Source organism: Vitis riparia, chromosome 7 (genome assembly GCF_004353265.1).
Source record: "Vitis riparia cultivar Riparia Gloire de Montpellier isolate 1030 chromosome 7, EGFV_Vit.rip_1.0, whole genome shotgun sequence".
In the NCBI taxonomy this organism is placed as follows: Eukaryota; Viridiplantae; Streptophyta; class Magnoliopsida; order Vitales; family Vitaceae; genus Vitis; species Vitis riparia.
Genome location: NC_048437.1, coordinates 7,340,916 through 7,482,223, shown reverse-complemented (window position 1 = coordinate 7,482,223; position 141,308 = coordinate 7,340,916). Strand labels below are relative to the sequence as shown.

The window sequence follows — 141,308 nt, the reverse complement described above, 5'->3', positions numbered from 1 at the left end:
ATAAGTTGGCAGTTATGGTCCTTATGGACATGATCATAGATACTGTGAAACATCTAACCCAATTCAAGGGTTTGATAAAATTTTAAAATCTCATGTAGCAAATTAATAAATTTCTAATACGAGAGCTTCAAAGCTGGTCCTCGGAGTGGATAAAGGAGAAAGGTTGAACCATATAAGTGGTTCACATGGACTTGTAGTATTGTTATTGTAGAAAATGTAGAACCTAACAGTTCAATCCAAGCAGGAGGAGGAACAGGAACAAAAAGGAAGGCCAATTGAAGTGCCCATCATGGTGGAAAGGCATCATTAGAGTAATAACTAACAAATTTTTTGAAAATTCATTTATGGAAATTGTCCTTCAGAAAAAAAAAACTATGTCGTATCTCTCTCCTAAATTTGCAGCTTCGCCAATACTGATTGCAATACATCTTCTGATAAACAATTGTAAAAGTAAATAAATAAAATTTAAGAAAGAAAAAGAAAACCACCATTACCTCAATTATTTTCAATCTGTTCCTCTATGATACACTCACATTGCCCAAACTAGTAATAAATTTCTAATGGAAAGAAGAAAAAGAAAGCCACCATTACCTCAGCAATGGGCTGTTTCAAAGCCTTCCTCGAAACCCTAAACCGAATTCCCAATTTCTCAAGCTGCCTCGACATCACCCGAATTAACGTTGCCATGCTGCGAAGATCCTCCTCCATTTTCTCCATTCTCTCAACCAAATTCACACTCTCAATTCCCGGTTTGGCCGTATCATTACAAATCCGCCACCACTGCCGCCGCCGAATCCACGACCCAACCACAACCCCACCCACCAAGGCCACAGCCTGCCACAGCAAAATCCTATTCCCCAATACCACCATCACGGACTTCTGCGGATTCGAAACTGCAGAATTCAGGGCGAAGCCAACCGAAACAATGGCCGACGATGCTAGACATAGGAATTCAACAACTGAAAGAATAGAATCCAAATTGAGATTATTGCGCCCAGTCTCTCTGTGTACGGCACCTTCGGATTGGAAAACTTGGACCCTGGAACCACGGGTCCTCAAGGGTTGCGAATTGGTAGGATTATTGAGAATTTGAAAACGTGTGAGGTTTCCTAAGGGTTTAAGAGAAAATGGGAGAGAGAGATTAGGGTTTTTGAGAGGAGTGACATTGGTGTCTGCGATGTAGAAGCTGATACGAGAATTTGAATTTGTTAAGAGGTTTTGAGATGTAATTGACATTGTTAAACCGGTTTGGCTGCTTTCAGATTGTTAGGGTTTTGGCTGACTGGACTGAGAAGACATGGTTAGGATTTTGGATGTAGAGCTGTACAGACATTCGGACGATGTCTTCGATGGTCCTGCGCATGGGGCGCCACCCGCGCACGTTAGCTTCTGCAGATTGTGGCGAAAGAAAGATGCGCCGCGACCACCACGGGTGTGCTTGGCTAGCTTTAATGCCCGATTCATATTGGCTCATCAGGTCAGGCCAAGGCCCACGAGCTCTTATTCATTGGGCCGGGCTTGCCCGGTCCGTACCCAGTGCTGCTTCCAAAAAATCAACTGGGCCAACCCGGTTCAATAATTATATTAATCCAGCTTGGGTTAATGTCTTCAAATCATATATATAAATGCAAGGTTCTCAAAAAGGTAGATACGTAAATGAATTGAACCATTGAATTCAGCTTGAGATTGGCTCGCTTTTAGCTTTGGCTCGTTCGGCTTCTTGTGAGAAGAAGCAGCCAACTTTGAACAATAAATTAAGATAATTTAAAATACAAGCCGTCAAGTATGAGTGTTGATAAGCTCAGTTGAAAAGGCTTATGAGCGGCTCCAATTTAGTCAAACTACAGATCAAGATTTACTTGGTAGCAAGATCCTTTAATTAGACTTGTTCAAACTTGACTGTATTAATTTATTTATCAATTCATTAAATAATTGAATTTTTATATCATAGTTAATCTTCAAATCATATATTATTAGAAAAACAAGCTTTAGAATTTTGAATATTGAATTTTATATTCATTTTTGTTATTATTAAAGCATTTATTTCTTTTTCAATTTATTTATTATGCATTTTTACTTGTATTTATGTGAATAAATATAATATTTAATAAGTATATACATACATGTACACGTGTTTGTAGAAATTATGACCATAATTATATCTAACCCGGTCAAAAGAAGATATTTGAATAATAATGTGATTAAAATAAATTAATTATTTTGTTTTAATACTTAAAGTTTTTTTTTTTTTATTACAAGTTCAACTTCTTTCTAAAAGAAATTGTAGAGTATAAAGACATTGAAAATGAAAAAAAAAAATTTGTTGTAGGTTGTAGTTGACATGGGGAGGGGGGGTTTCGAGGGAGCAACGTACAACTAGTGACAACTCCATGTTGGCAACCGTGGGCAACTCCCAAAGATATTACTGAGGGGATTGAAACGCCATTTTGATATTGTAAAAAATAATAATAATAATTGAACCGGTCGGTTTGTTAGGCTTGTCGGTCGGACCATCAATTCAACTTCTTTTCGAGCCAATTGACCAATTGACGATTGAACCGGTCAGACCGACCGGTCCGATCTAGTTTTTAAAATAATGGTTAAGAGTTATTATTAAATATAGCCAAAATTTGAAATTAAAAATAAATTAATTATTTTATCTTAATACTTAATGTTATTTTTTTCTTTTATCAATTTATTTTACCAAACTTGTTTAATCAATGTAATGACTTAAATTAAATTATTAAGTCACCGTTAAATTGATTTATCAAATACCCTCTTAATAAAGGCTTAATTTTCTATTTTTAAGCTATAATTGACTTTTCAAGTCGGACTTAATTAACTCAAACTTGAACCCCAAACAGTGTCTAACAATAAATCGAGCGGAGGTAAGCCTGAAACTAATTAAAGTAAGCTGAGCCCAGATAAGTTAACTACCTCGAGCGACTGGGCTAACCAACTGTTTTTCAAATGCCATGAATCAGCTACTGAACCATTTCTCATTGATACTACAGCATAGCTGGTTCTATATATACTCTTATATTAAATTATCATGCATTTCTCCTTTATTTGCATTATTGTATGGTCATGGGCCAGCTGGTAGACTCGTCGATCGGGAAAGGCGGTTGTTACAATATTGACTTCTGGTTGGTTTGCAGGGGCGGCTCCATCTTCCTCGGTCCTTAATTTCTTAGGTAGCAGTCATCTGACATGAAAGCCCTTGCTCCCACAAGAACTGCACCATCTTCAAAGGTCACCCAATTCGTACTGAAAAACAGAAGGGCCGGGAGGGACTTTCAAATTGGTTTAATTTTCACCCCAACTTTCTCTCGTCGCTCCAAAGTTATGGGTCAAAGGATTACTTCTGTTGTTATAGAAAACAAAACCACCGATAGTTAGATCCCCATGTGATGCATTTGCATGTAGATCGATGACTGGGAGACCCGTTGAAGTTCAGGTAGGATGATAACAAATCTGAGAAGCTAACTGAAGAAAAACGTTGATTCAAGATAGTTTGATCGAACAAGGGACCAACACATGGCCGATGTCATGGTGATGGCGCAATGGCCGTGTGCTTTCTTCCTTCATCTACTCCACCTTTTTCATGTGCTCCAAAGAAAACCTTAAACATAAAAGGGGTTAAATTGAGGAAAACTCGTTGATTAAAATAAAATAATAATAAAAATTATGACCTCGCAAGTTAACCAACAGCTCGATCCGAAATGAAATAAAATAAAATTGATTCAAATTTTACAATCCTAATATATATTTTAATTTTGATTCGATTTTAAACAATAAAACTATATGCTAAAATTAATTAGAGGTGGACACTTGGCAGCGTGGAGGCAAGATTTTATAGGGCTGGTCTTCATGGAATCTCGGAAAGGAATATGCTACCACCTTAATAATATTAGGTGACTTGGCAGTTGGCAATTGGAATGAATAGAAGGTTAACCCTTTTGGTGTCCAATGCTCAACAACCCCAAATTTTTTTAGGTTAAACTGAAGTTTCTCCTTTGAAAAATTTGGATACTTCACGTAATTATTTGATAAAATAATTAACATTATTAATACATCAACCTACAAAATTTTAATATACTTAAAATACTCTTCTCATTCTTTTCTTTTGGACCCACAATTTTTTTCTTTTCCTCTCAACTTTTTCTTTCTTGACAAACAAACCCAAAGAGAAAATATTTTTTAGGATTTAATCTTTATATAAATTTTAACGAAAAAACTTGTTGTAATATATATGTGTGGGGAAGATGGGTTGCGTGTAGAAGATGGGATTTATAAAATGACACGTAGAAGATGAGATTTCTAAAATGATACATGCAAAATATATGTGGAAGATGGAATTTACAAAATGATAAAGAGGATGTGATATCTACTATGAGATTTAAAAGATGATACGCGGAAAATATGTGTGTGAAAGTGTGTGGAAGATGATAATACGTGGAAAATGTGTGTGGAAAAGGATTTATAAAATGATATGTAAAAAATGTGTGGGTGGAAGGGCTTTGTAAAATGGTATGTGGAAAATGTGTGGAAGGGGATTTGTAAAATAATACGTGTGTTGGTATACGACTAATAATATTCTTCTTTAATCAATTTTTTTTTTAAGTAAATGATCAATATTCTCGTAACAAGTAATGTTCGAATGTTTTTTTTTAGTACGTCTCTTTGAAACTTAAATTAGATTTTTGGAAGAGACATACTATATATTTTTAAGGAATTTTTGCCATACATGAATTTTGATGTTTGATGAGTTTTTTTATTTTGATAATATTATTTAAATGTTAATAATTAATCTTACGAATAATCATTTTTAAACTTAAAATCAGACATTTATGTTAATAATTACTTTTCGTGTAATGATTTAAAATATTTATTAGTTATGTAATAAATATGAATGTTATCTAGATAGCTTTTTGTCAGTCGAAGACTTGACGGAAAAGGAGTTTTGTGCCTAGACGGTTGTGACGTCCCACAACGTCAAAAAAGTGTTAAGAATTTTTAAAATACACCTATTGATCCCCTTTAGGTGTTATCCACCCAGACTTTGTTTTTTCACACTGTAAGTTGACCCATTACCCAATCAGCTAATGCTTAAATCCTCGAATCATCAAACGGTTAACAGGGATATGTAGGTACATTTCTGGGGAACAACCATGTGGCATCTCCCTAAGCTCGACTAAACTGCCACTTCTCCCCAACTCCTTTCAGCTGACATGCACCCTACCCACTTCGCTCGAGACTGGACCGGCACCTAATAAGAATGGCAACCAACTGCCGTCATGAGTTCCATGGTCAATCAACTCACTCATCACCTGCACCTTAAGCACCACCTTCGTTGACATAACCATTTTGTTCTAAGTATTAATAAATTAACTTACATATGTTGCATTCTCGTTGGATGAAACACCATAAGATAATCCAGTTAACCACAAGTTATATATATATATACAAACTTCTTGGCCAGCCCCACAAAAGTTCTCTAGCCGCTTTCTGTCGAGCCCCCGGAATGCGTAACTTGTCTAGCATCCAACTGCTTTTCAAATGTCGTAAGTCAGCTTTTGAGCCCTTTCACTGATGCTAAAATGAACTTGTTTTCAACTAACAGGGCTTAATGTTTTAAATTTTAAAAACAAACAGTCAGATATTACCAAATCATTGATCAATATGATTATATTGTTTTCAATCTGTATATGATATATATTTCAGTGACTGCAGCATTATCATGGGGCCATGGGCCGGTCGGTAGAATCTTTGATCGGAAAGCAGGACCTCCCACAGAAATTGACTTCTGGTTGGATGGTACTGCTGCTTCTTCCCTTCCTCCATGAAAAGCATTCCAGAAAGGGGAAGAAAAACTCAAGCAGTAATGCAGCTTTTCAGAATCTAAAAAGAAGAACCCAAAACCCCTTTATGATAGCTAGAGTGTCGTCAAAACATCACGATCGATGTTCAAAGAAAGGAAAAACTGAAGTGCATGCTGGGGATTTTCAGATCGGTTGCCTCCCAAAGTTTCTCTCATCATTCCAAACTCCTTGAAACTTGGAAACAACAATGGCCTGCAATGCATATTTTTATCACTTGTATGACGGTATATGTTGCCGCATTCCCATTCGCATCTAAAACAATGAACCTACTTCTAGTTAGATCCCCACGTGATGGACTCCGAGCCCCATTGAAGTTCAGGTTGGATTCGATGATCACAAATTTTGACTGTTGAAAATAGGTTGATTCAAGTTGGTACGTACGCAGTGCGATTCTGTGAGTTCCACCACTTCAAATATAACTTTAACGTAATGTATATATTAAGGGAATACCATTTTCACTATTTTGAGAAGGTAAAAGTTATTTTTCCCCTAAGACTATTTAAACCTTTTTAATTGCAACCCAAGAAAGGTTTAATTTGCCTCCAATGGTACCCGAGGAGGGACTCATCCTTAGCATCCCCAAGAAGTTTCCTTTTGAGAATTAGAGTAGGTGGACCATATATGTAGATTTAATGCTTAAATATATCATATATGATATTTAAGGTACTATATATATAATGGGATATACTATATATATTTATACCTAAAATGAAAAAACAAAATATATATATATATATTATTTTTCAATGTTTGATATTTATGTAAAATAAAAATTTATGGCATTATAATATTTAATATTAAAAAATAAAATTTGTTTTAATTCAATGTTATTTTGAAATTATTCAATAATTTGAATTTAATAAATATTTATTTATTTATTAAATATTTTCACTTTCTCTTCTTATATGTGCTCAACTAGTTGAAGATAGATTGAATTAGTTGGGTAGCAATAACCTTAATGGCTAGTACACGGTTTGACTAGTTAGTCAATTAGTCAACCTCAAACTATGCCTAGAAGCTAGTTTGAGCTCTAAACTCCTGTAGAAAACCTTAGAACTTTATTATATTGTTAGGTTGATATTTCAAAATCTTTCTTGAAAATATTAGAACTTTGAAAGTATGTTTTGAATGCAGTTGAATTTAAAACTTGTACATCCATTTAGTATATCTCAATCTTAATTTTTCTGTGTATTATCTGAGTTTAAAATTGTATTAGGATTTTGTGAAATTATCTTTCTTTACTTCTATACCTTGTAAGGGTGCTTTGGAAACGTAATACAAAGAGAAGAGTTTGGAGACCTTGTTTTGAAAAGTATTGATATAAAGAGTGTTTAAAACCATAATTCAAGAGGGTGTTTAGAATTACAAGTCTAAGAAGATTGATTGAAATCATAATTTAATTGTAAAATTAAAAGACTTAGGTTGAAAGTCTTATTAATGGAACTCTAACCTTGTAATGCATTCACCCAAGCACCCACGACATTTGAGCATAAGAGAGTTAATGGATGCAACCAACCTCCTATCCATAGTTGTGAAAGGCGCGCCTAGGCTCGAGGCGGCGTGACGCCACCCTCCAGCGCCTTGCTTGAAGGCAGGCGACGCTCCTTCAAAAAAGGCGTCACGTAGGCGCGCAAGGCGTGACGCGGTCGCCTGACTCACCTCCGGCCAGATACGTCCTCCTTCTTCTTCTCCTTCTTTTCTTTAGTCGCCATCGGGTTATAGAGGGTTAGGGTTGAGAAGCCCTATTTTATATTTTTTATTTTGGTCCAAAACGACATTGTTTTAACCCTTTTTATTTTAAAAGGAACATGTCAAAACGACGTTGTTTTGGAACCTGTTCCTTTAAAAAGAAAAAAAAAAAAGAAAGGCCAAAACAACGCCGTTTTGGCCTTGTTTTCCTTTTTAGCCCCCTTTTTCTGGTATTTTTGAACCTAACACCACTCCCAATCGTGCCCTAGCCTCAGCCGTGCAATGGAGAAGTGAAGAAGAAAAAGAAGTTATGGAAAAATAGGAGAAAAATAGAGGAAAAATAGTCACGTAGCTTTCGGGACCTCATCATGTTGATTAAATTGAAGTTTTGGATGATATTTGATGATTTATGTGTTTAGGACAAATAAATGATTGTTAAATTTGATTATATTATATAAAATATATATATAAATTAGGGTGCACCTCATTTCACTAAAGCCCGCACCTTAGGTGCACCTTACGTCTCAGGTTCTAGGACTACTTTACGCCTTGGTGCGCTTTAAACCTTTTAAAACTATGCTCATTTCTGCCAACATATACAACATATGCTAATGACATAGAAGAATATTTCAAAATTTTAAAAATATTTTATGATATTTAGGTATTTTTAATGTTTAACTATCTATAACATAAATGAAAATAATTTGATGTTTTCAAAATTTCTTAAAAAAAAAAAAAACTAATGCAATTTAATTAGAAAATAAATACTAAATAAAGAAAATTTAAAAAGTACTGATTAAATATTATGTGTTTTGGGTATGTATTAAATTTTAATATCATAAAAATATATTGGATGAGTGAGCAGTGATGTGTCAAATAATAATTCATCAATTTTTAGAAGGATTAACGGTTGAAAATTATTTGTAAATTCAAAATAATTCAAGAGTTGTCAAATAAAAGTTACCCTTTAACTAAAATAGAATAATTCTAAATTTTAAAATTTACATTAAAATTATTTTTTCAATTATTAGAAATTTTATATTACATTTATAATAATTATTATTATTTTTAATAATAAAAAGCCGATCTAAACCCTCAACTAAACCTTGCAGTAATTGTAAAGCCAGCGGCTTCGCTTCGGCATCGGCTTTCAAAAATCAGCTCAGCTGCCACCAACAATTAGAAAAACAAAGGCTGCGTTTTGGTAGGTAATGAATCTACCAAGTGGCGCTAGGGGTTGGTGGGTATTAGAAAGTGCGAGAGTAGATCCATTTGTCCTCATGCTTCAACATATTTACGAAACTGCCATGCGTTCTTCCTGTCTACCTACCCCGGGCCTCGCTTTTTGACCATTTGGGAACCTACCGAACCGGTGTCTCGGTCTTCCTTAAACCCTATATAAACCCAATCAAAGCCAGCTTCTGTCTCCAGAGTCCAGAGTTCAGATCTCTATCTCCCCTCTTTCTCTCCTGTTTTTCTCTCTAGGATATTTATAAACCGAGCAGGAGCGAGAGGTGAGAGAAACAACAATGGCTCTCTCAAACGCCTCTACTCTGTCTTCAAAGTCGGTGCACCAAACTCATTCCCTCTTTTCTTCTCTATCCCACCAACCATCTTCTTCTCTCGTCCCCAGCAAGACCCACCTCAGATCCTTACACCCAATCTCCGCCGTCCACGCTGCGGAGCCCGCTAAGAACCCTGTGGTTGTCGATAAGCCTCCCAAGACGTCCTCGCCGTCGGTTCCGGCGGGTTCCGGGAAGTGGACGGTTGATAGCTGGAAGACAAAGAAAGCGCTGCAGCTGCCTGACTACCCAAATGAGAGTGAGTTGGAGTCTGTTCTCCAGACCCTCGAGGCGTTCCCGCCAATTGTATTCGCCGGTGAGGCGAGGAGTTTGGAGGAGCGGCTCGGTGACGCCGCCATGGGCAATGCCTTTCTTCTGCAAGGTGGTGATTGCGCGGAGAGTTTCAAGGAGTTTAGTGCTAATAACATTCGTGACACTTTCAGAATTATTCTCCAGATGGGTGCTGTTCTTATGTTTGGAGGTCAAGTGCCTGTGATTAAGGTTAGATCACTCTTGGGTTTTCAAATCATTGTCTTTTCTGATAATAATATTGCATTCAACTTCGATTTGTGTCGTGGACTTTAGATCTATTTCTTCTTTATGCTAGTCTGGAATTGATGTCAGGTGAATCACCTTTTCTATGAATTATTGAGTTTAAAGTGGAATATAATGATCATGGATTATAGGAGATGGAATAAATGAGTTGATTTTTTTTTTCTTCCAATTATTTATTTTTATATTTCTATCATAGATTATGAGATTGAATTGCAACTAGATGATTATCAATAATGAGTTTGATTATTTTAGGAATGGTTTCAAAATTATTGTCTTTTTCTGAGATAAAGTTGGAAAATTGGAGTGATTTGTGAATTGTTGGTTTGACTAATTTAGGTGGGAAGAATGGCGGGTCAATTTGCAAAGCCTAGGTCCGATCCATTTGAGGAGAAGAATGGAGTGAAGCTACCAAGTTACAAAGGAGACAATATAAATGGTGATGCATTTAATGAGAAGTCCAGAATCCCAGATCCTCAGAGGATGATAAGGGCTTATTGCCAAGCCGCTGCAACTCTTAACCTGCTAAGGGCCTTTGCCACTGGAGGTTATGCTGCAATGCAGAGAGTCACCCAGTGGAATCTTGATTTTGCCGAGCACAGCGAGCAGGGAGATAGGTAATTTGCTATTTTATTCAGGACCTAACTTGTCTAATATTTTTGAGTTGAAAGTAAAAAGGCATAAAATTGATATTGGGGATTTTCTATGAAATTCTGAAATGGTTTATTTTGGATAAATGATAACATTTTGCTTTAGGTTCACCCTCCCCCAGAAAGTGATACATTACCAAAATTTACACTCGAGTTGTGTTGCTGATTAGATTCAAGAACTGAACTTGTTGGAGCTTTGATTTGTGATGTTGGAACACTTCCGAAGTTTTGACATGTTTGTTGTTGCGATTGTTCAATAGGTACCAGGAACTGGCTCACCGAGTTGACGAGGCCTTAGGATTTATGTCTGCTGCTGGACTCACAGTTGACCACCCAATCATGACAACAACTGAATTCTGGACATCTCATGAATGCTTGCTTCTGCCTTATGAGCAATCACTTACTAGAAAGGATTCAACTTCTGGCCTTTACTATGATTGCTCTGCTCACATGCTATGGGTTGGCGAGCGTACCCGCCAACTGGATGGTGCTCATGTAGAATTCCTAAGAGGAGTTGCTAATCCCCTTGGCATCAAGGTTTCCATCTGCACTGCAAACTTTCTTATCCTTTTGATTAATGAAGCTACTATTACTTAAAGAATGAGTGTAGTGTAGACCTATTTTTATTCACCATCTTGTTGCATCATCCACTAATTTTCATGTGCATCACTTGAAACAATTATAGGTAAACTTAGTGGAAACATCACTTCTATTTTACAAGATTCTGTAAAATTATTTAAATTTCTTAAGCTATGCATTTTGATATTAAGCTTTTGCAACTCTTATTATTTCAGAATATTCTGTATTATTTAAAAAAATCTTGGAATCATTACACTTAATTACATAGTGATGGCTATTCATTTTTTTCTTTTTTTCCTTTTGACATACAATGCTTTCTCCCATTCAAGTTCATTCTTTCAGTTACATGATGCTGACACATGCTTTCTTTTTTCTTCTTGACATGCATTACTTCTTCCTTTCAAGTTCATTTTTTAATTTTCCCAATTTTATTTGTAATAAATTTCCTCAAATTTATCTCAAAAATAGTAAGTTTGGCTGCAAGCCAAGATGAACGCCCTCTAGTCTGATCTCGTTAGGCTAATGCTCTTATGTCACCTGTTATAGTACTAGGTCTCTCACAACTATGGTAAACAAGATTGGTCTTCAACCACAACTGAAAGATTCACATTTTACATGTCTTGGCTGTCTGATTTTGTTAGCATTACCTTTATCAGATCTCCAGAATTTGTAGGAAGTCCATACCCATTATTGGTACTGAATATAACTAATATGAATGGAGAAGTTGGTGTCTAACATGTGATTATTGCCTCGTTTTGTTGCTATAACATTCTTGGTTCAGTTGTGGTTTCATAGTTAGAAATTTGAACTTTTACTTGATGTCCATGAACAGTACTGAATGGATCCATTGTAGTCCTGAGTTGTTTGAAAATTACATTAACAATGAATTTCTTACTTGGAGTTTGTTTTTTTGTTTTTTTGATTTGTTGTAACTGTACAGGAAATAAGCTTACTTTATCTCTATGATGTCCAATGATCTGTTGACATTAATTTGATATGTACATTCTTGAGAAGTTGGGTAGCTAAAATGGAACTTGTTGTGCAGGTGAGCAATAAAATGGATCCAAATGAGCTAGTCAAACTCGTTGAAATCCTGAATCCTCATAACAAGCCAGGAAGAATCACAGTGATCTGCAGAATGGGAGCTGAGAACATGAGAGTCAAGCTTCCCCATTTGATCAGGGCTGTTCGTCAGGCAGGGCAAATTGTGACTTGGGTCTGTGATCCCATGCATGGAAACACCATCAAGGCACCCTGTGGACTAAAAACACGTCCTTTTGATGCAATTTTGGTAATTTTCTCTCTCACCAGCATTAAATTGGTTACCCAAAATTCCAGGTCCCTATAGTTAGAAGTCAATAGGAACTAGGCCTTTGGAAACCACATGGAAATGAAAATATACAATTTCTATCTCTACAACATAGGACCAAAGGCAGTCTTCAACCAACTGATTGAAATGCTAACAAGAAGCAAAATGATGTCTCTTATGAAGATTATGAATAACTTTGATAAAATGGGGACATATGAAAATTTCATGTAAAATGAACTAGAAATGTTATGACATCTAAAATTCCATACCTCTGGTAGGTGAACATTCTGAACATAAACAATCGCCCAAAGAAGGATAAGAGGTCTAGTATTAATAATTTTATGTCAAATCAATGTGGTAATTAATCTGCTGTGGTCCTGGTTAACTGGGCATGTATGCGTACAAAGTATTAAGAGTAAACTTCAGAGTGATGAGAATGGTACTTTAACTTAAATGAGTTTCCAAGAAATTGGATTCAAGTAGAATGTTTTTGTTATTCATGAGTTATATCTGGGTCTTGATAATGCTACTTTTTGCAGGCTGAGGTGCGAGCCTTCTTTGATGTGCATGAGCAAGAGGGAAGCCACCCTGGAGGAGTTCATCTAGAGATGACAGGCCAGAATGTGACAGAGTGCATTGGAGGGTCTAGGACAGTGACCTTTGATGATCTGAGCTCTCGCTACCACACCCATTGTGATCCTAGGCTCAATGCTTCACAATCTCTTGAGCTAGCATTTATCATTGCAGAGAGGCTTAGAAAGAGAAGGATGGGAACTCAACGTTTGCTTGCTTTAGGTCTGTAGACAACTGTCAGAGCACCCTGTCATTTCTGAATTACTGGAGATCTTGTATTTGGTAGGCAATAAATTCAGTAGTTGGCCTTCCTTAACCCTTGTGTTCCGGCCATCAATTACTGCTGTATTATAGTTTGGCAATTTCTTTTCATTTAATATTATGCTGATGCTGCATCCTGTGAATGGAAGCGGCAAAAGCAAAGCTGTTCTGGATTAGCCTATTGAATTTACTATCTATTAATATCTGGATCTGGGTTCATTCATGCATTTATGCATTTATGCGTGTATGTATTTTGAACAAGTTTGAAGAATGAAATAAAGGCAAAGGTCAGTGCGCCTGTTTCAGAGAGATGAAGAAGTGTGCATGGCTATTATGGTATTGTTTTTGGCTTTGCTTTGGGTCTGTCCGATTTATTGAAATGAGTCTCATCTAACCCCAGTTGGCACTTTCTGGCTAGTACGAGAATACTGATTTGGATTAACTCCAAAGAGTCAAATCTGAGTTTTGTGCCTCTGGAGAAGACAAGCATGAGGTGCAAAATGGTAGTGATGGAAACAAAGGAAAACGGGGGGCTCTACTATAACCTGTTCCTTTCTTTCCACAAGGCTCCCATGGAAAATGCAAATCCACAGGACCACGAGCTGATTTAATTTGCTTATGTTCCATTTTTAAGATGACGGGACAAAACGTGCAATGACCTTAAAGAACCTACTCCTTTGTTCTGAAAGTAAGAAAAGGAGTAGAAAAAAGAAAATACAGGCATTGAATCCCAATAAAATTTGGATGTTTTGGTTGATTGTGTTTTAAGAAAGGAAATGAGATAAAATCAGGGTATCAACAGAAAAGGACGGATTTCAGGTGGGTGGGCAGGCAGGTTGCAGCAACAAGTCTGATAATCCATCCACAAGTGGACAGATGCATGCATGGAAATCTTGGTGCAGACATGCCCTCCATTTGGTTGCTGTTCCACCACATGCTTCATCCCCCATAATCACGTGACTATCAGGTCATCCACCCTTAGTTCCTAGTATTCCCCGCGATGGATACATAGAAGGACGGATGGCCTACCCATGAGGCCATAAATAATTCAGCATATGCGCACAAATTGAATAATATGAAAAAAGAAGGCCGAGATTGTATCGAATTATTGTTGGAAATCAAAGAAATTAATGTTGGGTTAAAAGATCCACATGGGTTTTGTTTCTCCATCTCCGTGGATAATATATCAGTCGCTCTCTGGACTTGGAACCATGGCGACACCACGTGTTGCGTGGATGAGTCCGCCAACCCCATCTATGAGTCGTGTCACCATGTTGGGGCCTGTCAGCCAGCCCACCTAACCTTTGATTGAAATTGAATTGGAGTAGGCATGAATCCAGCTGATCACCATCGCTACGCACCCCATCCCAACAACTTTGACATTGATTGGGCAAGCAAGCATCTATGCTTAAGTCCATGGAGCATTGTGTGAATCCGCATCCGCTCTTATCCAGTCTCTGTACCACTCAAAAGTCAAAACTACTCATCAGATAGTGACGTTCTCAACGATAGAAAATGAACAAACCATGTTCCTTCACTGTGTGAATCCCAGAAATATTTGTTAACAACCGATCACCGAGTCTTTTCTCGTCGATGAGTTGCTGGATCCATTTTCTACCTTTAAGTTCGCTCTACCACCAAATAGAAGGGTAGACTCTTGCATTGAAATGCTCTTCTCTCTGTCCTTGGACTAGATCTTTGATCCTAAGCTGCGCATTTTTTCTGCTATGGAAAAAAATTGAGGTAGGTAGTGTGATTCGACCTGGCCCGGATTGTAAAACATGGGGGAGGGATTGACAAGGTTGAGTGTAGAGGGGTCTCAGCCGAGAAGTTTACGTTTTGCCCGAAGGTTCATACGGGTCTATACCTACCACGCTACATCAGGGAATATTCCAATCTACCCTTGTTTATGGCATGGAGAAAGTAAAAGAAAAAAAATAAAATAATATTAATAATAATAAAATATAAAAAAAATTCTAAAAAATACCAAAGCCTCCTCAATATTAATATATCACTATTTTTAGTATGTCATTATGACATGATTCTTTATTTTTTAAAACGTCATTAATTTTTAATTCTTATCATATTAATTAACATCTCAATTTAATGTAATTAATACGCTATTATATTAATTTATTTTAAACATAATAATTTAGGAAGAATATTTCTATCCAAACCTTGATTCATGCTGGAAAGACTTCCATGGGCAGCCTCAAAGAAACTCAATTCTCCATTTTAGAGAGATGGATTTCCTCAAAATCAGATGGAACCCATACTTGTCCTTGTTCCAAATAAGATTAGTACACACTTATGCCACATTTACAATAGATAATCAATATCATTTTCATTCATTAAAAGTGTTTGGATTATTTTTGGACTAGGACTCGAAATTAAAAAAAAAATTATTATTGTTGGATCCAAATTTCAATCTTACCATAGACTTTTAATTTCTCTTTTATAGGTACTCCCATACCATTTCCATCTATATTCTCATGTACCAGATGCACATGAATTCCAAAGGAAAGGAAAGAAGAAATGAGGTAGATTTGCCATTGACTTTTTAGGCAGAGGCGTCAAATCCAATAATTTAAAGTAATAGATGCACCCCCTTTTGAAGGAATTCAGGATACCAACCCCACCAGCAAAATGGGTATACAGTGGGTTTCGCTTGAAAACCAGTTTGGTAAGAGCAGTGGAAAGGGCCAATTTGCCACCTTCCTAAAGAAGCAAGTGGTAAAATTTGGGACCATGCAAGATATCCTGGAAATCAGTAATGACTAATGACACGCTCATTGACAATAAAGTTGGATTACTCGGATGACACGCTTAATGATAAATAAGTAATTTGCAACACACTACCGCCATCACCAAACAAAAATCAGATACTCTTAGTCATATACACTTTACATGGTTGGCCTTTAGGAATCAGATATAACCACGTCCATAGAATATAAATTACCATCAATAAAAGAAGACAGAATAGTACTTGTTTGTCGCCTGGAAGATTTATGCTAATACTGGGAATGAAATGAGCCTAGTCACATGTATCATCAAGCACCCACAGAACTATATATATTTAGAGGTCCTTCAACTTGTCCGCCTTCCATAGTGGCAGAGCCAGGCAGTGCTCAGGAGGGGCAAATGCCCCCCATGAAATTTTGATAAACAGTGTTCATTCCAATGGAAGCTAGCTGCCTACTGGGCTATATGGCTAGTTCGATGTTGTTTTGCTCCCCTGAAATAACTTAAATATATTGCCCCCCCTCAACCATTTTTTCCTGGCTCCGCCCCTGACCAATGACAATTACCTTACAAGGGTGATGTTACATTCAGCAATGCCAACCTATGAGAGACAGATCAACAAAACTATAAATCTAGCAAATAAATTCAAGGATGGCAGACAGGGAAGGTTTAGAATTTGAGACTCCACAAATGAATGGCTATATGTCGTAGGAAATCAAGAAATAACAGGCCTATAGGTTGAGCATAATACGAATATAGACGTCAAAATTTGAGAAAGATGAAGTAGTTTAGAAAAAAAAAATGCATCTATAAGAAATTGAAGGTAAGACTAAGAGCAAGACAAAGAAAAATGACCTAAGATAAGACTGATTCCTGCAGTAATGAGTGATTTGGCACAGGTTGAAAGCACTACCTACAAGGACAAGAAGAAGACCAGAAGAAACTGGAACAAAGCCCATAGTAAAAGCAGTGCCAAATGAATAGAACTTAAGCTCATCCTTGGAATAGACGGAATGATTTAGATGATACACATGTTAGAGAACCTAAATCAAGAAATTAGTAGTCTTCCATTCATCAAGCATTTATATCAATGCCCTAGTAATGCAAACTGGTCACAAAGATGTCGCTAACAAAAGAAAAAAAAAACCGAGAGCCATATCAATGCAATGAAATAATTTCCCTTGATGCATAGCAAATGCAAAATTTTAATAGCTAGCTAACACTGCAGCAGGATGCTCAGACACCATAATTATATCGTCTAACATCAAGGTCAACTAGGTATTTGATAAAACTTTGTTGTCAACTTGTCATATAGTTGATAGTGCAGAATAGTAATAATGCCCATCAGGCAAATTGATAGAAAGAGATTCGCAATTTTGCTTCCCAATGAACATATATTAAAAAGTGAAGTGTCTTGATATACCCGTCCACCTAATATTTAATGACATTGTCTTAACCGCAACCGCTTATCTCTTTCAGTAGTAGGGCATGTAACGCATTGGCCTTCTGAACCTGGGAGCCTTCCTGCAGCAGGTAAATAAAAAAGAGAAGGACAGAAACAAAGTTCATTCTTCTCATCAGGGAATGAATTAAAGAATAGAATTGGAGTGCGGGCAAAAAACATACCCATATCCATAAGGGGAATAAAAGTAAGGTGGCACATATGGCCTTCTAAATCGATACCCCATGTAAGGATTGAAACGCCTTGGACGGAACTGCTTCATTCCAGGCACATTAGTCCTCTTAGCCAAAACCTGAATAGATATTGACAAGCATTAAAGCAAAGTGATCTCCAAAATTACAGACTCCGGTCCGAGACCAAAAAGAGAACTTCTTTCCATGTCAGAAAGAAGAAAATGAAGTACCTTCAATTGCCGGCCATGTAACTCAGATTCATTCAGAAGAAGAGCTTCCTGAACAGCCTCCACTTCAAGGAATTCCACATATGCAAAACCCTTGGGCTGGCCATACTTATCTGTCAGAATAGTAACCCTGTTTACTGTACCACATGACTGGAAATGCTGCTGCACTTCTTCTGGTGTGCATGCATAATCAACCTGCCAATAAGATCCAATACCAAAATTGAGTCAGCAGATAGAATAATAACCATTTCTTTTATGAAAAGCCCATTAAACTCTTAAAAACTATTAGGGAAAGAAAACATTTGAAAGTAAAAGGAGCTAAGGGGACCAGCAAAGGAGACACAGCATGATTAGTCCAATTATGAAATTGGGCAGTTTGAACACAGAATCATTCTTACCATAACTTGGATCAGTATGTAAAAACTTGCATACCATAAAACACAAGCATAGCTTTATATGATCTGAATGCCAGAATGATTCGTGTACTAATCCCAAGTATTGTTAAGTACAAGCAATCTTAAATTTTTCCTTTTACCAATCCAAATGCTAAATGCAATTTTCTTATAAATAAATTCTCATCAAACAATTGGAGATACTACTTTCACTATCATATTGCTTCTTCCACAAATTTATAGTTCTCTAATGAATGATACAAATCACCTTACAAAAATGAAAAGGTTATGATAAGCAAATTCACAAAGTTATCAAAGACGGAAAACAAATCAGGAGAATTTTTTTATATCAGCTGCTTAATTCGCTTGGGGATATCTCTGTTGAGGTTCCTTCATTTTCCTAAATGCAAAAATATTTTGGGGCAGTAAAAGTACTCTTAGCGGTAAATATCACATTTATGAACCACCTAAATTTGGCAATCTCCAAAAGTATCAGCACAAAATCATGACTTAATATATTCTATAGTATTTCCAGAGAACCTTGATTTTTGCAGTACAAGATATGGTCAGGAAGCAATCTGACTGGTGATACTACCTATTCTATCACATGCTTTACTTTGGAAGTGGATTTTTTAAGATTTACACTATGTTTGCTTGGTGGAAAAACAGGCAGATACATATCAGAGTCTCCTTCAAAAATTTCAGAGGAGATACTCAAATTACAGTTCACCTGATTCACCTCAATTTTTTTCCTCAAAACTGCAATAATCCAAATCAATCAACAATGCTTAACTACAACTATTTGGAGTATCAAATAAATCCCTACTTTCCAATTTCAACTATAAAAAACCATTATCAGTCACAGAAGAGAAGTTTGTTTTGTTTTGCTGCAATAAATTTTATCCCTTGCTCCTCTCCTTAAACCTTAAAAGATAAAAAACGTAGTCCACCTAATTGATTATGAGCAACCATCCTAGGGTTGTTCTACATCAGTTTTGGTATCCTCATAGTATTGCAACATCAACCTTTACTTTCCACTTCTAACGCCTCCAACTCATTACAAAATGCTTTTTAGCATGATTATTGACCTATCAATCTATCCCAAGAAAAACAACTTTTCCCATATCAATACTCATCTGATATTTTTCCTCAGTACACATATAGTTTGGCTTTTCTCCTCATCTTAACAACATTTATACAAAGCATAATTAGTTCTGTTGTCTAGATTTCTTCCTTTACTAGAAACAGCATCAGTCAATGTTCTGCAGTCCATTACAACAATTTGGGAGTAAAAATGTACCTTGAAGGCTACTTCTTCCTGTCTAACCCACCTATGAGCTTTTATGAACGGTCTTCTCTCTCAATGTCTTTGACTCACTGTATATTTCTCGCAAAGCACCCATGTGGACCGTACCACATGGTTGAGTCCAGGTACAGGTCACATGATGGACAGAAGAGTTAAAAAACCTTAAATGCCATTTAAAACAACCTCCCATAATATCTAATATGAAACTTTAAAAAAGAAGCCAGCAAAAACACCCTACAGGGAAAGAATTGGGTTTATGATGTACTGGTAAGTGACAACCCACCAAAATACCAGCATGCAGATCCACAAACCGAAACCCTGCACAATGTTCTTTGGTTCTAATGAAAAACTAAGAAGTCTGCTCTAAGATCCATCTGATGAAGGAACCACAAACAAAAGTAAACTAGCAAGAGGTTCACGTATAGTTAGATTCAAGGAATCGCTAACTCATAAGTAGCATACGTAGCAACATTATCTCTTCAAATTATTCAAGAAAATGAGAATAACTAAACATTAAGGCAGAACACAAGTTATGAGTGAACACTTTTTTTTCCCATTTTCTATTCTGAGCAGACCACAAGTTATGAGTGAGTTGATTGCCCCAACCGGGAAACTGCTTTTCTATAATAAAATATTAAAAACTTAATCTTTCTCCATTCTTGCCCTATACAAAATAAAAGAATTAAATAAATCTATCTAAAATATCCCTAGACTCTTGATTTCCATATATAACCTATACTATCTCATTATACCAAAGATAACCCCTTATTTATACCTATTGTAGAAAATTATAGATATGCAATGATGCGCAGTGGCATATAATTTTCAATGCCAAATATACTAGCTTCTCTAATATCTAGACTTTCTCATAAAAAACACATCAAATCAACAAAGCCTGATGAATTACTTATATTACCCAAGATGCATGCAGTTCACTAATCAGTTTGTCACATCCTGGGTGATATGTGCCAAGTTTTTTCCTCAATGGAAAAAAAAAAAAAAAAAAGAAACGAGAGGAGAGACATGATTTGAGCAGCCATCTCTAATTTTCAGAGTAGATTTTCTTGTGTTTGCACTCAGACTTTTTTCTTCTCTGCTTTTTTTGCTTCTTAAAAAAATGTCTTCCAATTCAAAAATAAAAACCATGCCTGGTTATGAATGACATAGCATACTGTGTCCAACATATATCTTAAGTAGGTCATTCACCCAACAAAGTGAATGAGCTTCTCAACATTCAGAGTTTTCTGCCACATCACTTGCAAATGGCAGCAATCATTCATATTTTTCAACAATTGTTTTGCACTTCATTGATTTGGGAGAAAAATAATAGATAAAGAAGATATTAAGTCACTAATAAGCAGCAATCAGATACCCTTCAGGACATCAGCTAAATGACTACACTTCTGAGGCACCAATAATCACCAGCGCCAGCAGCAACCAGCCTCTGCAACTAAGACTGCATACCCATGACTCGCCATTGATCTTCAAAAGACACAATTTTGTCCTCTTGCATGAGTGCACTGAAGTTGAAGAATCTTTATTCCCTTTCTCTTTTATCCCCCCAGCCTCCCAACTGGAATGCCTTTTCACCAAAGAAAGTCCAAATATTTTCACTCTTTTTTTTCTTGCTTTCTAAACTGATTTGTTTCTATTTCATTTCCACTCATTTTCTTTTTCCAAAATTTTCACTTTTTTTCTCATCAAAGAAATCCATGCTTTTTTTTCCTCTTTCAAAATATTACTTCATTTTTTTTCAGGAATATTTCAATTTTTTTTTTCCTTCTCTTTCATTTTCTTTTATTTTCTTTTCTCTTGTTTCTTTTCCTTTTCCTTTTCTTTTAAATTTGGAACATGCAGGTATCATTTTTTTTCCCTCCTTTCTAATGCAAGCCTATTTAACATCAGAATAACTTCAGCCCACCCTCAAAATTCAGAGTAACAATTCCAGCGCTAATATACAGAACTTGAGGAATGGAATGACCCTGCGATCATAGTGAGACATAAAGTCAAACCATGATTCTGATGTCAAGAAGCATCCACATCCAAACCAAAGTTAGGATAAACAAAAGGGAGAATTTTAAACTCCAGTGTCACAAACAAGGTTTTAACTTCTAATATATCCATTTAGAAATAATTGAAACTCAAGTTCAAATTCTACATACAAAACTAGAAGGAATCTCAACAGATTCAATACCAGCAATTCTATATAGGAAGACTTGAGTAAAGCCAAAAATTGAAACCACTAGACAAGAAGCATATGGAATATCAATTGCGTCAATACCAAAACTCCTTAGGCATAGTTAGGAAAAATCAAGATATGAACAACCTAATAAGGAAAAAAACATTTTGTATTGCCTTTTTTTTTTGTGTGTGTGACACAGCCAATTTAGTATTGAAACAACTTTCAGGTTAATCATTTTTAGCTGTACTAAAGGAAAATTGACATACTTTTGAGCTTCAAAAGCAACACAAGGGTTTAATAAACCGCATTCATAACTGTTAACTCATAAAACATATTGTGTATCATTTTTCTATTTTCTATATCTTGTATCATAAGCATTTTTATATAGTGAAAAATAAATAGAAAAAATATATATATGTGTGTCTATTGAAAGTATTTAGTTTAAAGTAATACATAACCGATTTTATAAAAGATAGTAAGATCTAAACAGTTAAACTATATCATATCATATGAAAACATTGAATATTAAAATTTTAACAAGTTCAAAAAATGAACTTTTTCAACTTTTAGCTATGATTTTTAATTCCAAAATCTAACAAGGCATATGCACTTATTGTATTATATATATATATATATGCCTTAATGTGTCATCTTCAAAGTTTCAACTTGTCAGGTTCATCATCATTCCTCCACCAAAAAAGAAATTAAAAAAAAAAAAAAAACTAATATATCAAGTAAAAATTTTTATTCACTAATCATCATCATTTTCAATGTCAACATTCAAGTCATTCAAATGAAAATTCTCCAATATTCATTATAAAAATAAACTTAATTGGCTTATAACATAACATTTGACAACAAGAATGTAGTTTTTCATATAAGATTATTTTACCTATATCTCCTTTTTACAATCAATTTTTAATCTTTTAGTACATTTTAAACAATTAATATAATAAATTCTTTTAACGAAAAAAATTAATTTGGTTTTTCTTAAAAATTATGGAAAATAGTTGAAGATGTATGTATCATTATTTCACATATCGTATTGTGTATCATATCATTTTTTGATAGGTGTATTGTGTATCATATCATAACATACGCTTTAAGACAAGATATGGATTGTGATATGTATTGATTTCCATTAAAAAATGTATTGTATTGTTATATCGTATCATGTATAGTAAGTTTTTAACAACTATGATTACATTGTTAAATTGTTATGGACCAACAATGTGATCAAAATAAGCATTTATTAAAGTTACAAAAATATTCTCTCTAAAATGAATTATTTATTATGATAGTGAACAATAAATAATTAATTTGAGATATAAAAGATTTTGATCCCAAAAACTAAATTTTTGGCAGAAAAAGAAAATAATATAATTTAAGATAACATTATTCTATAAAATAAAATCTAATAAAATATCCAATAGATCCAAAATAATTTCATAGCTAAAACTATCAAATAAAGAAATAAAAATAAATATTCAATTAGTTGCTAATATTCTATATAACACCCATATTCATCTTGTCTGTAGCATTGGTATTTCTCAAGTTATTTGAGGATAAATTAGGTAATTAAACTATCAATAAAGAAAACAGTCTGATTCTTGGAAAGTCACTCTTTAAAAGCTACCTCTTAACCATATCTTAAATAATTGCCAAAATAAGTGAGATTCTCCAAAAAACACTTTCCTTTAGCAAATAAAATAATTATAAAAAAACTATAAGAAATATGATTCTAAGAGGTATAGAATCAAATTGAATATAAGCCCTAAATATTGTTACTATTTATTGCACACAAGAAATTGTAAGTGATCATATGTCAAAGGGTATTCAATTTAACAACAGACATGACCTAGATTGAGATGAAGGGAAACAATTCATATGGTCAACCCTAAATAATCAGAATTTAATTGCATACTCAATTAGTAAACATTTCAATATTCACCTAATAAAACTGCTCTATTGAAAATATCTGCATCCTTAAGCCACATTTATGATCTTTACACAAACTAATTATACTCAAATGTACAAGGAAAAAAAACTCATGAAAAGTAAATGAGAAAATTTCTATATGCCCTGTAAATTTTTTAGAATAACATGGTGCAGATCCATTTCTATAACAACATAATTCAAAGCCAATGTTTTAAAAGGTTATTAAGGCTTATGCCCTAAGGCAAGCTTCAAGCCAAGGCATTGTGAATTATCCTAGAGGTTCACCTTTAGGCTATATCATTACAACATGATAATTTAGATCAAAGCCTCACCTTGATGAGACATACAAAGGTTATTGAGGGTTAAGGTTCAATATTCAATGGTTTGGGTCCTTGTGGGCTTTTGTTCTATATTGATAAGAGGTTTAAGTCAATATTAAATGGGTTTTAAAAGGTTTTTCCTTTCGGTATTTTATAAGCCTTAGGTCTCAAGTCCCAGGTGTTAAAGGAGGGCTTAACTAGCTTCTATTCAATGCTTTAAAGAAAGGAGAGAGAAAGTGCATGAGAGAGAGAGAGAGGAGTTGTTTGTTGTAGTGACTAAGCTCATGTATAATCTTATCATCAACATAGAAACGAAAGAGATCATAGCAATTGATGAATGAAGAAGAAAACATACAATAACAATGATAAGAAGGATGATGGAGAATTAGAGATGATGACAAATCGTTTGCGGATCCTATTAGTAATGGTGATAATGGTGCTAAATACTATTTGATGGAGCCATGACAGAATTGGACTTTGAAAGAAAAAAAATGAGCTAAATTTGAAAGTACTATTGAAAATAAAAAATAATTAGTGTGTTCGGAAATTGTTCCTAGAATAGGTTTTTGTTCTTTGGAACTCAACAATTTTCTAACTTGAAAAACACATTTAATAAACTTTTGACCCACACTAGTTTCTTGAGAATTTGTTCTAAAAACAAGTTGTTTTAAACCAAGGGTGTTTTGAAGTGTTTTTTTTCAGTATTCTGAAAACAATTAAAAGTATGGAAAATGCTTTGAGAATTTTTACATTATATAAAGGTGCACAACATCTTCACCAAGAGTAAATTGAAAAAACAGTTTTTCATACTCGAGTTCCCAAACAGAATTTTGCTCTTGAAAACAATTGAACACTATTCTTAAGAATTGTTCTAAAGAACTGTTCTCAAAAACTGTTTTTTTGAGAACTATCTTTGAAAATGTTGTCAAATAGACCCTTAATTTTTTAGATTTCTTTTTTAACAAGTTTGAGACCAACACTTCATTCCACCTCAAGCCTTACGTCTAATCTCATTTAGTAAAAAAAAAGGTCTCAAGATCAGATTTAGCTTTTCAAAACATTGATTAGAACTGACATAGAATAGGACTCTTTACTCTCCTATAATAAACAGTGAGCATTTTCACCAAAGCAGAATGGTCATCATATCAGTGTTATACACACTACTTTGATGCACCTAGTATTGAACAATTTTTAACACTGATGATGTCTTAATGAGATGAATGATACTATGTTAAAGCTTTTGTATCAAATCTACAACCAAATATGATCAACAGCAATGCCCTCTAAGAGTATTACACTTCAGCTATTAGTAAGGGCAACAAGTGATCAAGTGGATCATGATATAAGTTTTTTTTTTTTCCCTTGCAAATGCACAAGCATTTTACCAACAGACGAAGACGTGTACCATCTTTGATATGGCACATATGTTATGGCTTATTCAACCTTGGTAAAAAATGAGATCAAGGCAATTGGAAAAGCAAAAAATCATGGTGAATGGGATATCATGATTCCAATAGTGTAATACATTATTTAAGTAAAGAGTCTGAAATTATTGAGCTTAGAATCATAGGATGAACAAAGCTGGCAATTTCTGACCCAGGTTCGCCACCTGCCACCCATGCAAAATAGCCAGATAGAGGTAGGGATTTTCTGTTACAAAGTGGAATTGTATCCAGCTAAACAACCCAAACTCTGCTGGATCAATCAACTCCAAGGGGTGTAATTAAGGCTCTCATGATTAGAGTGGAATTTAATAATCAATTATTTTAACATTTTAAACCATATTATTCATATTGGTTCATTTTTTTCTTCATATCATCTTAATTTTAAAACAACTTTATATTTTAAAGCCAGTCAGTGGGTTAACCTGGGCCCATATTTTTCAGCCCATTAATAATAAAATAGAGCTTGAGCTAGATACTCTTGGATTCAACCCTACTTTAAAAACCCATAAATCTAAATGCGACTTTGTGAAGCCTACAGAAGATCCTATTTCCCAACAAATAAAATCATTATAAATTTCTAAAATTCATTAACTCCAACAAATAAAAATAAAAATTATGTCTTCTCATATAACAATATCATACTCTCAGAAGTTTTTCTAAGATCATTTCCAGGATCTATTAACAGATGCATACAACAAAAACATTTCTGCGTTAACAAACTCCAAATATCATGACACCTACAGTCATATATGGTATTAATAAATGCATAATAGGACTTCAAACCAACTACTAGACATTTTAACTCTTAACATATGATTAAAAAAAATTCAGCATACCCCAAAAGGTCCAATATACCTTGAGCAGCTTCTAACATATATATAGTTTTAGTGATCCGTTAACTACAAACAGAACTAGAACTTAATTAAAATATCTGCAAGAAGTAGAAATAACTAAAAATATCACATATTTGTAGGAAATAATTAAAGGATACGAACAGGAAGAGAACATTATTCACAATCTGAAGATTTTGTGAGAAGAGAGGGGAGAGCATATGTCCCACAAGTATACAAATGGATATATGGAAAGAAAAACTAATTATGGCCAGTAGTGACTGCATAAATGTTTGATTGTAAGTTCCTTGATTAATTAAAACAAGAAGTTCCAGCCAATTAGAGATATTAAAAAAAATAAAAACTACTGATGCAGTTCCAAGAAAACCGTATATCAGACATTTTTGTTTTGGATATATGAATAAAAAAACAATATATCAGACACATGTTCATACTTCATAAAAGAATAGTATTTTAGAAAAAGGAGAAGTATGAACAGAAGAAAGGAATCTGATTCTCACATTGCCCACAAACACCGACCGTGAATCAGCCTCCTCCTTGTTTGCTTGAGTAACAGCCGCACTAGCAGGATCTAAGACATGCACATAAATCAAATGAGCAGGGTATTTAAGTAATAAACTTAATTCCAAAGATGTGTTAGTGCCACTGTTTGAATAGTTGAGACTTATAATAAGCAAGTTGCTTCAAATTGCTTTAAAGGAACAGAAAATGAGCAGCAGCATCCCCCTCGATTCAAATCATTTACCATTACAGATCTACCAGGTATTAACTGTACTATGCCTTCCCAAGACTACTGTACTTCTTATAGTGCAGCAAACTCATTAACACATCAGAATATATATATATATATAAGAGATAATCTAAAACATCGTCTCTAACATGAATATCAAACAATTCATCCAATCAATTATTCAACAAAATCAAAGAGAGCCAGAATTATCACCACCCAAAATGCATAAAATACTACACATGATCAAACAGAAGCAGCATCAAAACTGAATCCTAAACCTTAATGCCCCTTTGGTTGCTCAGACAAAGCAAGGGAATTTAAAAGAAAAAAAAAAAAACCAACGGTTTTTTTTTTGGGCTGCGTGTTTTGGATGAGAAAATAGAAGCTGTGATTAAGAGCACCTAACGACTAACGAGCTTATGGGGTGAAACCCAAGTACACTGGGAGTACCCAGAGAGTGCAAAAGCAAAAAAATAAAAATAAGTACAAAATAAAAACATAACAGCACAAAAACCAGAACTAAGGGAAAGCGCCTAAACAACCTGTCTATTAGTCAATTGCTCAAATGAAATCCATAAGGGAGAGGTCAAACCCCCAGGGGCCCTAGTCCAATCAAACAACATAGGATTCAAAACTTCACTTTTTCATCTTTTCCCAAATTGCCGCAGCAACCAAACAAAGGACACCAGATCCAAAGCCCTAGATTCTAAGAAACAAAGACGAAGAAAAAAAGGGACCTTGAACAGCGCCCATTTCCTTCTCCACTTTAGCTTGCATCTCACGAAGAGCCGCTGCCTCCTCCTCCATCTCCTTCAGCCTTTTCTTCATCTCATCCAGCTCCTGATCAAAACCAGATACATAAAATCGAAGCGATTAGGTTTGTTTCAAGTCATTAGGGTTTTGCTCTTCCTGTCAAAATTGAAAGAAAGAATGGAGGGAGAGAGAAAGGACCTTCACAGCGTCGTCGTCGTTGGTGGCCATATCGACGTCGGCGTTGTGAGCGTCCATGTCTCCTTCCATTTCGCCCTCGTCGGGGATCTCTCCTCCGTACACCTCGTGCTCTTCTTCGTCCATTTCACCGTTTTCTCTCTCTACAGATGAGGTTGTTTCACTTATTTGTATATATACACGTGAGAATTGATAATGCCAAGGCTGGAGAGTCAGGATAGGATGCTCATTTAATAACCTAGGAAGAACGACGACGTTTTGAATAAAAGAGGAAAAACGTCGCCGTTTCATCTGGTTTCCTGCTATGAAGTGTCAAGCATGAACCATACAAAATTTAAAATACGAACGCCAAAATCTTTAAGGTAAAATTACCAAACAGGGTAAGGAAAAAATAAATAAGAAAAAGATATAAAAATCAAGAAAAATAGGTCAAAGGGAAAATAATAAAAAAAAAATTATATAATTTTATTATAGGAAATTAAATTATTTGAAACATATTTTTCTCAAAAATAAATTCAAAAATTTTAGGTTTTTTTTTCCAAAAACCAGAAAAAGAAAAAAATAATAATTGTCAATTTATCTTTAATAAAAATTAAAATCCTAAGATTAGTGTGTTATTTTATGCAAGTAACAATAAATTTTAATAATTGCTCATGATTAAATAAAAACTTTATTACCCTAATAAAATGAGTAGTTATTTTTTATAGGCATTTATCAATTGAATAACAAACAAATATTAGTAGAAAAAAAATTAAATATTTTAAATTATATTATATTATAATGTTAGTGTATTTGTAATAAAGGTATAATACATTTATGTGATATCTATCTTTTACGAAGAAATTAATAATTTTAGAAATTCATCCACATTTTAGATCGATTTTGGCCTATGATTGGCCTTTAAAAAAAAATGGTTTAAAAAATAAAAAAGTTCAATGTAGCTCGTTTTAGCCACATGGGTTACAATTTTTTATTAATAATGAAATAATATAACTATATGTTAATTTTACAAAATAATACATGTTTGTATAAATTACTTTTAAAAACAATTCAAAACAACTAAAAGACATAAAGTTTGTTTGGCAGCAGTTTTTTATTTTCTATAACAAAAAAACTATAAAACACATTTGATAACTATAAATTGTTTTCTATTATCAAAAAACAAAACTACGGTGTTTTTAGATAATATATTTTAGTTATTTTCACTTATTTTTTTAGAGGTGTTTTAAAAAACAATTATACAAACATATATATATATATAATGATTAAAACTAAACTTGTGGATATAAAAATTATTTTTAAAAATATTAAAAACGAGTTAAAAACATTTTAGGTTCAAAAATAGGTTTTTGTTCTATAAAATAATAGAGAACAGTTTTCAAAAATAGTTTTTAAAAACTATCTTTTAGAATTGTTTTAAAAAATAATTACCAATTAAGACCATATTTATCGTTTTTAATAAATTTTTATATTTTAAATCATATTTACTTGACTAATCAGACATTTAGGTTAAGAATGAGTGTGAAAAATGGTAAAAGCATAAGTAAAAAGTTGTACAAAAATACAAGATATATAGGAATTAATGGTATCATTAGATTTACCTTGGAAATAATTTATCTTTAATATTAACAAAATTTTAAAACTACTATTTATTGGAAATTTTAAATAGTAATTTATAACACTTTTAATGAATATATTTTTCTTGTTAATTAATTTTTATATTTTAAAATAATATTAATTAACAGATCAACTATTTTACACTAAAGAAAAATATGCAAGAACAATATGCTATATATTTTAGAATTATTACTTTTTTAATAAAAGGGTCAAAGTTATAATAGTGTACTCTCGATAACATATGAGAAAACAAAAGATATGTTTAGTTAAGAAAAACACCCAAAAGGGAGGGGGGGTGAATTGGGTTTTTAAAATTTTTTCAATTACAACAAATTTAAACACAATATAAGCAAAGTAAAGAGATAGAGTTTAGAGAATTCAAACTCGAGTTTATAGTGGCTCGGCATTTCCTTGCTTATGTCCACTCTCCTCAACCTCCTAACCGAGTGAGGGTTCCACTAACTTGAAACTTCAACCAAGCTTTCAATCTTCTTACACTTGGATTATAGCTCCAATGAGCTCTTATACAACCTCTTCAAGATTCAACCCTCTTGAAGGCTTTAACACTCAGATTTTTACAAGATATAGTCACTCAACCTAACTTAAGGATGACTCAAATACAAGACAAAACTAGGATGACATATAAGAGTGCACTAAAGGATATGCAACTAGTGATTTAATGCACTATGAAAGAAATGAGAGCTTTTTGATCAAGAACAGGTAGATAGGCTATTGAATGCAAGTGTTCTTTTCTCAATAAATGAAATGGAACTCTCAATTTATAGGTTTCTAAGCTCGGGAGTCAAAAACAGCAAAAGGTAACCTCGTCCGGTCAAGCTAGGAGTTGATTGGTTCACTAGCCGTTGGAGCATTTAATGCATGATAGGTTACCGGTGCCCGAACCTCGACCAGTAAGAGAAAAACCTCGACCGGGAAGAGAAAGTTACTGGGAGAGAGAGAGAAGGTTTTTTACCTTCCTCAATCGGTCCTCGACCCGACGACCACAACCGGTCAACTGGTTCCTCAACCGGTTGGGCATATCCTCGACTGGTTGAGCATTTTTAGCCCTGAAAACCTATTTTTTTTAATTCATTTATTTTCTAACACTTAGACAAGGTCTTTAAGAAAATTATTAAACCAATTTTGAAACATTTTACCTAAGGTATACATTAGTTAAAAACTCAGGTTTTAATGAAATCAACGTTTTAAAGAATAAACTAAGTTTTCAAAGATGCATGAAATGTGTGAAAATCCTAAGTGCACTCATGCGTTTATCTTATATTAATTTCCTATGATCACAAGTCTTCAAAGCGTCTTGATCTTGTATTCATTTGGTCCTTTGATGAATTTTCAAGTTTATACCTGAAATTCTTAAACATTTAAACCAAGTAGTCACTTAATCATGATTTGTTATCATCAAAACCCGATTAGGAAAATCCTTGAGCTAACAACATCAAATATATACCTAAAAGTTTTTAAAAAAATTATGAATATAAGTTTCAAAAATTTTATTTTTAAAAGAATTTAAAATTTTATAAAAATTTAATTAAAAATATTTCAATGTTTTGGTAGTTTTTATTTATTTTTATTTTTTTATCCTAGAAAGGTTTAAGAAAATTTAGAAAATCTTTTATATAAAGTAAAGTAAAATTATATACAACTTCTATGATGCGTGGAAACTTTCCATGGCATGGTACACATACTTTTTAAAATTAAATTAATAATTTTTTATTTTTCCAAAACATATGAAAATTAATTGTGTACTAAATCTGTCGCCAGGTGAAATATTGTGATTTGATTAATTTTTATGATTGCATGTGTGAAAGGAAGGCCATGCAAATCTGAATTATCAAAAATGTTGTAGGCATTTCCCTGCTAGGGCATCAAGAAGAGTTGACTTGCCACAGCCAGAAGGCCCCATGATGGCCAGTACCTCACCCGGTTGAGCATACCCGGTGAGCCCCTGTAGAATTGCTTGGCGTCCATTCTTGCCATCTGGCACGGTCACCCACAGTCCTTCCATGTCAAGAATACACCATTCGGCTTGGCCATGGAACCGATATCAATGTGTGTAACAAAGTTTCCTTCTCCCTTCTGCTGCCCTACTGCGTCAACCTCCAGTGATTTTTCAAAGCTGGAATGGATCACTAGAGATGGCGATCTATGGATGTCTGAGTGAGGATGTGGTGGTGCAGAATGGGAAAAATTTTCCCGTGCTAGAAAACATATCTTCTTCGGAACCTATGCTTCCCATCTTTGAATTGCCATCAACTTTCTCAGGTGATGCCGATGGGCTTGGAATGAGTGTCCATCTAGGCACATCGACTCTGTCATTTTTCATGGTATCGGTTGAAGGCGACCTTGGAGTCCATCTAGGCATATGAATCTGAGATTCCGTGCTGGATCTTATCAGAGTCTCAAAGCAAGAGAGATATAAAGCTGGAAAGTCTATTAGTTGAGCTTTCCGTATTGATGTGTGGCACCGCACATAAGCATAGACAGGGAGAGACTTCCAACTCAAACCAACTTTGGACAGTTGCACCCAACATAATGAGGCAGTTAATTGGAATATTTCCTCTAAGTTATAACCTTTGTTATAGTCCCTTAATTTGACTGGAATCCAATCTGGACAAAAGACACTCCTAGTTCAGGAAGTTCAAATTTATCATTGTTGACAGAGTGTGGACGTTGATTCATCAGTGTGTACATTTCAATAAAGCATAAAATAAGTCTAAAAACTTATTCATTCAGAATTTGAGAGTAACGAGAAGTTACATCATCAATTTTGAGATGACTGCAAATCATCCATTGACAAGCACGCAGCTGAATTTCAGAGTAACCAGGAGTTACATCTTTGACCTGCAGCTACTAGAATACAAGAAAAATAAATAGCACGCCAATAAAGTTTGGGGACTAGGCATATTGTGGATCAATAGGGTTTTCTACAATTTGCCTGGACTTCTCAGGCGGAACAACAAAGAGTCCTCTGATCATAGGCTTAGCCTTTTCAACGGTCTTTATTATCCCCAGAAACATGAGGCGGTACAGAACCACCATTCCAAATAAGATAGCAAGATCAATCCACTTAGAGTAGCCCATCTCCACTTGCCAAACGTTTTGCAGGATTTCTTCACCAGTAATGGTGGGTGCTCCTCCTACTTGATTGCTGGGAAATGTCAACCCTTCGAACTCATTTTTGTAGAATCCTTGGTTTGCATACTTATGGAAGGCAATGTAATACATCGGATATTTCCAAAAAGGATTGGGAAGATCATTCGGCAATCGGAAGAAGCCCCCGCACAGCATCATCACACCTTGAATTCCTGCGCCTGTTATGATTCCCATGAGGAAATCTGGTACGATACTCGCCACCATCATCATTAGGCTCTCAACCAACATCATGCACACAAACAATAGTATAGCGAAGTAGACGAAGTGTTCAAATCCCTTCTGAAGGTGGACGAGGTAATAAGCAATTGCTCCGGGGATCAAAGATATCATAAGCAGGTAAGGAATTGAAGAAAGTGAGTTTCCTATAACAAATGCTCCAACGCCGTAGTGCCCGTTTAATCTTTCTCGCCCAAAGATCTGATTATGACGAGGAAAAAGGTCAAAGGTCAAACGTCAACCACTATCAATTAATATAGAACATATGTTTAACGAATTAATGAATTGACATTAAGAAAATAGACCAACCTTCATGTCCTCTACAAATGAAGGGAATCCACCAATTGCCATGAAAGTCAAGAATGCTGCAACAAACATGAGCATCGAACCCCTAGCCTGTAGATTTTGGAGCAGAGTTATTGGCTTATATTTTGTGAATAATAATTGGAGACAACCAGTATTTGTGTCGTTCCTTATTAATTACCTGAATGGAGCCGTAAGAGAAGCCAATGTCATAGAAGATAGTCCCAACACATAAACACAATGCAATGTAGATTGCAAGTCGAAGCCAGTAATAGCCTAGATCACGATACATGTTCACGAAGGATCTCTTAGTAAGAACAAGACACTGGGTGGCGAAGCTAGCCTGGCTTCCCTTTTTCTCAAGCACTCCTCCTTTCTGCAAAACAGAAAGGGATCCGTTTGAGTAATCCCTTGTATATCTTTTTCAATAACTTGAAAACCAACTGTAGTCTGATTAAATTGCATGTATACCTGTTGGCATATCTCAGACACCCACCCTTGAACCTGCTGGCAAGTCTCAGATGACTTATAGGCTCTTACAAGAATGTTAATTGCTTCTTCTGTGCTTGTTGCGCCACCAAGTCCTTCCTCGATGTCCTAAAATAGTAAGAGCCACAGTAGTGGTATATTAGAGTTTGAGTAGGCTAAAAAGTGGTCGAGTACCTTGAATTCTTTATTAAGAACTGGGAATTGTATATAGGAAGACTGCTTACTAAGTCGAAGTCCTTGTTTATAGTTCTAAGGTAGTGATCAGATGGGTTTCTCAGAGCTGGGCAAGGGAAGCCATTCTTAGCAAAAAACTGCAAATAAAATAGAAGAGAATATTTCATAAAGATAGGTGCAATGACACGACTCTCGATTGTGAATGCATCTTGAAAGAGATTAAAATACCTCATTTGCCATTGAAGCAGGACCAAAGTAGACTGTTTTACCAGAAGACAGAAGGCAGAGATTGTGAAAAAGCTCAAAAACCTCACTGCTAGGTTGATGGATTGATGCAATAACAGTGATTCCCTCTCGGTGAGCAAGCTTAACAATGCGGTCCATGACATGGTAAGAGGCTGCACTGTCTAGGCCACTGGTGGGCTCATCTAGAAAGAGTAGCTTTGGACGCGTCAAGATTTCAATGCAGATGCTAACCCTCCTCTTCTGTCCACCACTGAGGCCTTTCTTTCCCCACCCTCCTATTCTTGTCTCTATGCAGTCTTGCAACCCCATCTCGCATATCGTCATTTCAGCTCTTTCCCTCTTAGCCGAGGTAGGCATGGAGCCTGGAAGTTGGAGCTGTGCAGAATAGTGTACAGCTTCCCTTACTGTTAATGTGGTCATTAGAGTATCGTCTTGAGTCACATAGGCCTACATTATGAGAAACCATGGCAGAACCTTCATTACAACAAGGAAAAGAAATTCCTTTAAACCCCTTTAAAGCATTTAACTGGTCAAAAACCGCCAATGTTTGTACTCGTTTCTAGTGCAAGGTTTCGTTGAGAAATCAAATTCGTCATCAGTTTATCCCCTTTTCAAAAAGTCATCGAGTCTGACGACAGATTGGCAAATAAAAACAATCAGGGAAAAGTGTGTTTGCACACACCCATCTGAGAAAAACGACGCTCTGGATTTGAAAAGAAAACGAAAAGACTCCTGACTTTTGCAAATTGGATATTTCTTGCATTAATTGCTATTGAACTTCAGATCATATATTCAGAGTTTTGTCTCTTTTTTCAAAGTCTGCTTACCGAAGTTCCGAAAGCAAGTCTTTGCTTTCTGCCATTAACGAGAATTTCCCCTGCTTGCCTTGTGTTCGAACCTAATCTTCCTGCAATAAATTCGCATATTTGTCAATAAGTGTTCTTCAACGTTCTCCTGCATGCATATAGTATGATGTAATTCATGCATAATAACATTCAAACTTAACATGTTTTTCACATGTTTAGATTAATTATACTTGTGTTTGGTCAAATTTGTGTTCACCAATATAACACATTTAATAAATATATAGTTTTTAGGTTAACATGCAAAACACAAATTTAATTCAAATTCACTTATTTAATAATATTAACCTAATTATAATTTTAAACTATTAAACTCATATTTGAATTAATTTCATTTTTTCTAAATAAATTAGTTAATTAGATCACAAAAATATCTTGTTGTAATATTAATCACATAGACTTATATATGATTTAACTTAATTTTATTATTAAATAGGAGGATATAATTATTAAATAGGTGATTTGACATTTGTTTAATAATTAAATAATGTTTAAATGTATGTTTTTTAAGCGGTTACCTAAATTTTGACAGTACAAAAACACGACCCATTAAGGTGAAACGTCGTCCAAAAAAATATCATCATATAATTTTATAGGAAAATGATGCATTTTTGTGATTTTGTTAGAAAAAAAAAAATTTTGAATGATTCTAAATGTAACTAAGTATTTAAAGGTAAAAATAATTAGGTTTTTGAACTACGCGATAACTAAATCAATTTCAGAGTCACGTCATGGGTTCAACAACAGGAGCCCATGACGGGAGAGGAATCGTTAGGTATGCCATGCTTAGTGTGTAAAGCTAGGAAATATTTAGGTCTAGCTATAAACCTCATGATGAATCCAGGCCTGAAAAAGGTTTTTTGTGTGGAAATTATTTAGGTCTTTGCTATAAACCTCATGATGAATACAAATACAGGCCTGAAAAGGGTGTTTTGTGTGAAAAACGAAGAGTAAGTGTGAATGAGTGGAATCGGTGAATAGGATAAGATCAGCTTGATCTCACCTGCAAATGAGTTATGGGTAAGTTCATCATGATGCAAGTGCGAGAAAAATGCTATTCAAGTTAGATATAGATAAATCTTACCGGCTAATGCATCCAGAAGAGTTGACTTGCCACAGCCAGAAGGACCCATGATGGCCAATACCTCACCCGGCTGGGCATATCCAGTTAGGCGCTGTAGAATGGGACGTCGCCCACTTTGCTGGTCTGGCACCGTCACCCATAGGTCCTTCCAAGTCAAGAAAACACCATTGGATTTGGATGTGAAATCCGTATCAATATTCCACGTGACATTGTTTTTGTTTTGCTTTGGCTGTCCAACATCTGGTTTATGTGATGACGTTTTTACGTTGGGAAGGTTTCTCAGAGATGGGGCTTCAAGCAGAAGTGAATCAAGTGGTGGTCTGGTGCTAGTTGAAATGGAGTCACTGTTGAATGGGAAAAACTTTTCCATGTCAGAAGACATGTCTTCCTCAGAAGCCACGCTTCCCCTCTCCAGATCATCAAAACTCTCACTCCTCGTGGGCCCTTTTGATGATCTTGATGGGCTTGGACTTGGGGTCCACCTAGGCACATGGCTCGCCCTGGGTGAGCTTGGTGGGCTTAGTTCCAAACTCTCATTCTTCATGGCTCCTTTCGGTGAGCTTGGTGGGATTAGATTTTGGGTCCATGTTGGCAAATGGGTCCCTATCTCCAATTCATCAAAGTTCTCATCCCTTATTTGCCTTTTTGGCGAGCTTGGTCGGCTTGGACTCTGGTTCCATTGAGGCAAGTGGGTCCCTTTCGTTGAGCTTGGTTCGAAACTCTCATTCTGCATGGACCGTCTTGGTGAGCTTGTATTTGGCTCGTTTGGGTTCCATCTAGGCACCTGGTTCCCTCCTTGTGAGCTTGGTGGGTTTGGCTCAAAACTCTCACTCTTCATGGCTCCTTTTGGTGAGCTTGGACTTGGTGCCCATCTAGGCACATTGGGTCCCCTTGGTGAGCTTGTAGGACTAGGAGTTGGGGTCCATCTAGGCACCTGAATTGTAGTCTCCATGCTCAACTTTCCATAGAGTGAAGCAATAGAATATTCAAGTGAAAAGAGAGAGCTATGATTTGCGTTGGTTCAATGACTACTCCTACCAGCATTTATAAGGTTGAAAAGCTACAATATTTGCCACGTTATGCCGGCCTCTTCACCCACTAAAGCCAATTATCCAGATTCTATCTCTCTTTCATCCAAGAAAAAAATATAATAACAATCCAAAAGGATGACTACATTTTTTTTCTTTTTTTTTATAAACGCATAGTTGTTGGAGACGATTTCAATTTGAAATGGTCAAGAAAACATAAAGAACACTAGTCCAAAATGGAAATTATCCATAAGAATCATCAAAAACAATGACATAATTATAATAAATCAATCTATTTCACTTGCCTCCAACTCTATGAACCTCTCTACTTTCTAACATTTGAATTCTTCGGTCCACGAAACTTCCAAAATGAGAATGGACCAGAGACATGGTCAAATTCGAGGATATAGTATAGTTCAATCCTATTCCATCAATGTAGACAGTGACAGGTGACAACACGCGGGCATGCTGAAATCCTCCATTCACAAGCTTAAAATTAGCCGGCTGCAGCACCACTTGAGAACGATTCAAACTCAATCGTGTCATACGTACGTGTATTCTGTGGATTCCATTCTTCAATTGTTAAAACGATTCTTAGTGAGTCTTAATATTTGATACCATTAGCTATGGAGTCAATATGTATATCACTTGTTTTCATATCGTAAAAATAATAATAAAAAAAAAATATAATCCAATTTAAATTAATCATTTGTTAAAATATGATAGCGAGGCCAAAAGACATAGGAAGTGAGTCCCCTCGTATCATCATTGTTGAAACAGCTAGGAGGTTTGCCTTTCATGTCTATGTTTTGTTTTTACGTATTTCCTCGTGTATAACAAAATTTTCCTCGACATCATCATCCCTATCAAGAGAAAATTAAAACAAGAAAAAGAAGAAAATACTAGCAGAGAGCCGTGGTGATGATTTCTGTTTCACGCTAGATAAGATTATTGTTATCACAGGTGTATGGGTGTCTATTTCTAGGTAGATGTTTTAACACTTCAAATTATAATGCTTACGTAATATGGAAGTCCACGGTGCCAGTTGTTGTAGGCCTTCTCATACTCCATTTTTATTGTGGGGATGGCGGATTAATTAGATATTTAATAGAGGAAGAACAAAAATACTTAAATTTCATCCTAAGATGTCCCCTTCTAATAGTATTCTATATCCTTGATAGCATCATTCTTGACATATATGGCATCCTTCTGCTTGTACGTCTCCCAGCAAAGCACACATATTCAGGGCATTAAATATTTATAGCAAGACTAGGTGACAAGGTGATTACGTTTTCCTAATGTTATGACTTATGACTGGTGACTTAATGTGAGAGTGAGTTAGCTTAATGGAAAGGGTGTATGAAACTCATGGAGACGGGCTAACGTGCATCAAACTGAGATATGGAATGATCCTGCAGCACCACTGCAAAAACAATGAAATTTTTCCTTAGTTCTCAAGATCGGGTTGAAGCTCTCCAACCCCATCTTACCTCCCGCATCCGCTTTATGTTTGTCAGGGTCCCTCGACCCTCTCATATCAATGTAGTTGGGTCCAACTGGGTTGCATGATTCAAAGCCAACTGGTTGTAAAGGAATTTACTCTGGTTTCTAGTAAAGACTATGACAATACTTTTAGCTCAGTATTCAAGTTAACCTCTCTCTCTCTCTCTCAACATGCACCGACCAAATATCAAGAATGCTTTCTTAAATCATATGTATTTATTAAAAAAGTTTTTGTATGCATGGCCTAAAACAAACGGCTTCTGCTTGGTTTAAAATTTTCTTTCAATTTTGTCTTCGTTTTGGTTTTTACTATGACAGAATTGATTTGTCTTTATTTGTGTATTGTACCAACATTATGACTATGATCGATTCTTCTTACTTATATAGACGATATTCTTGTTTACAGCAATAGTGACAGTTTTATCAAATACTTAATTGTCAAACTCATTGAGAAATTTGCATGTGGAAATTAATCCACTCTCCCAAACAAAACACATGTAAAACCTCACAAAAACAAAGGTGCTTGAAAGCTCTCTTATTGCGTTGATCAGCTATGGCCATTAAAGCTAAGTCCACTTCTTACAATGCCCATCTTGTTGATGCTTTATCCATGTATCGTTGGTGCATTGCAATAGTTAATATAAGACTTCATATTATTCATGTCGTTAATCAGGTTCACCAATATTTGAATAATCTCACTTTAGAATAGATTTGACAATGATTTTAAAAAGTGTTTATGGTATCTTTGATAGTGATTTTATGAAGTATTTTTAGTCTTTATAATATTTAAAAAATTTTATTTTTAAAGTATTAAAGATGTTATAAACATTTCTTAAAATCACTGTCAAACATACTCTTAATTCACTTAGCAGTCAAATTAACAAATATCTTGCAATATCCTAAAGAAATTAATTGAACATTTTGGACACAGAAAGGTTGTTATGGGAACTTTGTCACATGGCATATGGTCTCCTATGCTTCTTAACTGGTTAATATATACTTTTACAAAACGTTTGCTAAAAGCTACCTTTGCATTATTTCGAGCCAAGCTGGGCATTTATTTTGATTCCCAACAAGTTTGGGGGGGTCAAGAGAAATAATCCTATGATCATGGAGGCACCCAATTGGACACTCAGATTGAGTGCCGAGTCACAGTTGGCAAAGATAGCACGGAGTTGAACCCCTTTGATAGTGACTGCCATGAATACAAATGTAATCTTTTTATTTTTATATCTTTTTGTACCTTATATATTTTGAACTTATTCAGCAATAAAAATAAATAAATAAATAAATAAATGCTTTCGTTGTCCAACATACTAGATTTTTCAAATTATACTCTCAATTTTACTAATTAACAAAAATAAATTTATTTGACAATTTTTTCTTATAGTTTGCATACCTTCAAATTAAGTTCCAACCAAAATGTATCTCGGCATCTCATGACTTACTCTGTTTAATTAAGAACTGGTCCAAATTAATAAATGATATTATTGAATATAATTGAGAAATAGCCTGCCAATTAAGCATATCAACAAGATTATGATTTAAAGTTGATTTTTTTCATTTTTTTTGTTTCTGTATTATAAATTTAATTATTTTTATTAAGGGTATAAGTAAAATCGAAAAAAATCAATAAATCAATCTAAACCAATCAAAGTTGATTATATTGATTTGATTTTTAATAATAAAAAAGGTCGATTCAATTTAAAAATTTTGAAAACAGACTTTCTTGGTTTGGTAATAAATTTTCTCTTAACGGATAAAAACCAAACAAAATCGATATTTTAAAACTTATAACAATTATTTGATATTTGATAAGTTTTTTAAAAATTAGATTCTATTAAAGTAATTTATTATTTTTATATTATAGTCAAATTGAATTCTAAATGTATTTAATATATTTTTAACATTAAATCCAAATTGATTTCAATTAATTTTAAAAATAAATTGGACTTAGGACTTGATATAAACTCAAATTAATGGATTTTGAGCTTAAAACAAACACAAATTTACAATTGAGTTAAAGACTAATTCAACGAAAATTGAATCAAATCAATTTTAAAAGGTTTGGTTCGGTTTTGTTTTTCACTTCAAATATAATCGGTTCAGTTTTTACCCAAAAATCGATCCAACCAACTTTATTTACACCCCTATTCTTTATTGGTAGAAAAATTAATTAGTTCCACATTGAATGATGATATTGTTAGTTGTTGTATTGATGATTTCCTCAGTGCCTTGTTTTGATACATAAAAGCTGATGGTTACTTCTCTCCAGAAGCATAAATGTTTATGGTCGTTTGTCCCCCAAAATGGGTCTCTGAAGCTTGTGGTGTGGTTGTTTAATTGGTCCCCAGCACATAAATGTGGGGTGGAGCTCGAGTACGATCTCAATCTTTATTCCTTCCTCTGAAAAGGAGGTTGATTGGTTCTGGTGCCACCCACTGAAACTTCAACAAGATTCGGGTGATAATAGGATCAATGAAGTTTCCAAGTATGGTAAATCTTCCACACTTCGCTTGATGGAGACCCTTTCTTAGAGCCACATTCTCGGGATTAGCCATTGGTAAAGAGGAACATGATAAGAAAAGGCTAGCTGTGTGGGTATTCTCACATTCCAAGCAAAAACTGTTTGCACAAAAGAAGCATTGGAAGAAGGCAAGGCAATTAAGCTTTTTACATATCATATATATATAATATGTGTAGTTACTTCATTCAAACTTACTGGATAATTCTACTACTTCATCCGCCCATGGCGTTTTTCTTCTAATCTTACATAATTGATGTACCATGTAGTGCATATCTCAGTAAGCTAACCAATAGGAACATCAAAGTACACCACGGACAAGATTATGAAGATCTCACTACATTTTTGCTTCATGTAAATAGGGGGATGACGGGGGATTTTCTATGATTTGCTTGGATTTCTCAGGAGAGGCAACCATCAGACCTTTGATCATGGGCTTAACCTTTTCAACAGTCTTTATAATTCCCAGAAATAGGAGTCGATAGAGAACCACCATCCCAAATAAGATAGCAACATCAACCCACTTAGAGTAACCCGTCTCCACTTGCCAAACGTTCTGCAAGATTTCTTCACCAGTAATGGTGGCTGGTCCTCCTGCTTGATTGTTAGGGAATGTTAATCCTTGAAACTCGTTCTTGTAGAAGCCTTGGTTTGCATACTTATGGAAGGCAATGTAGTACATTGGGTATCTCCAAAAAGGCTTAGGAAGATCATTTGGCAATCGGAAGAAGCCCCCGTTTAACATCATCACACCTTGAATTCCTGCGCCTGTTATGATTCCCATGAGGAAGTCTGGCACGATGCTCGCCACAATCATCATTAGGCTCTCAACCAACATCATACATACAAATAGCATCAAAGCAAAGTAGACGAAGTGTTCAAACCCCTTGTGAAGTCCAACAAGGTAATACGCAATTACTCCAGGAATCAAAGAGATCATAAGCAAGTAAGGAATGGAAGACAACGTGTTCCCCACCACAAATGCGCCAACACCGTAGTGACCATTTAATCTTTCTCGCCCAAATATCTGTTTTTGATCAGAAAACAAATATATATATTTCAGTTAAATTAACAATATAAAATAGGATGACTAAAACAAACAGTTGGGCATTGACTAACAAAATAAACTAACCTTCATGTCCTCCACAAAAGAAGGGAACCCCCCAATTGCCATGAAAGTCAAGAATGCTGCAACAAACATGAGCATGGATCCTCTAGCCTGTAATTTCGTAAGTGAAATATTTGAGTGTATGTTTTGTGGATAATCATTTGGAAACCATAAATTCATGTAATTTTCTCTTCATATATAATAATATTTAATATTATCTGTAGGACATAAATGGATTCGTCCATCCTTGTTGAGTTACCTGAATTGAGCCATAGCTGAAGCCAATATCATGGAAGATAGTTCCCACACATAAACACAACGCAATATAGATTGCAAGACGGAGCCAGTAATAGCCTAGATCACGGTACATGTTCACAGAGGATCTCCTAGTAAGAACAAGGCACTGGGTAATGAAGCTAGCCTGGCTTCCCTTTTTCTCAAGTAGTCCTCCTTTCTACAAGACAAAAATTCATTACCCACTGAGTGTTGAGCTCTACATAAACCATCTAAATTGTACACAAATCTATATTAACCAAAAAAATGGCAGCATTTAATAATTTGCATACCAGTTTGCAGATCTCATATACCCGGCACTGAACTTGTTGGCAAATCTCAGATGACTTGTAGGACTTTATGAGAGTGTTAATGGCTTCTTCCGTGTTGGTGGTGCCACCATGCCCTTGTTCAGTATCCTAATTAATGACAGTATCCAAAGCATTTATTAGATTTTGAAGAGTGGATGATCAGTAACTTCAAGGGCAGTCAAATAATATCTTACTCAGAATTAGGAAGAATACATACCGAGTCGAAGTCCTTGTTTATGGTTCTAAGGTAGTGATCAGATGGGTTTCTCAGAGCCGGGCATGGGAAGCCATTCGAATCAAAAAACTGAAAAGAAAATTCAATAGGAATAAATAGAAGATAAAGTGATGGGTGCAATGAAGAAGAACCGAAGAGGCTATATGTAGTACCTCTTTTGCCATTGAAGCAGAACCGAAGTATACCGTTTTACCAGAAGAGAGAAGACAGAGATTGTGAAAGACCTCAAAAACTTCACTGCTAGGTTGATGGATTGATGCAATAACAGTTATTCCATCATGACGAGCAAGCTTAACGATGCGGCTCATAACATGGTAAGAAGCTGCACTGTCTAGCCCACTGGTAGGCTCATCCAGAAAGAGGAGCCTGGGGCGTGTCAGGATTTCAATGCAAATGCTAACCCTCCTCTTTTGTCCACCACTAAGGCCTTTTACGCTCCACCCTCCTATTCTAGTGTTCATGGCATCTTGCAACCCCATTTCTCTAATTGTCATTTCAGCTCTTTCCTTCTTTTCAGATCTGGACATGGAGTCTGGCAGTTGGAGCTGTGCAGAGTAGTAAACAGCTTCCCTTACGGTTAATGTGGTCATCAGAGTATCATCTTGAGTCACATAGGCCTATGTTGTGGGAAACCAGGAAAGACATCAGTTACGTTACAGAAAGAGCCACGGAAGCAAAGAGAAAAAAATATTCAGAAAAAAGTAAGAAGAATATTAAAATGCCTTTTTAAAACAAAATTGGTGATGAAGGTTTGAAAAATATGTATTTTTTTTAATAATTTATTTCCTTTCCTTAACAAAAATATTTTGTAACTTTTTCTTATCTTTTTATTTTCTATTTTTTTTTTCTTCATATTTGTCATTTTTATCCTCTTTCTTACCGAAGTTCCAAAAGCAAGTCTCTGTTTGCTACCATTGACAAGAATCTCCCCAGACTGCCTTGTGTTTGAAGCTAATCTCCCTGCAATAATAAGCAAATTTTCAGCAGGTACTCTTTCATTTCTGAAACAATCGGGGTCAACTTAAAACATTTCATGATCTCAATCACTTTCCAACCCCAGATTCAACATTAAAAGTCCACAAGAATTTGTCAAACAAACAAACGAAAATACAGAAAGACAGCAAGATTATCCAGCTAATTAGTCCTTAAACAATACAAGTTTAGATTGGCCAACTGCATGGAAAACTATAATTATATTGTTCTATTTCCTCATTGCATGCGTGAAAAGAGAAGGGAAAGCCCTGCCAAGTCTGAACATAAATATTTATGACTAGCTGCATTGTTACGTACCTGCCAACGCATCAAGAAGAGTTGACTTGCCACAACCAGAAGGACCCATGATGGCCAATACCTCACCCGGCTGAGCATACCCGGCTAGTCCCTGAAGGATTGCCCGGCGTCCACTTTCGTCGTCAGAGACAGTCACCCACAGGTCCTTCCATGTCAAGAATACGCCGTTGAGGCCAATATCATTGCACGTAAAGAAGTTCTCGACTCCATTGTGCTGTAAACCTAATTCCGTTTGTAGTGACGTAATAAGGTTGGATTCAATTCTTAGCGAGGGAAGTTCATGGATATCTGAATGTGGAGGTTGTCCAGTATTATCAGATATGGAAGCAACGCTGAAAGGAAACAGCCTTCCCATGGTGGAAGACCTGTCTTCCTCAGATACTATGCTCCCAGTCTCCAGATCATCAACTCTCTCACTCTTCATGGCCTCTTTTGGAGGCGATGTAGTTGGGCTCGGACCTGGCGCCCATCTGGGCACATAAACTTGAGACTCCATGGGAGAAGTACTCAAGATTCAAGCGCAACAACAAAGGGGATCTAGACTAGAGTTACGGGACCTTATGTTTTTACTGGCCTGCGAGGTGTTGCAGCTCTATGGGAACTAGGACCGCTATTTATACACAAATTTGGAAGCACGATATCCGGTGAGATAAGGGCTGTTTGGCTTCGGAAAACAGTTTTTGGTGTTTTTTTTTTTTTTTTTAAATTGTGTTTAAAAAATGAAAATTGGAAAACAATTATTATTATATATAAAAAATTATATGTTTAGTTGTGTTAGTAAAACAGTTTAATAGAACAAATAAAATAAAAAATATATTTGAAAGTTGTTTTTTTAATTAATAAAGGATTTTTTATAATTAATTTGATATTATAAATATATAAATAATTTTTATATGTATAATTTATTTAAATTAAAAAAATATTATTATTTTGATATTTTTACGTAAATTATAATTTTTTAAAATAAAAAATGATTTTTTAATAACGTGTAAATATATTAATTTTAATAATTTAAAAAATGAAAAAGGGTTTGAGGATAAAGTTTGGTAATTGGTGGTTGAATGAAATTTTTCTTTGTGAAAACATAAAAAATAATTAAAAAAATATAAAAATAAAAACACAAAAAATAATATGTTTCTTAAATAAGGAAAATTTTTCTTTAAAAAAATGGTTTTTAAAAACATAACAGGAGGGAAAAAAAATTACACCAAACATATTTTTTATATTCTTTGTTTTTAAAAATAAAAAATAATTATTTGAAAACACCAACCAAACCGGCCCGCAGTCTCATCAATGTTCACCTTGGGTTGAAAAAGTCTTTCAAAGTCCACCTCATCCAATTTCAATTTTAACCACTTCCATATAAATACTAAGTACACAGTTCATCGATTAAGCACTAGCATTTATTATTAAAACCCGATCAGCTGACTTCTGGTGGTACGGCGCCATCCCTCCTTGACTGCCACCCGGCTTGGACTCATTCAAGATGTCTCTTTTGCCAGTCAATAACAATTGAATTCGGATCAGGAAACTGCCTCAAGAAAACCAATCCAATACTTAGCCATAAATCAAGCACAGTGAATTGAAATGACTGATAAAAAAATTTCAATTTCAACCACTTCCATGTAGATACTAAATGCACAGTTCCTCGGTAAAAGCACTTGCATTTTTTATTAAAACCCCGACTGCCTGTTGGTAACGGCGCCATCCTGCTCGACTCCCACCCGACTTGGACTCATTAAAGATGTCTCTTTTGCAAAATCCAATACTTAGCCATAAATCAAGCACAGTGAATTGAAATGACTAATAAAAAAAATTCTTTATAGATTTGGGTGGATTTTCTTTATTAAGAATGGGTCGACCGTCGACCGCTCGAACTCGTGGGCACGAGAGTGGATGGGTCAGGAACTGATGAAGTATATTTTTATTTAAAATGAACGAGGAAGATTAATAATGAACCATGCATGCCTATAAAGCATAATGCGGGCTGCTGTAGCTCCTCATCCGCCGATCAACAGTCACTTACGTATGCTATGACGACATGAAATGAAAAGAGAAGACACGAAAAAGGATGATGAATGTAGTTGAAAAACAGGTCGTGAAATTTATATTAAATTTACTAGCTGCTACTGTGCTACATAATGAAGATGAGGTCAGCACTTATGGTAGGGTGGGCAACAAGTCTCTCTCCATGTCAACTGCTAGTCACCCACTACCTATGCTGCATTTAAGAGAATACTATTTCAAGGTGGTGTACTTGGCCAGGAATCCCCATTTACTAGTGGCGTGTTGGAATTGATGCCCACTTCCATATTTTCTTCCAGTTTGCTGAGAAACAGCCTCCACATTTAATGATGAATTTGGACATGCCATGGATTTCCAACCAACGCAAGGAATGAGAATTCCTCACATGGAGGACTTCTTAGAATTCCATGTAATTCTGTGATCGTGGGAAAGCAAAAAAGGAAAATGAAGACCCGATGGGGTCATCCATTAGAATGAGTCACTTATGGAAATTTGAAACTAGTGGGGAATTGATGTTTACATATCTATGGATTGGCTGAATGCGACAGGTCTAAGCCTTGGCGATTAAGGAAGACTATAACACTAACTTAGATAGTGGTGCACCTTGCACGCTATCTTTCGATTGGTGGATTCGTGTAAGTCAAGGTCCATCACTTGCCAGTTTCCAGGTCCTAAATATGCGTCCCTAGCTTTATGTCTTTCACCCAAGGTTTCTAGAGATCTTGTTTGAGTGGAAAGAGGAATCCATGGTGATATTCAACATATCCCTTGGAGCTCCTTTGAAGACATCATTGATGAAGCATTTTTACTTGGTAAAGTAGTTGTAATTCACTAATTTGTATACAAAATGTATAGATTTTTATGAAAAAGGTGTGAATTTATGTTATATTCTTAAAAATTATTATCTTTTATGTTGATGTCAAGTCAACCGGAAGTAATACTTCCTTTTTTTTTTCTATAAAAGATGTTTGGATAGGTTGTTCGGACGTACCCTCCGAAACTTAAGTCAGATGATTAAAGTCAATTTTAGAGGTTTTCCTCCTTTAGAAGTTAAGAAAGAGCTTCTCTTGTGTATATATGTGCATGTACCTCGATTTTAAGATGGAAGAGGGTTTTTATAGTATCTGGAATGATGTCACATTTGTGTTGAGATGACTTCTTGACTTTTATAGTCATGATGATAGCACAGTTGGTGACAGAGCAATCATCACCCTTTAGACTGTTGATAGGGATTACTAGTGAGGGGTGACCTGATGGTTCACTTGTCACTTCAGTCCGTAAGCGGTATGGAGTAGCGTGTAGCAAACCACCTGCGGAGACAAGGTGACGTCTTATCAATCGTGCTCCTGACATAGGGAGAATGATTGCTTGTGGGAGTAGATAAGGAGACCCATTTGGAGTGCATTGCGATGTTTTTAAAAGAACACCGCATAACTGGCTATTGATGCTTCCAACCCGGATTGGATATTCGATCTGGTTACATTCGTCCAGATAGAGGTATAAGGATGCCACGTGAAACCAAGGTGGCCTGCCACTTGGTCACACGGGGAAGCCCCCTACAACATCTATAAGGGCTTTTACATTTTATGTTGGAGTTATTATAATTTTTTTGTTTTTAAAAATAGAAATAAATGAGAAGTTAATGTTTGAATATAAATTAAAATTTTATTTTGATAGTATTTTTTTATAATATAAAAAGTGAATTTTTGAAGAATGCTCCATCAAGTGATTATTTATGAATTAATTTAAATAAATTTCTAATTTTAAAAAATAAAAAATTACTAAATATCTAACTTTTTCAGAAGGCATAACAAAAAAAAAAAAAAAAACCTATTAAATGCTTGAAACACCATCTAACGCCTCTCAAAATACCTCCCATGTGACCAAACTTCACTTTCTTCTACAAAACCTTTTCTCTTATCAACTAAGTATCAAGCTCCATATGCTTGGTTCTACCATCAATAATAAGATTCCCTACAATTAAAATTATGCTCAAGTTATAATATCAAATAATTATTGGATTGTAAAGTTTAAATTAATCTTGTTGCACTTTGTAGGGTATGTCAAAAGTTCAGCTATAGTCGTGCAAGGTTCGAGCTCATTTGAATTTTATTTTATTTTTCTTATTAAATGACAAGCTTGCTCCATTTATGTATTTAACTCTCTTACAATTTAAGATTTTGTTTTAGGGAAAACAAATTAAAGTGTGATCGCAATTGGGTGGAATATGGTCGAGTCTTCCTTATTGTAGTTTTTTCTTTTTCATGTAATTAGTGGATTATTGGCTATTAATATGCTTTGTAAATGTAGGGATCAAACTAAATCAGGCAATTAACAATCTAAAGATATCTTTATAATATATATGCCAAAAAAGAAATCATGACAATAAATTATTATAAAACAAGAAATGACATATAAAGGTCTATTAATTGCTAGCCATCGCAAACAAAGAACCAGGAAGGGTTGGCAAAAGGGTTACAAGTTGGCCCAACCCAAAACAGGCCCTAGATCCACTTCCACTTTTGAGAAGCCTGATCTGGAAGCCCAATTGTCAGACGCAGAGTTTGAAACCTGTCGGGCCAACCCAGAGACGAAACACTGTCGTTTAGCCCACACTGGAGTGGGTTTTTTCCTTTTTGAAAATCCATCCTTCCTTGAATCTAGCAAATTTTACCCTGAGAAAATCATTTCACTTCACGAGCAAACAATCGGACAGCCCACCCGAGACATGCGCGCACTGTACAACAGCAATATCGTTGTAAAACCCCACCACGCGCTCGCGTCCACACTTCTTCATCTATTAAACCAATAGATATCTGCCACGTCGTCAAAATGAAAAAGCAATTAGTCCAATTCGCCACGCTCTCTAGCGTGTCAATCAATTATTGGCAGACTCACTATACTACAGTGGCAGTCGCAGCATCTGATCCAATGATTTCCTCTTTCATTTATGCATCCTGGGCTTGGCTCAGTTGGCTGTGACTGATCTTGAATCTAGACAGAGAGTGTTCGAGAGAGAGAGAACGGAGTGGTGCGGTGATGGCGAGTGGTGGAGGCTATGGCGATTCGAGCCAAAAGATCGACTACGTTTTCAAAGTGGTTCTGATCGGAGACTCCGCCGTGGGCAAGTCGCAGATACTGGCACGGTTCGCTAGGAACGAGTTCAGTTTGGATTCCAAGGCTACAATCGGGGTTGAGTTCCAGACTCGAACCCTCGTCATCCAACACAAGAGTGTCAAGGCTCAGATCTGGGACACTGCCGGCCAAGAACGGTACCTTTACCAAAATCGCTTCTCCATTTCTTCTAATTCATTATTTACTTATGCATTCATATATGCATAATGTTAGGGGTTTTGATTCGATGTTCTACTTGTTATATATCTGTATATGCGGTGGATTTGTTTCTTCTTTATCTTTTTGGTTTAAATATTAAGAGATCGGAGTGGCTTTAGATCGACTGAATCACTTGAAACACTGTTGGATTCCGCGCACTTCTCATGCAACCTTTTTTTTTAATGATTTTTTGGCGGAATTGCTGTAAAAATTAGTATGTTTTGCGGCAGAAACGAAAATCAAATCAGTTTACCTGATTCAACTCTTATTCCTTAAGCAATCAGCTAACTCGCAATTTAAGTGTGAAATATTTTGTATCTAGAAAACCAAGATAAAATTTGCATAAGTTAAACTGAAGTATTGTTTTTTATTCAATAATCAGCTGCAAGAGTTGCTGCCAGATTAACATTCTTGTTAAACAAGAAAAAGGAGGATCACTATTAGACTTTGGGATTGCATTTTGTTTTTGGCTTTAGCTAGACGTTGAAGCCATAACCATAGTCATCATTTTCAAAAGGCAGTATTAGGACTATGTAATCTTCCTGCATAAGCCAAAAAAAAAAAAACATAGAGCTTTTAAGAGAAGCAACATTTTATTGGTTTCTATTTTAAAGCTATGTTTTAATCCATTAGGTTTTTTTAACAAAATTACCCAAATGGGTGTAGAAGCCCTTATTGAGCTTAAAAAGGACCTTTAGCTTCTCTAAAGCCATTCCAAACATGTCTTTAGTATGTGGTACTCCAAATTGAGTAGGACCTACCAAACACGATTACATTGGAATACCAGGATGTTTGAATTTAGCTATTTATGTCTGGTTAAAATTCCATCATTTTTGGCCATCTATTTTTGGCAATTTTTTCTTTTATTTTAGATATCATTCAATTAATGTGTCAGCTTTTGTGTATTTGACAATTTGTAGTGATTGATGCTGACGTTAGTACTAACGGGCATATGGATCTTGTTGAAAATCCCATGCATCTTGAACTTGGACTTTTTGGGATCTTGGACATAACTTAAGCTTATGGCTGACAACTATACAGCCACTTAATAAAATTTAGAAAAACTAGCTTCACTTTCAAAATTTCAAATGAAAAATAAGATTTTGGGATAAGTGAAATTCCAAAATGTTCATTCAGGATACTGATTCCTATTAGTTATTCTTTTCTCCTTTGGAAGAGACTACCACCCTGTTTCAATATACTTCAGTCCTCAGTACAAATTATAACATTTGATGATTAGAATCCAAGAAGACCTAAAATTATTTGAAGGTTCTTTGCTACTGCTGTTACTGTTAATATTAACCATTACTACCGTTTTTGTTGTTCATTATTAATTTAATCTATTTTTATTGTTGGTTTTTAATGGCATCAATTTAGTGATTTTATTAGTCTGGTATGATATAGATATTTCTTGATCTCATTTAAACTAATTGTTGACTTCTGTATGCATTTTTCTTTGGAAGAACTGTTAGTTGTTCTGGATGACTGTCTGCTTTGGAGCAGGAAGTTTTTTGCACTTCGTATTATGTGCTTTTAGTCTTCACCAGGTGCCTAAGCATACTTTAGCTAGATGTAAAAATGCAGGTGGACTTGAAAATTTCTGTCTCATCCAAACCAAGATTTATGCTCCTGCAGCTCTAGATTAATATCATGTTATTATAAAATGAGTGATGAAATAAAATTTTCCAATATTCTATCACCAATCGATGATTTTATGTCTGTTCTTATGGTATGCAGATATAGAGCCGTTACAAGTGCGTATTACAGGGGTGCTGTTGGCGCAATGCTGGTTTACGACATAACTAAACGCCAAAGTTTTGACCACATACCCCGATGGCTGGAAGAGTTGCGTGGTCACGCTGATAAGAACATTGTCATCATTCTGATTGGCAATAAAACTGATCTCGAGGAACAGCGAGCAGTACCCACAGAAGATGCTAAGGAATTTGCTGAGAAGGAAGGACTATTCTTCTTAGAGACCTCAGCATTAGAAGCAACTAATGTCGAGAATGCCTTCTTGACCGTATTGACTGAAATCTTCAACATTGTGAACAAGAAGAACTTAGTTGCAGGCGAGGATCAAGCAAATGGCAATCCTGCATCTTTGACTGGTAAGAGGATCACTATCCCCGGCCCCGCACAAGAAATTCCAGCTAAGAGCAACATGTGCTGTAAATCTTCATGATTTGATTAGATTGTGGCTTTCAAAATGTGGGATTGACCCTAGGCTCCTTATAGTAATTTTTGAGAATTCGGCTATAGTTTGTTTATATATTTTTTATTTCTTTTATTTAACTCTGTCTAGCTCTAGCAGCAGAGTTGTTGCATGTTTTGAGATGGGAGATAGAACAAAAAACGAAGTTGAAATGTAGATTGCGTTTTGCTGGCCATTTATCTTAAATTTAAGTTTTACGGACTCTTTCAACCCTCTGAGTTCCTTCAGAGGAAAAGAAGTCAAGTTGCATTCTGTTAAGTTCTTGTCCCTTGATGTTGGTCTGCCCACCACCTCTGGTACCAAATCGTAAAATGCTGTACAGCAGAGGTTTCTGGTTTCAATGACAATGCTGATGTCATAGCACAACCCAGTACTGTCCGCTCTGGGTGGCCATGAACCCAAAGTCCAGTGCAGGCATAGAATACGATACACATCCGAAGCGGACTGTATAAACCAGTGGCACTCAGGGGAGCTTCCAGGCACATCTTGTCAAGATTTAGGCCAGAATGTGAGATCTCAACCAGAGATTAAAAGCGCATATCATTTCCAACAGCCAGGTTCTTGTTGTATCCATTTTCAACACCAGTAAAAGTAGTTTGATATGGGAAAAAGGTGCAGTCATCTATTATGCCCAACCAGAATCAGTTTCTCTGAAATGGTAAATTACATGAGAGGAATTACATAAAAATAAAAATATAAATCTACTTCTGACACTTCGGTTATGAAAAGAAAATTATTAGGATTGAAGCATCATGATTAAAATTAATATAACATAATCGAACCGACAAAATTGGTGATTAATTCAACCAGCAGTGGCCATTTTCACAGGCTCCGTTTCTTCATTCATTTCAACATCATTCGATTCTTCTACCTTTGATTCATCAGCCACATCTGAGGATATGTTTTCCACAGGTGAAGTGCCATTTACACCCTCCAAACGCATCAAAAGCCTTTCTAGCATTTCTTGGCATTCAATTGCAGTAACCATCACGGTTAAACTGGCCCTACCCTTCCAGCATCCAATGGCAATCGTCGACACATCCACTTGGATAGGATCCACTGAGGCTTGGGTGCCTGCCAAAGAAGGATAAACAAGGTCAACATACATATGCATGTCTAGCCATCATCTTAACGAACACCCCACATACACCCACATACCTTTTTTCAAGATTACTACGCAACACCCCAACATTAGCTTTGATGCCTTCTCACCAAATTCAGCATCAACAAAATCTGCGTATCTGATGGTTTTATATTGCAAGAGATGCTTGAAGTCTACTGGGGATGCACATAGGATCTGTTTGGTGATGTATGGGAGAAGCAGCGGCAGTCCTTCAGATGATATTCGAAATGCACATGATGTAGAGGTACCTTCTCTTGATGTTTGCCGTTCCTGAAACAGAGAGATACTCCACTCCATCAATGATTATAATATCCAACCAAAAAACAGTTTTTCATTACAAATCTGGCTGAGGCAATTGATTAGAATGGTTAGTCATAAGAATCTTCTCTCATAGTCTTTGCATATGGGCACTAAGGTAACACGCAGGCAGTATGCAAATTTTATGTTGGGTCGCAAATTTGCTCATGGCCATAAATGGAAAGGTGGATGATGATCCTACAGATAATTCCAGCCTTCAAATATGGAATGTGGTGGAACAAGGCTGGACCCAGAAACACACACACCAAAAAAAAAAAAAGGATGAAAAATACAAAACAAAACAAAAAACAAACAAAAGAAGTAGAACCACTATGACCATGTCCCTTCAGAAAAATATTGCAAGAGGGCATTAGAAAGCAAGTCAAACTCAAATATGGAAATACTTACAAACATCTTCAAGCCAACAGAAGTTATCTTCAGTTGCTGCCCCACAAGCAAATTCAGTTCCAGAACATCCTTAACTGATTTTGAGATATAGTAAATTCTTTTCACATGTTTAGAATCGCTGTTTCTTGTGACAAGTTGACCATTGAGCACCAAAGAATCATCAACACCATAGAATGTTTTTATGCTATTGATAGTTGCTTCATCCTTAAAGAAAACAACAGGATCGACTCCTTTCCATTTGCCTTGAATTTGTAACTTCCTTTTTCCGCCTGCCTTCTTGGAATCATTTTCCCTATCACCAGGAACTTCCTCTGGTTTATTTTCTTCACACGGTTGGCAAGGATCATGTTCTGAAGCAGTCTCATCTGGTTCATTTTCAACTAAATCAGTGTCTGAAGCCGCTTCTGGAAATTTCTCATCTGTATCATCTTCTTGATTAATATTTGGGCTTTCAATGATCTCATTGGATAATTTTTCAGAGCATTCCTCATTGTTAGAATGCAAGTTTCTTTGCAGATTAACAGGTTTCTCCTGAATGGCTGCAAAATAGAAAACAAGATAAAAATTTGAACTTAGGGAAAGAAACAGCAAGAGAGTACAGAGCAAGAATTGTGCTTTATAATAGAAATCTCTCTTCCACTCCCCCCAACCCTTTCCCTCTTTTCTCTCTGTGCTTCCTACAGTATAGTGGATATTGCATAAGTTTACACAATTGAATGAATCCAACTATCTAAAGCTATAGACACTATACCATAGGCATAATGTCCTTTGGTTCACCAAAACCAACAGTTGGCATTGATTTTTAACAACAATATGATAACCGAAATAATTTTAAATACCAGGCAAAGGAGAAAGTTTGTGGAGGACAGCAATGAAGAAGGCTCCAGTATTCTGATCATGAGGCACTATCCTGATACAACGTTCTAGAGGGTGATCAGAAGCTTCCTCCAGAGTTTCAGGATTCTCAGTTGGCTGGAACCCATTTTCAGAATTTACATCACCACCATTCTCATGCTTTTCTTCCAAGCTTACACCTTGTTCATTGTCAGTTGGATCTGTAGCACTCTGACCAGAAGGAAACATGCTGGGAACTATCCCAGCTCTGCGGAACTTAGGAACATCTTTGTAGGAAGCAAGCCACATGCCCTTGTCACGAACCTGATATCCAAGTAAATGACTATCAATTGTATTCAATAGAACTCTATATATGATTACAAGGTTAGATAAAGTTGAACTGCTTAGACACTATTGGGATTGAGACCACAAAATCATTTTTATTTCTAGCTACTGGTTGGGGTGGCAACTGATTGCCACAACAAATATTTGCAAATATATTGGCCCACTTGAAACGCAGATTTTGGAGACTATTCTGTCAAAACATACTTTTCCTAGTGGGACAAAACCAACAAAACTGATTTGAAAATATCTGAACAGGGAAAAATAAAAAATAAAGGATATTGGATCCAAGTCAGTAAATTTGCATGTGTCATGCCTATAGCCATGATACATTTGATCTAACCCAGTTTCTTCTCCAAGCTCAACAATCCAAGCAGCCAAGAAGTGCAAAAAATTTGCCTACTCTTAATAACTAGGGGAGATTTGCACCACAACAAGACAAAGTTTAACAACTCAAAAAGTACAATTTATACCACCTATTTAATACAGGTATGGGTAAGGGTATGCCTCTAGGACTTAAGATTCAACCAAACTCTATACTTAGGATCTCTGCAATTGCCATTCCAGCATTTATTTGAAGGATCCAATATGGACCAATATATGAAGCAAAGAAAGAAGAGATACAAGGACTAAAGAATCATTTTTAGTAATTCTAATTCCTATATATCATATTACACTATCAACATCGGGCCTAGAAAAACAAAGGAAGATGCCTCCTCACATCTTGTTGTGAGTCTGACAAGCACATGATTTCATTCTTCTTGGTGGCTATCCCCTCTTGGTTTTGAGTAGGGGTTTGGCAGGTTCTAGGCATTGAAAAATCAATTGATGGGACAACATGACTGGCTTAATGGTTTGTACATGGATGAAGCGGTGAGTTACCAAAAACGTGCGACAATTCTCTCTCTGTTACATCGATGAGTGGGCAAAAAGAAAAAGTGAATAGATGTATGAATTTGGCGTTCCATTCTATCTATCCTGTATTCTTCTTTTGGCAACATCTACAAAGATCAAGGTAGTGATTCAAAGCAATAAATATCCAATATAAGAACCAGCCATAAGATGCTTCTAAATATATTTCTACATATTACACAAATAATTAGGGAAAAAGTTTGAAATACAGAACGTATATTACAGAGGACACACCAATCAATATGAATAAACATGACTCGCATAAAAAGACACTTCCTACATTCCCATAAACTGTGGACATGCTTTACTTCAGCATGTGCGAGCTACAAAAAAGCATTTCCTTAAACTGTAATTATATCAACATAGGAAATCTGATGTAAAACTATGAAAAAACAGGAACATTAGCATTTTGTCAACATTGAAACTGAATGTTTAATAGAAAGTAGGCTAACAGGTCCAGTGAAATTAATAACTAACCTTCCATTTCTTAAGACCTGGACGGCGAACAAGTTGAGGGAGCTCACAGGAGACATCAACTAGTTCAACAGACCCTCCACACCTCCGTAAAATCTGAAGAAAAATGAGAAATGATGGTTGAGATTAACAAAAAAATCTAACGTTAGTGGAGGAAGAGGGGCCATGGTAATATGGTGCAGAACCAATAGAATAGACAATTCAATATTAACAAAAATAAATAAATTTAATAAAAGATGAAAAATTAACCCTGATCTCCTTAATGACTAAGGCCCTATTAGGCAGGTGGCTTGGACATTTGGTGTAGGAATGATAGGTTATGGAGAAAGGTGATAGTGAGAAGGCATGATGAGGATATTAAAATAGTTGGAACTTTCCAGAATATTCTCAAGAAATGCTACCTCTTATTACAACTTTTAGAGAAGCATCTTAACTTTTAGACTTTATTTTTAAGACAGTAATCAAATTGTAGGTCACTGAAGGAGAATAGATGAAATTCTGGCATGGTGATTGGTGTAGATACACCCTCCATTTTGGGGTCATTCCTTTTTCATTAAGGTTTAGACCAGCAAACAGAGTACAGTAGGCCTGCTCTTGCTTACCAATATGTGGGGTCCAGAAGTGGCAAAGTCTCCTAGGGGGGCATTAATACCAGAACTTGGGCCCCAAGAGTAAGGAAAAGAAAGGTGATCAGTGTGGAAGTAGGTTGATCTGCAAATTACATTTTGTTGCATCACCAGTTGGGTACAAATCAGTTGCTTTCCACTAAAATGTACTTGGAACCTATCAATCCCGCCCAAGGTAGTTTTTTCCCTTTTTCTTTTGTGTGTTGTGTGTGTGATTTGCATCCATAGATAAGATGTTGATGGGAGATATTTGATAACAAAACGGTCAATCCCCAACCAATGTTACAACTAAGAGAGCTCAATAAGCCATTTGATTTATTACTCTGTCCCTCCATCTCTTCATTCTGGTGAAAATTTATGGATCGATATGGGATTGTCATGGTTATGCCACGTCACTAGAAGATTTAATAAAATATTGGCTTAGCATAGATTCAATAATGAAAGGTCAGATTCTGTCAAAATTCTCCTGCTTGCTTCTGTGATAGATCTGGAAGAAAGAAACTGGAGAGGGGTTGAAATGGGAGATGAAGATCGCGGAATGTTCTGGGGTTTCATTTCAGAAAGATCTTGCTATTCTATTTCCACAGATCATTGATCTTCATCATGCAGTCATTGGTTTCTTCCTCTCCTATTAAGCCATTTTGCTCTATGCATGTACTAGTATCCTTATAAATGTGCATAAATTGAGAGGATGTATAAATATAAAATAAAAAGACAAGGATAACAAGTAACAACTGAAATAATAAAATAAAAACTTAAAAAGCAAATATGAATAAGCATGTACTACATGAAAGACTGCAATAAAACATTTTCATGACATTAATGGACAACATACAGTTTAATTAACTATATGTTAAAAGATGTCTGGAGACCTATATACGGAATGTCTAGCTAAACCAATTCAATATTTCATTTATGAAATATTTGTTTCTGATAAATAACACATTACCTCAGCAACCACAGCCTCATTTTCAACTGGATTCATTGAGCAAGTGGAGTAAACCATTCTTCCACCAACTTTAAGCAAAGATATACCTACAATTACCAATAGAATTGCTAAAAGTCAGGTAACATTGCTAACGAATGCTTCAACTTAAGATCAAAGCATATCAACTCAAGATCCACAAATAAAGTACAAATACTAGGGTCAGCACATCTAAAATGTGTTTTCAAACACAAAGCATGAGTTCAACATGAGAATGCAGCATCTAGAACCTCCAAGTTTAAGCAATGACAACTTTCTAATTTAATGCACTCGATGCCAAACAATATGCTCTGAAATTATTGTTTATTCTTTTATCAACAAAAAAAGCTGTGTTTGGCATTCTCTTATACAAAATAAAACAGATCAAGCACTACTTAAACCCATAAACAAAATCCAACATTAACATTTCAAGGGAAGCTTAAAGAAACAAAGATGGCACCTAGAAGATTCTTATTTCCTTCATTGAATGGTACTTTAATAATGTATGAATCATCAAGAAAAAAAGACCAATCCCCAAGATCAACTAATATCACTGGTTAAGAAATGGTGGTGGTTAGGCAGGCTTGGATCCACCATAAGCTTTCTGTCAAAGCTGATCCATCCAATGCAAAGAAGACATGAACTATCCAATTGTATGTTTCCCATTTTCAATCAATCAACTTGTAAGCTGTAAGACATAATTTACTAAGGATATGGTGGATCTCACCCATCACCATCACCATCACCAATTACTGACCTTTAAGCAACATTGAAAAGATGGAATTTAAAACAGCCATGCACATACTATCGATAAGAAATTTTCAACCAAAATCCTAACAAGTGTAAGGCTATAAGGTCATTAGAGTAATTCCCATTATTGAAGATTTTCCATGAAGCTACCTCGCATGGCTATCTGAACTTGTAGACAGTGGATCCCATTGCCCATTCCTACATTCCTGTATGAAATAAAAGAAATATTACCAGATGGAAATCTTTATAAAATGAAACGGTGAATAAAAGGAAAATAACTAAAAAACAGATACCACTTCCTCCAGATATCTGGAGCCTTGCGAAGAGTACCATCTCCACTGCAGGGAACATCACATAAGACACGATCAAACATAAGTTGACTCATACTTTGCTCCTTTACAACACCAATTTCAGAAGAATCAGAGGACATTTTGTTTAAACGACATCCAGGGAAGTGTTGGGCTTCATGATTTGTTACAATCAAGTTGGCAGTGCACATTCTTTTTGTCTGGTGAATAAGAAGATTGCATCTTTTGACATCAACATCATTTGCCACAACCTAAACCAAACAGATGATAAGATGAATTAACTTCATGCACATGATCATTGGAATGAGAAGTCTCTATCTTATAAAAACCTAACCACTAGGCAAATGAACTAGGAATCAGGAACTACAACACTAGAGCAGGATATGGTTAAAAAAGAAAGAAAAAGAGAGAGAGAAATAGAACCATTCCGCCAGGTAATGTTCCTGGTTTGGTTGATCGGTGTATAATCTCAAGTAATTGGAATGTTTTTGAACCTGGCGCTGCACACACTGCAACAAAACAAAAAAAATAAGAAAAAAATTAGTGTTATTGCCATCCTATACAAAAATGCAGGAGATTTATAGTATATTTACAAGTTTACTAGTGAATTCAAAGCCCATTTAGCAACAAAAAGATATTCCAGAAGAAACAGTTATAAGAAGAATAAGCCATCCTTCATGTGGTTATATTTCCCATTAATGCTAGAAAAGAATAGTAACACTATTTGGCTAAAATGAATCAAAGATATTTAAGTTCACAATAAGTAGCTTACTATCAAGTACAAAATGATCAGGAGATACATCCAGGAAGAGGGGCGGGACCTGTGTCATAAGTAATCATGAAATAAGACTATAAGAGAAAGAAAAAAGAGGGGAAAAAACACTTGACCACAATGATGAAGAAGCTATAGATGCCAAGAGACTCGAATTTTTCCAGTGATACTACAAGTAACTCAAAAATGACAAACTTGTAAAGTTGACCCACCATGCTGACAGCTTCCTGCCTTGTAATGTTTCCGATTTCATTTTCTTGCTTTAAGAACTCATGAAACCTGAGAGCAATTGGACAAAACCATGAAACAAGAGGAAAATAAATAAAAATCCAATAATTAGATGAGCGATTCAAAGCCGTTGATTGCATTTAACCATGGTTGTCAGCATGCAAATTTTATATTTATGCATACACTCAACAGAGAGAGCTACTTTGAAGGTGACACACTAGCTAAAGTAAAAGCTTTTATATATTATTCGTCATAAAGGTTGTTCTTTAAATGGTCTCTATCTTTTATAATACATAATTATTCTTCACAAATCAAGATTAATATCAAATCCATCACTTCTAAAAACATATGCAACATAAATTATATGGGAAAATTTACAACAAATTTCCAGGACGTCTATTCAAGAATTAATGCTTAGACAAAATGTTGATCAATAAGTTCAGTGATTACAGATGACACTTTGGGGAACTACTTTTCAAATATACTGTTCACCCACTTGAAAAGATGCTAAATAGGACCAATCACACCTTTCATCATATACCTCTCAAGGGTTTGGTTCTTCCTCAGCTGCATACGGGAGTAATTTGATTGCCAAGCAAGATTCTCAGGATACCAAGGCAATGGTCTAATAGCCTCCACTTCACCCCCATCAGTGGCCTGAAAAGAGTAAATAAGTAGGGTGAAAAAAAGCAAGTGATAATAATGGGTAACCATGGTAACACAACCAGAGACATAAGTATAGCTGTGAAAACAAAGAATATGGTCAATCAACCTCAGTATGAAGGGACTTCATAAAGTCATTCTCCAACTGTGATAGGATATCTGCACAAAACTGGCTACTGCAAAATTAAACACGAAGAAAAAGAATACATTCAGCATTCAAAAAGAGTTTAGGATATTATTTTTTCAGGAATGTGATGAAGTCTCACGATGAAACAGTAAATACACATGGCATCTGAATCATTTTAATAATATGCCTCAAAACATAAAACATTAAGGTAAACCTTAGTTTATAAAATTGAAATTACATTGGCCCAACACCCAGATTAAGGATTTGCAGAATTGATTGAATTTTTACAACAATTTCCTTTTTTTTTTTTTGCCACTTTTGTTGTTACAAGGAATAGGACCAGGAACCTCTCCTATCCCCAATACATGCCCCTTTTATATGCAAATAGGAATTTATCAAAGAGATGCCTAACAAAAAAGAGGGTGCAACCATATACACAAAGTATAAGAAGACACCCACAAAGAAGGCAGAAAGCTTACACCTTCAAAAGACTAACTTGGACTTAAAATTAATGAAGTTCAATAAAGACAAAAAAAAAAAAAAGAAGAACCAACAAAAGATTTGCTAGACCATAGGAAAAGAGAAAAAAGGAGACTCAAGACTTCTGCTACAAACTCCCAGCTTTCAGGCGTTTTAATACTTTACTCCTTCAAAATGGTTCAGAACTAACACAGAGCAGTCATCCAAACCATCTTGTACCATCATCCAACAGAACATCTTTCAGCCACTATGGAAGCGCCCAAGAGAGACTAAAGGAAGAGAATAAGAGATGCCATTAAGATAAATCACAATATGATTGGCTGATACTACCTTCCTATTATGCTGACAATACTCATTAGTTAAAGGTCAACCTCTTCTCTTAAATTGGTCCAAAGTTCAAATCATTTTTCAAAACCACTCTCAAGCAAAGCATCTCACTTTTTAGGAAGCCCAGGAATCCCAAATATATATATATATATATATATATATATATATATATATATATATATTTGATAGGTTCCAGGAATCCCAAATATTCTTGGTAGGAAAAGAGCTTCCACTCATCGAATCCGAGGAATGATAAAAGGTGTTGACTAAAAACTGCCTATACTTGGTACAACCAAAACCACCTTATCTTTGTCGCATTTCATCACCATCACCTCTTTACCTCACTCGAGAAAGAGGTCAATACTCTCCAACTTCCTATCATGAAAGTTCCTTGCAGGAACCTAGACCCCCTTGGGATCAGCAATACTATACAAAGAGGGCAAGGAAACACAAAGTTGGGAGTTTCCATGCCACAAATCAAACCAGAACTTAGTACACCTGCCATCACTTACTATTGAGATATGCCTTCACAACCTATAATAATACATCTCCACAATCTCAAACCCAGGGCAAACCTCCAACACCCTTTACCAAGCAAGGTTTTATCGATTAGAGACAATTTTCTAATGCCCAAACTTCCCTTACAACTTTAAAATGTGTGTATACAATTAAGAGGAGTTCATGCATATATAGAGTTAGACACTTCTCTTCTTAGTCAATATCAAATATTAGAATAAGCTACACCCTCGTGAATCATGACATCCTCATCGATAAAAAACATCTCCCTTGCAAGGCTAGACATAGTTCTACACCGAGGTAATATTGGCTCTAGTGCCAAACAATAGCCCAATTCACAATATAAGGTTTCTTCTCTAAAGTGTCCTCACACCATAAAAAGTCCCTCCGAACCTTTTCAAGCCTTAGATACACAAACCTAAGAAGTACAAGAAGGGACATGTAGTAAGTTAGTTAACTCAATGTTGTCCAAGGAGTTAACCTCCCAGTCTAGCACAAATAATTATGCCTCCAAGAAGTAAGTCCTTTATGGAACCTCTCCTTAACTGCATCTTCCACCACTAGTGAGGCTCCTTGCAGAGGGCTAAATAAATGGACAACAAATTACCCACCCCATAACCCAAAACAATGCGAACTGATCAATGTCAAGCGCATGCACCACCTGAATAAACTCACTCTTCTGAAGATTAATATCAAACCCCTAGATTGCTTCAAAATTAAAAAGAAGCCATCTCAAATGTAAAAGCTAATTCTCATAAGCTTCCCAACCGAATCGCTTGCCTATGACGTCCAACCTCAAGGGCTTCATTATCATTATCATTATCATTGCTCGTTTTCTTAATGTAAAATGTTTACTAAGAGTTAAAGAATAACTTAGGTGGATGTTATTTTTTTAACATGCATTAGTTGCAACTTTCAACCTCAACTAAAAGTACCAAAAACTTGCATCCCACGTTTTTAGGTTTTGAAACCAAGAATTTTTCCCTAATTCACTTCTATCCGTGATCATAACTTCTATTAAATTTGCACCATCATGTCTTTTCTCACAATCTCAACCCACATCCTTGTTAACCTCCCTCTCATCCTCCCCCTTGTAGCACCTTCGAGCACAAATCCAATCACTAAATTATCGAACCATATCTTCTTAGTATTTTGCAATTAATTCATTCATTGAAAGCTTGTTAGAGTTGATATACACTTATTACATTACTTATCTGCTTTCCAGACACAAGTTTTATCAAAATCTTTCCATCTCTATTCGCTTAACCTCGTGAAGCACCTCTTCTAACAGGAAACATTGATATCTAGTCACCTGCTTATTTTTATGGTTGTTTTTCCTTGTGTCAACATGTCTACCAACTCTGCCCTTTTCTTTTTGATAGACAACCAACTCTATTCTTCTATCCACTCATGTTTTAACATTCCAAGTTGCTAAGTGAAGACTGCTCCATCAGACATATCTTCACCAACAATTTCCCATGACATAAACTGCCATTGGACCTAAGCACTAATATATAATGTCACTTTTAAAAGACGTTAAATGTTTATTTTCCCTCTTTATTTGCCCTTTCTAACTCTAAAGATGCTTGGGTGGCGGAGTTGTGGCAACATTCTAATGAGGGGGGTGGCTAGAATCCTAACTATTGAGGCCCCTAAATGATTAGGAGATTGTCATTGTGGAACGTTTTTTGGCAAGACTTAAAGATAAAGTGGTAGAAGAGGGTAAAGAGGATAAAGTGTGTTGGGTTGAAATGAAGAGTGGGACTTTCTCTGTTAAATCACTATATGCTAGCCTAGAGACAGGAAGGGTAGTGCAATTTCCTTCTAGTGTTGTGTGGAAACCATGAGTTCCTCCTAAGGTGTGCTTTTTTGCTTGAGAGGCGACTTGGAGAAAGGCTTTGACTCTTGACCAGCTTCAAAGGAGGGGGTGGTCTTTGGCCAACTGTTGTTTCCTATGTTTGTCTCATGAGGAGTCAATTGACCACATATTTTTGCATTGTGACAAGGCAAAGGTGTTGTGGGAGCTATTATTCTCTCTCTTTAGAGTTTTTTGGGTGATGCAATCCACATGGTTCTTTTGTTGGAAGAAAATAGAAAAAGGTTTGGATGGCAGCTCCTTTATGTCTATTCTGAACTATTTGGAAATAGAGAAATAGAAGATCTTTCGAGAATGTGGAACTCTCAATCTAAAGGATGAAATACTTGTTTTTGTGTAACTTGTTAACTTGGACCAAACTATTTGTAGGTAAAAGATTGATATCTATAGTAGATTTCATTGATTGGTTGGGGTCGATTTGAGGGAGAGAGTATTCTTTTTGTTTTCTCTTCCTTTTTTTGGTGCTTTTTGGTTGTCTCTGTATACATCATGTGTATTTTGGTGCACCCTTTTTGGCCTTTTTTTAATACAAATCTCATTTACTAATAATAATAAAAAATCACTTTTAAAAGATATCTTATCTGACCTCTGATTTCTCATATACACATCTCCTCCAGCCAATACCCTACTTTCTAGGATCTACTATCTATCATTGATCTTAATAAAGATTTCAATAGAGGTTTTATGGTTTGTTTACCCATAATAGTATGCCCATATCTTTCTGGGCTTAGGACAAGCTTACCATGACCACACAATATGCTTGGAAGGGCAATTGTACCTCCTTTATAAGAAAATTAGGGGTTGGAAGGAGAATGCATGTGTAGCAAGAATCAAATTAGCAAATAAAATCTCTCATGCATCACTGACATGATAATTATCTAAGAAGAACAATAAAATTCCCGCACATATCCTAATTCAATGATTATATTTCCAAAACCACAGCTATTTTATTATCCCTTAAATTGATAAATGTTTGGATCGTAAGGTCAATTTATTAACATTTCCCCCTCTTTATACATTATGAATATTCCACACATGTAGAATTAAGCAGAACCAATTCTATTTTTGTTTAAAAAAATTAAATTAAATAACATCCTGACGCCATTGTCACAAACCTATGCTGCTAAATTGTTACCAAGAAGAAGAAAAAAATGCCAATTTTCTAAACCATTTTGAGGAATGTCCACTTAACTGCTAGTTTGAATGATCCATGGTGTAGTTTATATTACTCATACAAAAAGATTACTGACTAAAACAAATCATTAAACAGTACCTGGAATTCACTCTGAAAGCGGCGGGCAATGGTTTCCGAATAACACTGTTAAAAGTGTCCCACTCTTCTAGGGACACTATCCCTTGCTCCTACGATTGCAGAAAGCATAACGTGAAAAAACGGAAAATTGACGAACACTAACACCCACCAAAAACAACGCCAACCAAAGCAAGAATCTCACTTGACTCTGTAAAAATTAGCACATCAACAACGATGAAACGTGATAATGCAAAAAAAAACCCAATTCAGTAAATTAACAAGTGAAAACAACCGCCTCAACCACAAATAAAGAAACACGGTACATCGATTTAAAAGAGAAAAGAAAACCCAATAGAGTGAATCAAATACTGATACAGTTAGCATTGACCCAAGTAGCGAAAAGGGATCATGAGAACACCAACACATCCACATAAGATACCTTGTAGTACTCATCAAAGGCCGGGTTTTGGGTGGCGAAAGGCTCCCAACCAGAGTTGGTGTTTGAGTCGGAGGACTCGTGTCTGCTACGCTTCCATACATTTTCTCTGTTCTCTCTGAAGTGCTTTCTCTGTGTGCGAGCTCTGTTCCTCCCTCCTCTGCCTCCGCCGCCCATTTTTTTTTCTCTTTCCAACTGGTTCTTCCCAATGGACCTGTAATATAGCTGTTTCAATCTTTTGTGCCCTTGCCCGCGGCGGCTGTTTGGGGCCTGGAGGATGGATTCGGATCGGGTGTCCGCTTCTGTAGATCCTGGCAGGATGAAAGCCTATTGGGCTGATGAGGGCCCAAATGGATGACCAGTGATCCAATCAGACCCAACTGTCTGCTATTGAAGACCTATTTTGAATCATCCTCTTGGATCATGGAGCTATATGCTTAATAGGGATTTTTACAAAAAAATAAAAATAAAATCTTTATATATATGAGATAGTTTTAAGATATCAATTAAATTTATCCTTTAAAAAGACAGCTTCATTTTAAGTATGAAGTTATTTTTTCAAAAAATAACTGCAAAATTCAACTGAAATTATCTTTTCAACAAACAATTTTTAATTAGATTCCGATCATCCATTTGAAAGTATTTTTTTTATAACTATGATACTATTAAAAAGTGTTGATTTTTTTTTCAAAATCCTAATCATAAGTAGCGATAAAAAATTGCAGTGCATTAAGTATAGGATTTTGAATATATATATATTTATGAAAATAAGATAGTTTCCAAGCTATTTTCAAAATTATGGTACTTTTTAAGACATCAATTGGAAGTTGTCTTTTGATGACATAACATTAGTTCAAGTATTGAAGTTGTATTTTTGAGAAGACAACTTCAAAATCTTTCTTAATATGTCCCTTCCAAACTCTATAAGTGTGTGGATATTAGGCTACACAAGAGAATAAGAGTTGAGGAAATTGCCTTTGAAGCTTTCTAGTCTTGTCTTCAATTTTTTTTCATATGGTGAAACAAACATTCAACCATATTCTTTAAATCGATAAATTTTAATTTAACCATAATTAGATTTCAATTGTCCATCAACATGGAACTCATTCCCTCATAGATATAAACTTAAATTGATTAATTAGACTTCATATTTTTCCATTAGATGGGTGGTTGGGTGAAAGCACTTTAACCATTTGAGGGCATGTACAGCCACACCTTGCATCCCATGGCCCAAGGCATGTTAATGGTAGCATGCTTAAACTTGAGTAAGACGTGTTTACTTGAAAATACTTGTGGCAGAAGTTGTGGCTTTGAGTGATGAACATTGGTAAGAACTTGATTGAGACAACCTTAAAGGACCAAAGTAAGTTTGTGACATGAGATACAAGCATGCATAATATTGTCACACACATGTTACATGACTCATTGGCATGTGTGCGGCGATGACATCGCTAATTAGAGCCTAAATATGTACTTCAATAACTAAACAACATGATTTAAATGATAAATAATGCTCAAATTATCCAACTTAGTTTGAATTGGTGTTAGTACCCTAATCATAGATCTAATGTCTATTTTGATTTTAATAGCATAATAAAGGGGTGAAAAGAATACAAATAAATGTACACTCTTCAACCATGGTAGAGGAAGAGGTTAAATAAACAAAAAAACAAAAAAAAAAAAAAGACTTGAAGTTTATAGAAAATGATGAGAATCTCCACATGAGCATGGAGAGCAACGTAAGAACATAGAAAATGAGCAAATAAAGGTCATAGAGATGGTTAAGGGGTAAACAACCATGAGAGAGAGAGAGTTTGAAAATGTGTTCAATCTTTATTAGCCTAATTTGAAACATGAAGTATGGAACTGAACTCATCGAAGAAATCAAAGAGCAGAAGTTTTGTTCTATTTGCCCTTAGTAGGTTCAAACTTAAGCAATCAAAATGAGAGCAATCAAAAACTTTGTACAAAATAGTCCTAAATTTAGAACAAGTTAGGAGAAGTATAAAAAACTAGAAACTTTATTTGAAATCCTCTTGAATTTGAAACAAGATTTCAAACAAGGCTTATGCCAATTGGAACAACAACATTTCAATCCCAACCAAGCATCTCAACTTTGAACAAAGCATCTACAAGTCATTCCACTTTGATTTTTGGACTTTTCAAGCACCATCCTAGTTCAAATTGAGTCAAATTAGCTTAAGATTCATGGATTTTATAATTACTTGAAACTTTTTTTTTGATATTATTGCCTAATATAGTTATTCCATAGAAGTTCTACGAATCCATTGGAGATTAGTTAGAGCGAGGTGAACCCTTTTATTTTCAACTCATTCTTTAATAAAACTTTAGGTTTTCTTTTCCATTATTTTCCATTTGAATTTTTTGCTAATAAAACATAAGTTGTGGGGGGAAATCTTCCATCACGTTTAGCTAGTTTGATGCGATCCAAAGAAGACAACATGAAGGCAAAAAACCTAAAGGAGTAGCAATAACACAACAAGCTTTTAAATAATTTGTTTACATTTTCATGTTTGAATAGATAAAAATAGATCATTTGTGTTAGCTTGACTAAGGTAAGATTCTTATAGAAGTATTAGTGATTCTTAGAAAAACTTTGATTTCTAGTTAAGTTGATTTGATTTTTTGTTAACAAATCTAACAATCAAATCCTTAAGATATATGTATGTGGGTTGTGAACGTTTAAAACTAAAAACTAAATAAACCATCATATTTAATTGGTTTAAGAGATCCATTTTCTAAAGTTAAAATCTTAGTTATATATGAATGCAAATTGGTCTTAGACTTAAATTTCAACTAAATCAATCTTCATGTTTAATTGGTTTAAGAGATCCATTTTCTAAAGTTAAAATCCTAGTTATGGATGCAAATTGGTCTTGAGACTCAAATTCGATCTCAATAGAATTCAATCCTAAACCTAGATTACTTAATGCTTTCTCTCTCACACACACACATCCCTTCCCTCTCTTTCCCCTTTTGGATTCAACATTAGATTGTGAAAATCTCCAAAACCCATTTTTTTTTTTTATTAAATATTTTAAGAATCTTTATTTCTCTTTCACAATCTAAAACCTTTTCTTTTATTTTGTTTATTTTATTAAATATTTTAGAAAGTATTTATTCATCTTTTTAGTCTTCTCTATTTCAAATTAGAGTTTAATTAATGTAAATAAATAATTAATCTTTTTAACCTAAAATAATTAGACACATTAGTATTATTCTCAAAGGACGACAACCTGAACAAGTTGTGGTAATTTTATCTCTGATGTACTTAACTAAGGTTATAATGTATTTTAGACTTTAATATTTTAATATAATAAAAATTTGTGCTCAACATGCAATGGCACACTCATGCGGGCTTGACATTGCAAGCGTAGGATGTTGGTGCTTTGACGAGTTCTTAACATTATTGAAGGTCTAATTTCAATTTTCCAAGTGATGGGTATCTTTTTGGATTTTAGAGAAAATTCATTATGCATATGGAAGGATCCTAGATATCTCTTCATGATAGATTGGAAATGACTCAAAATGCCTTCAGGGAGGGTTTGGTGGTCTCACTTGGGATAACCCAAGGGTGTGTGGTCTATGCCATGGCACGAGCACACCTGGGGCACACCAAGCCTCTTCGCAAACACATGCAAGGCATCATATAGCTTGCACACACCCAAGTGTACGATGTCTTGCCTAAGACATAGGAGTGTGGACACAAAGCCATAAGTGGAGCATGGCACATGAAGGATGAGTGCTATGTGGATAAAACAAGATAGGATGCAAGCAATGTGGTGCGTAGATCTACTACACTTGGGTAATGCTATGTGCATGAGTTTTGGGCAACACCAAGGTCAGAAAACCCTATAGCACGTAACGAAAGGGACAAGCATGGAAGGCAAAGGCATGTGGGCACGCAAGGCACGTGCATTAATTGATTGAGTCCTGAAGCATGGCTCGTGGCTGACATGTGTGAGCAGTTATCAAAGGGCCTAATGCATGACGAAGTGGCCTCACTCGTCAACAGACATGAGGGTGACTGGTTATTGCATGGACAGATGGTTTCCTATCCGTCGGTAACATGGTGTTGTGCATGAAGAGGTGCATAGGCTAGTACTTGCACCACCTGAACCAAGACAAAAGGATATGAGACACATGAGAAGAAGCTAGCTAGAAGCGTGAAGAAACTGCCAAGACCGATGGCAAAGCAAGGGTCGAGTCTCCTAAACGTGGATGGTTAATGAGGGTAATTGGTTGCCTATAAATATCCTATTCTATCACGTATTTGGCAAAGAGTCTCAGCATAAGTTGATGTTTGGTTTGTAAGCCTCGATCTGTTTTGTGAGCAATAATACAAGTTGAAAAGTGACTTCCTATACGTTCTTTGTACTACCTAATGTTGCTTGTGCTAGTGGTGTGCGGGTTTGCACTGATGTGATTGTGGGTCGAGTCTTAGCACTATTATAAGGAAAAAAACACTTGTGGCAAGGAATTTTTGTGACATGGCCATGATGGCCATATTTGGATGAAGTCCTCTCCCTCAAACGCTGGAGGCTCCGTTAAATGGGGAGGAATTGCGTATGCATCCGTCGCCTGTCTTGGATGGATACAGCTGCGTCTTGATCTAAGTCCGGCCCAAGCATTGACTTACCAGGCCGTGCATCTTCTGATGCCACCCAAAATTAGCATCTAAGATCAGATAAAGAGCATACTTTGGAAAAGGACCTATTCTGTTAGGGATTAGACGTGAGTATCATGGAGCTTTTCCTCACAACCACAAGTGGGTCAATTTGTATTTAACCATTGGATGCTTGACATTTGTAACCCATTCACCTCAGGATAAGGGAATCCGATCCCCTCAAACCACATTTTTCTCTCCAAGAAAACGATCCGCCAAAGCCTTTTGGCTGTTTATTTGAAGTTTCAACGACCAATTTGAGCGTCAAAATCCATAGGTGTTGCTTCTCAACTTGGGGCAAGCCTGCGTATGGGGAAGCTTCCTCTGCCACATATTCAATCATATATCAACATGCACAACAACCCAGCTTTGAACCATGAGGCTTCATGGTCTCCAGTTCTGTAAGAAAAAAAGTAGAATGCGTCACATGCTGATTGGAGACCGACCTATATCTGCTCCTCCAACATTTGTATACGTGATCTCCTTTTCCTTTTCTCACAAACAACCCATTTGACTGAAACGCGCATTGATATTTTGCCTCTAAGAAAAAAATCAACCAGGGCATTTTTGTGGTATGTTCTAATTTGTTACAATAACTGGACCACCAGGGTTGGTGAGACTATTTATTAGTATTTGACCCCATCTCGCGTAAAACCTTATCACCATGTTACCATTTTAACATCAAAGTTGGGACAATTGAGTGGAGGAAAAAACAAAAAATGTACATCATATGTGAAACCCGCTAACTAGGGAACATTCAATATTTCAAAATTAAGAGAAAGTAGAAACATGGGCATCTTCTTATCTTTATCTTTTAAACTCCTTTTCATTATGCCTCCTTATCCCTTAGAACCTACTCACGCAGATGGGGGGTGTTATCCACGCTGAGATCCTAATTCATGTAGGGATAGTGGGACCGATGGATTGAAAATATAGGGAGAGCAACAGCGGGTGATATGAGGAAATGATTTCAGAGCATCGTGGGTGTCGCAAAGGTTGGCGCAGTGGATCATCACTAACAAACTCCACAGACATGACCTATACCTTACTAAATCACTCACACTTGGAGCCAATTGGCGTCTGTTGCCTCCAAATGCCCCAACAAAACCCTGTAATTTGCTGACACCCATGGAAAAAAAACGATTCTCTTCCTCTGCCCTTCCCTTACATATATCCAAAACCAGATAAAAAAAAACCCCATCGAGCACGCTGCATTAGACCATTTCATATCCATTACTAGTACCCAGAAAATGTCTCTTCTCGTTCTTCTCTGCATCCTCCACATAGCAGCCGCCACTGCAGCCCATCTCCGGCCTGGGTTCTACTCTGAATCTTGCCCCGAAGCGGAGTTAATAGTGAGGGAAGCGATGAAGAAGGCCATGATTAAAGAACCTAGGAGTGGGGCATCGGTCATGCGACTACAATTCCATGACTGCTTTGTTAATGTAATTCTACAAACCAGAACTTAATTTTTCTTTTCTCAAATCTTCTAACCCGCTATGGGTGATTTTGCTGATCTTTTCAGGGGTGTGATGCTTCTTTGTTACTAGATGATACACCAAACATGTTAGGGGAAAAGCTGGCTTTATCGAATATAAACTCGTTAAGATCCTTCGAAGTTATCGACCAAGTGAAGGAAGCATTGGAGAAGTCATGTCCAGAGACGGTTTCTTGCGCAGATATCATAATCATGGCCTCTAGAGATGCGGTGGCACTGGTAAACCTCTTGACTTAATCCTGCTATTTTCATCTCCTTTATACAAGAACTTGCCATGGGGCAGAGTGAATTAATTGAAGCTCTAGGAACTGAGACATGGGCATAAGATGTATTCCCAAAAAGGTCCTTACTTTCAAAGCCCCCAAGTACCAATCCATGCCTTCGGTCATGGTAATTGCTAACCTTTTTCATGTCTGTGAAGGGTACTAGACAGGAGCAGGTGAGCAGGTACTGGGTTAGAATGAGGGAAAACCCGTTTTGCAAAATGATATATAGGCTATAATTTCTATTAAGCCTTTGGCAATTGACCTGAAGTTATTATAAGCAATCTCATAAAATGATTTTGTTGTAAACAGAGCGGAGGACCCGACTGGGAAGTGAAGCTAGGAAGAAAAGACAGCTTAACGGCGAGCCAAGAAGACTCGAACAACATCATGCCAAGCCCAAGATCGAACGCCAGTTTCCTCGTAGATCTCTTCAACCAATTCCATCTATCTGTCAAGGATCTTGTAGCCCTTTCTGGTTCACACTCCATCGGACAGGGCAGGTGCTTTTCCATCATGTTTCGACTCTATAACCAATCAGGTACGGGCCGCCCTGACCCTGCCATCGAACCGAAGTATAGAAACAGGCTGAACAAGCTTTGCCCGCTCAACGTAGACCAGAACGTGACAGGAGACCTCGATGCAACACCCGAAATATTTGATAACCAATACTTCAAGGACTTGGTTTCAGGGAGAGGGTTCTTGAATTCAGATGAGACACTATTCACCTATCCGCGGACCAGAAAATTTGTGCAGGTTTATAGTAATGACCAAATTAAATTTTTCAAGGATTTTGCCAAGGCGATGATAAAGATGGGAGACTTGCAGTCTGGGCGGCCAGGAGAGATCAGAAGAAACTGTAGAATGGTTAACAGCCGGTCGGTCGACACACTCCTGGAATCTTAAGTGGAATAAAAAGTAGTTTACTAGTGGGTAGTGGCATTAGAGAACTTAGATAAGTTGACACAATAAGATTAGAGATTTCCCATGCTCTAAATGCCTGAAAAATGATTGTATGCGAGCCATAGATTAATCAGTGAGGAGGCTGCTGTCACTTTTCTATATGATTTGGATATAAGGTAATCTCTATTGCATTATATTCTCGAATGATTCCATTGTTTTCTTCCCTCCATTCATCTTCAAGGCCTACCCCGCAATTCATGCCCCTAGAGTGTTTTCCTTTCTAGAATAACAGTCCACTGATAAAGAAAAAAGTGTGTAAAAACATATATTTTCATGGAAACAGGAACAGCCATATAATGCATGTTAGGGGTGTGTAGGTTGTGAGATGTGAGATGTGAGGATTGAGCCCGGAGGGGAGAAGAGGACATTTGTCCTACTGCCGAAGTGGGGCAATGCACAACCCCTTATAATATAAGTATACAGGATAGTTGCATTGCATATGGTGGCATGCTTTCAAAGGCGGGGTGGGGGGGATCATGGGGAGCAAGTTGGATGCTGCACGAATTTCTAATGATTCAAAGGGGAAAGCTGATCGTCTCTTTTGACATTTGAAAACGAGAGAGAGGGTACAACAATGCTAAATAAATGATGGTGGCCCATGACAAGGAAAGCATGCTTCATCATGGTCCACCGCCTCCCTCCAGACAAAGGCAGTAATTTTCCGCTTTAAAAAGTACAAAAGGCAAATGCTAATTTTCAGGATTTATACCTCTTGCGACTGTTCTTCGTAGAAGCTCATGAACCGACAGGCGGACCTAATTGGTTCGGTTTTCGTTTGATGTTTACATCGGCTTGTGATACACACTATTCCGTCTCCAATTTGAAAACAATGAAGGATGAGAACCAAATCCTACTGAACTTATCTGTTATATTTGTTATTTAAGGGGCACCACTTGATGGAAAAGGAAAAAACCCGATGTTTTTTAAAAAATAATTTGGAACTATTTTAAAAAGTGTTTATAATATTTTTAATAATTAAAAGTTTTTATCATTCAAGTGTTTGAATTATTAAACATTTTCTAAAATCATTATCAAGTGTACTCTTAGATATTAATAAAATTTAGAAAATACTTCTATAAAATAAAAATAAAAAATCGCTTATAATATTTTTAATTAAAACACTTTGAATAGAATACAACTAAATACACCTACGAGTTTATTTAATAATACTTTTAGAAAACACATCAAATATAACAAGAATTTTTAATGAAAAATAGAATGATGAAATTTAAAAAGTTAAAAAATTACTAATAACATTTCATGAAAAAAACTTGGTAAGTGTTTTTCTTTTAGAAAACACCTTTAGTGTAAGTATTTTTGCAAGTAAATACCTTCAAACACAATCTCAATTATATTAGAATTATGCTCATAAAGTTTTAAATTTATTTCTTTTTTTTATTATTTGTAATTCTTATCTTTCTCATTTGTAAAACAAGACTAAATTGGGAAAGTGCCCAATCGAGGAGGGTGGGAATTGGGTGAATAAGAACTTTTTTGAAAACTATTTAAATTAACCAACAATTGATGTAATAAATGTAAATAGAGAGGGAAAAAGCATTGCAAATTCATCTTATGATAGTTCAGCTTGCTGATGTCCACTTTCTTCAATCTCAATTTCAAGTGAGAGCTCTACAAACTAATGCTTCAAACCAAACCTGCAACTTGTACAATTAGATTCAATCACTCCAATGGGTTCTACAAATCCCTTCAAGCTCAATACTAACTTAAAACTCTAAACATTCAATCTTTCACAAATAGGATATGTTTAATCACGCTCAACCTAACTCAATAATGACTCAATATGATGAAAGTTGGGATGAAAACAAATAGGTGCACTAAAAGATTTGCAAGTGAAGAATTCAGTGCACTTGGGTTTGAGAGCTTTGAAAGAGAGACAATAGTAGATAAACAATTCAATGCAGTTGTTCTCTTGTAAATGAATGAACATGAACTCTATAGGAAACCAACCTCGAACATCTTTTTTTACATAAATAAGTCTCGACCAGTCGAGCTTTGATTTAACTAGTTGAGTAATCGTTGGATATTTAATAAATTGCAATAATCGTTGGTCTTTTCTAGGCTTTGATTAACCCTTAATTGACCTCAATTGGTGCTCAACCGAGAAAGGCAATGCTTCCATCGAGAATACAAAGGTCCTAGAAGAGAAAGAAAGCATTTTGTTGCCTTAACCAATCCTCAATTGAGAAAGACCAACCAATTGAATTGATTTCCAACTAGTTGAAGTAGTTTTGGGAGGGCCTTGCCGCAAAAGCTTCCATTTTTTGATCTAAAGCTTTTTATAACTTATTTATAAACCTTTGTATGTCAATTTGAAATAGTTTTGCCTAAAGTTTTTGAAGATTAACTCAATTTCAAACAATTTATAAATGGTTAAGCTCATTTTTATGAAAACTTAGGAATGACTACATGAAAAAAAAAAACCTATAATTCTAAGTGTACTTGAAAGATTCATCTTACAAATTTATCCTAAACTTGTTTACTCTTCAAATATGGAAATCTTCAAGCTTTTTCAACCTCTTTTAAGTAAACTTAAGCTTTCTTTTTGTTTTCCCATTAAAACTTGAAACTTTATTTAATTTAAATTTATTAATCCACTTAATCATATTTTACTATCATCAAAACTTACTGAAGAGAACATGTCGGCTAAGATCAACTTTTACTTACTTAGTCAATGGTTTCTCAAACTTAAATTTTTTAAACAATTTTTTTTTTTTTTTTTCTAAAGAGGAGGGGTTTCTCAATCCATAAAATCTTGGTTTGCCTTAGTTTGGATCAGTTTTTTTTGACAACCAATCAGAAGGTAAATGAGTAGTGAAGCTCTATGCAGTGTTTTGACTATGTCATTTTATTTTGGTGATTTTTATTTATTTTGTCGGGAGTACAATAACCTAATGTTAAAGTTGGCTTTATTTTTTAAAATGACTGTCTTCACACGCACCCACTTGATTTTCCTTAAGTGGTCCACTGATTCAATAAAACTACCCCGAAAAGGATTGGTTATACTCTATCGTCCCATGGAGATAGGACTGATTCTATTCTTTAGAATGTGTATATATGTTCAGTAAAATTTTGTTTGGAAAACCGATTGATGCAGCTTACCCAAATTCTAATTTGCTTATTCGAGAAAAAAAAAACCCTGATCTTCCCTGTGCCATACAAATAAAGCAACAAAGAGAAGGGGAAAATTTTCTAAAATTAAAAAGTTGGATTTAACATCGTCCTTTTCTTACTTTGAAAGAAGAATAACTGCAACCAGGATCAACAGTAAACTATTTGAAAGGACAACTTGGGTAAGCATCTAATAAAACGCATCGGTTCAAATTGTTGGCGTAATCTTTAATCCCTTTGGAAAGTCAAAAGTGATTATGCAGATGCTTTCATTCTACAAGCACTAACGTGAACTACTTTGTCGTGTTTCGGCGATACTGGGTGCATTCATCCACCGCTACCGTTGCCTCTTGAGAATAGGTGCAAAGTCACCGACTCAAAAAGGGCGGAAGGCAATCGTTTCTACCAGCCCCACTTTCGACTTAAATGGATTTTTAGTTTTTATCAACAAGTAATTAGATAAACACTGAGGAAAATTTGTTGAGTATGTGTTTGCATAAGGAGATTCCTTTTTGCCAATTTGCACTTTGCTTGATGAATGTATCCCACCGGCAAACATCAAAGCCATTGTTCCAGAAAAATTAGAAATCACAGGTAGAGATTGTGTTATAAGATGATGTTATATCTAGATGTTATCTGTTTGATTTTACCTGCTAACGCGGGTGACAAAATGATATTTCTAAATATATAAAACTACCATTGAGTTTGAAGTTTTTGGCATTCCCACATCTAATTGCCCAGATCGTAAAACAAGGCTGCTAGATCTAATCAACTAATGAACCATAATGATTCAGGCCAACTAAAGAACCTTATAGAACCTTATAGAGAAGGAACCCGCCCACCAACCAACCAGCCAATCACCCCCATATTCCGTGCCATTGCTACCGACAATCAATTCGATACCTACCGTCACTATCTCCAGAGTCTTTTGTCTCCACGGTCCTTCCTTTTTGACGCATATCCAGCCATTCCTGGAACTTGAACCCCTAAAAGCAACAATTATTTCCAAGAAATTTTTCAAAACCTATAAATATAAAGCTAGTAATACTATTTTCCCCATCATCTTTACCACATGCTTACATAGCATAAAAGTGAAGATTAGATACGTCAGAAAGCCAATAGCATATGCATTCAATGTAAAGTAGGTGGTAAAAAAAAAGGTAAAATTGGTGAGAAGAATAGCATAACTAACATTACCAATCCAAAACCTATAGTCAACACCTAGTAAAGAAGCATGCCCATATGGTTGAACACTAATGCCAAATATGAATGCTACAAATCCACAGGAAAAAGATCTTAAAGTGAATAGAGAGAAGTAATTCCTACTTTGTTACCAAAAACGTAACCTAAGATCATTAACGCATACAACAGGGGCAGAATTGACAACTTCAACCCGCTATAACTAGTTGTAAGTTACTTAGATGTTGAACAAAGACAGAAGTCATGAAAACTCAGGTCAGTTCCAAATGAGATAGAAGGGGAAAAAAATCCAGCCATACATCTCTATTGATAATTTAAACTGAAGATATCAAGTGAAGAAACTAATCCATATCCCAGTGTAAAAAAAGGCAGAAAACAAAATCTCAAATCCTCAAGAAGCACAATGTTATAACATGCATTACTCCAATTGGGCACTTGAAATATTAGTCAAAATTACCTTCACTGTGATATCCAGCAATGACATTTACCAAGTATACCCCAACATCTAAGCTACAATAGATGGCTTTGAGGCAGCAGATAGTCGGGATCTCTTCTTTGCTAAACTCTCACTACGTCTTTCACGCTGCTCCTTCAACCTGGTTGCAAGAAGCTTTTGGTACTCAGCTGCCTCTGACTTGGCTTTTGCAATTCTCTTTTTCTTCTCTCCAATCCTTGCCCGCTTCCTTTGCAAAGTCAAGGGAGTCACCAGCCTCTGTATTTTGGGAGCTTTACTGCACTTCTTACCTGCCAGGCACACAGATAAGACCAATCATACATCTTTAGTAAATAATGTCAGTAAACAAATCATATTTCCCATCAAAAAAGAGATTAGAACACCAACCAGATTTAGTAGTAAAAGTTCGGCGATAAGTGTTCACATACTTCCGAACATCATCCTCCTTCGAGAGGTTAAAAAGCTTTCGAATCTTTGAGGCCCTCTTTGGACCTCTCATTCTTGGCTTCTCAACATCAGTCAGTCCGGGAAGTTCACCCTCGCCCTTCTTCACGATAACCAAGTTCAAAACTGAGAGGTCCTGGCTAACAATGCATCCACGAACAGCCTTCCTCCTTCGCTCTCCATTACGTCTTCCATATCCACGGAAGCAAGGGGTGCCTGTTCAAGCAAAATGCCAATTCGTATTAGTTTCATCAAGCATCGAGCAAATGCAGAATGAGAGAAATTAACCACAATGCTAACAGGAGAAAATACCCAAATAAACTCCAAAACAATATATAAAAACTGCATTTAATTGTTTCACATCTAAATATGCACAAAGTAGTAGACCAGTCTACCAACCTCTGTGAAGCAGAAGTTGGACTCGGCCTGGGGTCAGTACTCCCTGCTTCATTGGAAAACCTTGCTTGTCACAGCCTCCCATTATTTTGAATACATAACCCTTGAACTCCTGTCAAACACGCTTAAGATACATCAATAAATCATTCCTAACAAAGTGCAAGTTATCCTAAGAAGAATAGTAACAAAATCATACCTCACCCAGAGCATCTCCACTGACCTCCTGTGAGATCCTCTTGTCATAAAATGCTCGCCTGCATGACAACACTCAAAAATAAGAAAAGCTGATCCTCTGTAAAGTACAAGATGATACTTTATGGGTAAAAATAAGAAAAATTTTGGGAGGACTTTGAGAGAAGTTTTGAGGAAGAATCTTTGGAGAACATTGAGAGAAGAAAATTTGAGAGGGAACCTCAAGAGGGCTATTATGTTCACGGATCCAGCCACTTTGAGAGAAGAGGATTAAAGCTATGGAGAAGGTGCAACCGTGTGAGGTTGTGCAATGGGAAAAAAGGTTAGTAAATGCTTTCGTTTGTTGTTGAAATTTTTAAATCAATCGAATGTAAATGTATGGTCTGCTGTGTGAGAGTTTTAAATGGCATCTTTGTTTATGATTTTTTTAAATTAATGAAATGAATGCATGGCCAATTATGAAATGGTGATTGGATGGTTCTTGTTTGAATTTTTAAATCAAATGAATGGATTGAATACATAGCCAACCATGGATGCCTGATGTGGCATGTTTTTGAATTAAAAAATTCAAAGTGAGATTGAGAATACATAGTCAACCATGGATGTTTGATGTTAGTGACTTGTTTTTATTGAATTAATAATTAAAGTTGTATGTGAGATAATACGGCCATAGTGTTAATGACTTGTATTGTTGTGAATTTAAAATCAAACAAATGAAAATTAAAATTAATGTAGTTGTGTAATAGTTATGTTAGTGATCTTTATGACTTTGAATTTTAAAATTAATCAAATGCATATGAGAATCATGCAATGGATGATGTTATTAGCCTTTGTTTATTGATTTTTAAAATTTAAAGTGACAAAGATCACTAACATAGCCATTATACCGCTATATTGATTTTAATTTTCATTTGTTTGATCTTAAGTTCAATAACACAAAAGTTACTTACTATCTATGACCGGCCACATCCACTTTGATTTTAAATTCACAACGATACAAGTCATTAACGCTATGGTCATATTATCTCACATGCCATTTTAATTTTTAATCCAACAAAAACAAGCCACTAACATCAAACATCCATGGCCGACTACATATTCTCAATCTCACTTTGAATTTTTTAATTCAAAAACAACATGCTGCTAACATCAAACATTCATGGTTAGCTATATATTCAATCCATTCATTTGATTCAAAAATTCAAACAAGAACCGCTAACTCACCATTCCATAACCGGCCATGCATTCATTTCATTAACTTAAAAAAATCAAAAGCAAATATGTCATTAAAAACTCTCACACAACAACCCATATATTTACATTCTATTGATTTAAAAATTTCAACAAGAAACGAAAGAATTCACTAACCTTTTTTTTCAATTGCACAATCTCACGACTACCCCTACTCCATAACTTCAATCCTCTTCTCTCAAAGTGGTCAAGTCCATGAACATAATAGCTCTCCCAAGGTTCCCTCCCAAATTTTCTTCTCTCTATGTTCTACAAAGATTCTTCCTCAAAACTTTTCTCTCAAAGTTCTCACCTCCAAAAAGTCCCAAAAGTCCCCACTCCAAATTTCATTTCTCCTTTTTATATTCTTCTCTAGAATCTTCTAATTTTCCCCCCTCAATCTTACTTCAAAAATTTTAAATCCTTCAAGAGAATTCTTCCCCTCACCAAAAACATGAAGACCTCTCCCTTTTCTCAAAAATGCCCCTTTTAGAAAAATCCCACATGCAAGAGACCAATCCTAGAATTTTCTTTTAAGTGAATCCCAAACTCTCACCTGCTCATGCTCACATGATCTCTCATTAAAAAAAAGGATTCATACACTAATGATAAAAATGCAAATCACAGATTAAAAAATAAAAAACTAAAAAAATAAATTAAAGTCAATCTCATGCTAATAAAAAAAATCAAAATATCAATTTCATGCAAAATAAAAAATAAAAATCAAAGTCAACCACATGCAAAATTACAAAAAAATAAAAAATAAAAAATAAAAAATAAAAAATAAAAAATAATCATATGCAATTCAAAAATTAAATCAATCACATGCAAAGAAATAAAAAAAAATCAAAGTATCAATCTCACACAAAAATAAAAAATCATCCACATACAAAAATAAAAAATCAAAGACAATCACATGCAAAAATAAAAAATAAAAAATCAAAGGACCAATCATGCACTTAAAATCAAAATCAATCACACTAAAAATCGGGCATGCACTAAAATATCAAAAATCAATTGTGCACTCAAAATCAAAATCAATCACACACTAAAAAAAATCAAACAACAAGTCAAAGCCCATCTAACCTAAAAATCATGCAATAGAAAAACAAAGTAAAACCTAAATGCACTAAAAATCAACAAAAATAAAACAAAATTCTAAACTAAAATCAAAGGTTACTAGGCAATCACACTAGGGATCCCTAAAAACCCTCCAAAATGTCTCCAAAAGAAGTACAAAGACAGTGATCAAGTGAATTACAGTGGACCACTGATAGAGACTTAATAAAAAAAACTCAAAAAAAGACACTAAATGTATAACAAAGGAACAGGGATGAGGGAAAACAACCAAATGATAGTATGTGCTAAGAGGACAAAATGGAGAGTCTACACTATGCACAAAAGTTTTCAAATTATTCTCCACGTTTTCAATTATTTCTCAATATAAACAACAAAAAGCTCCTGAAAACATTTCAAAATTGTTCTAAAAAGCAACTTGCTTTCATAACAAATTCTCAAAAAACTATTTTTAATAAAAAATTGACAAACAAGTTTTTTAGTTAGAAAAATGATTTCTGTTCTGAAAAACAGAAAAAAAAAATTCAAGACTAGTTCCCAGACACACTCATTGTTTTCCAATCTAATTGTTAAGTCGCCTACTTGGAAGAAAAAGATCCACGTCCACTAAGTTCAAATGCATAATTTTTTTTCCCTCTTCCTACATTTTCCTAACAACCAAACAGTAGAAAATAGAAAAGAACTCCCCACTTATCTAAGAAAAAATTTCCCATTTCCCATTATGAATAAAAAATCTGAATTGAGGTTACTTTAACACATTTGGATCATTTTCCTTATTTCTAATTTACCACCCAAAAAAATTCCATTAATCAATATACAGATAGAAAATATGAATTTACATCATCCCAAACACTGTCATTCATAAAAAGAAAACCAAAAAAAAAGGAACACTACAACCAACTAAGCACTAATTGCCATAAACAAAAATGCAGATTTCTGCTCCATACTTCGAAATAACTGCTCCAGTCTCCGGATTCTATAAAGATTTTAGGAGACATATAGCTAAAACAGTAAAATAGAAGTGAATTGTAATTCAAATTTTATAAAAGCACAGAGGAAATCAAACAACATCAACACTATAGAGCAACACTTCATCAGGTGCACAATATTATAATCCACTTTATCAGACAATGTTTCCTTAAAAAGAAGTACAAATGTGGCTGACTTCTTAGAACTTGGAGATTAATTTTCTATAATTTACCCTAAAAAGGGTATGTGTTTCCGTAATGTCACACGACAAGCTCCAGAAGCAAGACTTTCTAAAATTTAACAAGTAATTGGAGATGGGGCTACTAAACTTTTAACAAGTGGCAGGCAAAAATCAAGCAGATTCAGTCCCATTAAATGATAGTTTCAAAATTATAGTCTCAAAACGAAAGAATCGGATCACACATAGCGTACATTACAAATTTTCTACTCACTGGATCTACAGTTCTGGAAAATTTGTTCTCATTCAAAGATAATAACGTACATTACAAATTTTAAACAAGAGATAATAACACGAAAATATATTTAATGCCAACACCTGAATAAAATCAAATTCAAAGAAATTTCTTACAGTTTCTGGTCGTCGTCGATTTCGAGCTTTTTCTGACACCCTGTCGTAGGATTCGCAATATTGAACTGCAAGCCCAGAAAAAGCACAGATAAATAATTAATTAATTATAAAAGATAAGAGGTAGGTTTTCATAATGACAGAAGGTATGATTCATCAAACCTTCATCTTCGATCGACAGAGGAGGCAGTGAAGATGCCGAGGGTTCAAGAAACGGTAGCACCCTAGGGTTTCTCGCGCGGAACTAGGGTTTTGGCCTTTTTTTTATACGAGTCCGGGGTGTATTGTAGAGGACTGGGTACTCGTCCTAGGAGTTTTGTGGGTACCGTACACGTGGCGATATATCGGTAAATTTCTTTTTTGTTTTCATTTTTTTTAAGTTAGCAAATATTATATACCATTACAATGTATTCAATAATAATTTTATAAATATTAAAAACGCATTCTAAAGTTACTAAAGAACTCTTAATGTTTTGATATAAGAAATAAGTGTTTTCACGACTTTAATCTCTACCATACAATCAATTATGTTCCACTTTGTCATTTCATCTCGTAATCTTGCTTTACATAGAAACAGCTTGCATCGTTTTTAATAGGGATAATTGTATTTTGGACTTAATTGAGCTCAAAAATTAAGTTTTGATTTATATAAGTTTATCATTTAAGCTCAAAATCTAAGGAAGTGTGAAAATTGAGAAGAAGGATATGAATTTTTTATCTTTTCAAAAATAACATTATTGACTATGAAAAAAAAAATTTATTTAAATTTTATTCCTTTTGTAAACCTCAATAAAATTTAATTTAATATAGTGATTTGGAAAAAAATACACCATTTTCCAAAAAAATAAAAATAAATTATTATTATTATAATTATTTAAAAATCAAACATTTTGGAAAATATATATTTTTAAAATTATGTATGTAAAAAATAACTAAAAATGTCAAAATTATTTTTTTAAAATGATATATTTAAAAAAACTAAGATAAAAAAAGTTTATCAAACATTGTGATAGAAAATACTTAAAATGATTTTGAAGGGTATATTGGTTTCTTCACATTTTATATAATTTCCATCAATTATATAACTTTTATGGGTCAAATCTTAATTTTTGGACTCAGTTAGGTTCAAACACACAATTATCCCTTTTTAATATATCTCTCTCACCTCTCACAAATTTTTTTAATCATGGTTAATTTAAATGAGATTTTCATAAATTCAACTTAGGATCCATCTAACAATGATTTAAATAAATATCAAAATCAAATAATTTAAATTCACTTTACGGGTATTTTCTTACTTACATTATGTTAAGTAAAAATATAAAATCATTAAAGTGATTTATGATTAATCATTTAGTAAGCACTTCTTCTCATATTTTTTTTTTATCAAATAAAAAATTATCAAAATTATTGATAAAGGTATTTATTTTTATTTTTATTCGAATATTAAATATCAAATAACCAAATTTCATAAATTTAACCTTTTACTTATACTCAAATATTGTGCCGATCCGATTTTATTTTAGATTTAATTTGTGAATTTGCGGTTCATAATATATATCATGTGCGTTGATATTTTCTCTTACATACTTACACGTTATAATTTAATAAATTAACAAAATAAATAAATTAATAAAATAAACATATTAAGTTCTTAGGATATTGACTCATAATATAAATCATGCAATAAAAGTCTTCTATTTTGATAGTCGTTTTCATAGATTAAACAGGGAATATGATACTCTCGTACCAAGTGTTATACATGCTGACTTACATGCAGCATGTTCATTGATTGAAGCTTAGGTACCATTCAAGTCCATATCATTATCCATGGCCCTTGAACAGTAGATTTTGAGGTTCTTATGTTTTTTTTGTCCTCCTTGGATGGATTCCATAAGCACTAATTGTTTAATGAGAAATTTGCTGTTAACCACAAGTGTGATTGAATTTTAGATCATCTACCATTGAAATCTCCATCACGAAGGATACGGTCCAACTTGAGGATCTAGAATACATTGACAAGAACTATATAAAATGGCGTTAAGATAAGACCAATAATTAATTTAGCCATGAATCTCGAGAAGGATATGTTTTTCAATTGAGACTTTTGAACCAATTGATATTATATGGTCGTCTCCCAATCTACCGCACACCTAGGAGAGTCTTCTAATGGATAACATTTGAAAGTTTTAAATGATTTTATGTCTTTTTCTCATCCCACATAACACACCCATCTTGGGCCTCGTCTATCCTAAGACTCGGCTTTAGGTCATTTCTAACCATCATTTTTCCATGGTAGCATTGTTGCATTCCTAACCGATAGAATCACACCCAGTTTCTTTATCCTACTTAGTTAATTCATCTAATGAATGACATGACATGAGACCAGAGAGGTTTGTCCAATCCATGGTGTTATAAACAAGCATACAGCACCCCACATCATTCTATTTGTAGTATATTGCCCCACCTTCAGAAGAAAACGAGGCAGAAGACTATGGTTAGGAGAGCTTGATAAGAGGAAGAAGTACATAACTACTAATTTTACAATCACAAGAACAGAAAGAAGAAGAGCATATATAATCCCAATGCCCCTTCACACACAGACTAAACTGACCAGCTTCCATCCAAACTACATTCTAGGCACCACCCTTTGAACAGGATCATTTGATTCCCCCAATCATGAAAAGAAGACCTTATCCACAACTGCCTTTTCCGTAGGGGGATTGGCTTGCATGATATGAACTTGCACTCACAATGCACAAACAAAATCACCGCTCGTCTCTATATCATCTAGATCAGCATCTTCGTCCAAGTCATCCAAATCCATGCTGGCCCCAAAAAAAAGCCCACCAACTTTAGGCCCCTCAATACGCGCCTCCTGTATTATCTTTACTATATCATCAATACTTTGGGATGGGTCATTTACATAATCAGTTTGGGCGCTAGCTTCTCCTCCTTGCATGAATTCTATGGGCAAGTTCCTTATGAACCATGGATGATTTTGGATTTCTGGAATGGTTATTCTCTACATAGAAAATACGTCACAAATAAAGACTAGAAATTTTTTTGAATAAGACTGACAAGTTCAAGGAAGATTCACTAGTTTATCACCTTTTCAGGGTTTGCCACAAATATTCGAGATAGAAGATGTTTACACTCCATTGAAACTCGGACATAGTCTGGAATAGAGTAGTGAACACTAAGTATTCGCTGCCACAAACAATCAACATCTCAACTGCTCAGAAACCACAAATGAAGCAGAAAACTATTAGGTAATTTAAAACCAGTACCATATATAACTAACCGCAATTGTTTTCCTGAAATTTCTTGGATCATCAGGATCTTCAAATGGATAAGCACCAACAAGCATCACATATAAGGTAACCCCACAAGACCAAACATCTGCAATCTGTAATGGTGGAAGAGATAAAAACATTGACAGTTTATTTTAGACATCAAAACTAAGCCCCAAAGTTTTTTTTGTTCTCTTTCTTTTCCATTTTGAGAAAAAATGAAACAAATATTACCTTTCCATCGTATTCTTTCCTTGATAATACCTCTGGAGCAATGTAGGCTGGTGTTCCCACAGTAGATTTTGGTTGGGAGTGCAACACAGATGACTGCAAAACAAGATGAACAGTCAGTGACCAGTTTAAGCAGGATGGCATTGGTTTCCAAATAAGCAGATGGTCCCTTGCCTTGGAATAGCCAAAGTCGCAAATTTTGAGACGTGGTGCTGGGCTTCCATCTAAGAGTGTATTTTCCAGCTTTAGATCTCGGTGGCAAATTTGCTGGGCCAAAAGAATATTTGTTTTCAGAAAGAAAAGCATGGATAAAATTTATTCACAAAGAAATGAACTATCATACAACTTAGATGAATCGGGAATTAGTACCATGGAGTGGCAGTAACTGACTCCTGATATCAGCTGTTGAAAAAAATACCTAGCCTGATAGAAATGCACAGAAAAGAAAAATGAAAGCAAAAAAAAACAGAATATATTAGCAAAAATTCTTGAACAAATCAAATGATCCCTACATCACTCAGGAACGACATTTTTTGCAGAAAAATGGAAATGTGTTATGGGGACAATCTTCTTCTATACAATTATAGAGTTTGCTTTCAAACAAAAATTTAACCCCCTCCATACACAAAGAAACTATAAAGACATATATAAATGCATATATGTATATATATATATATATACACACACACAGTTGGAGCAAGATTTTTATCATCATTTATCTGTTCTAACACACCTCATCCTCGCTGAATCTACCGGCATTACATATTCTCTCAAAAAGCTCTCCTCCAGCAGCATATTCCATGACTATAGCCAGATGGGTTGGTGTTAGCAGGACCTACACAGAAAACATCCCCTCTGTTTAGAATTCTAATAAACTAACCTGCAGCAGAAGAAGCAAGAACTGATAAGCACCATAAGCAGAGGAATCCAACTCCAATCATTTAAGGAGGGATCTAATACTACTTTCTACTAGCCTGCAAGATCAAAGTGTGTTCGAGTTGTACTTTGATGATCACAATTTGATCCACCTAAATTTTTTAGCTTCCCAATCATACTATGTGATTGTGTAAAGGACAATGTTTGATTTTACCCCGTTAGTTCTGGAAAGACACAAGAGAAGGGAATGGAAAATGAGAAATTTTAAACCATTTGGAGTTAGAATTGTTTGCTTGAGATCCCAAATTATAATATTTCCCTTGTATTCTTAGGGGTCAAAGTGGAGAATGATACATTGCATAAACAATGAGAATTAGATACTAGTTCTTGACACTTGACAGTCCTTACTCATCTTAAAAAGAGCACAGAACCAAAGCTTTATAAGAAGTAATTCTTTCTGAAAGTGCAGATTGCTATTAGAAATCAACACATAAATGTTACATATATTTTTTGTAAAAAGAAATGCGTGATTTTTACGGACTTATGGAGGACATTTTTGTCTATCAAGGGACAAACTGGTTGTCTAGATGAGACGGTTTCAATGCTTGAACCAGTCCCAAATACATACTAAATAACAGATAGGAGGAGCAACGGAGCAGAGCAGGAACCTGAAAGCGAGTGGAACAATACAAGCATAGTTTATATATAACACTAACACCTTGGCCTTCCGAAGTTTCCTTTTAGTTGGGGAAATAACATACCCGGAAAAAAAACACAACATAATTCCCTTAGTCAAGAAGAAAACCAAAGAACAAAAATGGCCATCAAAACTGGAAAAAGAATCAGCTATATACCTCCTTAAATCTAACTATATTGGGATGCTTCAAGGACCTGTGATTCATAATCTCCCTCTGTACATGCTCATCAATCTGCAACAGCAAAAAAAAAAAAAGGGCTAATCAATCCCAGCAAGCAAAACCCAGGTAGAAAACACAGAAGCCAGATGACAATACGAAGAACCAAGCAACACCCAGTTAAAATCATGAAGAGTGAATAACACTTAGATAAGACACAAGAGGGGGGGAAGAAAGAATCAAAGAGAGCTGAGAAAGGAAGATGAAAACAAGACCTTTTGCCCCCTCTCAATATACTTGACAGCATAGAGCTCACCACTCCACTTATCCCTCACAAGCTTGGCCACACCAAAGTTTCCAGACCCTATATCTTTCAAAATCTCATAACGCTCCATTGCTGGTTAGCTGATAGCTTCACCAATCTCAATTGAACAGTCAAATACACACAATACTTCCCCCCCTACTTTCTGTCTCTCTACATCTCTGCGTTAAGCATCTCCATGGTTTTGAAGAAAACGAAAACGAAAAAAGCTGAAAAAATCTTTTTTTAAGAATAACAAAAAAACAAAAGGGCCTTATAATTTAATCGCATAATGGACCATCCAAAGTCCTTGAAAACAGTGGCATGTTCTGCAACAGTACAAGAGAGGGACAACGACACCTGAAATTACACGTGGCGCAATGCCGGCGGCCTCATATTTTTGCAAGTTGTGATCGACTCCATGCCCCCACCACCCAACACACTTGTGTTCAGGACATGTTCACTCTCTGTACCTAACCCCAGCGTGTCCACCGGGGGCTTTTTAGGTAACCTGTTCAGACAGTTTGGTGCTGCTGAGTTACCGAACAACCCCTCACGTGGCGGCAGTGCAGCGAGTACATGGTGTAGGTAGTCGAGGGAGTAGGGGCGGCGGTCGTGCCGTTCAAAAAATGAACAATTTCCGAGGACATGAGGATTAGGTGACGGAAGGAGGAGGAGGAAATGACGTGGACGGTGGAAAAGGGGGCGGAGGAAGTGGGGAGTGAGAGCTGGCCGCTGTGGGCAATTTGAAGGAGGTAGGCCCCAGTGGTTGAGGTTTCTTTCGTAGGAAGGAATCGACACTTACCGACGAAACAGCGGTGCTTCAAGCATTTAAAGCACTTTTGTCCTTGTGATTTTCCTGGTATAATTCGGAGTTGACTCGAAATTAGTCATTGGACGCTCATTTTCATTCATTTTCACCCTCGATTTAAATTAACGTCACCTTAAGAACAGTGAATGATCTTTTCAGAGGAGAATCGATTCCCTCACAAGAATTAATATTAATCATAAAGTAGTTCCGTACTTCAAATGGGAGCCCAATGTTGTGCTTTTGACTTCTTCTTTCTTAATGGGTGGTGGGGATGATCATTAGGTTTCTGCGCTCTTAAGTATTAGAAACATGCTGACACTGCAAACACTCCACAATGTCTGGACTCTTGACCCTGCCCCCACCAAATCGTATCGTGTCATCTTTGATTAATATAACAGTTACGTGATTTGATGGGTCTAATTGAATCAATTTGGTATGCCAGATATTCAAGATTGTTTGTACAGATGTGCTTATCCTGCAAACATACAGCCGGGCCAAATCTAATAATGCCAAAATGCTCACCACCCTTCCTTTTTACATCCATGGACCTACCTTCTGCGAGGAAAGATGAAGGTATTCCTTGCAAGGAAGGGAAGAGAGCATTAATCATTCCACTCCAAAGGTCTGTTTTGGTCTGCAGAATGGCAACCTCACTAACACATTTCAGTTGGCAAATGTAAAATGAGTTTAGTTTCAACTTTCGAGCATGGGTTAGGCCGAGTTGTGGGTTGACTGGTTGAGTGGCCTCTACAGCTCCAACATGTTGATTTGGGTCAGTAGCTCATTTTCAAGATCATGGCGTGGAATATAAATAATAAAAGGCTACGCTACTTCTTATGAATTAACAAAAGCACCCGCCAAATTAGCATAAACAGTTTACTGCCAAAGGAATTATGTTAGGTTCCTCTTGTCAACCTCCATCTCCTGCCCATTTCAAGCCTTCAAGCCTAAATTTCGGACATTTTCAGGGTTCCTGTTCTCCACCATTGGGCATTTGGACTGCCCATTCTACCCAAGTTTCAGGGTTGAAGCTAGTCGTTTCATAAATGATTATTTTCACTGTTGGGTACGAGGTATGAACATTTATTCCCAGGGATCCATAATCTTCGAACACCAAGATATGCAAGGATTAGAATATAGTCAAACTCAGATACACATTTTGTGATAGTAACAAGTGATATGTTACTCAACATCTGGCAAGGAAAATCAAGATGGGAACCAGATGATGGCACCTCTTCATATTCCTTTCCTGCTTGATATCACAGCACTTCTCTAAAGAGCACATATACGTACATGTTAGGTTGTATTTCTAGTATAAAGGAGACTTCAGATCAACTTCCCTCATTTCATTTTTTGGCCTAAAGTTCATACCCTGGGAATCTGGAATTTTCTGGGCTAAGCAGATCGAACAAGAGGCAAGCCGTTCCAGCAAGGCCTTGGAAAAGGGAGTATGCATGTTCAGTGGTACCAGCATGTCCAACAGTCACAAGCTTCCCTGCATTATGATACAAGAAACTTGCAAATGCCTTTGCTCTTTCTTCATATACAGGCTCCCCTGTTAGACGATAAAGGGACAGGAAAGCGTAAGCATTCCCAGCCACACCATCCGAAAGTCCCACCTTCTTCACCAGTCCATTCTTCCACACAACTTCCCCTGCCTCTATGGCTGCATCTCGGAACTCCCTGTCCCTTGAAAACACCTGCAAAACAAAGAACAAAATTTCACTTTCATTGATTACATCGGGGATGGACATCCCTGCTGTAGTTTTCTCCACAAGTCAAATCTATGTGAAGGAGGTGATCAAAGCCTTCACCAATTATTCTTGCCTGCAAATACATCTGCTGTGTACTAGGTTTTAAAGCAATGCATGAGGATGGGAGTTCCAAGCCTCTTGATTTTGGGTTAATAAGGTAGAACTGATCAGATACAATGTACTAATGTTTTTACATGAACCCAAAGAAAACATTCACAAAGCTAACAAAAAGGGCATGCGGAAACAATTCTAAATTTTTGAGAAATTCGTATCAAGGATGGATCCTTATAACATTCCTGCATATATGTATGTCACAATGTAATACCCATTTAGTTGCTTCCCCTGGGCTGTGAATACCATTTCCTAAGCTTGATTATCTGGAGGTACTAACCTGGGATGCTTTACACAGAGTGATGGCCACACCAGTTGCACCGTGAGACCACTGCACCAGTTTGTCCCTTGGGTTCCCTTCAAATGAGGGGTAATTTCCACTGTGAGGAAACCTATTACTCCTCATATATCTTAACGTCCCCTTAACATCCTCACTGTCCTCTTCAGATAGAGGGAAGTGAAGGAGCACCTGCAAGATTCCAGCTAGGCCATGTGCTGCACCCCAATACCTTGTCCCATGCCATCTGTACATAAGTGGGCATGTTGTATTAGCAGATGCACCCGCCCTGCCCCCGGCTAACACAGCATTGACAACAGGCATGATAAGGTCATTGGGCAATGTCTGCTCCCCGAGATGCTTGTTTATAAACAAAGCTGCCCACAAAAACCCAGCTCGCCCATAAAGAAGATCATATGACATTCCAAAACCACCTTCCTCAGGACCAACAGGGAGGGCTCTCTCTTGCGCCACCTTTACATGATCAATTAGATAGGCATTAGATAAGTTCCTTTCTTTTTTGAAACTACCAACAATTGTCTAAAAGCAAAACTAATAGTACAAATTGATACGGTAGAGTGCTTTTATATAAATTCTAATTTCATTAGCTGATGAAATTAAAGAGGCCAAAACTGATCTTGCTCTTGCAACATGATAATAATACATGCATTTTTTGGTCAGCACACACTGATAGATCAAAACAGCAAGCCAACTTCCCTTGATTTTTTTCCCTCAAAAAAATGAAGACCGGAACTTACATAAGGAAACAAATGATTACAGAGAGAATGGGATTATTCTATGCCCAGATTGCCAATTCAACTTAAATCCAATAAAAATTGAGAGCCTAAGCTTCCAAATATCCAATTTGGGATAAAAACTTGCAAGGCTAACAATACAATGTTGTGAGTCATAAAAGCAACAGAGAATTAAGAACAATCACATGCCTTGCTTTGGATGAATTGCAGCAGAGAAGTGGCTAAACTGATAAATGGCAATTCCTAGCTACATAACACCATCATGTCCCATTTCCAGGTCATAAGCGCCCTCACGATGGAGAATCTACTAACAGTTATGTTGGGGCATGACTCGGGTCCCCAACCTATGTCAATACGTGAGACTTTCCCAAACTCATGGTGAGAAAATTTTTGCATTTGTACTTGCCAACAACCTAGTATACCTCTGCTTCTTAATGTCTTTGAGCACTGGAGATGTTTAATTAGTTGTTAAACAGAAAACTATATCTCCTTCCTGCCTCAGGTTGGATACTGGATGAACACTAGAAACTTCCAATACCCAGCTGCTTAGCTGTATCCACGTTATCCCAAAGGGATAGGGACAGCTCTTTCCACAAAAGAAGATAAGGGGTTAGGACGTCTCAAAAGCAACAACTTGGTTCCCCATTTAAAATTCAAACAACACCTTTTTCACAAGAGGTGGTCATGTATCCATTTCGCAAGCCACTAAAAGTCTAAAATCGATATTGAGCCATGAACAAGAACTCCAAGCCAAGATAAATACATCATGTATCTACACTATTAGTCTGTTGTTTTGAAAAGCAGCAGCATGCTAAAGTGAAGCTACAAAGCTTTTCTCCTCACGTGGAGTTTGTGGCCAAGAATTAAGGCCATTAATCGTGGGCTGTTCTGTTGTTCACTCTTTCCTCATCCAAATGATTTATTATTTGCCTCTAAATTCTTTGTTGCGCATTAAAGCCTCTCTCCTAAAAGAAATATGAAAATTATATGGAGTGGCCAGCCCTGGAAAAGCCCATGAGTCATGGCCATATTCACATGGAAAACCTTGGCCTTGTGGGGCATCTTTTGGTGGAAACCTTCCCATTTTCATTTTATTGTGCTACATTTTTGGTTGGTGACAGCGAATCAATGAGATAAGATTTAGGCAATAATAATATTAGTACCTCAAGGAAGAGATCCAAATACATGTCCCGCCTTTGATAGTCCCCAATATGGTCAGCAACCACAGCCCCAAGCGCATAAACTCCTCCGCTACCGCATAAAAACGTCACATGCCTGAATCATTCAAGAAAACGACATCCTGCTTACTGCCTTCTCAAGACAAAATACAAGTCACTTCAGCTCACCACTGTATATCATGTACTAGATGTCTACCTAGATTCTATCCTGGATAACAATAACAAAAACTACTGAAAATTACTTAAATAACAGGGAATTTCCTTTGGAATAGTTTATCTTTGAAGGACTTTTTCAATAGACACCAGCGGAATGGAAATTTTTATTTTAAATGATCTTGTGGTCCTAAATAAAAGGCTAATTTTGTGGTCCTCACACCTGACACATCTAAAGTTGTCAAGTGGAGAAAAGAATCTGACAAAAATTAAAATTAAAATGTCGCCCTAATCCATTATATATTTTCAATTTTCAGACTAGGCGATTAAGAGGAGCCTATTATGCCACGTGTCACTCCACGAATAAAGGCAAATATATGAAGTAGGCACTTCATGTGTCACACAATCTCACTGTCTCAGTATCCCCAAATTTCTAATTCGTCACCATCACTCCAATAATCTCCAAAATCAACGGCCTGGATCATTTCTACATATTGTGTTGTTAGGTAATATGTCTTTTGCTTCACCCTTCAACATGGAATGACAAAAGGGTTAAAAGCACTGACCTTGTGAACTCACGTGAGGTCATGGCACACGAGTCAACAATCTCAGCGCACAATAGCAGGTCTTGCTGCCTGCCGGTTGACTCGTACGACCTCAAGCAGGCGAACGCTGTCCCCAGCAAGCCGGTGTGTACGGTCGGGTCTATGCCTTTTCTCCATCCTTCGCCACCTCTTTTCCACGTCGCCTCTACCACCTAAACGCCACAGGCATAACAATGACACCATTTCCTTCGGTTAACCTGCACCCACCCACCCCGCAACACTACACTTCACTCCACTTTAGCCTTACCTGGTCCTTGAGAGACATGGCGGCCTTGAGAAAAGTCTCCGTCGGAAGTGACAGATTCGCAGCCGTAGGATCGGGTTTCTGAAACGAATCCAGCCATTCGTTGCTCTCGTCGTGACTTTCCTGAGATGGCAACTTCACCGCCGATGACATGCTTTCTCCCCCTAAAGCTCAAAAATACAGTAAACACTAAACACCCCTGTCGATCCTTACCGCTGAAGCCGTGAGAGAAGGAGAAGTAGAAGAGGCTGTTTTTGTAGGCGAGTGAGTGAGGGAGACTGTGCGAATGCGTGGAGTGTGGGTTGAGCGCAACTGCGGTAACTTTATACACGTGTCACATGATCCCGGTCTTACCGAATGAGGTAGAGTCCCGTTGGAATGCATGAGGATCACATGCTAACCTGGGTTTGGGAAGGGATATAGTGTAGGCCCAGTGTACAATTATTACTTATCTTGTCGGTCCATTATCATCACAATCGTCATGTGAGCCTGAGGGGCATCTTTTCATCACCGTCGGATCCAGTTGTTGGAGTGTCGTGATCACACCAGCTCAGAACCCCACCTTAGCATCAGCCAACCTAGTTTCAACAAGTGTTCACCAAACAATCCGTTAGATTTAACTTTCATTCACGATGATAACGTGACCCATGTCAATCAATATAAAATCTTCTTAAATCGGTTGCTCTCATCAAATGCGTTAGGTGACAGGTTAGGGACAAGTCCAAGCCATTCCTTTGTCCTTCTAAAATCTTTAAAATCCGTTCTTAAAAAAAATGGGTATCAATTCCTATATATCATATTCTAGGTACCAATTCCACATTTCCAATCCATATTAGGATTTTTTTTTTAAAAGCTAATACACTTTTTTTTTCTTTCCCTTTTATCTCATATCCTACAAGTTAATTAACACCAACCTCTTGTTTCATTATTCAAAAAAGTCGACTTACATCTATTTGAATATTTTTCCAATTGTTTTATGTAACAAGAGAGATAATGATGTGGACAATATTAGTTCGACAACATGTACAAATACTTTAAAATAATCAATGTTTGATTTTTACTTATGACCATTTAACACTTATCTTGCCTTAAAGTGATCGACTTCTCCATTTGACTTATACCATTTGCCATTAATCTTGGCCTAAAGTGATTAACTTCTCCACATGACTTATACTTGATTTTGTACACTTATTTGATATCAATTAGTTTCTTAAAATTAAGGGGATTGCTTAGCTCACATGTACTATTTTATTCAAATGCATGAATTTTTCATCCACAACTTTAAACCAACAATCATCTTAAGCAACTTCTTCATCACTCAATGGATCATTGTTTACAAATAAAGCAAATTTGATCAATTCTTTACATGTTGGGTCATTGTCATCACCAACCACATAATCTTGCAAACGTGTAGGTAATGCACGTTAATACTTTGGGTGCCTTGATGACCTATAAGACATGAAATCACAATTGGTGGATATTAAGTTGCATATTTTTTTCCTTCACGTTACTCTTTAAGATCGATGCTAGTATTTGATGACCATTTTTTATAATAAGCTTTTATCACTTGATTATAACCAATAAAAATTCATTTTTCACCTTTGTCATCAAGTTTTTGTTGTAATGCATCGTCCCATGCGCTACATTCCATGATCGAGGCGATGATGTCTCCGAGGGCATAACGACAACCTGAGCTTAGGCTGCTAGTCATATGAGCATATATTCTACAATCCAACACCCTTAGATGACTAATGTTCCCATGACTCCAAGCTTCTTATGGGGTATGTAACTTGTTCAAGAAATTGCTTCGATAGAAAGGAATTTAAACAATTGTTTTCAATGCAACATACACCTCATTGTGTCCATGATTTTTTTTTTTCTCTCTACAATTTTATTTTGTTGCAGATTGTACCTTATAGTCATTTGATGCTCAATATCATATTCTTTTTTTTTTTTTCCAAAAAATTTCACAAATGATATATGTAGACCATTATCTATTCTCAAAATGTTAATGGTATGTCCACTTTGTGTTTTCCATAAGCTTAAAAAAAATGTCATGTGTATCTTCTTTTTATTTTTAAAAAATAAACCCAAATCTCCAAACTAAAATCATCATTAGATGTAATAAAATACATAGATCTCTATTTAAGGGAACTTCCACTGAAAAATGTCATGTGTATCTTCTTTTTATTTTTAAAAAATAAACCCAAATCTCCAAACTAAAATCATCATTAGATGTAATAAAATACATAGATCTCTATTTAAGGGAACTTCCACTGAACATAAACCAAAAAGAATCAACTCAAGGGACTTCTTGGTATGATTTTCCTATAACAAAAGGGTTTTTGTGCTAGCTTCTTTTTCAAAACACACAATTCGCAAGCATTTAGATCATTTTTACCTTTGCGACTAGTCATTTTTAATCATTATTAATAATATAGATGCCTTCACATATATACATATCTACTCTTTCACTCAAAGTTGCCCTATACTCAATAGATTCTTACAAAGACTAGAAACATATATCTCTGTGGAAATAGATTTTAGGGATCCATTGTTCAATTTGATAGAAATCTTACATCTATTCTTAAGTGGTACTATTGTATCATTTCCAAACTTTACCTCTAAACTTAAAGTTTTATCGTACTCATAAAATATCTTATGGTGAAATTTTGGCTATTTGGACCATAGAGAAAAGGAAAAAAAAAAACTTAAGACAACAAATTACAAAAACTTTTAGATTTTATCAATATTTTTGGTTTTTTTCTAATCATATAAAAAATTTATTTTTGGTGATTTGGCATTGGTCAATGCGGTTAAATGTGTGGAAGTGTGCATTGTTAAAATATAAAAATTAGGAACAAAGTTGATGAGCATGTAACCATTGGACTATTTTAGCCTTCTTAACTTTTATTCCTAAATATTATATATCTTATGTTTATCTTAATTTTAATTATCTAATTTAATATATTATTAAAAACATAATTATAATAATTATTTTATGAGCCTTTCTATATATTTTTGTATAATAATTAAATACAAAAGAAGTATGAATTTATAAATAAAATTATAAATATTTTTAAATGAAGAAATCATGCATATGTCATCGTTTATTTTATATTTTGAATATATCTAAATTGAATATATTAGTACTTTAAATTCAAATATTTTTTTTTTTCAAATTCTGCATGGTATCATGGAACATCACAAATTTCTGCATATTGTTATAAAGTATCGTGAAATTTATCATTTCTTCAATAAAATAACTATAATATATATATATATATATATATATATATATATATATATATCATTTATTTCATATTTTGAATGTATCCAAACTAAACATATTACTATTTTATTTTATTTTTTTCAAAATTTGCATATCACACAATTTATGAAATATCACAAAATTTATCATTTATTCTATATATATATATATATATATATATTTATTGAGTTGTTTCCTGTCTTTTTATAACTTTTGATCAATTTTCATTTCATCGATATTTTTATCCAAATTTCTATTCAGTATTTCTCAATATTTTTGTAAGATCCAATTGCCCATATTTTTGTAATTTCTAATATTTTTATCCTTGGTTCCTTTTCTACCCATATGATTACTATAGTTTGTATATTAAAACAAGTACCTTTGTTTTCATTTTTTTGCAACACTACATGTCAATAATAAGATCTATAAATTTTCACCTAATCTTTCATGACATTAGCTTGACAAGTCCTCAAATTCAATCTTCCAGCTCTACATTATGTCTTATAATGACTATATCTTTTACAATACATTAAATATCGATATATCATTTCTTTTAGTTGAAAGATTACCACTTCATCCTATTTATCCTAATCTAGAATTTCTTTGTCATCCATTCTACAAATTTTAACCTTTCGTACTTAATTTAGAATTGTTTTGAGACATTCTTCTTCGTTTCTAACTTAGTTGACGTTGTAATGTTTTTTCCGCCTAAATCTAGGACTTTCCATCTAAGCGTTGTTCATGAGCATGCAAGGAACCCATCAATTCATCCAACATTATGGTATAAGATTTTTCGATCTTTCAATCTTTCAATTGTTGTTACCTTATATTCAAATTACATGGTTAAAATTTGAAGAATTTTCTCCATAACTTAGAAATCTAAAACATTTTTGTCATTAGATTTCATTTTATTAACAAGGCTAATGTTAGCCAAAAATAATCGGAGACGCTTTATATTTTTTCCATTTAAAAAAGGTTGAATTGTCTTCTCAAAATTTGTAATAAAATATTTTGCACCTTCTTTACCCCTTTATAGATGTTCATAAGGATGTCCCATGTACATTTTTAATGATTGCATTTGCTATCTTCTAAAAAAATAGGTGGTTCTATCGATTGATAAAGGTAAAAACAGGCCTTTAAAATTTTTCTTTCTATAATTCATCAAATTTTCCTTTTGTACTTGGTGTGACTTGTGTTCGATTTGTTGGTACTACAAATCCTTAATTTACTACTTCCCAAATATCCTAATACATAAACAATAATTGTATCTCAATTCTCCAAATTTCAAAATTATTTTTTTATCCAACTTTGAAAATTAGGGTTGGATTGTATTGTTGTTGGTTGTTTGCATATTTAATCGCCAAGCTTAGATGCCAAATATGATCAACTAAAAAATCTTTCCAACACAATAATAATTTCTCTATACAAAAAAACAAAACACTATTTAAAAAAAATAAAAAAGCAAATAATCATAGAAGAAAAAAATTATCCCATATGCATTCTATTTTTTTTTTAATGTATATATGAGTGATTATAGAAACTTAAATTCTAATAAAAACCAAATCCTAAAAAAATAAAACTCAAGTACTAATAAAATAATTCTAATATACTGAGGAAATATAGTATTGGTTTAATTAAGACTCCAAGTCAGGGTGAACGATATTTAAACATTATTATCTATAATGCTTTTTGTTAATAATATTTGAATAAAATAAGTATTTAACTTGTGTTAGGAATATTAGGCTAATACAACCTATGGTAATCACCCTAGAGGGAGGGAGAGGGGGGGGGGGGGGGGGGGGGGGGGTGAATAGGGTGATGGTCTCTTTTTGCAAATTTAAACAAGTGAATGTAAGAGACAATTATATGCAAGTATATAATAAGCAATATAAAAACAATTGCATATAAATTAAAGAGTAGGAAAGAGAGAATGCAAACACAAGAGTTTATAGTGGTTCGGCGCAACCCGGCCTATATCCACTCTCCTCTAGCTTCAATCCCAAGTTTGAGGTTCCACTAATTCAAGGCTTCCAAACCAAGCCTTCAAGCTATACAATTGGATTATGGTTCTAATTCACCCTCTTGGACTTTTGGTTCCAAGCACCATTTACACTTCTCAAGAGATACCACACTCTTGAAAAACTTCCTCTCAAAGGTTTACAAATAAATAATCTCACAAAAATCCTAGCACAAAAACTTTAAGCTCAAATGATACAAGAAAACTAGGATTGAAAGGTGCACTAAGGTTATGCAAGTTTTAGAACAATGGTGCACTCAAAAACACTCTTCCAAGGCTCAAATATAATCAAGAAAGATTTGAGAATGTTAAGTTTTTTTAACAATGAAGATTTGAACCTTTTTATAAAAGAGAAAAGTCAAACTAGCCGTTTGGGGGTTCAACCGGTCGAGCTAGGGGTCGACCGGTTGACTAGCCATTAGCATTAAATGCTTGGCAAGTGACCGTTAGCCTCAACCAGTCCTCGACCGGGAAGAGAAGGCCACTGGGAGAGAGAAAAAATTTTTGGCCTCCCTCGACCGGTACTCAACCGGACGAGCACAACCGGTCAATCGGTTTCTCAACCGGTTGAACCTGTTAAGCCATTTTTTGGCTCAACACCCAACCTTTTTCAACTTAAAACCTTTTAACACAAGTTTGAAAAACATTTAATACAAGATTTTAGTTGAAAACATGAAATCATCCAATTCTAAAGATATTTAAAACAATATTACTCTTGGATGATTTTGGTGCATAAATAAAGAATGAAATGCATGAAAGTCCTAGTGCACCAACAACCTTACAAAGAGATCTTATGAAGCTTGGGTCTTGAAAAAACTCTTCTCTTTGAGGTGGTCTTCTTCTTCATGATTTCTCATTGACTTGATTTGTCTTTGTGATTGCCACTTTGGAAATCGTCTTGCCTAATCACACTTGAAATATAATTATTAGTTCTAAACCTTGTTTTGTTATCATCAAAATCAAGATTAACCAAACCTTGGTTTCACAACTTGGATGATGAAAATTAAAATATATGATACATGATTTGAGTAGAAACAAGAATTGGATTTTCTCAAGTTTACTCATTACGATGCAAATGTTCAAGACAGTAGTATGGTTAAACTTGAGTTTACTATTATTCTAACAAATAATACATTAAGATTTATTTGAGCATTAAAGCCCACATCACTTGCATTGTACTTGATTTAGGTACATTAAAAGTCGCATGAAAAATCTAATTCATGAGTTTCTTGCAAGTTGATGAGTTGTTCACAATTGGTTCATGAACTTAGACAATTCATTTGAGGTTACAGTGTATTACCTTATAATTTGATAAATGTTTTGTCTTGGTATTTAAGATAGGTTTCTCATAGTGAAGGCACTAATGTATATGGTTACACATTAGATTGGACTTTATGGTGGATCATGACGTCTACTAATAGAAAGTCATGATTCACCAAGTTATTATGTTGTGTATACTCTCAACCTTGAGAAAATATTGAGCTAGCATTGAAGTCTATTGTGGCTTTGTCCTATGAGTGAGATCATAAGATGGTTATATATTCCCTATAAATTATGTTATTGTTGATTAAGGTAAGTGACAATAAGTATTTTTAAGACAAACATCATGATATCTAATGAGTTTGAGATAATGTGTCTCTTTTAGTGATCTTAAAGGCTTATAACTATAAAATTTATGGTGTGATAGTAATTCATTTAATGAAATTTGACGTCTACTATTAATGAATTATAGTATGTCAGTCAATCGCATAATAAAAAAATTTAAGACTTAATGATTGTAAATGTAATCTTGAAAGGTTAATAACATTTATTTTATTAGATTATAGACACTAGTTCATAGGGAGTCTGCATACAGTAGATAGTATATCATAAATCAAATGAATTGATTAAATTGGATTTAATCAATTCTTATTTTGATGTAATGACATATAACACTAGACTGTAGTTGATTCTCAGTAGTGGAAAGTCAAGTTAATTTCAGAATTGGATTCTAAGAGAGTAAATATTTTTCTATAGGTTTCATTAGTCTCTACTCAAGCTCATATTTTTCGTTGGCATAAAGGTTTGAGGATTTATAGAGAATTAATCATTTATGTGCATGAAAGCATTTTAGTGAAAGCATAATGTTACATAGGATTTTATAGTTAATTATTTTTATTTATTTAAATTGGGTAAATTAATTAATTGGACCCTATCAAAGGTAATTAATTAATTAAGACCTCGTAGGCTATTTTAAGTGACTCAAGCCCAAGTTGGGCCAAAATCACTTAAGCCCACAAGAGAGTCTATATAAACCCTATGAGTTTTAGGTTTAAACTCTAACTTTTCAAACCTTTAGTCTTTCATATACCTAGTCTCGTTGCTCTCATCTCAAGGTCTGTAGTCACTCTACACATGTCCTAGACCAAAGAATGAGTGATTGGGAGGAAGATTGTTAGATTTCAAAACCCTCATCATCATCTTCACCAATTGAAATCGATCTAGGAACATCCAAATCATAGGTATTATCCTTTGAGCACCTAAATTTAAGATTCAAAATTTTTAATGTTTGCATAGATTGAGAAATCCTTAGGATAGTCTTACATGCACCCCAATGATATGAGCTTGGAATATAGCAATCTAGTTATTCCAAAGACAAGAACAATCCTTATATTTCCACAACATAAAAAACTTAATTCTAGTGTTACAAGAACAACCACTATATTTCCATAGACTAAAAAACCTATAACTTTGAAGCCTAGTAAATATAAAAAGAGAGAGAGACTCTCATAGAAAACTTCTTGTTTTTTCTTTTCAAGCTCTTATTAGGATAAAACCCTTAAAACCATAACATAATGTGACAATAATGGATTTACTATTTATTAATAAGATTCTAGTTTCCCAATTTTATCTATTCGATTCATATATTATACTCTCTAAGCATCCGAGCATGACATCTCTTGTATTGTACACGATTTAAGTGCATTAGGAGTTACAAAAAAAATTCAAGTCTTAGGTTTCTTACAAATAGATAATTAGTTCACAATCAATTCATGGACTTAAGCAATCTATTCAATATTGTAGTGCATTACCTCGTAATTGGATGAATAATTGGTCTTGGTTATCATGATGAAGTTTCCATAATGAGTGCACTTAAATGTATGGTTATACATTGGACATTACCTAAATTGAGTCATGACATCAGTTATTGAGTATATAAGGAATTCCAGATTACTCAATTCTCTATCCCAAAATTAGGTTAGGAACAACAATTCTCCCCAGGCTTATCTAAATCACAATGGAAAATATATGTATTCGAAAACAATTCTAGGATCTAGATAATGGGATTAAAGTGTTTACCAATAATTTGGATGTTTCCAAATTGTTTCCTTACGTTGAAGAACAAATCCAAAGTCATAAGAGATATCATAAATTCACGATTTTTCATTTGATGACTCTCTCTTAATGTTAGGCACTCAAATGGTAATAGTTTATAAGGTGAAGGTTAAAGCTCTCTCTTTGAAATGTAGAGCATTTTGGTGGAAGAAGATAAAACTCTAATCCTATGGACCCACGTTTTTGCGATGCGTTCCCACTCGATGGCACAACTCACTTTTTATTTATTTGGTGAAAATTTGATTTTTTTTTTTTTTTTAGAAAAAGACTTGGAGTTGCCACTCATTTTTGTTTTATTTTTAAAGGGAAAACAAAATAAGAAAGAAACCCCTAAGTGTGACTCCTTATTGGGAAAAGATAGTATGTGGAAAACCAAAGTCGGGTTTGGGGGTTAGGTTACCTATTGGGAAGGTACAGTGGTGAGCCGTAGCATCCCTCTAAGTCCTATAATAAGATCTCTACTAAATAAAGTGAAGTAAGTATGACAATTAATAATGAAATCAATGGATACCAATGAAATCATCAAATACTAAAACGAATCATGCATAATAATAAGCAAAGTGAGAGTGAGATCGTACCTTGACATCAAGTAATGGTGCGCTATAATGGAAACAAGGTTAACTCAAGTATAAAATTATCACATGCATATCAAAGAACAAGACAAAGATCAAACAATATTCATTAAGCATATCAATTGGCAATCATAAGAGAAAATTCATATGTAGGGCCTCCACCAAAGCCCAATTTATTTTGCATTAATCGATCCCACAAATTCCATTATTTTGGAATTATAAAAATTGTCTTCATGCTTATTAAACAAAGAGAAACATAAAATCATTTGAAAAAAAAAAAAAACGAAGTGGAATTAAAATTATTTGAAAATTTGAAGTTTTGAAAATCAAATGTGAAAATTGGAGTTTCGAAAATTATTTGAAAATTGAAGTTTTGAAAATTAAATTTGAGAATTGGAATTTTGAAAAATTATTTGAGAATGGAATTTTTTAAGAATTAAATTTGAAAATTTGAATTTTGAAGAATTATATGAGAATGAGATTTCCTAAAAATTAAATTTGAAAATTGAAATTTTGGAAAATTATTTGAAAATAAAGATTATGAAAATTGGAATTTTGAAAATTAAATTTAGAAATTGAAGCTTTGAAAATTGAAATTTTAAAGATTAAATTTGAAAATTAAGGTTTGGAAAATTAAAGTTTTGAGAATTAAACTTAAAAATTGGAGTTTTGAAAATTGTAAATTTGGAAATTATCTGAAAATTGAAATCTTGAAAGTTTATTTGAAAATGAAAGTTTTTTTTTAAATTAAATTTGAAAATTAGAAATTTGGAAAATTAAACTTTGATATCAGAAATAAAATAAATTAAAAAAATCAAAATATGAGACGCGGGAGCGGGATTGCATGCCAAGGTGGTCATGCAAAGTGTGGGTCCGGGTGCAAAATGGTTGTTTTGATCCACGAGCTATGAGCCCCCCTGCCAATGCGGACATATTTTGAAGTTGTTATGATTGTCCAGAAGACTACTTCCAAAAGTTGGCCTACTCCATGAATCAAACAGCAAGGTCATTGAGGTGTTAACGCTGGTAGTCACTGGCAGCGTCCAAAAAGTGTCGTCGTCCTTACTAGTGGTCGGTGCAACTGCCCACATGGTCGAAGCGAATCGAGCTGAGTCATGTGTTACCACCGGAGAAGAACCCAGTTTGCGATCTAGAAATGGGTTTTGACACCACCGCTGCCACCACCAACGCCACCACCTGAAAACTGTGGTACATGCTGCTGCGTCTGGGGCGGTTCCTCCTCAATAGTTTCCCTCTTGGCTGCTGCCTCCTTCTTCCTACCAATGTCTACACCATAATGTTGGAGGTACCACCGCTTAAATGGGGTTGCATTCACTCTTTGAGTAATCCCAATCTTTGTTGAGCGATGAAGACACCCACGACCACGACTTCCAAATCTCCTTCTTCATTTCCGAACTTGGCATGGCCACACTAACAGGTGCTAGTGTCGACGTGGTTCCAGGTGCTGGAACTGGTGTGGTGGCCGAAGTATCTACCGGAGGAACTTCCGACCACGTAAGTAAATCGACAGTGGAAGCGTGAGACTCTCTTACCGATGTTGTTTTCTCTGTTCTCTATGGCTCTGGTCACCGTGTGAGAGCATGGTAATGAGGTTTCGACATGGAGTTTTCCAGCTTGAGATTTGGATTTTCCGAAAAAAAGATTTTGATGGAGGTTTTATCAAGGCTTTGGGTGGTCATGCATGGATTAAAGTGATCATTTGTGTGGGAAAGAACGGGAAGGAATTTATGAGAAATGGGTGGTGGATATGGAGTTGTTGGAGAGAAACCATAGCCATGGTGAAACGAGTAGGGGTAAGATGGGTGACTGTGTAGGTTGCCCAAGCAGTGACTGGTTGGGAAGGATGGTGGTGGTGGGTGTGACACACGGTGATGGGTTCGGAGGAGGTGGGTATGGTGGGTTAGATAATGGGTATGGTGTTGGCTTAGGAATGAGAAGAAATGGAGTTCATATGGGTTTCCAATGGAAATCTTGTAAGCATTTTATATAGGATCTCAAAACAGGTTCAAGGAAATAGATTAGAAATCCAGTATAAAAATGCATGCAAATAAACTCAAATCCAACAAGAATATGCAAAGGTTTCCAATGCTCATATTTAGGCACCAAAATAGAATCCTAGTATGCACAAAAAAATAATGGAACCTCGTAAAAAAGAAATAAACAGGCAAGTTATAGAAAACATACATGTGCTACTCCCTTCCTGTAGTCCTCTATTACAATCCCGTTCACCCCTTGCTCCTTCCTTCTCCTCTGTTTTTCTTCTTCCTCTTTCCGGTCCCCCCCAGACGTCTTCGTTTCTTCCTTCTTAACCCTTCTTTCCTCACCCACTTCACTGCTCCAGCCATTCCTCTATCCTCTATTCAGAATATCCCATCATGAGCGTAGAGGTAGGCGGTCCTCCATGAATAGATGTGATCCCATGCAACCCTTCAACACTTGAAGAATCCGACTCTCACTCCTTCCTACAACAAGTTGCCAGCTATCCGGGTGTGAGAAAAAAATAAAAATAAAACCTTCTCCACAAAGGGGTTTACAAATCCCTAAGAGGTATTTATAATGTTCTTGTTAGGCTTAAGAGACTTTAGCCCACGTTGGGCTTAGGTCACTTAATCTAACAAAAAAATTGGTCCTAATTAATTAATTAACTCAATAAAACTATTTAATTAATAAGAGTTATTTGATTAAAAGGGTTTTTGAAAACCCAATATTTGAAATTTGACCTCCCGTCCTTTTTTAGTCTTATTTTGACAAAAATATCCTTATTATTTTCTTGTAAAAATAACCCTCTCTTTTAAAACCTACGTGTAAATACTTGAAATGGTAAAGAGCATTTGTGTAAAAAAAACGGGTTACTTTTCAAGAAAAATATGGAAATGATTAGATTCACAATTTAGATGTTATTATCCATTTAAAAAAAAAATATTTCATTAATCAATTAGTCTAATCTAGAGATACTATTCACTAACCCTATGCAATCTTCCATAAACCAAAATACTTTTATACACATAAATGAATTAAAAATAAATCTACTCATCATAAATCATGTCATTAAAGTATATGAGTTCGAGCAAAGACCATTAGGACCTATAAGACAGTACTAACTCCCTCAAAATCCAATTATGACATTGACTCAACATCCGACTATAGAAAGTCAATTGCACTTTAGTACTTTATGTAAATAACAATGAAGAACTAAGTGCTCGAATTCGTGACTTATTATTCATTATATACAATCTCCTCATGAATCGATGTCTCTAATCTAACAAAATGAAAACTATCAATCTCTTAAGACCATCTTTGAGTTCCAGATCCCCTATAATGTAATCAATTGACATATCTTAATTCACCAAGAACTAATGTCTTAGAAACAACTCTTAGAAAATTAATAAAAATAATTAAAATATATTATTAGAAAACCTAATTTTTAGAACAAGTTAAAAAAGGAAAAAAAAACTAATTTTTTTTATTAAAACATATTAAACATGTTTTTGAATATGGATATAGTTTTTTTTTTCTTTCTAAAATTAGAATATTTTTTTATACAAAAAAAAGGTTCCTAATTTATATAAGAAAGTACTTCTTAATATTAGGAAATATTTTTAATTATTTCAAAAATCATTTTCATCCTTTTTCAAAGTCACTCGAGGGTGAATTTGACTCACCTCTTGAGGTATAGACTAAACATATTTAGTTATCATTTGTTTAAAATTTTATAAAAATAGATGTGATTTTGATCGTGAAGGCATATTATTAAATGCAACTAACACATAACTTAATTCGTTGATTATTTATATTTAATTTTGAACTTAATAAAGTCTAATAGCGAACCGGACGAGAAGTGTAGGAAGTTCAACTGTATAATCAAGTGGAGGCGAGGCCCTTCGGATCCGCCACATTTCACTCATCATGGTTCAAATTGCAAGACACATCGACAGCTGTCAAAGGCCTCTCTCTCTAAAAAGAACCGCTCCTTTCATCGTCCCTGCATTTCCATCTTTCCTTTTCTCTCTCCTCCTTCACATTTCTCCCTAGATCGAAGCTTCATCCATGGCGGCTACTTCAGCTCGCGAAGAGAATGTTTACATGGCGAAGCTGGCCGAGCAAGCCGAGCGCTACGAGGAGATGGTTCAATTCATGGAAAAAGTAACCGCCGAAGCCGAGGAGCTGACCGTGGAGGAGCGCAATCTCCTCTCTGTTGCCTACAAGAACGTGATCGGCGCGCGCCGAGCCTCTTGGCGCATCATCTCCTCCATTGAGCAGAAGGAGGAGAGCCGTGGCAACGAGGACCACGTCGCTACCATCCGTGGCTACAGATCCAAGATCGAGTCCGAGCTGTCCTCCATCTGCGACGGTATTCTTCGCCTGCTGGATTCGCGGCTTATCCCTTCGGCTACTTCCGGTGACTCGAAGGTGTTTTATTTGAAGATGAAGGGCGATTATCATCGCTATCTGGCTGAGTTCAAGACCGGAGCCGAGAGGAAAGAGGCGGCGGAGAGCACTCTCGCAGCTTATAAATCGGCGCAGGTTAGATCTTGTATTAGGGTTAGGGTTTTACTTGGTGCCTTTTATTGCAGTCGAGTTTTTTTTTTTTTTTTGTGCTATTACATTTTCTGTTTCGTATTTCACAAGGCGAGGTTAGGGTTTTATTTTTCTATAACGTTCAACTTTCCTTTTCATTTTTTCCCCTTTTGTTTGGTGATATAGAAATTCAATATTTGTTTCTGACTCTTAGATTTTGGAGTTACGGTTTGTCCCTCAACATTGAGTATTTCTTTATTATTATTATTATTAGAAGAAAAATATTTAAAGAAATTTTATTTGAGGACTAATTTGACTTAATTTTGTCTTTGCATGATATGGCATATGCTGTTTTTTAACTAATTAAAAACAAGGTCATTAACGATATTTGTGTTGCCAGGATATTGCAACAGTGGAATTGGCTCCAACCCATCCTATTCGCCTGGGACTTGCACTTAACTTCTCTGTCTTTTACTATGAGATTCTGAATTCCCCGGATCGTGCTTGTAATCTTGCTAAACAGGTGAGGAAAAACAAATTAGTTTTGGAAATTAGAGCAGCATTGTTCGATTTGACTGTATTTCCAGGTTAATTTACCTTATATGGAAATGGATTTGGAATTTAACTTTTTTATTTCATGGGCCAGATCCCAAATCCATTAGAAAAAAATGTTTTTCTGCTCTATGTGACAATTAATCAAAGATTTTCAAATTCCACAAAATTGAAATTCTGGACAAGATCTAATTTCAAACCCTGCTGTTTGGTTGTTTTATATACAAATGGATGTGGAAATGAATTTATATTTCATAGACATGAGAGATCCTGAAAGTAGTTCCATGGTAAAAGAAGGATCTTTGTAGTCATTGATGTTGGATCTTTGTACTTTGAAGATGTATTGGTATGAGCTATTTGGATTTGTTCATTGTTCCAGTGTAATTTGATGGTTCTCCACTGTTTTGACCAGGCTTTTGATGAAGCCATTGCCGAGTTGGATACCCTGGGAGAGGAGTCTTACAAGGACAGCACTTTGATAATGCAGCTTCTTCGTGATAACCTGACTCTGTGGACTTCAGATATGCAGGTCATTATTATCTTCTATTTGAATTGGTATGGTTGTCCTCTTTCTCACTGTAGGTTTACTTATGGGATGTATTTTGTTGGTTCTGATTCAGGATGATGGTGGTGATGAGATCAAAGAAGCACCCAAACATGATGAGGAATAGTGAAGTTCCGGTCATATAGGATTAGTGTCTCCTTTTCCCACCTTTTTTTCTCTCCTTTTTTCCTTTTTTTTTTTTTAATGGTTTGTTTTTCAATTGGAAAAGGTGTTTGGTACTGGTTCTCCAGGGTTATAGTTGTTAGGAGTTCCAGCCATGATTTGCAAACCGTTGGAAGTATCATTCACTGCTAGTCTGCTATTTTCGGGCTTTTATTGATGTCTTTCTGATGTTTTCACTCTTAGAGAATTTGAAGGTTAATGTTTGTGTCGAGCCCCAGTGGCTTTTCTGTTTGTTGATGGTTCAACTGGTACATTGTCTTTTATATTGGTGCATTTGATTAAGGATATTATTCAGAAATGTCATGCTCATTGTGATGTGGCAAATATTGCTGTCTCAATCCACACCAAATTATTTTTCAGCAATACCTAATCCCCCCGGTAGTGCCTAAAATTTTCCAGGGCGTAAATGTTGCTGTTGGTGGGCCTGGGATCATAACGGGAGTCCTTGATTTGATGGATCCCCATATCACAATGACTGTTAAGCTGCATAGGGATTAAGAGAGCCAGATTGTTGAAGGTGCAGGTGCAACTTATAATGGTTTCAGTTAGGCTAAAATGGTTTACAAGGCTGAGCCCCAGTTCCTTTGGAAAGAAATGGGAGATGGCGGAAGTAGGCATCATCATAAAAAATGAACGGTGAGATCCAAGATATGTGCTCAAACAGTAGGAAGCATTGAGAGAGACTCTTGGATTTTAATGCGAAGAGATTTTTGTTGTTTCAATAAAAAGCAAGGAAAGTGATTTCTCAGCCTATGCAGTTGTGCTTATTTCCTGACTCTATTAGTGGAGTGGTTGAGTGGAAGTTGTGTGGGTATTATCATTCCTTTGTGTCTGCCATGTAAAAAATGAAAGCTCTGTCTTGTAGTGTAGGTCTAGGCCTTAGGGGTGATTATTATTTCTTACTCTCGATGTTGATAGCCTTAACTAGGATCAATCTGATCAGAAGAGCGTCCGCGTCCTAACAGTTCTCCTATGGCCCGAGAGGCCGTCTGGCCCTTGCCCGGCACGCCTAAAGACCGTTCCATGTCGGAACAGTCCAATTATTCTAGCGAGTTGCGCTGGTCCATCGTTCCAGCCTGCCTAGCCGGTCCAAACGACCCCCCTTTCCTTTTTCTTCTCCCTTTTTACATGTCAAATTTTACAAATATTTCTTTTGACCAAAAATTTAAAAAGAGAATTGTAAATGCATACACCTATAATCTTTATACATCCACCCATTTTTCTTTGAACTAATAGGAGACGGCAACCTAAGCCGAGGTTTAGAAGTTGGAAGTAGTGTCATCGTGGACTAGCCCGATTGGAATATGCTCCTAGATGTATGGAGCTTGGCTGATGCAAATAATGAGACGAGATTGGAGCATTTTGTGATGAAATGGAGTGCCAAAACTCATCATGTGTCGAACCCTCCAGAAGCAATCATAAGCGACATGGAAAGCAATATAAGGGGTTTAATTTACCAACATGATTGCATCGGATTAAGACTAATAGGACTTTTGATGCACTCCAGGGGTGAAAAGAAAAAAAGGAAAAAGAATTAGATAACAATACCACATAAAACTTAGTAACAAGAAGGTAGACTCTAAAAAGAGTTGGAAAGATAATGTCATTATTTCTTCATCACCGTCTCTTAAGAGGTATATGGGAAAGGTCATCCTACAACCTATCCTAACCTCCCTCCACGAGTAGGTACCCCTACTCCTCTCATTTTTTATGAGAGTGAGAGATCCTAGAGACAAGACTCCTATCATTGTTGTCGAGAGGAGATGTACCATGTCCTCATCCTATGCTTCTTGACACAAAATAGGACAAGAAAGCTCCCCTAACTCTACGAGGTAGCAAGGAGTCATGTTCATGACCATTACCACCATGAACACACGACCTTTATGATGTGTGGTAACATCAGTATAAAAGAACTCTCACCACCTTTATTGTATCATTTTTAACTTGAGCAGCACAGAGGGATAATGTGTTAGAATAAACGTGGACCACATCATATTATTGTTCAAGATTTAGCTATCCATATATGTATAATTTCTATTTGATCTAGAGTATGGACCACTTTATATGTAGAGCCTAGTGCCATAACGGGTCTTAGATGATGGACTTAAAACCCCGAGATCCAATATTCCAAAAGGTATGGTCTCTAAGGTATAAAGAGTATATATAGGAAAAAATGTATGTTCCTTTTAATAATCACATCTTTTGAATAAGAACGGAATTCGTTCTCTCTTGCTCCTATCGTCAGAAAGATTACATAATCGGTAGATAGCTCTCTACAGCCTTAGAAGATCCATACCTCTTCATCAAAAGCGTAATGGATTCAGACTGATTCCTCATTTAAAGATCAAGACATGTTTTAAGATCAGGATATATATATCCTGTATCTACTTTTGGTGATAATGGAGAATAAAACTCCCACATAATGGTCATAAGCTCAAGAGGGACAATGGTAATCCTAAACCCTTGCTCTCGCTATGTCTTCTTAACTCTTTGCAGCTCTTAGATAACCATTATGCCCTATTGGCACATGCCATAACTTTTTCACTTAGTTCACAAAATTTAAGGAATGAGAAAAGATATTATATTCTCACCCAAACAATTTCACTATTTGTAAAGTTTTTTAAGATAGGAAATTCATCCTCGCTCCGAAACTATAATATGATAAATAAATAAATAAAAATGGTTGTTTTTATTTATATTTTTATTGAATTGTTATTTGAAGTTCATAAAAATATGAACATTGAATAAAACTTTGTAATATAAAATTCTAAGTCTAAATAGACAATATATAGGTTTCAAATTAAAATAATATTTATTTTCTTATACTATTATTATTAATCTTATCATAAAATAGTAAGAGAGTACTTAAAATTTTTAGACCTAATTGAAGAACAAATTATTGAGGCCTCATCTATTAGTACAAGAGATAAGTGTGTGTAATAAAATTTAATACTTATTACTTAATGACTTAAATTAATTTTAAGTAAAATGACATTTAAATTGTAAACTTAATTCTTACTTTAAGTATTAAGATTGTTTGATAAAATTAACTTAGAATTTATTCTAAATCATCAAATTAACATATTTATCCTCATAAATTATAACTAAGACAAATGAAATCGAGTAACAATGGAGGTCGTAAAGTAACAACATAGATCGTGAAAGTAATTAGGGCAAATGAAGATAAAAATGTAAATTATATATATAGACTTAAAAATAAATTAATTATTTTGACCTATTACTTAAAGTTGTTTTTAACTTTAAATTATATCATTAAATTATTTATCAAATATACTTAATTTATTTAATGACTTAAATTAAATTATTAAGTCATATTAAGTTATTAAGTTAGTCTACCAAACACTCTCTAAAATGCTCTTTTCACTCTTAAATCTTAATCTCCAATGAGTTATAAAGTTTTTGCATATTCTATAATTTTATTATATTTACATCGATATTAGTTTATGTTCTTTTATTAGTTTGTGAATTTTAAGTTTTTTTTTTAATTTGATTACATATACATCAATCTTGATCTCCAAATTTTTTTCTTTTTCTTTTTTCCATGATACAACTTGTTTAATTAGCAAGAAACCAAAAATTCAAGGCAAATGTTTAAGAAGGGGATAAATGTCATGGAAAAAACATTATACAAAACATAACTTAAAGGTTTTAGAAAGAATGGAGCCTGTTTGGCAGAATTTTTAAAAACGGTTTTCTTTTTTTAAAAAAAAAATAGAAAATAGTTTTAAAAACTTCTTTAACACTATTTGATTATTGTTTTCCATTTCAGTTTTTAAAAATAAAATAAAATAGAAAACAACTTTTAAAGAAAAAGTAAAAGTTGTTTTCACAAATTTTTAAAAACAATAGAAAAACACACACACACTCTATTATTTATCTTCTATATAGAATTATTATTTTTTAATTTCTTTTTTGTTATACAAATTAACTCCAATTTAAACAAGACTTAATGTGTTGAAAGGGTAAACAAGTCCACTACTTTTTAAAAATAATTTAAAACTTAAATAATAAACTCATTAATACCATAAATTTATGAATATGATAAAATATTTTTTTTCTAACATATAATAAAATAGTTTTTTTAATTAAAAATATAATTTATTATTTTACTATAATATTATTATTTATATTTTACTAAAAATTATATATTTTTTAATTTATTTGTAATTACAAAATTATTTTCATTTTGAAGAACACTTCAATTAAATTTAATTAATTAATGTTATATAAGTTGAATTTAAAATGTTTTTACAAAATAAAAAAATTAACAAAAAAAAAACAATTTATCCAAACAAGTCTTTTTGTTTTTTATTTTTAAAATCCTTATATAAAAACAACTTGCTTATCATTATTTGTATAAAACATTTAAAAACTTTTTTTGGTTTTTTAACTTAAAAAAAAAAAAAAAAAAAAAAACATAAGAAATCATGTTCAAACAAGATTTAAAAAAAATTAAATTACTTATTTGACTTATATAAAAAATGAATATTAAAATTATTTTTATCTTAGTAATTTTTTTCACTACAATAAAAAAAATTGTTTCTTAATTTAAAAAAAAAATCTTTAACTTCTACATAATTGTAGATTTAATTTTTATTTTTTTAATAAAACTTAACTTGAATTTAATTTTATATTATTATAAATTAAATTTATAATTTTTTTATAAAACAAAAGTAAGACATTGCTTTTAAAAACAATACAAATTCTTTATCCAAACAAGTTTTTTGTTTTTTGTTTTAAAAAAACTTTTTTAAAAACATTTTACCAAACACTTCTATTTTTAAAAAAAATTAAAACTATTTTTTATTCTCCATTTTAAAAATATTTTTTATAAACACCCTCAAACAGAACCTTATTTTTTAAAAATTGTTATAAAAACCTATTTCGAAAACAGTTCGTGCTTAAAACCTTCTCACAAAGACACTTTTATGAATGTAAATGCAAATTGTATGTCTACTTTGTAATAAATTACAGTAGAATGTTGGCATTGTAATTCAAACATTTGCAATTTTCAACATACCCCCAAAAAAAAAAAAAAAAAAAAAATTACCATTACAATGCCAAAATCTATGAGGGTGGACCCAAAATCTTATTGGGCATTCGGCTCATTCATACCTGCTTTCTGGTGAAAACTTCTTCTCCTGATAAGGTCTCCAAACCTTCGGAGCAATGCTTTCTTTTTTCTGTGTGAGCTCCTTTCATGCTCTGCCTCATCAAAATGCTGCCCTTCTAGATTATCAAAATCTTCTGAACATATTGTTTCTCCATCATCGGTGAAAATGGAGGAAGACATTTTCCGGTGATGGTGCACCGGCATAGGTGGTGATTTTGTATCAAATATGGAGCCCTTAAGTGCCTCCTCTATGAGGAAATCTTCATCTTCATCCTTGGGCTTAACTGGTATTTTCAGCTCTTCTAGATCAAAACTAAAGGTGTTCCTCGCTTTCTTACCATCATGATGCTCCTTCAGGGGTGGTTTCTGTGCTTTAACTTCTGCCACCTCCTTATCTTCTGCTTTCACCTTGGCTGTTGGTTTATGAGTCTTAACCTCTGCAACCTCCTTGTCTTCTGGTTTCATCTTAGCATTTGGTTTATGTGTCTTAACCTCTGCCACTTCCTTGTCTTCTGTTTTCACTTTGGCCGTTGGTTTATGAGTCTTAACCTCTGCCACCTCCTTCTCTTCTGTTTTGACTTCCTTTGCTGAGACCGTAGAGAGCAAATACTTCAGTTCCTTGATGTTCTCATTAGCTGCAGCTTCACTGACCCGAAGGCGTTCGTTTTCTCGGGTGAAAAAATCCAAAGCATCATCTTTTTCAGTCAGGCAATCCTTGAGTTGGGAATTTTCTGCCCTGGCAATCCCTGCTGCTTCTTTTGCCACATTAGATTCGTTTAGGGCCTGTCTAAGGATATCCCGCAACTTGTGATTCTCTTCCCTTGATGCCTTCTTCATGTCCTCAGCAGCTTTCATCGACTCTGTCATTCTAGTATTCTCTTGTTGTATGGCAATCTTTTCCTCTTCAGCCTCTTTCATGCAATTGACAAATTCAGTTTCCTTCAAATTCCAGGCCAGAAGTGATTCCTCCGCTTCTGATCTCAATCGCTCTGAAATGTTCCTATAACATTCCATTTCTTTCCTTGTTTCATCTAAGAGTATTTGATACTTGCTTTCGGTGCTCTTCAATGTCTGCTTCAATTGCTCAGCCTCCTCTTTTTTATTCGCCAGTTCTGCTTGTGTTGAACTGAGCTTCTCCTTTGCTTGATTGGCTTCAGTGGCAACTTCTGTGAGGGCTAATGCTAGATCATCCATGGCTTTCTTGCTCTTTTCTTCTGCCTCTAAAGCCAACTTCAGCTCAGACTTTAGCAAGCCCATTTCTTGAAGCACAGCCTGAGTCTGTGATGAAGCAAGATGTTCAGCCTCTTGGGCATGAGCCAGATTCCCTTTTGCCTGATGAAGATCAGACTTGAGACTCTCTAATTCTTCTTTTCTGGAATGGTTATTCTCAAGGCAGTTGTTAAATAAATCGAGATCCCTACTACTTTGTCCATATGAGCCCTCAAAGATCTGCACCCTGTCATGAAGAGAAGCAATTTCAAGCTTGGACTCTTCAAGCAAAATCTTGGTTTGCTCAAGCTGCTTTGTTTGGGAGACCAGTGAATCAAACACTTGGGCTTCCGAGTTCTTTTTTTTCTCTAGCTCTCTCTCCAGCTCCTGAATTCTCGCCTTACTTTCAGACAATGAATCCACTGTGTGACTCTCTGTAATTTTGGCAATATTAAGCTCCTTCTTCAACTTATCAACTGCAGCATCCCTCTCTGCCAATTTCAGTTCCACTAGTTGCACCTTTTCAAGTTCAAGTCTCAAAGATTCCATACCCTTCTCTTTGAATTGCAATTCTCGAGTTGCATCAGATAGTGACTTCTTTGCCGCACTGAGCTCTGTGTATAGCTCTCCTGATCTCTTAGAGGACAATGCTTCACTTAGCCTCATGTTGGCCTCCTGAGCCACTTTCTTCATCTCTCTCAGCTCATCAACTGCTCGATCTCTTTCTTCCTCTGCCTCATACAGTTGCTTCTGAGTCTGCCTCAGTTCGTCTTGAATGTTACCCATATGTCGCTGCATCTCTGAGATTCGGATGCTCTGTTTCTACCTAAAATTACACCAAAATTCATCACATTCAATTCATTCAAAACAGCATTTGCGAAAATGGGCTGATCCTCTAAATCACATGAAACCAATCCAATTTCGCAAATTGGGTCCCATCAACTCCAGCTCATATCAAACTAAAAGTTCAATTCTATGCTATTTTAGATTCAAGGACTGGTTGATGCCATAAATTACATAAAACCCATCATCATATTGAAAAAAAATAAATTAAAAATCAAGCAAATCCAACTATAAATCAAAGCAGAAGTCATCAAACCGGCGATCATACCTCGCCTAAATCCCTTGCTTTCGAGGGATTTCGTGTTAGAGAGGAAGAGACTTGCGACTAATTTCCTATTTCAGTGAGGCACGATTGCAACCTTTCCACGCGGAGATGGCTTCAGAAATAACCCATGAAAATTCGTTTGGAAAGTCCACAAGAAACGTCCTACAAACCACAAATATTCCAAACATCAAAACCGAAGCAACAAAAGCATGGAAAAGAAACAATAGAACCCACCAAAGCTAAAACTAGAGAAACCTGAATCAAACGAGAAACTAACCAAACCGGCTAATTGGAAAAGCATGGATCTTTTATATACTTGAGAAAGAGGGAGTCACGATACCTGGGTTTGAAAGGCAACATATTGGATTTGTGATACTGCTGATATGTATCTTCTATATTTAGGAACTCAGGTAAATTTAGGAGGAAAATTGTGTGCATGGAGAGAAAGGTTGGTTAAAATTCCTAAGTTGACGGGCCTTCTTGTAATCCAACCTGTAGCTTTGCTTTGCCGTAATCGGAAATGTGAGAGAAAGAGAATATTTTGGTGGTTATTTGGGTGACGACAACCGCCAAAACCGACCAATTGGGCTGAGTCTGACCTTTTTTAATTCATTTGTGTCTCTTGCTCTCCGCCGGCAGCTGGGCCCTTGGGTTCTATTCCATGATGGGATTGGGCCTTTAATGTTACCTGGACATTCAGTCCAAACAAAAAAGGAAAAACTGAACTTACCAGTGACATGTTCCAAGATTAATCACATCTGGTTCCATAGAAAATTTTCTGGCCGTGAAATTCAAATCGTCTAAATAAATAATGAATTAAAAATTTTCATGATGGGAAATACCGAAGATGACAAATTAGACAAAAATTAAAATTATATGATTTTACAAATAAAATGATTTAATATTATTTTTTTCAAATACTTCTGACACAAATTTTAGTTTCATATGCAATAAATAAAATTCTTCTAAATTCTTCCATTCACCTCTCCACTCTCAAACCTTCTCCATTTACCTTCTCTATTCAACTTTACAATGTTCTAAATTTTTTATATAATTTATAATTTTATTTTAGTTGTTAGGTGTATTAAATTTAATTTTAATTTTTTTTACCTAGAAAACATTCTTAAATGTTAAAATTAATTATTGTTAATATATATATATTTTTTGGTATGGTTTGGATAGGTAATATTAAATATCAAAAAAAAAATATTAAAGGTACGAAAATGTAAGAAGGGTGTGAATCGTATCCTCCCCACATTCTCCATTTCCTTCAAATTTTACTTCTTTTTTTTTTTAATTTTTAAGATTTATTTTTTTTCGCTTGAATAAGAATAAAATAGCTCAATAATACTAATATAAATTTTTAAAAATTTTTTTATATACTTTCAATATTTCATCCAATTTTCTCCATTAAAAAAAAAAAATTAAATTACAATAAAATAAATTAATAATACTAATCTTTCACATTGACTACTTAATTTCATATATTTATAAATGATTTTTTTTTCATATGATAAATGTTTTTCATAAGACATTCTTGAAACTCCTTAGGCATGCCAAATTGTTTATGAGGAATACAAAAACCAATCCATTCCAGAACACACATCAATTCGCCCATGTATCAATTTATGCTCAACCATTTCTCCGACCGTTCTTACAAATTACCCATTGACGACATATTTCCTGAATTCCAAATTCAGGATAACAGAAAATTTTCGATCTTCACATGCATTATGATTCCAACATTTTGCCATTCTTTTATCTTCTATAATTACATCTCGCTTGTATTCACAGCATCCAGTGACTATTTGCCCCTTCTCTGTTTCACCAGTATATGTCTGTCCAGTTGCATGGTTAGGAAATACAACGGGAACCTTTTGGATATAGCTGAATGGGGATTTCAAGTTCTTCAGGATCAAGCTTTCTCTTCTTCACCCAAAATATAGGCTTAAAAGTTGCAATTCAACAGGAACATGCCGAAAAAATTTCTTCAATATCATCATCTGCTATCATCTGTAACTTCATCCCCTTGAGCTCCAAACGAATTCTATGAATTTCTGGATGAGATGCATCATCTCCCAAGAAGAAATGCACTTTATTGTCAATCTCCATCCAGCTATATGCAGGTTGCTTCTTAACTCCCTGTTCTCTCATCAAACCTCTCACTCTTGTAACTTCCCCCCACATGCCTGCAGCAGCATATATGTTAGATAGGACAACATAAGCCCCTGAGTTTTGGGGCTCCAAATCCACAATATTCTTAGCTGCCAATTCACCTAACTTTACATTTAGATGAACATGACAGGCTGCAAGAAGAGCACCCCATATCCCACAATCTGCCTCAAACGGCATCTCTTGGATTATCTTGTAGGCCTTCTCCACCTGACCTCCTCGACTCAATATGTCAACCAAGCAAGCAAAGTGTTCAGGCCTGGGGACAATTTTGTAACTTTCAATCATTGAATTAAACCAATTGAGGCTCTCATGCACCTTTCCTGCATGACCACAAGCAGATAATAAGCTCAGAAATGTTATCCCGTCTGGTTCAACCCTATTCGATCTCATCTCACCAAAGGAAGCAAGGGCTCTGTCATAGAAGCCATGTCGTGCAAATGCAGCAATCATGGCATTCCATGAGACGACATCTGGATGGTCAATTTGTCTGAAAGCTAGTTCAGAATCAAGGATGCTACCACATTTGCAGTACATAGTAATCAAAGCATTACATATGGATATATGTGATTCATACCCACTCTTGAGAACAAGTACATGAGTTTTTCTTCCTTCTTGCAATGATGCGAGACTAGAACATGCAGTAAGAACTGAAACAAGGGTTGAGTGATCTGGCTGCATACCCATCTTGAGCATTTGCGAATGTAACTTCAATGCTTCCTCACCACTTCCATTTTGTGCATAACCTATAAAATATTAGTCGTCCTTTAGTAACCGTTGAGGTATATGTAATCAGGTTGCATACCCAGATTAAAACACTCAAAACACTTTAAGCACGTTAATTCCTTAATTTTAGGGGATTGTTAGAAACAAAGGGATGTAAACAAAAAGTCTTTTTCCTAAATTGCGATTTTAAACATCAGGAGTCATAAATTAAATAAAAATCTTAATGATACCAGCTTATGGCATGATTGGGGAAAAAAAAATTCCACAGTACAATTCTAATTGCAATTGATTTCATTCAATTCAACGATTGACAAGAAAAATAAAACAATAAATAATTGCACCAACTTAGATCGATCAAATACTAGAAGAAGTGCATTCCTTGATCCAATTTCTCATATCTACCACCACCTTTTTCTCTCTTGAGAGATGAGTGCATTTGTTGAATCGACTTAGCTCAAAAATGAGTCTCAAGTGTCTCTCCCACTGCACCACAACATCACAGTACCAATTGGCTCGACACAAATTGTTGATTAACCAAGTTTAAGATAGGATCCATAATGACATTTGTCAAAAACAATTTTGATAGTTCAATAATAAAAAATCTCATGGGAGGCTGCTTTAATTTACAATCTACATGCATGGGACATGATATTATGATGGAACCCAGAACATTAATCTTCTAGCATCTCTACCTCAGATCTGAAACCTAGGCCCTTAAATGCTACAATCAAGCAATTGAAACATACAATATGTACCAAATGATAAGATCGCTCCACTCTCTGCTTACCAAAGGAGAGGCCATATGCGAACTGCTCGGTTGATGGCATAGGAGTTTTGACAAAACTGTAGGATCCCACTTACATATGCGTATTAGTTGCATATAATGTAATAACTTAGATGATAGCTATATTATAGATTCTCTTGACCACAATATATGATGTTAGCTTTTGACATGCAGAAAAAACACATCCTCAACAACTCAGCACCACCTAGTCATTTGATCAGCAATCGCTTGGAACTTTGTAATGGGAGCTAGTACAAATTCAACAACCATTTTTCCCACTACCCCTAGTGTTAGAACTAGCCATTGGAGGGCACAACATGGGCATGTGTGGCAGCACCTTTCATCCACATGGCCCAAGGCATGTTAGTGGTAGCATGTCTAAACTCAAGCAAGGCGTTGTGGCTAACTAACTCATGGCAGTGTTGCAGCTTCCAAAGACATCATAGGTGGGAACTTGGTTGAAGTAGCCTTGATGGGATTAGAGCAAAGGCTCAGTGGCACTAGTGCAGCAAGGCTGTGGGTAAGAAGGCAACAGGCAGTGCTGCAAGCGCACACAACATTGCTGGCAGATGTTGCACAACTTGGAGGCACAGTGTGCAGTAATGGCAGCTTGTGGTGAGTCTGGTGACACAACAAGTGTTGGATGTTGGTGCTTTGATGGGTTCTTTATGTTGCCAGTAGCCTAAGAAGAATTTTCCAAGTGATAGGGTGTTTCCCCAAATTTCCTATAATTAGAGAAAATTCATTATATCTGTGGAAGCATCATCAATATCCCCTCCTGACATATTGGAAATGGCTCAGATGTTGTTTAAAAATAGGTGGATGGGGGGAGAGGGAACGGACAGGGGGCTGGTGTGGTGGTCTCACTTGGGGTAACCCAAGAGTGTGGGCTATAGCATGGCACATGCACACCCTAGGCACATTAAGCCTCTCCACAGATGAGTGTAAGGTACCACTAGGGTTTGCACGCACCCAAGTGCACAATAGCTTGGGCGAGGTATTGTAGCGTGGACACAAAGCCATGAATGTAGCATGGCACATGTAGGATGTGCTATGTAGCTGAGACAAGGTATGGCAACTTGATGCATGGACTGCACGTAAGCAATGCTATGTGCATGAGTCTTGGGCATGACCAAGATCAGGATACTCTACAACACATGCTGAGAGGCTCTAATGCTAAGCAAGGGTTAACTTGGCAAGGCATACATGAGCATATGAGTGCATGCATGCAACACACGTGGACTGGTTGGTTGAAGCATGCAGACACAAGGAAGGGGAATACATGGAGCTGGTTAAGGCTTCGACTTGTGTAACATGTGTGGATAGTTACAAAGGTGACTGATGCATGCAGATGTAGACCCTACTCATCAGAAAACATGGGGTTGTGCTGCAGGAATACATAGACCACATAGCAACATCTGAAGTAATGCAAAAGTGTGTGGAACACAGCACCTGAGAAGAAGTTGCAAGCATGGAGAAATTGTCAAGAACGTGACCCAGCATGGGTTGCGCCTCCAAAACATGGGCAGTTATTGAGGGTTTTTGGCTGTCTATAAATACCCTATTGGAATATGAAGAAGTTCATGTAAGCTTTGGTTTCTTGTATTGTGTGGAATAATACAAGTTGGGAAGTGATTTCCTATACGGTTCTTGTCTTACTTTGAGTGCTTGTGTTGTTTTGTTAGTGGGTGCCATAAGTGCAGGTTGACTAATTCAAGTCTTAGCACCATCACAAGAAAAAAAATGTGGCTAAATTCTTGTGACGCTTAGCATAGTTGATACCCAGGTAACCAGAGGCAGTACTGGCTAAATATCAAACTCTTTGATGAGTGTTACTGTATGCCACAACACCATTGAGCATTAGCGGACAAAGACACAAAATAACACAGAAATAGCCACTTGAACGTCTAAGCCCACCATGTTAAATTGCTCTCACAGTAGATGAATGATAGAAGTTCCACATACCTGTTATCATTGCATTCCAAGAGGCAAGGTCCCTACACGGGATTTGATCAAACAGAATTTTTGCTTTGTCCGTCTTCCCTTCCTTACAATATCCCGTGATCATCGCTGTCATTGCAACAATATTTTTATCTGGCATTTGCTCAAACAGTTTCTCGGCCTCGTCAAACTTCCCATTCTCAACATACCCACTAATCATCACCGTCCAAGAAACAACATTCTTCTGCGGCATACAATTAAATAAAGCCCGTGCTTGCTCGATCTCCCCTATCTTGGCATACCCATCAACCATAGCAGTATATGAAATTACGTTCCTCCTTGGCATCTCTTCAAAAAGCCTACTAGCTTCCTCGACTCGATCATACCTAACTAATCCCGAAATCATGGCATTCCATGATGCTGTATTTCTCTGGGGCATTGTCTGAAAATACTGCCACGCTTCGTCGATCCTCTCATCCTCGATACATCCAGCAATCATGGAATTCCAAGAAACCACATTTTTGGTGGGCATCAATCCAAACAACCTCTTGGACTCATCAAAGCACCCATTTTGCCAGTAGCCAGTAATAATAGAATTCCAAGAAACGGTATCTCTATGGGGCATTTCGTCGAACAGTTGGCGGGCGGCTCCAATGTTGCCGGCGCGAGAAAGACTGCCAATCTGGACATTGAAGGCATAAACATCTTGGGTGGAGAAAAGCTTAATGGATAGAGGATGGAATTGCCGATTAAAGGAATGGAAAATTGGAGGGAAAATGGTTCGAATGATGGAGGGAGATCTGGGTAGAAAACAAGGTGGGGAGAAACAGATGACAAGCATAGAGTCCAAAACACCATACAGCTAGTCCTAACGCGTCTAGTTTCTAGAGCTTAGTGGCTTTACCAAAGTGCTATGTGGTCATGTTTTCTTATGTTTATTTTCAAAATCTGTTATCAAATAAAAGAACAAAAAAAATAATTTTTTAGTATTTTATTAAAATAAGGTTATTTTATAAGTTTCTTTTAAAATAGAAAATAGAAAATCTTGTTTGGATAAATTATTATTTTTAAATCATTTTTCTGTTTTGATTTTATAAAAATATTATATATTCAATTTCTATAATATTAATTAAATTTAATTCAAGTTTAATTAAAAATGAAAATAGTTTTATGTATGAATAAATTAAAATATTCATTAAAGAATAAATTATTAATTATGTATGAATTACATAGCAAGAAAATTGAAAATATAAAATTGTGTGTATAAGAGGGATGATAAAGTCATATATCAATTTTGATTTATTATTTTTTATAATAATTAGATCAAGATTTTTATTTTTAAATTTTGTTAAACTTATTAATAAATTCAATATAAATTGTAACTTGATCTGAAATTGTATTTTTCTAATGATGAAAATTGTATAAATAAAATTATATACCAAAAATAAATAAATAATAGTCATTATAAATCAATTTTTATCCATTTCTAATATTAATGGATTCACTATTAAATTTTAAATTATTTTGAAAAATTACTATACTCGTTTTGATGAACCTAATATATTAAGTTTTGTTTAATTCAAATTTTATTTGTCTAATAAAAAAATTATATATATAATTCTATATAGAACAAAAGGTAATAAAATTATTGTAAACCAATTTTGTCTATGAATATTTAGTAATAATTGTATCATTATTTAAATTTTAAGTTTTTTTTAAAAATTATTAGACTTGTTAATAAATTCAATATATTAAATAATTTAAAATAAATTTTGGTCCACTTTCAAATATTATTGAGTTTCATTGCTTTCTAATACTAATTAAATAAGTTTTTGAGTTTTAAATTGTTTTTAAAAATTAATAAATTTCTATGTCAAATATAATTTGATTTGAAAATTTTTAAAGAAGTTAACAGAAATTTAGAAAAGTACAAATAATTTTAAAAAAATTATATTTAAAAATTTTGGGTATTAATATTATATTGTGAAAAGAGAAGAAAAATGATATTATGTTTAATTTTATTGTTTTATTTAATGATTATTTTTATTTTTTTTTGTATTTTACCAATGTTTTAAAAAATTTGTAAAAACAGTTTCTACTTGTTGAAAATAAAAAAGAATGACGTTACGAATTTTTTAAAATAAAAAATAAAAAACTATTTTTAATCATTTCGAAAGGCTTTTAATATTTTAAATTTCCCGGTCAAAGGTAATTTACCCCTCGGTATCAAATATGGTGAATTTATGCTCGATATAGCCGTCGATGCAATTCAAAACTTGAGTTGGGGCCAAAATGGCCTCTTAGCCTAAAAGACACATCATGCGTACACTCTCAACTTGGGTTGCTTAAACTTTTTTATTTTTAGAAAAAAATTACACAAAGGAAAAGAAAATAACAAGGCAAAAAAAGTAATATATCATCTTACTGAAGAAAAACTAAATCTTTGAAAATGACACTCATATCAAACTTTTTCCATCTTTATTGTTTTTTCTTTTTAAAGAAATGGTCGTCAGAAAAAATGTTTTCACATTTTGCCTACTTTTTTCCTTAATAATTTCTTTTTGTAACAGCCATGAAATTAGTATAAAATTCAATAAAAATTTTAATAAAAAATAGCAAATGAAGGCCTTCGAATAGAAAATAGCAAAGCAAAGCCTTGATAAAAAAATTTCGAGGTAACCCCCTTATCTTTAAAACCGAAATATTTTCATCAATGAATGTCTAAAATATGGATCCTTACTCCATCGTTTTTTCTATGCGAAATTCTCCCATACGTTTCAAATTTATGCTTCCTTTAATACCCTTTTCGCCTTAAGGGATGGGAGAGCCAAACATGGATATAAAATCATATCAAGTTTGGGATTAGATCTTCAAAACAAAAGTTAACCTCTGAAAATGTGAACCAAAACCCAACTTATGTCACAATTTTATAGTTAACAAATTGATGCATGGAGGGATCAAAGGCAGAGTTCAGATTTCGTAATGGTATTTTCTCAATAGAAATGAATGCAGTAAAGTCGTCCACTGGACATAAGAAATTATAAACCAAACAATTGTAAAGGAAATGGAATGAGACAGACCTACATTAGATGATTAAAGATGTTCACACATTAGTATGAAGTACCATTTGAAAAGGAACACAATTGACTAGAAATATACCAAATTGAAATCCTCCATCACAAAAAAAACACCACCTTGATAACTGCACACCACCATTACCAAGCATCATATAGTTCTAATCCTTGCACTAGCTCTGCCTAAGGACCTAAATCTAAACACTTATAAAGAACACCACCATCAACAACTACGGGGCTCCATCACCTTCCAATTAAGCACGCTCACCCCTGATTCTCCTGGCGAGTTGAATATCCTTGGGCATGATTGTAACACGCTTAGCATGGATTGCACAGAGGTTAGTGTCTTCAAACAGACCCACAAGGTAGGCCTCCGCGGCCTCCTGCAGTGCCAGCACAGCATGGCTCTGGAAACGCAGATCAGTCTGCAACCAAACCCAAGCGCATAAACCCAGTCATTATCTCTCAATGATTTAAACAAACTTGTGATCAATAAATATCCAACTCCTTTACCTTGAAGTCCTGGGCAATTTCTCTGACCAGCCTCTGGAATGGGAGTTTCCTGATCAAAAGCTCAGTGCTCTTCTGGTACTTTCGAATTTCACTGAACAACAAAAAAGTATTCAAACAATTGATTGCTGTAAATCAATATAATGTACATAATAAGGAAACAGCACACAAAACAACTAAGCATTATATAAATTCAACATACAAATCGAACACTAGAGAAATAAAAACACGACAAAAACGATGACTCACCGAAGGGCGACGGTACCAGGGCGGTAACGATGAGGCTTCTTCACACCACCAGTGGTTGGGGCAGACTTGCGGGCAGCCTGAAGAACAATATAAATCAGAAACACAACAACCAAAATTTATAATCAGAAACATACACAGAAAAAAAAAAAAAAGCACGCACCTTGGTCGCGAGTTGCTTCCTAGGAGCCTTTCCTCCCGTGGACTTACGAGCAGTTTGCTTGGTACGAGCCATCTGCAACAATTTCAAATAATATGAACCACAAAGAACATATGTGTGCATCGATTTTCTTGTTTGAAAGGGAGAAAAAATTATAATCATAATCGTAACCCTAACCCTGGCCCCAATCCTTACTTGCAATGCCGTTGAAACGCTTGCAAACAAAACGATTCGACAGAAGGACACATGGAAGCCCCAATTTGATTCTTGTTTTTCAAATTATACTATAAAAATTTATTGTTTCTTCGAAGTTGCAGAAAATTGTAAACTTTCTCATCCACCAAACAAACAAAACATCGAGCCACGAACCATTTGAGAAGGGACAAGAAAACCAGATAAAATCGCTTCTTACTCTTTCAAAAAACATACATAGCATATAAGGAAATTAAAGTCAACCATATGAGAAGCCCTAATAGATCCAATCATCCAATTCAAAGCCCAACCCCAAACCTAATTTTCGTAACATGATTACACTTTTTTAAACCCTAATACCAGATTTCTAAGGCGGGAAGAAATCAAAACTTGATATTGAAATCTAAATTACAAAAAAAAAAAAATTTAAAAAAAATTACTTACCTCTCTCTCTCCCTCTCGAGCTTCTTCCTCTCTCTACCAAGACAATAAAGTTTGAAAAGTTTAGGGGTAAGCCCCATTATATAGAGGCAAGCGGTCGGCGATGGACATAAATCGGACGGTTAGAAATCATTATTCGTGTGCTTTTTCAGTGTCTTATCGGACGGATTTAGTGGCAGGTAGTTGTGTTTTCTCTGCTTAGGTGGACGGCTGGGATGTTATGTCAGGGTGAGGCACGGATCGTAAGGGGTTCAACACTCAATTTCTATTGGTTGGGGAAACCCATTCTTTTTCCAAGTGAAAAGAGAGGGAACTGAAATGTTAAAAAGATGGCTATCGTTGAAAAGCCACATTGAAACTTCAGATGAGGTTTAAATTTTAAAAACTAAATGGTTCTGATTTGAGCATGCCACCGGTCTACCACAGGGTTAGGTCGGGGCTAACATGGCTCGAAAGTCCTTTATTTTATTATTTTATTTTATTTTTTGAAAAAAAATAAAGATTGTTTAACCACTCTGGATCATCTGTATTTGTTTCAAGAGTTATCCCTTAACTAAATTGAGATCGAGCATCCCATGAAATTTTGAGTTGAGGTTAAATTGGAGTCAAAATATTAAAAAATAAATAAATAAATAAAATGGTAATGCATTATATAATAAAGCGATTTGTCAAAAAATCAATTAAAATAATTGTTTAAAAATCATTTTAAACAAAGCTTTTAAAAATAGGAAGAATCATTCATTTTTATAAAAAAAAAAATATTAATATTTAAAATTTTAGTATTTTATGATTTAACAAATGGACAAATTAAGTTAATCATACTAAAAGAAAATTCGATTATTCGTAATCAATTCAAATCGTGACCAATTAAAAGTTGTTGTATTATATGAATTTTTTAAAATAAAATAATATCATGTGGAGATGGGCTCACACAATGACAACAAATTATCTTTCATTTAGGTAGTAATAATATAATATATTATAAAATAAAATAAAAATACTAATTATAATAAGATATCACAAGTGAATTGGATATTAAGATTTTTTTCTCAATACTTCATCAGGCAGTGAAAATTACAAGATGTCTCAACCCTACTTGCATGAACTCCGCTCGGGTATAACTTCTTGTCATTATGAATTAGTAAATGTTATGATAACATAGTGATATATAATGAACAAAGAATCTAGACCATTGGAAATAAACGATGAATAAAACTTAGCTAAAAGGGTATAAATAAATCAAATCAAGATACAAATAATAAGGCCATTAAAAATATATACTTGGCATAACAAGAGTCCATTTTTGGTAAAATACCAAAAATGTACACTTCGGTACTGTAACCGAATCCTTCTAAATTAAGCTCGTGTCAGCTTGGGGTGCTGCACTCTGTAAGTATGAATTAACTTGCGAGATAAATATGTCCGGCAAGTCTGAGTGGACTCGTCTTCAAGTAACATTTAAGGCAACCCAACTCAAAATAAAGCTGAACCTCAAAGCAGTTCGAAAACTGGATAAATCTGACCAATATGCAGTCCGCTTTATTTTAAGGAACATATATATAAGAAAAATTATTGCAAGGATTCAATCATTTTTCACAGGCCTCATATTCCAAAGTTCCCAAAACAATCAAAACTGCATCCTGCCCTTTAACTAACTTCTACAATAATATTCGTGACAACAAAGCCGCCTGAAAGAGACAAAAAAGGGAACAAAAAATTCAACCTCCTCTCTCTTTGAGTACCTGATTTTCTTTTATAAAGGTATAAACAAATTAGGACTAATTTGTAACAAGCAGAACATCAATCTTCAATGAGCCCCATAAACAATTAACCCACTATGCAAGAACAAACCCAGTACATCGCCAAACACCCCTCCAACAGAACAACAGAACCACCATACAATTTCGGTAGAAACATTGGGGTTGCATATAAGCACTAAAACAAGCAAAAGCAACTCCCACTGATGGATTCCTTTCCACATGACAACCTATGGCCTGTTGTTGACATTCTTCACTGACGTCCCTTGAAAAACTCAAGGGGTGGAGTTCAAGGATAATTTCTCCTGTTGAACCACCAAAGGAGGTAGTAATCTTGTTTCACAAATTTCTGTCCTAATCAGAGAAACACTCAGCAACCCCAAGGTGGTTTGCCAGTTGGAGGACTGCAGATTGCACAGCATCAGAGTTTGGAGAGACAGAACTGGGAAGCTGGGGCAAGCAAAGGGGCAGATATTGTTCACTATCTTCTGGAGGGCAGAAGAGAGACAGCACACATCGGCAAAATATGAATCTGGACATACCACAACAAATAAGCAGATTTATGCTTTAATAAGCCAAAAATAATAGCATTCAGAATTCTTTTAAATGTAATGGATGTCCTTATGTTATTTAATTCACCGGCAAGAGTATTTTGCTGAATTATTTTTTTCCTTTTTTGTAACGGAAAATGGTGAACTGCACCTGTTGCAATCTTGTTAATTCTTATTCAGTTACTAGTAATGTTTAAAAGTGACAAATGTTGCAGATGATTCCAAAACTGTTGCATAATTGCAGCAAATTTTCTTTTAATGCTTGTTGTACTTCAAAATTCATCTTCCCATTGATTTTGAAATTCTTGCTGATATTCTGTTGTTACCACTAACTTTTCTTCCCCAAGGTTACCAAATAATTTCTGAATTCCAATACACCCCAGAAATAATCATGAATTTGTTAGTATCATTAAATGAAAGATATTACCTAAGAATAAGTCGCCTCAGAAATGGATCCGATAAAACTTGAGCCCAGACCAGATCCAAGCTAGTGGATGTACAGAGTATTACTTCCCACTCAGACAAGGCAGTGGAGAGTATTTTGTCAGCATCATTGTAAGCATCCTGAAAGCAGGAACTTATGAGCAAATAAAATCAACTAGACTAAAATGTCTCTTGGAGATTCAACCAGAGAGAAAAAAAGAAAAGAAAAGAAGAAGAAGCTATCAACACACCGAATCTGTGTCCGAAAATGAAAGGCCAACCAATTCATAGAAAGCCTGTAGAGGAGCAGTCAGGAAGAATGTGAACTGACTTCCATTCTGTGTTGTATCAGAGCCAAATGGCCCCTTGAATGCTGGCTTCAAAGGGGAAAGAAGTAGGGCAGCCGTCTCTCCCCTCTCTGCACCGTGTAAATCCTGAAAATAATTAACATATAGTATAAGCAAACAGAGAGAGAAACAAGAATTTGAATAGGAAAAGACAATGCAGCAAAAATCCTAAATCAAGCCTGCATTGAACATAATCATACAGAATTTTAGAAATTTTGACTTAAAAATATTCTTTAAATATCCTTGTCTACCGCTTCAGGTTAAAAATCCAACTTTCAATGACAATGCAACCCAAAGGTGACTTTAATGGGCAAGTATAGGATAACTATAAAAGGCACCATTCAAAAAAAGGGGACTGCAATCCAAGTACACAGGATGTATACAAGGGCACTCAAACAAGAGAAGCCCCTAAAGAAGAAAAAACAAGGCTATACACAGAAACCAAGCCTATCAATAAAATCCAGCCCAGATATCTAAGCCCCAAGAGATCCGAGATCAATCCCAAAATAAGAAAACAAAAAAAAGGAAGTAATATCATACATTCTTGCTGCAATTGATGATAATGCGGTTTTCTGAGTACAAACAACATCTATATACTAAATGCCAACCTCCTCTCATGAGCTGATCAATTGTGAAGATCTTTTCCCACATTCTCCACCCAAACAAAAGACTCTAGGCGGAGCACCTGGAATCCAAATGTAAACTATTTTTCTTTTGCCATTTATGCAACTAAAATATAAATAGGAGAGATAGCGATGCCCAGAATCGGAATGTATTTGGACCTCAGGGTTACACCATTAACCTGCTCTATCAGGTCATGGGCAACTATAATTTGACTTGACATCAATGATATAGTTATTCTTAAAAAAGGGTTTATCCCAACAGCCTTCTCTCAATCATCATCAAGATGTACTGTCCAACCAAATCAAAACTTCAAAACCAAGCATGGATTGTAGACATGACATCTATCACCAAATGTCATCTTTTGAAAGAAGTAACACCTAGTTTAGAAGCTATATACTGCTGTAGAATAATTTGAAGCAGTGTAGCAAGTTATATACAAGTTTTGACAAACCTGCCTTGAATGCATGGCTGTTGTCACTATCAATAATCAAGAAAAGTGGTCTTCTGGTAAAAGGAATTATATCACCAGGGTAAAGGTTATTATTTGAACCTGAAAAAGGGAAAGAGTAAAGGAAACAGTGAGTAGAATGATAAAACAGGAACTCCTTAAATTTTTATCATCTATAACATGGACAACAACCTAGAAGAACAATTATTCTTTTAGATTAAATGCACAAACCCCTCCCAGTAAAAACTATTCATCGCATAAATTCAACATAGGCACCTACCTCCATTTCCTTTTGGACATAAACACAGAAAATTTTCATGACAATCACTCGAGTGTCCCTTGTTATTAACAGGAGCTTCAGGCATACAGCTATCCAGTTCATGTGAGATCTCAGAAACAACCTTGACTTTTGAAGATTTCCTTGTACCTCCAGAATTCTCCATCTGAGAAATATTACCCCCGCCAGACTTCCCTGCATAACTGATCAGCAATGTAAACAATCTTTGATGGCAACAAAATGATTGTTCAATTTTTGAATTAGTGATTAAGAAGCAAAATTAACCTGATGCTGATAGATATACGAGCATAACACTATCTGGAGGGAGCTCCTCACAGATGGTAGCAATAACCTGTGCAACAGAATGTTACCAGCATTAAACTAGCTAATTGTATTCAAGAAGGGTGAAAATATGCATATGAACCACAAGGTATACATTGTAGCAAATTATGTTAACAACTAAAGACACTAGCATCTCTCAGTTACAGGGGACATAAAAGAAAGAAATTTCAGGACACAAATACTGTGTTTCATCATATCTGCATCTTCCATAAGTAAATAATAACTGCCAGTGTCACAGGAAGACCGGCACAAGAACATAAACCACCATATACCACATCAACCACTGTAAAGTCTGTAATATGAAGGCAAATTGATCATATTCATGCTTCATGTTGAGGGCAAAACATACACAGATTCCCATAAACCATGGTCAGCACACATTTTTCCAAGTTGATACGCCTCATGTTTGAGGCATGTCAACCAGGTTCCTCCTATTTGAGGAGCAGAAGGTAAGATTGGAACAGTAATGGCATGCCTATTACGTTATATGCTTGTGTGTTGAGGACACAATCATGCATTGTAATCCTAGTTACTAAAAAATGACAGATATAGGCCTCCTGAGAATAAAGAACAACTATTTCAATCTGAGCTATTTCCTGATTCCTCAAATAGAAGCCTAACTAAGTTGCCCCTTACCCCAGAGCAACATAATTGCAGTAGATGTAGCAATCTTATCACGTCAATACTTACTGCTATCAAATGTGTCACAGATGGACGATAGAGAATGGCCTTCCTCGGATTTGGAGGCAGAGTTGGATCAGTCATATCCACCACCAAGTTTATGTCAATCAATCCAGAGGTTCCAGAATGATCAGTCAAAGCACCATTTTCATTTAATTTCTCATTTAATTCAACTTGCCGCTTTTGGTAGAAAGACCCACTAGGTTCCCATTCCAAACATTGCAGCATTCTGTAAGTATCCAAAGTAAGTTCCGCAAATTTGACCTAAAAGTGGCAATATGTGAATAGGTCAAGAAGCTCCTTTTGCACAGTGACTTTCTAATAATTGAACACTGAAATAAGTAGAGGCCAATGACAAGTCATGTAAACATTTAAAATCATTTACCTCATTTCGATGATAGCTTGCCAGCAGCGCATCTCGAAATTTGAGCATTTTCTTGGCATGGAAACGGGCTACATATGGGACAGAAGATGGATATGAATCGAACAAATTGCAATATCTCAGCGGCCTCACATTCATAAAGGCTGTTTCTACTTTCATAAAACGGACGATTTCTTGTACAACTAATGTCCACTCTCTGAAGTTATTTTTGGTTTCCTGAAAAGAAATAGTAGATCGGTTTAAGATTTTTGAGGAGAAAAAGTTAAAATATCATTCATCAAGCAACATAGTAAGTTGAACACAAGTAATTTTCATTTTTCATAAGAGCATGAAAAAGGTTGACTTACAACTTGAAATCTTACCATGCATACTGAAACAGAAAAATTATCCATGCTGAAATCTTACAAGCAAACTATTGAAATCTACATGAGAGTTTTAAGTTAATATACTCTCACGATGGAAGACAACAAAGAAAGGTGTGACAGAAAAGCCAATAAATTTAAGGAAATAAATTCTGACTTCCTATTCCATGGCTGTCTTTGTCTCACACACACATGGATGCATGTACATAGACAACTTCATTCAACAACCGTTTCAATACATGGCATTGTGACTTTGGGGCTGCCTTTCCATATGCATCCCAGTACAAAAACTGGTTAAAAGAAACCTGAGATTCAGTGTATGAACTTATGCATATTACACAGTAAAGAAAGCTGATCTGCATTATCATTAACTTCTGAAACATGTGCTAGAGCCTGAAAATCGACTCAGGAGAAGGCATCTGCAATCACAAGTGATGTCAAATGCCACTGGCATGATGTGGCATTTGAGTGCCTTTGCAACTTTGCAGAACTCTAGCTCTAATTTGACTATGATTTGGCAGTTACACACAGTACATCCCAATTTATATAGTGGTCCAAAATTTTGCATTAAATTGAGTAAGCTACTCAGAACCTGAAAATTTAATCCCATATACCTAATGCTGTTGATTTTCAGTGGTATTGCAGTGCAGGAACGTTCAACAGCTTCCAGCATCATTTCAACAAGACTTCAAATCTTGAATGTCCCAACACTAATCTCTTTTATCAACTTAAAACTAGTTAATTGAAAAAAGCAACACATCCACCTTAAAATTTTCAAGAAAGGCTTAAAAAGGCCACAACCTACAGCCTTTCCTTCCCTAAATATTTTCATCTATAAAAAAGAAAAAAAAATTCACCACTCAATTTCAGATCGTCATCTATTTTGTTATCATTTTTACTTCTAGACTAACATCCACTTGCACTGACAGCTGCTTCTTCCCACTGCTATAATGTGGGACAACATAGTATCAATCAGCATGCACCTTCTAGTTGCACGCATAAATATCAACAACATAATATGACATAAGATCTGAAAAGGATACTGTGTCTCAATTACTGAACAATATAAGAATGTTAGTCATCTATAAAGCATTTTCCATGTCCAAAGGATAAAAGTTATAGTTGCAGAGTACACTGCCTTTTTACTGTCTGCCAAACAGGAAAAAGGAGAAAGAAACATATTGAAACTTCCCAATTACGCTTCTTCTTTTAATAGATGCCACTGCATTACCCAATGGACCATTGTAAGACAAAATGAAAAACCTTGAACAGAAAATTGGTGAGTGCACAATTTACTACTAATTTTTTGTTGCAACAGCCTTGATTAACTTTCATTTGAAGAGCTTTAATTTTAAGGTCATTAAAAACAAATTTTTCCTTTCAATATAAGTATATGGATCAAAAACAGATAATATGATTTAGTAAAAATTGCAGGAATTTGACGTTCAATTCTGTCCTATTAAATAGATCCATAATTCAGATGAGGCCTATAGCAGAACATGAAGATAAAATGTCAAATATCACATCAGAAATATCTTAAAATCCAAGCCATCCGATGTTTTGGCCAAAGAACCAAATTGAACCAAACCACATCAACTAGGCCAATCGCCACTAAGAAAAGATAAAGAAGGAAATGAGACATAGTTTCATGTTTCTAGGTTTGACTGCTCTATTGCTCTTTTAAAAAAAAAAATAGTAAAAATGAATAAAATAATAAAAAAGAGGTAGGAAAAATGATAAAGAATATGCCCTGAGTTTTATACTTTTGGTCTACTTCCTACTGAGTTGTTTAGTTCCAAGAAGTTGCTATGTCATAAGGTTTTGCTTGTAATATCTGTTGATCTTACTAAATAACAAAAAACGCTGACAAATTAGCGAACCCAGGAAAGTCCCTTCTTCATAGAGCTTTGTCTCTTCTTTCCCCCTCTATGATCTAGAGCTCATAGCCCAGCCATTCAGTGGGATCACCAGTCCAACCAGTAGATTGCCTACTAAATGTGACTGGTGCAATCTTCCATGCCAACTTCTCATGAGTGCATGATTTTTCTAGTGATACTTGAACTTGAAACCAGTACCCTCAAAATATTTCCTGTTCTATTCCTTCACAAACTTAGAACAGTAGTTAAGATGATTTAAAGAGACCCATTCACTCATCTGCAAAATTTTATATATTCCATTCAGATTTCAGACATTCAAAGACTATTTGATCATTCAAATAAACTCTGCTGTGCAACAGTGATTTTGGAACAAGCTCATTAAATAGCATTTTCCTACCACTTTCCTTGTTAACTTAAGGCCTGTCCAACAGTTCCTTTACATCACTCAATTTCTCTAGAACAAACCAGTGCATGTCTATACTTTGCTACACATCCCAAATGCTTTTCCCAGGTTGACATATTCAGTAGTTGAAACCTATTCATCCCCCAGGAATAATTGAAATTCATGACTTAATTGCGAAAAAAATATAGTGAATCATGATTAGGAAGAGCAACACATATTAATTAAAAATGTGGGAACAAAAGCTCTCTTTCCATGTTAATTAGGACTGATTGAGGAATTTTGCAAATAATAGGACGATTTTTGTACAACACGGAATAATGTTTATCTATCTTGTCACTGAAGAAAATGTTTCGCATAAGTTTGGATTTTCATGAATCATTTAGTAATTTATTGAACAAGATTTAAACTCAGCTTATAAATCTGATTTTTAAGGATCATAATAACAGTTCAAAAGCAACTTGATACAGATCAGGATAATCATTATGACTTGAATAAAAAAATAATTGCCTAATAAATAATTCAAATGACATCTAATACCGATCTTGTATATCTAGATCTGATCATCAAACTCGCAAAACCCAAACAAGTGCAACTATCTCCAAAACTCGCACAGTTACCCTTGTTCTCAAAGCTTTTTTTATAATCCCAATCATGATTTACATTGCATATATTCTTTCCAAATGATGCTCTTGCCTACAATGTCATTCACAGGCTAGCCAGTTCTTTTTCACACAAAATAAAATAAAATAAAAATAGCAGGCTTGGGAGCTTCTGGTGTGAATTAAAATAAAAAAGTTAAAAAAAATCGAAATAAAACCACCAAATGGGCCTAAATTCAGCTTCGATTCCACAAATTCCACTAAAACAGCTCACTACTGTAATCAACAACAACAACAGAAGGCATATATTTTCTACTAATATAGAGGGAAATTACCCGAAAAGTGACCTTGCAATCATCAACCAGAGCCCTAAAGCGCTCCACAAGAACCCGCACCATCTCCGAACGATTCAATAACAATGAAACCAACAAAAACCTTGCGTAAAACCTCAATTCCTTGAATCTCACTCCCAGATCCTTCATCGAACCCTTGGATCCCTGAAAATACCCCCTATTTAGAATCGCCTCGTAAAAAATATATGATTCGAGCAAGAACCTAGCCTCGCTCGTCCTCATGTACTGCCCGAAGTAAAGCTGACCAATCCGACTCGCGATCTCGCCGATTTCCCACCGTTGCAAGCCCGCCTCAACCAGTTTCGACCTGTTCTCCTGCTGATACTGCCAGAGCCTCGTGTAAGCCTTGAACACCTTCTGGAAATAGTGGTTCGGCCCGCGTCCGTATGTCGGAACGTCTCTAACCCTAGCGAACTTTTGGTCCGCGCTCTCCACCAGAGCTCGGAATGTCCTTGCGACGACGTTGTCGCCCATGCCGCACCTTCCTCACTTCTCCGAACGCCCGTAATCGCTGCCGGTCATTGGAAAATCCTCGTCGCCGGGGAATACGAGAGACAGAAATTTTGACAGAGGTAAGAAGAAAGAGAGAGGTGTTGGACTTTTCGGTAGTCAGCCGTGGATTTATGGTATCATCAAAATATTCTTTTTTATTTTTTTTTTCGTTCTGTGATTCACAGTGGCGGCGTTGGAGAGAGAGAGAGAGTGAATAAAATTTAGAAAGACCGAGCGTTACAGGGTAGCATCAAATTTGGATTATTTGATCGGTGACATTTTTCTTTATCCTTTTTCTTCTTTTTTTTGTGGTGATGACGAGGGAAAAGGCAGGGAGAGATGCTACCGCATTTACCGAAAGCACGTGTTTCCTAAATATCAACCGTTAGATTAATTCTAGTTCGGTCTTTAGGGGATCCAACGCCGCAGAACTAACGAGAACAAACACATTAGTAATTTGCTAGAATCGCTACCAATCGGCGGTAAATAAATGCTGATTTTGTAGAGGTGCCCCAATATCCTAATTTATTTTCTTTATTACAATATCCTGAAGTTTTATTTGTCGACACACCCCTGAAATGACGTCAAAGCGCATGGTGACTCTAGTATGTAAAATGACGTGACTACCCCTCTGATGACTGATTATTTTGGAGTGTAGATGGTATGGTCCCAATTTTATATTTTTTTGGATATCGGCAGTTAACAAGTGGCCTTTATTTGGAAGTTGGTATCAGGATAGGCTACAGGAAAAAAAACAACCCTACTCGAATTTGATTTCTTTGATTGAGACTCTTTTAAAATTTTTCCATAAAAAAAATAGGCATATAAAATTCCGAGATAATTCGAACTATTTTGAAATTGACCTGGCACATATTGAAATAGACACTTGTCACACACCAAGAAAAATTAATATAATTTTTAACTCAAGTTTAGAGATTTAACCAATATTTTTACGATCAAAAAAATTATCGATTCACGATTCACTGGTCGGATCGACGGTCAAACCGTCATTAATATATATTTTTATATGTTATACAAAAATTTAAAAAATTAATAAATAAAAACAATAAATTCTATCTAAATTTTGATAGTATCTATTATATTTGTTATTTTTTTCATAATTTTTTTTTTTTATAATTGTCCATCAACCCAATATTTTTAATAATTAAATATAAAATTTTAAAAAACTAAAATGGAGGCAACAACATTTTAAAACCATGGATTTAACATCAACATTGGCCCAAAAGAACTTCAAGGGATATTTGATAAAAAGTTATTTATGTATATGTAAAAAAAAATTATATTTTATTTTCCCTATCCCTAATATAAAATGGAATGATTTTTTATTTAACATTTTTCTTTTTTCCTAATATTTTTCAAGAACCGAATACATCTTAAATATTTTTTATTAAGATAAAATTATATAATGATAAAGAAAAATTAAATAATTCATTATTTTTATTATTGTCAACTATTTATAAGTTTTTTTTTTAAACTCATTTTTTTCAAATAAAAGTTTGACTTGTTATTTTGAATTTAAGATAGAGAATTGGATGAATATTTGATACCAATTCTTTATCCATCTTCAAAATAAGTGGCGATTGCTTAATCCAAAGTCAAACACGAAGCGAAAATCACTAGGACAGGTGGCAAAATTTAAAATGTTATCGTACCTCGATGGTTGATATTATGGTATTAGGAGAGATTCCTTCTTCAATGCCTTCAGAAAATAAAAAAATAAAAAACATCCACCTACCGTTCGAGAAGGAGCATCTTTTGGAAATGAAAACTTTTTGACTCTCCATGATATTAAATTTGGAGCTAATCGATCACGTAAGGAAAATGTGGAACCGATGAGTATGAAATGTGAAGTATTTAATTGCATTAACATCAGACTGACATGCAAGACTGGATTGGGATACTTAACTCCATCACGGGAAGGCTGGAGGTGAAACGGAGATCAAGCAACCGCCATCTTCCACGGCTCTGGACCACTGAATTTCATGTGGACAGGAGCATGAAACCAAATGTTTGCTTGGCAAAGGAATCAAGCATATAAAGAATGGTACTTCCGTATAAGTTGAAAAAAATAATTATTATTTTTAGGTTTTCCGAGTGGTCCATCCTGGAGAGTGATCAAAATTTTATTAGACTTCCCGGATAGGTTACTGTCCAAAAGTGTAAGATCCACTGATACATGATAGTTATAATATTATAAGTGATTTTAAAAAATTTTTTAAATATTTCGTAAGTTTTGTTAAATATTTAAATTTTTTTAGAACTATTTTTTGAAAACATTTTCAAACAAATTCTTATAAAAGACACTTAGTATTTATTTTTCTTTATATAACTCCACCGATTTTTTTTTTGAAAAGATGTGATGCAACTTCGACAAACCTATTATCAAATTATCAAAATTTTGACCGGTATGGTATTGGCTGGAGTCAGGGACAGTTTTGGACCTTAAGAGCCTATTAATGGAGGATTTGTTTCAAGTCCAACACAAGTCTAATCACTCCATCGTTTTATTTGTCCAGTTTTGATCAATCATTTCCATCTGTTGCCTCCCCGCGTCCTTTTTTTCTCCGCGACCAACTGTTGGCATTGCCGCATTGTCAGGATGTTAGAAATGACTGGTCAATAATGGTGGAAATAATAAGCCACATGGCTCCATGGTTTCTTCAGAAGAATTTCACAAAAGATAAAAGCATCCGTAAGATTTTACATATTGTCTTGCCTGCGAAAACATGGACAGTGTTCTTTCCTCCTCCTCCTTCTTAACCTATGTGAGCTTAGCAGTGTTTTTCATACTAAATTCATTATACATCTGTTCAATTATTATATACCTTCTAGGTGTGTTCATTTCAAGAGTTGACTTTCCTGAAAGAACAAGGCATCCGCAATGCATGAAGATGGCAGACATGGATGTCCCCCCATGGTAACTCCAGAGATTTATGTCTGCTAGCAAAATAATTCACTTTCCCATCGTGTCACAATCATTACAACCCTTTCTCAGAACATGGATGATTTACCATTCATGTGAATTGTTTCTTTCAAAATTTGGTTGAAAAAATATTCCCCAACAACAGCATTTTTGGATTTCCACATGATTCAAAAAGGTTTCGGTTTGCTTTCCAATTTCAAATGTTTCAGAATTGGGAGAAAAGGCTCATATCAATAGACATGAGCGTTTGCACTGCCCACTAGGGCTTGGTATTTTTTGGGTACATGTGTGAAAGACTGTTTCAACACTTAATTGGTAAATCATTGAGAAAAAATAACTCAAATTATATGACTTGCAGTTGCAGGTAAGGGATGAGGAGATGGGGGGGTCGTTGGTGTTGATGAGTGAGACCTCTCAACGCTGTCCCAGCGTCCCAAAAATGAACCCGTATATCTTGATTGGTTTGCTATTAATTTATGGGGGAGTGGTTGGACGTCAATTGTCTGAATTGTGTTATCTTGCACTCCACATCTACAGTAAATACACCATATTATATACATTATGTTTCTAGTATGACATGGATATAAAGATAAAGCTCCTCCTGTCTTTAGTCCCAACATGGCTTTATCTTCTTTTGCCATTTTCAATGGAGGTCCTTTTCTCTACTTTATTAGGTGAAAGCATTGTCTACTCTCCCTTATTTTGTATCCTTTATATTGGGCATCCCCTTTCATGCAAAACACAACTTTTTTTCTCAAGATTGTGATCAGTGATTTCAGATTTCAATTAGGTAAACAGATGTGCTTGATTTTGAAAATCGTGTGTTGTTCACATCGAAGGGCTTTCAGCCTGGGTGGTGAAAAGTGGTTAAGCTCATAAGTCCATTCCAAAAAATGTTTAGGCAGTGATGCTATTTGACTCGTGTGTGATTCATTAGGTGCCATGTTTAAGTCAAACTTTGAAGTGATATCATTGCCAGGGGGTGGTTCAATCACCGCAAATGAGAAAATAGTTTGGCAATTGAGTGGCTTTGGAAAAGAGGATAAAGGTAAGGGCAATTCATTCATGCCACAAAAGCTGGAAAAGAAAGCAATGGGCACCAAAGGCAGTGCAATATTTCATAGCTTTCTCAACTCTACTTGAGAATCTTCTAAAGCATCCCTATTTAAGGGTCAAAAGAGGGAGGAGCAAGTGATAAAAGCTAACGAAGAAAAAGAGTTGGCTAATGATGAAAGAGAGGGAAAGGAAGCTGCAAACTTTGACAGTTAGTGTGAGTGGATGTGTGGGTTGAGGTTCCAGGGTTCTGGCCCATTGTGTCCCTCACTAGTATTTGAAATAGGACCACTGACATGGATCAGAGAAGTTGTTGGTTTGGTTGGAAGTTGGCACTCTGGCACTGTGGTCTGTAGACTCTGTACCCATGTAGATGTGAACAATGTCTTTTGAGTTTTGAGAGAGGGTCCTGTTCAAGAAAAAGTTCATGCCCGCCCACTGTGGCGCACCATGTGTTCTGAGCCATCTGTGTGTTTTTGAAGTGAATATTCATGTTGCTCCAATCATGGGTTATGGTAGGCCAGCCAGGCCAGAGGCATCAAGAATCGAATCCAAGAAGGGCAAAATGGCTACAGTTCCCGTACTCATAATATTGTTTCGAATAAAATCCCTACAT

At 35.3% G+C, this 141,308-nt stretch overlaps 16 protein-coding genes across 25 annotated transcripts in view; 4 read left to right on the top strand and 12 right to left on the bottom strand.

Moving 5' to 3' along the window:
- Positions 1-1,415, bottom strand: part of LOC117918610 — a 7,587-nt gene extending 6,172 nt beyond the window's left edge. Inside the window, exon 1 of the mRNA XM_034835380.1 lies at positions 592-1,415. Within this exon, the coding sequence (XP_034691271.1) occupies positions 592-1,236 (645 nt within the window). The 5' untranslated portion in view covers positions 1,237-1,415. The remainder of the gene's footprint in view (positions 1-591) is intronic.
- Positions 1,416-8,995: 7,580 nt separating this feature from the next.
- LOC117918291 (phospho-2-dehydro-3-deoxyheptonate aldolase 2, chloroplastic) lies at positions 8,996-13,366 on the top strand. The gene is made up of 5 exons (XM_034834815.1): positions 8,996-9,634; positions 10,025-10,302; positions 10,596-10,872; positions 11,960-12,205; positions 12,763-13,366. The coding sequence occupies exons 1-5, from the start codon at positions 9,101-9,103 to the stop codon at positions 13,024-13,026; spliced, it is 1,599 nt and encodes a 532-aa protein (XP_034690706.1). The 5' UTR covers positions 8,996-9,100; the 3' UTR covers positions 13,027-13,366.
- Positions 13,367-16,995: 3,629 nt separating this feature from the next.
- On the bottom strand, positions 16,996-27,928 carry LOC117918427 (polyadenylate-binding protein 2). 2 transcript variants are annotated; one of them, XM_034835084.1, is made up of 6 exons: positions 27,777-27,928; positions 27,563-27,665; positions 26,596-26,666; positions 17,665-17,856; positions 17,483-17,553; positions 16,996-17,323 (listed from the first exon to the last, which is right to left on the bottom strand). In XM_034835084.1, the coding sequence occupies exons 1-6, from the start codon at positions 27,897-27,899 to the stop codon at positions 17,275-17,277; spliced, it is 609 nt and encodes a 202-aa protein (XP_034690975.1). In that variant the 5' UTR covers positions 27,900-27,928; the 3' UTR covers positions 16,996-17,274. The 2 variants fall into 2 exon arrangements, with proteins under 2 accessions (XP_034690975.1, XP_034690974.1); XM_034835083.1 differs by having other exon boundaries at positions 17,426-17,553; positions 27,777-27,926.
- A 4,375-nt stretch (positions 27,929-32,303) lies between these two features.
- Positions 32,304-36,888, bottom strand: LOC117917403 (ABC transporter G family member 11-like). The gene is made up of 8 exons (XM_034833671.1): positions 35,937-36,888; positions 34,817-34,896; positions 33,972-34,436; positions 33,794-33,880; positions 33,552-33,677; positions 33,262-33,456; positions 33,087-33,173; positions 32,304-32,978 (listed from the first exon to the last, which is right to left on the bottom strand). Exons 1-8 carry the CDS (start codon positions 36,886-36,888, stop codon positions 32,304-32,306), a joined length of 2,667 nt encoding a protein of 888 aa, XP_034689562.1.
- A 4,224-nt stretch (positions 36,889-41,112) lies between these two features.
- LOC117919448 (ABC transporter G family member 11-like) lies at positions 41,113-44,777 on the bottom strand. The gene is made up of 8 exons (XM_034836655.1): positions 44,209-44,777; positions 43,799-43,878; positions 43,071-43,535; positions 42,901-42,987; positions 42,666-42,791; positions 42,359-42,553; positions 42,124-42,210; positions 41,113-42,018 (listed from the first exon to the last, which is right to left on the bottom strand). Exons 1-8 carry the CDS (start codon positions 44,702-44,704, stop codon positions 41,329-41,331), a joined length of 2,226 nt encoding a protein of 741 aa, XP_034692546.1. The 5' UTR covers positions 44,705-44,777; the 3' UTR covers positions 41,113-41,328.
- Positions 44,778-49,194: 4,417 nt separating this feature from the next.
- LOC117918011 (ras-related protein Rab11D) lies at positions 49,195-51,991 on the top strand. The gene is made up of 2 exons (XM_034834527.1): positions 49,195-49,505; positions 51,304-51,991. The coding sequence occupies exons 1-2, from the start codon at positions 49,273-49,275 to the stop codon at positions 51,749-51,751; spliced, it is 681 nt and encodes a 226-aa protein (XP_034690418.1). The 5' UTR covers positions 49,195-49,272; the 3' UTR covers positions 51,752-51,991.
- A 392-nt stretch (positions 51,992-52,383) lies between these two features.
- LOC117918010 (RNA cytosine-C(5)-methyltransferase NSUN2) lies at positions 52,384-65,700 on the bottom strand. Its single transcript, XM_034834526.1, has 15 exons — positions 65,500-65,700; positions 65,082-65,170; positions 60,592-60,658; positions 60,361-60,476; positions 59,804-59,870; positions 59,592-59,640; positions 59,243-59,328; positions 58,805-59,070; positions 58,662-58,717; positions 57,747-57,832; positions 56,175-56,267; positions 54,449-54,767; positions 53,610-54,148; positions 52,940-53,174; positions 52,384-52,855 (listed from the first exon to the last, which is right to left on the bottom strand). The coding sequence occupies exons 1-15, from the start codon at positions 65,671-65,673 to the stop codon at positions 52,584-52,586; spliced, it is 2,514 nt and encodes an 837-aa protein (XP_034690417.1). The 5' UTR covers positions 65,674-65,700; the 3' UTR covers positions 52,384-52,583.
- Positions 65,701-71,146: 5,446 nt separating this feature from the next.
- Positions 71,147-73,054, top strand: LOC117917260 (peroxidase 17). The gene is made up of 3 exons (XM_034833469.1): positions 71,147-71,628; positions 71,709-71,900; positions 72,257-73,054. Exons 1-3 carry the CDS (start codon positions 71,434-71,436, stop codon positions 72,848-72,850), a joined length of 981 nt encoding a protein of 326 aa, XP_034689360.1. The 5' UTR covers positions 71,147-71,433; the 3' UTR covers positions 72,851-73,054.
- A 3,645-nt stretch (positions 73,055-76,699) lies between these two features.
- LOC117919270 (40S ribosomal protein S6) lies at positions 76,700-82,856 on the bottom strand. 3 transcript variants are annotated; one of them, XM_034836408.1, is made up of 7 exons: positions 82,747-82,856; positions 82,588-82,652; positions 78,727-78,784; positions 78,534-78,642; positions 78,078-78,350; positions 77,694-77,980; positions 76,700-77,022 (listed from the first exon to the last, which is right to left on the bottom strand). In XM_034836408.1, the coding sequence occupies exons 1-6, from the start codon at positions 82,750-82,752 to the stop codon at positions 77,742-77,744; spliced, it is 750 nt and encodes a 249-aa protein (XP_034692299.1). In that variant the 5' UTR covers positions 82,753-82,856; the 3' UTR covers positions 76,700-77,022; positions 77,694-77,741. The 3 variants fall into 3 exon arrangements, with proteins under 3 accessions (XP_034692299.1, XP_034692301.1, XP_034692298.1); XM_034836410.1 differs by having other exon boundaries at positions 76,700-77,013; XM_034836407.1 differs by lacking the exon at positions 76,700-77,022 and having other exon boundaries at positions 77,509-77,980.
- Positions 82,857-84,978: 2,122 nt separating this feature from the next.
- Positions 84,979-88,948, bottom strand: LOC117917947 (serine/threonine-protein kinase SAPK2-like). Of its 3 annotated transcripts, XM_034834429.1 has the most exons (10): positions 88,114-88,899; positions 87,839-87,913; positions 87,653-87,721; positions 86,842-86,943; positions 86,478-86,531; positions 86,283-86,375; positions 86,112-86,204; positions 85,889-85,993; positions 85,696-85,794; positions 84,979-85,609 (listed from the first exon to the last, which is right to left on the bottom strand). In XM_034834429.1, exons 1-10 carry the CDS (start codon positions 88,231-88,233, stop codon positions 85,334-85,336), a joined length of 1,086 nt encoding a protein of 361 aa, XP_034690320.1. In that variant the 5' UTR covers positions 88,234-88,899; the 3' UTR covers positions 84,979-85,333. The 3 variants fall into 3 exon arrangements, with proteins under 3 accessions (XP_034690320.1, XP_034690321.1, XP_034690319.1); XM_034834430.1 differs by lacking the exon at positions 87,653-87,721 and having other exon boundaries at positions 88,114-88,870; XM_034834428.1 differs by lacking the exon at positions 87,653-87,721 and having other exon boundaries at positions 86,112-86,375; positions 88,114-88,948.
- Positions 88,949-90,017: 1,069 nt separating this feature from the next.
- LOC117917946 (lanC-like protein GCL1) lies at positions 90,018-94,336 on the bottom strand. Its single transcript, XM_034834427.1, has 5 exons — positions 94,031-94,336; positions 93,745-93,935; positions 93,011-93,122; positions 91,096-91,566; positions 90,018-90,650 (listed from the first exon to the last, which is right to left on the bottom strand). The coding sequence occupies exons 1-5, from the start codon at positions 94,178-94,180 to the stop codon at positions 90,309-90,311; spliced, it is 1,266 nt and encodes a 421-aa protein (XP_034690318.1). The 5' UTR covers positions 94,181-94,336; the 3' UTR covers positions 90,018-90,308.
- Positions 94,337-107,213: 12,877 nt separating this feature from the next.
- Positions 107,214-109,400, top strand: LOC117918897 (14-3-3-like protein). Its single transcript, XM_034835868.1, has 4 exons — positions 107,214-107,807; positions 108,202-108,324; positions 108,766-108,882; positions 108,974-109,400. The coding sequence occupies exons 1-4, from the start codon at positions 107,331-107,333 to the stop codon at positions 109,022-109,024; spliced, it is 768 nt and encodes a 255-aa protein (XP_034691759.1). The 5' UTR covers positions 107,214-107,330; the 3' UTR covers positions 109,025-109,400.
- A 4,653-nt stretch (positions 109,401-114,053) lies between these two features.
- Positions 114,054-117,046, bottom strand: LOC117917810 (WEB family protein At3g02930, chloroplastic). 2 transcript variants are annotated; one of them, XM_034834218.1, is made up of 3 exons: positions 116,872-117,046; positions 116,535-116,693; positions 114,054-116,249 (listed from the first exon to the last, which is right to left on the bottom strand). In XM_034834218.1, exon 3 carries the CDS (start codon positions 116,219-116,221, stop codon positions 114,191-114,193), a length of 2,031 nt encoding a protein of 676 aa, XP_034690109.1. In that variant the 5' UTR covers positions 116,222-116,249; positions 116,535-116,693; positions 116,872-117,046; the 3' UTR covers positions 114,054-114,190. The 2 variants fall into 2 exon arrangements, with proteins under 2 accessions (XP_034690109.1, XP_034690110.1); XM_034834219.1 differs by lacking the exon at positions 116,872-117,046 and adding an exon at positions 116,787-116,807.
- Positions 117,047-118,049: 1,003 nt separating this feature from the next.
- On the bottom strand, positions 118,050-123,067 carry LOC117917319 (pentatricopeptide repeat-containing protein At4g02750-like). 4 transcript variants are annotated; one of them, XM_034833554.1, is made up of 3 exons: positions 122,179-123,067; positions 119,387-119,449; positions 118,050-119,026 (listed from the first exon to the last, which is right to left on the bottom strand). In XM_034833554.1, exons 1-3 carry the CDS (start codon positions 122,993-122,995, stop codon positions 118,494-118,496), a joined length of 1,413 nt encoding a protein of 470 aa, XP_034689445.1. In that variant the 5' UTR covers positions 122,996-123,067; the 3' UTR covers positions 118,050-118,493. The 4 variants fall into 4 exon arrangements, with proteins under 4 accessions (XP_034689445.1, XP_034689441.1, XP_034689442.1 ...); XM_034833551.1 differs by having other exon boundaries at positions 118,637-118,720; positions 118,813-119,449; XM_034833552.1 differs by having other exon boundaries at positions 118,643-118,720; positions 118,818-119,449.
- A 2,143-nt stretch (positions 123,068-125,210) lies between these two features.
- On the bottom strand, positions 125,211-126,869 carry LOC117918855 (histone H3.3). Its single transcript, XM_034835803.1, has 5 exons — positions 126,781-126,869; positions 126,148-126,219; positions 125,988-126,064; positions 125,742-125,832; positions 125,211-125,653 (listed from the first exon to the last, which is right to left on the bottom strand). The coding sequence occupies exons 2-5, from the start codon at positions 126,217-126,219 to the stop codon at positions 125,483-125,485; spliced, it is 411 nt and encodes a 136-aa protein (XP_034691694.1). The 5' UTR covers positions 126,781-126,869; the 3' UTR covers positions 125,211-125,482.
- A 1,466-nt stretch (positions 126,870-128,335) lies between these two features.
- Positions 128,336-136,880, bottom strand: LOC117918599 (protein SCAI). Its single transcript, XM_034835360.1, has 9 exons — positions 136,186-136,880; positions 132,613-132,825; positions 132,237-132,491; positions 131,490-131,556; positions 131,208-131,399; positions 130,935-131,029; positions 129,760-129,942; positions 129,513-129,649; positions 128,336-129,066 (listed from the first exon to the last, which is right to left on the bottom strand). The coding sequence occupies exons 1-9, from the start codon at positions 136,675-136,677 to the stop codon at positions 128,889-128,891; spliced, it is 1,812 nt and encodes a 603-aa protein (XP_034691251.1). The 5' UTR covers positions 136,678-136,880; the 3' UTR covers positions 128,336-128,888.
- Between the last annotated feature and the right edge of the window lie 4,428 nt (positions 136,881-141,308).

Bases quoted from the DNA above. Each gene is read 5' to 3' on its own strand.
- LOC117919448 (XM_034836655.1), bottom strand. From the start codon at position 44,704: ATGGAGTCTCAAGTTTATGTGCCCAGATGGGCGCCAGGTCCGAGCCCA. The intron at 43,536-43,798 runs GTAAGAAAGAGG...CCCACAACATAG, and splicing joins GACTTGCTTTTGGAACTTCG to GCCTATGTGACTCAAGATGA. The intron at 42,211-42,358 runs GTAACTCAACAA...ACGAAATTACAG, and splicing joins TCAGCTATGGCTCAATTCAG to GCTAGAGGATCCATGCTCAT.
- LOC117918011 (XM_034834527.1), top strand. From the start codon at position 49,273: ATGGCGAGTGGTGGAGGCTATGGCGATTCGAGCCAAAAGATCGACTAC. The intron at 49,506-51,303 runs GTACCTTTACCA...TATGGTATGCAG, and splicing joins GACACTGCCGGCCAAGAACG to ATATAGAGCCGTTACAAGTG.
- LOC117917810 (XM_034834218.1), bottom strand. From the start codon at position 116,221: ATGCAGCGACATATGGGTAACATTCAAGACGAACTGAGGCAGACTCAG.
- LOC117917260 (XM_034833469.1), top strand. From the start codon at position 71,434: ATGTCTCTTCTCGTTCTTCTCTGCATCCTCCACATAGCAGCCGCCACT. The intron at 71,629-71,708 runs GTAATTCTACAA...TGATCTTTTCAG, and splicing joins TCCATGACTGCTTTGTTAAT to GGGTGTGATGCTTCTTTGTT. The intron at 71,901-72,256 runs GTAAACCTCTTG...TGTTGTAAACAG, and splicing joins CTAGAGATGCGGTGGCACTG to AGCGGAGGACCCGACTGGGA.
- LOC117917319 (XM_034833550.1), bottom strand. From the start codon at position 122,995: ATGCTTGTCATCTGTTTCTCCCCACCTTGTTTTCTACCCAGATCTCCC. The intron at 119,450-122,178 runs GTATGTGGAACT...AATATTTTATAG, and splicing joins TTGGAATGCAATGATAACAG to GTTATGCACAAAATGGAAGT.
- LOC117918897 (XM_034835868.1), top strand. From the start codon at position 107,331: ATGGCGGCTACTTCAGCTCGCGAAGAGAATGTTTACATGGCGAAGCTG. The intron at 108,325-108,765 runs GTGAGGAAAAAC...TGTTTTGACCAG, and splicing joins CTTGTAATCTTGCTAAACAG to GCTTTTGATGAAGCCATTGC. The intron at 108,883-108,973 runs GTCATTATTATC...GTTCTGATTCAG, and splicing joins TGTGGACTTCAGATATGCAG to GATGATGGTGGTGATGAGAT.
- LOC117918855 (XM_034835803.1), bottom strand. From the start codon at position 126,219: ATGGCTCGTACCAAGCAAACTGCTCGTAAGTCCACGGGAGGAAAGGCT. The intron at 126,065-126,147 runs GTGCGTGCTTTT...ATTGTTCTTCAG, and splicing joins GGAAGCAACTCGCGACCAAG to GCTGCCCGCAAGTCTGCCCC. The intron at 125,654-125,741 runs GTAAAGGAGTTG...GTTTGGTTGCAG, and splicing joins AAATTGCCCAGGACTTCAAG to ACTGATCTGCGTTTCCAGAG.
- LOC117918599 (XM_034835360.1), bottom strand. From the start codon at position 136,677: ATGGGCGACAACGTCGTCGCAAGGACATTCCGAGCTCTGGTGGAGAGC. The intron at 131,400-131,489 runs GTTAATTTTGCT...TCAGTTATGCAG, and splicing joins CGTATATCTATCAGCATCAG to GGAAGTCTGGCGGGGGTAAT. The intron at 131,030-131,207 runs GTAGGTGCCTAT...TCCCTTTTTCAG, and splicing joins ATGTCCAAAAGGAAATGGAG to GTTCAAATAATAACCTTTAC.
- LOC117918010 (XM_034834526.1), bottom strand. From the start codon at position 65,673: ATGGGCGGCGGAGGCAGAGGAGGGAGGAACAGAGCTCGCACACAGAGA. The intron at 59,871-60,360 runs GTATATGATGAA...AATTGCTCTCAG, and splicing joins AAGAACCAAACCCTTGAGAG to GTTTCATGAGTTCTTAAAGC. The intron at 58,718-58,804 runs GTATCTGTTTTT...TATTTCATACAG, and splicing joins CCAGATATCTGGAGGAAGTG to GAATGTAGGAATGGGCAATG.
- LOC117917947 (XM_034834428.1), bottom strand. From the start codon at position 88,233: ATGGAGCGTTATGAGATTTTGAAAGATATAGGGTCTGGAAACTTTGGT. The intron at 86,532-86,841 runs GTGTGTTAGAAC...CATTTCTATCAG, and splicing joins GTAGATTCAGCGAGGATGAG to GCTAGGTATTTTTTTCAACA. The intron at 85,610-85,695 runs GTGATAAACTAG...TTTTCTATGTAG, and splicing joins TTGTGGCAAACCCTGAAAAG to AGAATAACCATTCCAGAAAT.
- LOC117917946 (XM_034834427.1), bottom strand. From the start codon at position 94,180: ATGTCATCGGCGGTGAAGTTGCCATCTCAGGAAAGTCACGACGAGAGC. The intron at 93,123-93,744 runs GTCAGTGCTTTT...TGAATGATTCAG, and splicing joins ACCTCACGTGAGTTCACAAG to GCATGTGACGTTTTTATGCG. The intron at 91,567-93,010 runs GTACTAATATTA...GATCATGTAAAG, and splicing joins ATTTGGATCTCTTCCTTGAG to GTGGCGCAAGAGAGAGCCCT.
- LOC117918291 (XM_034834815.1), top strand. From the start codon at position 9,101: ATGGCTCTCTCAAACGCCTCTACTCTGTCTTCAAAGTCGGTGCACCAA. The intron at 9,635-10,024 runs GTTAGATCACTC...TGACTAATTTAG, and splicing joins GTCAAGTGCCTGTGATTAAG to GTGGGAAGAATGGCGGGTCA. The intron at 10,303-10,595 runs GTAATTTGCTAT...ATTGTTCAATAG, and splicing joins CACAGCGAGCAGGGAGATAG to GTACCAGGAACTGGCTCACC.
- LOC117919270 (XM_034836408.1), bottom strand. The intron at 78,351-78,533 runs GTTGGTAGACTG...TTGCTTGAACAG, and splicing joins CCAACTTCTGCTTCACAGAG to GCACCCCTTGCTTCCGTGGA. The intron at 77,981-78,077 runs GTTGGTGTTCTA...TGTGCCTGGCAG, and splicing joins AACTTTTACTACTAAATCTG to GTAAGAAGTGCAGTAAAGCT.
- LOC117917403 (XM_034833671.1), bottom strand. From the start codon at position 36,888: ATGGAGACTACAATTCAGGTGCCTAGATGGACCCCAACTCCTAGTCCT. The intron at 34,897-35,936 runs GTAAGATTTATC...AATTTATTGCAG, and splicing joins TCTTCTGGATGCATTAGCCG to GAAGATTAGGTTCGAACACA. The intron at 33,881-33,971 runs GTATTTTAATCT...TTTTATTTGCAG, and splicing joins CTGCTTCAATGGCAAATGAG to TTTTTTGCTAAGAATGGCTT.
- LOC117918427 (XM_034835083.1), bottom strand. From the start codon at position 27,899: ATGGACGAAGAAGAGCACGAGGTGTACGGAGGAGAGATCCCCGACGAG. The intron at 27,666-27,776 runs GTCCTTTCTCTC...GGTTTTGATCAG, and splicing joins ACGACGACGACGCTGTGAAG to GAGCTGGATGAGATGAAGAA. The intron at 17,554-17,664 runs GTACTTCATTTT...ATATCTATTCAG, and splicing joins TACATGGCCGGCAATTGAAG to GTTTTGGCTAAGAGGACTAA.